Genomic DNA, 144,179 nt, shown 5'->3' with positions numbered 1-144,179 from the left:
CGCGTTGGGAGTGAGAACGCGTTGCACTTTCAGCACAGACACAGGGAGCTAATATTTCATTGTTTCTCTTTATTACATTTTAACTGCTCTTCAACTTTCATCAAATTTCCCCGCTGGATTTTAAATGAGCATTTTGAGCATGTTAAACTGAAAAAAGATCATACTTTACTTTTAAGAAAGCTGGAGGTCCAGTTTCCATTTGTTGTCTATAACACAGTTCTCAGACGATCATTTCAAATAAGTTACTAATCATTTAATCCATTGGAAGAAGACAAGACAATTTTCAGTTGACCACATTTTATCATCACTTAAAGTTTAGTTTAGGACAAAACATCATGAATTTAAGATTTCACAAAAAAATATACAAAATCAATTTATTCTGAACGAGCATAAAAACAGTCAAGAAAAAGAAATGTACATTTATTTTGTTAAATGAGTTTTGCTTGAGTAGTTGTATTTGGTAATTACAGTAATCAGATTAATTATTTGTACATGCTGGCTCTTGTGCAATATTAAAATAATAATAATACATGAACAACTCTCCAAAGGTCCAATAATGCTTTAGTTATGATGCACTTACTTTTAGTTGTCCTACAGCGCAGCGTAACAGACGTCACTTTAATGCGACTTCCTTAAGAGACATCAAAAGTGTGGAGTTTTAACCAGTGGCTGAAAAACAAATGTTTCAGCTTTATTTAAACCTCAAATTTAACCCCAATTAGTCAGTTTCAACTCAGGTTCTGTTTTTCATTGAAAATACCAACGGATTCAGACCTTTTGAACACACCAAGCATCAAATCAGCAGAAACAGAAAACACGGAAATGTCTGCTGTAACTGCGTTGTTCTGCTTGACTTTGCTGATTCTCGGTGTCTTCGTGTTTGTCTCTGCAGGTGAGGTTTATAAACCAAACGGTGTTTCCCTCTGAGATAAAGAGGAACAAACATCAGTCTGGTTTACATGGTACTTCCCAAATAGTTGGTTTCATTTTGATTTTGTTTGTTTGTGGGAAGATGACACGTTGTTTGGTGGGTCAGGGGTGCAGTTTTCAGCTTAGACACATAAAAGTGCAGCTCCAGTATCTCCTTCTTATTCTGTCAGGAATAACCGGCTTCATTCCATTCAATGCCACTACATCAACTAAGAGCAGAAGTGGACCAATGTGTAAACAATGTAGCTGTCATTAAGCCCAAACCCCCAAACCCTCCACAAGTAACAACTTAAAAGCTCTATCATTTAAATATTAAATAAATAAATAAATAATCAGCAAAAGACACAAAAGCTCCTGCAACAGGAGACACTCAGCACAGCAACATGGTAGCCAAAAGATAAAAATAAAACCAGTTTTTAGGTGTGCAGGTGTCTTCCATTTTGATCAGTTCTTATAACAGGCGACTTCAACAGCTCCTTAGCAGCAGTTACAAAAAAACAACCTGTGCATATTATGTCATTAAGCACTGTACTGTATTGTACTGAAATAAATTTCAGTGGTAAAAACGCATTCATTATAATTGGCTCCTGTAGAATAGAACAGTTGTACTTTGACCTTTAACCTCTACTTTGTGTTGTTTTATCTTTCAGACCAGAAAATCGTCACAGCTGAGTCTGGACAGAAGAATGTCACTTTGCCATGTCGAGCTCCAAACAACAACATCAAAGCTGTAAGGTGGAACAGAGCTGACCCAAACACAGAATATGTTTTGTTGTACCGTGATGAACAATTTGTTCCAGACAACCAGCGTCCATCTTTTAAGGACCGGGTGGATCTGCAGGACAGACAGATGAAGGATGGAGACGTGTCTTTGATTCTGAAGGATGTGACGAGTAATGACACTGGAACACATGAGTGTCATGTTGCCTGGGGAGTCAAACAACCTATGAGGCTCATCAGCATTATCTACCTGAATGTTGCTGATCCTCCAGGTGAGTGAGTAGAGTTGAGTGTGTGTGTGATCAGAGGTGAAGCTGCTTCCTGGTTGTTGATGTTTGTTTCTAAAGATGTTGTTGATGAGACTTTGTAGAAAGCAGCTGGTCTGAGTGATGTGATCAGAGTGCAGTAGATAATGTCTGACAGCAGTTTGAATGCTTACATTGTAACTTAAAACTTAAAACTTAAAGTTACTTCAAGTAACTTAAGAAGTCCAGACGCTTTTCTTTGCAAGCTCCTTTGACTACGATGACCTGGATGACTGAGAACCTTCACAGACATCAGCTGTGAGGCTTTGCACCCCTGATGATCCACCAGGACAAACTCAACAGTGTGTGAGGAAGAGGAGGAGGAAGAGCCAGCAGCAGCTGACAGATGGAGAGAATAGACAGACTGTTCCCTGTTTGTGAAGGACTGCTAGAAAAGTTTAAATAACTAATTGTCTGTCCTGAATCAGTCTTATTAGGTAATGTTCAAATAATTTTATCATTCCAGTGTTTTCAGTGTGGGAGAAAGTACTCAGGGCCTTCAAGTTACACACTATGAAAGGCAGCAACAAGTTTAACATTCAGAAACCTAAAGTATGTATCAGCAGCAGAATGGAGCTAAAAATAAATGTTTGTTTCAGTTCTATGAAGCTTTGAGTATTTTGGATTAGTAGCACTGCTGTGTTTGTTGCATCATATTGCTGTAATTGTTTATATGCTTTATATATCCTGAGGTAAGTTGATCTATAGTGTTACATCATATTCTATAAGGATGTTATGTGTTTGTATACTTTCTGCCCAGTTTGACCCATTTAGCAGAAGTCAGCCTGTTTAAGGCTCTGATATCTATTCTGTATGACTTAAAGCAGTTATGACATGGTCTGATTTTCTCACCCAATAAAGGAATATTTCATATATCAGTCTACTCTTCATTCTATCAGAAAATGTTTTCACAGCTCGTATATTTCCCTTTTTCCACATCTATGTAAGCATTGAGCCAAATTTAGTAATGCCAACATACTGAAGGAACAACATTTGTCTCTTATATATGATGCACTGTGAAAGATACTTGACTGTCTTTGAATGAAGATTTAAAGTGATAGGACATATAAATAGCTGCAACTTGAATCTTTACTGAAGCTCAGTATTTGACACAGAGTTCACTCACATGAATTTCACATCACATGTCCTGTACCAGTGTACCTGCACATGTGATGTGACAATAGAAGTGATTTGATTTGAGAGCTCAAACTCACTGCTGTAATAACTAATAATGATTAATATAATAACTATAATATTGGCCATATCATATTTACACTGACTTTAGTCTCATGAACAACATTAACTATTTGTTATTTACTAGCTAATCTTATATGACTGTTCAGTACAGAAATGAAGCCCAACAATCATGTTGTACAGTCCTGTGGTCTCGGCCTCAGATACTTATTAAATCACACAAAGCTCATGTAGAAACAAACAAACAAATGAAAAAATATGTCCTCCTTCATTTCTGTCAACCACACGTTTCCAGCTATCATGGTTGCTAGGCAACCTGGGCAGAGCGACGAAGGCTAGACCGTCCCATTTCACAAGCCTCACACTTCCGGCCTTAGCGGTCTTCCCCTTGATTCGGACACAGCCAGGGTGTGAATACAATAGGCAGTCACGAGGAAATGAGACACACAAGGGGAGCACGGCTGGGAGCAATCAAACCTGATGAGACTGAGGGAAGCAAAACATCAACCTAAGACACTGACGCTGACCTTCAAAGTAAAACAGGAAACACACAGAACATGAAAACAAGAATTAATCTAAAACAAAAGATAATAATAATCAAAACCAAAACCACTGAGTCACACAAGCACTCAGGGTGAAAGGTGGGCTTCACACTTTTACACATTACCAGTTTTTCACATGCATTTTGAAAAGGCAGTAAAACTTTCATAAATTCACCAAGCCAAAAAACAAAGAAGTGAACTAAACCAGCAACTATTCAACTTTTTAAATGCAATTTAGTGTAAATGATTAGCTGATAGTTTCAGCTCTGCGTGTTCAATGTTTGAGTTTGTTAATTTACCTTTAAATTACAGTGTAAGCCTTTGTCTTTTGTATCTAAGCAAATAAAAGTCTGAACTGGGACTGTGTGATCCAGAGAGGTGGAGATTGAACTACAAAGCTTGTAATCATGTTCACACTGTGTGTGTTTGTGTTCAGACTTTAAACCAGAGCCAGACATACTCTTCACTGAAGGAGTCCACCAGTCCAACCACTGACGTCCAGCTGCTGGTCTCTAACTGGTCCCCCCAGCACGTCAGACCAGAGGACATCCACATGTTCAAAATATTTTTATATGTTTGACATCTTTTTCTTGTTAATTTAGACACATATGATTTAAAAATCAATTCTTAAATTTCAACTTGAGTTTAAGTGTATAGGTAGAGCTTGTTTTACAGATGATGATGTACATAAACTGTACACACTAGCGGGAAATGAACTCACACTGAGTCCATCTGTACCAATAATACTCACTGAACCAGTTTGACCAGGATACTGATGAACACACAAACACATACATGCAAACACACACATACTCAGTGCTGCTGATGATCGGACAATTGTAATCAGTAAATTATTGATTTATTGATCAGATCATTCTGAGGTGACGACTTCATGAAGAGTTTTCACGTCTTTCTGAGACTCACTTCTCCACAAACTCAAAGCTGACTTTAACGATTCCTCCAGATGTTTTCAGAGTAAACACTATCAGATCCATGTGTTATTGTTTTATTATTTTCAGGAAATGTAGGCAAGAATAGATCTTTGCTGTAACTTGTTTTGAGCAGCCACATATCTCACGTAGTCAGCATTCAGTTTACTGAGAAAGCACAAACCACTACTTGTTTCTGTTCTCACAGACGTTCACAGACTTGGCAGTTTTGTCTGTAGACACTGACAGCTGGAGTGGGCAGTGTAAAACTGATTCATTTTGATTTTAAATCAATTGTAACTTTTTCTGATTTAAATCTGTTCTTCAACCCTGAAGATGTTTCCTGACATGATGGTGGTTATGAGCCGATGACGTTATGCTGAGAAAAACTACCAGATGGAGACAAGAACAGAATAAAGTAAGTGGCTTTGATCACAGTCAGTGTTTAAGATTTTTACTAATAATGTTTTTGTTTGTTTTCTTACATTTATGAACATTTTTTTCTGCATCTATTGCTGTTGTTACCTTCACCAAGGAGGTTATGTGTTTAGTAGCACTAGCATGTCTGTCAAAGTTCAATAAAATGTAAACGTTTGTTTATATTGACGTCTACCAGCTTATAGGGAATAATATCTGGGATTCCATATATATCATGTTACTTTGGACCTCTGGCCTTTTCTTTAAGGTCAAATGAGGACAAATTTTTCCTAAAAATTATTTTATCTTTAAAACTTTGAATAAATTGTTTACATTCATATTTATCAAATTATCCTGGTTCATAGGATTATAAGATAACATTAGTTCGACATATGCTTTAATATAATATTATATATAATATGCTTAAGTTGTTCGTCTCCAGTTATCAATACCTATTATCTATTTCCTCCTCCTAAATACTCTTCGTCTAATCAAAGTAAACATCTGTCATGCTGCTCTTATCTGAGTCTTGTTGCACTACAAATTTCTGTACATTTAACCAGAACAAAGAAAACGAAGGAATATATAAAACTAGAAAGCGAAAATTTCTGAAGAAATTTTAAGTGTGCCTATGCCGCCGCTAATCAGTATAGTTTGCCATTCAAACGGCTACAGAGAGCAAAACTCAGCAGAGCAGCCATTCTCCACCATGAACTATGGTAAAACCAAACACCGCTCGCGCCTCACAGATGACAGCTTACAGTTTTGTGTAAAGATGAGGTGACTTCGTACAGCCCCAATTTGTAGACGCTGTGCGCAGAGGTTCATAAGCAGACCCGACAATGTTTGCATGAACACACTTTGAAGCATTACGTTATGGACCACTTTTCACACATAGTTGCTGTACCCACACAGCCGGCTGTAGCTTTTCATCTCATAGCCCGACACGTACACAAAAAAAAAAAAAAAAAAAAAAAAAAAAGCAGAGAGAGCACAGACTTTACACCTGAGAGGCGTGATTGCAGATGCCGCTGAGGTGGGTCCACCTCCCCTGCAGCGGCACTGCAGACCACGCCCTGCCACACACATCAAACACGTAAAATAAATATTTATGCACTTTTCATTCACTTTTTGTTTTTTGTTATTGTTACACAGTGTTCTGAATGATTAACAATGGTCTACAGCCAATCTTGTGTATTATTATACAAACTTTGGTTGTAAGATTCAGATAACTATTTAATAAAAGCTAAATATTTTATATGAGAGTAAGAAAGAAAAGTATATCTTTGTCTCATACTCTCATCAGACAATACATGAACCTCTCAATAAACAAAATATATGCTCGGCTTAAATGACAAACCGCTATTTTACACAGTGGAACACTTATTTTTAAACAAAACCAATGCAGTTCGCCACTGACAGTGCTTACCTTTGCACATCACAGTAAACACTGAACCAAGATGGCGCCCACGCGAACGAGAAATCTGAACTACGGTGTCCTGCAGAGGACAAATGGTCAAAATTGCTAAAATTTACAACATATATGCAGCTCAACAGCGACACCTTGTGACTTATTCCAGTCACTACCTTACATATACATAACGTCTTACCTGACATTCAGTTCACCGGACACTCGTACTGAATCACCAGCCCATATAAATGAAAAATAAGTCCAGCAGCCAACCAAGAGTCATCACGAAAGACTAGGGGTGACACGACAGCGTGAGCGGGCCTGGTGTCAGCCAGCCCAGCCTGGGTGTCAGCCAGCCCGACCTGGGTGGCAGCCAAGCCGCGCTAGCCAGCTAGCCGGCTAGCTGCCATGTGGCGGTGAAACGAGAGCGTGAGCCGGCCTGGGTATCAGTCAGCCCGGCCTAGGTGTCAGCCAAGCCGCCCTAGCCAGCTAGCTGCCATGCGGCGCTAGCAGTAACATCGTGAGAGATATGGGACTTCTTGATAAAATATGGGACTTCTTGATAAAACGAGCAGATATTTGAAGTTTACACCCCTACATTCTCGCCTGAAAATAGGGGAGGCTGTCATAAAGTTCAACATCAGTAACTTAGCGCGCACAGCTGTATAGAAACTCCGTCGTGCTAGCTAGCACGCAGTACAGTTATTGTAACTGTCAGCACAACGAAAATAAACTACACCTAAACTCGGTTTATATCTGACCCAAATAGAGTGCAGTTAATAACGTCTTACCTGAAATTCAGTTCACCAGCCGCCTGCTTCTCCTGCATTGGGTTTCCCTTATCCACGATTGAGCTCCGCGTTAGCCACCACCGGTCGATCGGTGTTTCTTTCCCCCGCATACGAGGGGAAGAGACATATACCGGTGGCTAACGCGGAGCTAGCTAGCCACCAGTATATGAACAACTCAGTTATTTTTTCCACATCGACCAGCATCATCGGCCCATATAAACGAAAAATAAGTCCAGCTAAGACAAAGACTGTTTGCGGAGCGATCAGGGGTGAAAGGAGTTAGAGACGCCTCACTGAAAGCCAAGCCTGGGTGCTTTTGAGCGAAGCGGCGCTAGCTAGCCGAGCTAGCTAGCCGGCTAGCCGGCCGGCCGAACTAGCTAGCCGGCTAGCAGCAACATCGTGAGAAATCTGTTGCTAATATGGGATGTTTTGACAAAACGAGCAGATATTTGACGTTTACACACCTACATTCTCACCTGAAAACCGGTCGATCGGCGGCCGCCTCACATGTTTCTTTCCCCACATATGAGGGGAAAGAGACACATACCGGTGGCTAGCTAGCTCCGCGTTAGCCACCACCAAACAACTCAGTTAGTTTTTCCTCATCGACCAGCATCATCGGCCCATATAAACGAAAAATAAGTCCAGCTAAGACAAAGACTGTTTGCGGAGCTATCGGGGATGAAAGGAGTTAGAGACGCCTCACTGAAAGCCAAGCCTGGGTGCTTTTGAGTGAAGCTGCGCTAGCCGGCTAGCTAGCCAACATCGTGAAAAATCTGTTGCCAATATGGGATGTTTTGACAAAACGAGCAGATATTTGACGTTTACACACCTACATTCTCACCTGAAAATATCTTAAAAGTTTACTTTGTGACCTAGAAACACAAATAAGAGGAATATATTAAACCAAGTGGCAGCCGCCATTGTTTGACTGGTAGAGGCGTGCTTTGAATTGTGGGATATGCAGTTTTCCACCAAGCATACACCCTTGCCGTTACCGTAACTATTCAATGCTTCGTGCAATCTTAAGAATTCCAATGGTTCCTGAAAGCACCGACGCTGTGCGCGCCGTTCATATTGTTGTCATTATGGTAATCCAAATACGGGGACATACCACTAGAGTGAGCCAACACACCACAAATTAAGTGAGTGAGCAAACACACCACAAAGTAAGTAAAGTTTCACTTTCGTTCGTTCCCATTCATTTGAATGGGCAAAAACTTGCATTAAAATATTCATATTTAAAAAACTATAGAAGTAATAAACACCAAAAGTCATAGCACACCATTCCTGATCCAGCCGCACAAAATGATATAACATATATGAAGCTTGTGTCAAAACTGTGGGATGAGTTACGCGCGGAAATTTCAGGCTGAAAAAGGAAAATAATAATAATAATAATAATAATAATAATAAGAATAATAAATCCGAGCAATAGTAATAAGTGTGCCTTTTGGCATAGGCACACTTAAATATATAATTTTGCTCACATAAAAGTAAATACAGAGACCTTAATTCTCATATGAGGTTTTTGAGTTGTGTGTGTACAATTAAATATAAATAGTGTATATTTTATGTGAGCCTAAGCATGTTAACATGGGGTTTTATTGTTATTCATTAGAACAAGTTGATGTAAATTCACAGAGTGCAGTAGGAAGTTGTCTCCACATCTACCTGTGTCAGTGAAATAAGTCCACTTCCTGTTATGGTCACACCTTAGTTTGCATTTTTGAAATTTGTTAATCAAATCTCTGAGCGTACAGTGGTTTCTCTGTGGCAAGATCTCAGATCTGGGTGTGTCTGTTTAAAACAGCAGTTTACTGCTCAGTTCAGTCAGTTTGGTACAGAGGAAACTTGTTACAGATCATCTTTACAGTTTTAGTTGGAAACATTTACTTTTGTAAACCAGATCTGTCGCTTAGAGATGGGGTGAGGAGTTGAGTCATCCAGGAGAGGCTCAGAATAGAGATGCTGCTCCTCCACATCGAAAGGAGCCAGATGAGGTGGTTTGGGCATCTGACTAGGATTCGTCTTGGACGCCTCCTGGGTGAGATGTTCTTTGGATATCTCACTGGAATGAGACAGCAGACCCAGGAACCGCTGGAGAGATTATATCTTTTGTCAGTAGGAAGAGGGAGGACAGGCTTCTGTGCTTAGGCTGCTGCCCCCATATAAACAGAAGAAAATGGATGGATTGATTCATGTAAATCCTATTTTTTCCATCCTGATGATCAGAAGAGTGTTGGAGGGCTTCAGAGATCCTTCAGAACAATAGTAAGTGTTTAAAATGACGTCTTTCAGTTTTTTAGATAATCTGACAGGTTGACTGAAGTCTGTGAGTTTCAGTAGATTAATAGATTGTTAATGTCAACCCATCTGGACCAGGATTAAAGCTTCACTTTACTGGTTACAGATGAATGTCATGCGGAGTTAGTGTGAAGCATTACTGTTACTGAAAAAACCCATCATATTAAATGGATTCAATATGCTTCAATATATCTGAAGAACCAAAAACTGTCAGACTGACACAGTATAAAGAGGAAGGTCATGTCAATCTGATTACAGTCATGTGATTTAGGAGAAGTGCTGGCAGGAGTCACATAATCCGTCTGCCTCTCTTTCTTCCTGGACTATTTTCTGCTTCTCATGTTTTACATGTGGTTGGTTGTCCTGCTTGTGTTTCCTCACTAAATGTCCTCTATGTGGTAATATATATATATTTTACTCCATAGTGTATAGTACACAAACATATTTTCAGTTTGAGAATATTTTTAATAGTTCAGCTAGAATAATTCAACGTAGTGTCTCAGTCCAGCCTCATGGTAGCAGTGTTACCTCAATATAATACATTTCAAGAAGTTTAACTGTTGAAAATAATAAGTATAGATTTCTTATGCTTATCTTATAAAGTATAAGCTACACATACTTGTAGTATTTGGGCTCAAAGTAAAATTTATGAAACAGCAGCCACTGACACTATAACAGTTTCATTTTTAGTGTTAACTCACTGCCAGCAAAAAGACAGGAAGTTAACATTTAATGATTCCTCTTGGTCACACTTTACTCCACTTCTCTTCTGTTCAGTTTCATCACATTTGTCCTTTCATTCTGTCACTGCACATGAGGAGAAAACATAAACAGCAAAAATAAATGAAATAATAAATGAAACTAGAATTAAACAATCTTTGTTTTTTCTCTTCAGATGTTTCTAAATTTAAAAAATAAGTAAAGATTGAAAATTAAATAACTTTCTTATAAACTCACATAAAAACAAACCCTCAAAAGAAAAAAAAAAAACACCCAAAGTACATTAAATTTAAAATTTTACTGTTTGGATCTATTAGTCGGTCAGTCTAAGATAACCAGAGCTACGTTAGCTCTAATAACAAACATTGAACAGACAGATGAACCAACATTGAAGAAAAAAAAGAAGAAGCTCCATGTTGTAGTAGCCCTTAATTTTAGAGTTTATCAAACTTTACAAAAAGCAGGAAATCTCATTCACACAGTTTTCTTACTGCTGAACCAGTTTAATAGGGATAATGCAAAAATACAACAATACCACAATGCAAACACACACACACACACACACACACACACACACACACTCACACACACACACACACACACTCACACACACACACACACACACACCCTTTTCCACTCAGACAAAGCTGCTGAGGATTCAGTTATTAATTAGATCATTAAGTTACTAGTTTCAATTTTTATATTATTTTGAAGTGAGGACCAATAAACACATTTTGTCACTTAATTAAGTGTAGTTCTTTAAAACAAAGGGAGCTGAGGAATCCCAAAACAATTAATTTTGACGTGAGAAACTACTTCAGGTTGCACTACCCCATTAACACACTAGGGGGAGCTCTTTGGTCAACATTTACAGACACACTAACAAAGTGCTTCAAAGAAGGTCAACGAATCTGCACATTACTTCAGTGGTGTAACAGCTCCACCACAAAAACAACTTTAAGTCAAAACAACAAAGCAAAATTGGCAAGATCAACCTAAAAGAGCAACATAACCATAACATGTACAATAAACACACTTTCCTTAGAATCAAAACAAAGTTTTCTTCCCACCTAAGTGGTTAACTGTGCCAAACAACCCACTTGTCCACAACAAAGTCATTTCAGCCTCAGACATCTTGAAAGTTGTGCTCAGAGTCTGGAGTTGGAGCCAGGGCCCTGACTCCTGCTCAGATGGCATCGAGGGCTGGTAGGGTGCAAGATGATCAGAGCTCATCCACCCTATTCCAATTGACCATCTGCACTCTGTAAACCATGCCTGACAGTCTGCACAGTGCATTGTTCAACCCACTGACTCATCAGTTTGGGAGAAAGGCCATTCTTGTTCTCTGGGCAGTAGGCTCACACCTGCTGTCTCGATGCATGGCCTTTTCTCCTGCAGTGTGTATCATAACTCAATTCAGCCAGGAGCCTGGATCAAAGACAGTCTGTCTGTCATCTCGTGTAACTCCCATAACTGTCCTCGGAGATTATGGAGGTAGTCCAATCTGGGTTCACTGGACAACTCTGTCTCAGGGAGAAGCCCGAGTACCAGGTCTTATTGGGCTACAGAGGTCATATCCAAACTTTCCAAACAGTGCACTCAAGCACTTATTCCATTAGTACCGACTCAGATTGGCTCGACACGACCCGATGTGGTATGACTTACCGCCACCATCTTATAGCAACATGGCCAAAATTCTACCACATCACTTGAATGCAACACAAATGGAACAAGAAAGGTGGACATTGATGGACATTGTTAAACCTATTACCTGGTCTGTGACTCGGGGAACACAGTGTCGCTTCTGTGCAGCTATTTCCCACCTTGCTCTTCATGGTGACAAGGTCATAGCTTTTCCATTGGTCAGTGGTAAGGGGAATAAGCCAAGTATGCCCACCCAAGTCATTCTACCTGATCCTGTTCCAAGGAGGCATAGGAGCATTGTGACGGTCCCTTCCGGACAGTGCAAGCAGAGAACACAGTCCTCCAAGTCTTGGCAAAATTTTAGCCACTAGAACTTGAACTGAAGTCTTTGTAAAGTATTGATGACTCTGAAGTGACATGTCCTTACCGAACCATAAACTAGCTGTTCGATCTCTTTCTTTCTCTCTCTCGTCACTGACACTCCCAAAACTTTCACCTCTCCCTAATCGAACAAATGCCACATGTCCGAAGAACGATCTCTTCTTTCAGTGTGCAGAGACAGATGTGATATGTATCCCCAGTGTCACTGTTACTTGCCTGAGGTAATGGCACTTCAGGCATTCTTGTGGCATAATGTAGCACTTTCATGACACCTTGTCTGGAAGATTCTGACAGTGGGTTTAGGGAAAAGTTTTACTGTCCCTCATAGTTGCCATAGGTGGGGATGTGCTGCTCTCTGAAACTGCTGTCACCAGGGGTGAGCTGGTTGCCTGTGACCACGGAGAGTGGTGGATTCTCAGCCAATTCTGTCTATCTCCAACCAATAGGTGGGGGTGTGTCAGGTCCCCTGGATGACCTGTTCTTGGCGGTAGGTCTGTACTCTTGTTTATTCAAGTGCCATTAATGGCTTGTTAATGGGTGTTAAGTTCCTCCATTACTCTCAGATCTTCTTTTAAAATGGATACCAACTCCATATCCCTGTGAAGAAACACAGCAACATTGGTAGAAAAAACTAAAATAGCTGCGTAACCATAAAACATACAGTAAACACGAGTTCCTCAAAATCAAGATAAACAGAATTTAAATTTTAAATTAAACTGAAAATTAAATTGAAATGTGAATAATCCAGAATAATCCAAAAACAACATCAAGAAGTCCAGAAAACTCTGAACTGAGGAAGGGTGAACAGAATCCAAAATACTAAAAACCCTGCGAGCCTGAGTATCTCAGGGGGGGCATCCAGGAGGCCAGTGATGGAGATTAAGCTACTGAGGTGGATAGCCAGGAGGGCAACAGTATAGATTGAGAAACTATGAGTGCTGACCATCTGATTAGCAGCAGAAACAGCTTGTCTACAGACCGGCATTGATGGTGATGATAGGGTAGTTCAGGAGGCTTAGTCAGACGCCAGCAAGGAGGCCAATACAATAAGAACTCTGACAGAATGCTTTTGTTGGCCTGGCTGCGGGACCAAAGTGGTCCTTACAACCCTTCAGTGACTTATACTGGCTCTTTGCTTACTCAGGGCAGCGCTGGCGACTTGCCCGCTGGCTTTTAGCAGAGTGGGAAAATGCGTTAAATCTCCCTTTTGAATATGTGTCTTGAACAGCTTCAGTTTGTTGACAAACACACTTTGCACCAGGTCAGGCAGCATTTTTAACTTACCCTGCAGGGTCAGGTTCAGTCTGTCCAAGTGACACAGCATGTTGACCAAAAAGGCCAGGTCCATAATCCACTTGAGGTCCGAGAGCTCGGGATAGTCCTTGTCCTTCTTTTCCATAAACAGTTTCACTGCATCCAAAAGCTCAAAGAAGCGAGAGAGTACCTGGCCTTTTGACAGCCACCTCACAGTGCAGTGCAGCGGCAGGTCACCTGGAAGCCCTTGGTCCAGCTCAGCGATGAGATTCTTGAATTGCCTGTGGTTAAGCGCATTTGTGCGGATATAGTTGACAATTTCCATCACAGGCTTCATGACGTTATCTAAATTCAATGATTTAGACACGAGTTGCTCCATGTGGATGATGCAGTGGAAATTCCAAAAGTCAGGAATAGTTTGGTCAGCTTTGCACAGCCCACAAGCCCGTTCACAGATCCCATCATGGCTGGTGCTCCATCCGTGGCTATTGCAGTTAATTTCGTTATGGGTAGATTTGCTTTTTCAAATGCAGCCATCATGGTTTCATTCACATCTATGCCACGGGTTCTGTCTTTTATGGCACAATATCCAGGAGTTCTTCTTTGATCACACAATCGTTTGACACAGACCGTGCAAATATTGCCAACTGAGGCTTGTCTTGTATATCACAACTCTCATCCAATGCGACACTAAAATACTCACATGCTTGAAGGTCAGAGTGCAACTGTGATTCAATAGCCGTGTTAATGTCCGATATTCTGTGTTCAACAGTGTGGCGGCACAGCTGGACGTCTGATACCATGCGTTTTAATTTGTCGTTTTCAGGAGACAACATTTTAACAACGTCACTGAGGCATTTTTTAACGAACTACCCTTCATTGTATGGCTTTTTAGCCCGTGCAATGTTCCAAGCCAGCTGATAGGATGCGAGCGTTATGGTCTCTGACCGCTTCGTTAATTTTTGGAAAAACTGTATCTGCTTTTCTGCCTGACTTTTCAAAGTGGCCAACTCGTGTTTGCGAAGTTCAGTCCCTGCGAAGTTCAGTCCCTTTCAGTCCCTGTGTACGTGACAAATAAAAATTTGAATTTGAATTTGAATTTGAATTTTGGAAATTCCTGGTTGATGTTAGCATGGAGTGAGCTGAAGTGGCACTGAAGATTTGAAGCTTTGAAATACGCTAATGATGTCTGACATATAAGGCAGAATGGCTTACCATTGCGTTCAACAAAAAAATATAAACTCTCCCACTCTGTTAAAAACGTCCTGTGTTCATCTTCATATTTTCTTTTTGCTGTGCATTTTTTTCCTGCCATTTTAAGGGCGAACTTGCTCCTACTGGGAAACTTTGCAGTATTTTCATCTCACACACATGCGCATTTGACGAAAATACCGTATTGAACTCAAGTGAACGCGCACATTTTAAAACAACAACATAAAAACAACCCAAAACACAAATATAAACTTTGATATGAACGTAAGAGCGGTGGGAATGAGAATCAGCACCTCCAAATCTGAGGCCATGGTCCAGCATGGGGACTCCACTCCGGGTCAGGGAGGAGAGACTGCTCCAAGTGGAGAAGTTTAAGTATCTTGGGGTCTTGTTCATGAGTGATTGGAGAAAGAGCGATAGACCGACAGATGGATTGGTGCAGTGGCTGCAGTGATGCGGACGCTGTACCGGTCTGTTGTGGTGAAGAGAGCTGAGCGTAAAAGCGAAGCTCTCAATTTAAACGGCCTGTATTTACCGGTCAATCTACACCCCTACCCTCACCTATGGTCACGAACTGTGGGTAGTGATCGAAAGAACGAGATCGCGAATATAAGCGGCGGAAATTAGCTTCCTCCAAAGGGTGGCTGACCTCTCCCTTAGAGATAGGTTGAGAAATTCGGCCATTCACGAGGGACTCAGAGTAGAGTGGCTGGGGAGAGGGAGGTCTGGGCTTCTCTGCTTGGGCTGCTGCCCCCACGACCCGGCCCCGGATAAGCGGAAGAAAATGGATGGATGGATGGATGGATGGACATTATAAATAACATTTAGAATATTGGGAAGGGATTCATAATGGTGTTCTTTATAATTTCACAATATAGTGAAGTAAGATAGAAACAAGGTTAAGATAAAAATAAAAATAATTACTAACATTTTGACATTTTACAAAGAACTAATTGCATCGTAAATAAACAGTGCAGATTTTATTTAAGAAATTGAGTTATTTTCAGTTTCATGGTTGATGGAGTCTTTAAAAGTTTTGTTCACATTTAGTGCAATCTAATGCTTTAGAAAATAAAGACTTCCGTTTTGTAAAGCAATTCACATTTGTGTACATTTCTTGATAGTGTTATAGAAGAAACGCTAAGCTAAACCTATCAAGTGCAGAATGTTTTTTTGTTTTGTTTTTTTGGATGGAATCAAAAGTTTTGTAGAAATCAAATGAGAAGTAAATAATCAATAAGGTCTAATACCATTCTTATATGATCAGAGATATACCAATTCCTCTGTTTGTGTCTCATCAGTTACGAAAGCTAAAGCTACCTTAATTGTATGAGCAAATATTTGGGTAGAAACTTTCTAGTCCTTATTAAGAAGTTAGACAGGACGCCAATCAGGAAAGTGTTTGAGGGCTTCATTTTTATATATTTACATTGTTGTACAGTGGAATGATTTTAAAGTCCTTTGGTCGCATGGAGCTGATTGTTTATGGATCAGAGCGGTTACGGAGATCATTCAAGAAACACTCAGAGCTGTTTTAGTTTTCACCTCTTTTCTTATGACTCACTTATTGTTCGTATAGCTCAGCGAACCTGACGTCACTTAAATGCGACTACCTTAAGAGAACTGAACGCAAGTTTGAAGTTGAAACGATCGGCTGAAGCTCAAATAATCTTTGTCTTGCTTAAACTTTAAATTGAATCTACCCTAGTTACTTTTTAAAAGTCATAGTCTGTTATTCGCAGAAAACATCATCAGACTAGCACATTTAGAACAAACTTGTCCGATCATCAGAAAGAAGAACACGGAAATGTCTGAAACTGCGTCACTCTGCTCCACTTTGCTGTTTTTTGGCATCATCGTGTTTGTCTCCGCAGGTGAGGTTAATAAACCAAAATTTTCCCCTCTGAGATAAAAAGGGGGAAAATGGTATCTTTGTCGTTTATGTGGTGCCAATACTTCACAAATAATTTGTTTCATGTCGATTCCATTTGTTTGTGTCCGTGAATGCATCATGAGGCTGGGTGGGGTCTGTACTTGTTTTATTGTAGAGTTAGCATGTTTGCTATCTGTACCACTGTGGGGACTGTCCTTCTGACTAAAGTGAGATCTGTGGTTGAAATGGTGGCAGTGCACAGATTCTGTGCTTTAATCGGTCTGTGGCGTCTGTTGCTCGTGTTGTTTGTGGTCTGTCAGCCAGCCGGGGAGCAGAGCTAAGGCTAACATACCAAAAGCTCCCGAGTGTTAAAAACAAAGACAAGTATCGCTACAGTCACTGTCTGTGCTTTTCGTGCTTTAGTTTTTGATCTTTGAAGTTTTTTAGGTTCTCTTGTTCTTTGTAAACTCTGCTATCATTTCCTGCTCCTTTTTTCACCTGCCAACCAATGAACATTCAGAAATGGCCTACGTCATCTGGCTTCCAGTGCCGTACAGTCAGGATCTTGTAGAAGTGCACCTGAGTACATCTGGGGCGGGTGACCCTCCTCAACCAAAAAGTGGACGGCCAGGTTTGTGGGACAATAAAACCAACTTAGTGTGTGAAGACTTGTTGGAACACTGCAGATAGAACCGACCTAAATCCTCTGACCGCAGGAATTTGGCTCACATATGATGAAGCATTTGTCATCTCCGTCATACTTGTTAGATGAGAGAAGGTAAGGAGTTGCAGAAAAGGGTGCTGGGAAGGAGTGCTGTAGATGTGATGGTGCAGGATAATGAACAGGTGGATGTGACAGTGGAGTAGACTGTCAACATCTGAAGAGTTGACTATAAGTCTTGGCCTCTTGGCTTTTGACTTAGTCTCCTTATCAGCGATTATGAAGCGATATTGTTTGAGTGGCAAAACTTATCCACATACGTTCTATAGATTGGCATCTTGCGGCATCATAACAGTAGCTGGAGGCAGCGGTGAAGCAGGAGGAAGAGGCTGCACTAGTAAAAGATGAGTAAAGACCACAGGAATTGTAGATGCAGAGGGCTGTAAAGGCACAGCTTTAGATGCAGTTAATATAGTTGATACAGAAGAGGCCGCCTGTTCTTGTTGCGCTGCATGCTAAGCCTGATGTATGTGTAGGTGAATCCCTTGTAGCTGTTGTTGGACTGGGAACCACAACAAGGTAACTGCACGCAAGTTGAGGGAGACAACTGTAATGTGGCTAAAATGCAGCTTTGTGGCATGAAGGGTAGGACAGGTGAGCACTCTGTGGATATGAAATCAATTTGACCATTTAGTCCATTTCCACTTAAATTAGATCAGCCTTCAAGCTCTTTCATCTTCTGGTTTCTTGTCTACCAACATGCATCCAGCCACTCCCATCTATCATCTGGACTACAGGATATCTAGCAGTTTTCCCCAGGCTATAGCTGTCACTGCATTAATTGGTCTCAGTGGAGATGTTTGCCTTATTGTGCTGATTACAAGACAATGACAAGGGAGGTTAGGTGAGTTTAAGGCTACGTCCACACGTACACGGATATTTTTGAAAACGCAGATTTTTCCATGCATTTGCACCTTTTGTCCACATGTAAACGATGTTTTCAGTCACTGAAAACAGAGATTTTTAGAAACTCCTGCCAGGGTGGAGATTTTCAAAAACTCAGTTTTTGCGTTTATGTGTGGACGTGGAAAACGGAGAAAGCGCAGCGTCAAAGGTGTGCGTCTTTTTTGATGTTAGAAGGGAAATACAGAAAATTACAGAAAATACTGTTGGTGTTAATTGTAGAGATGGCACGATAACACTTTTTTATGTCCGATACCGATACCGATATCATAAATTTGGATATCTGCCGATACCGATATGAATCCGATATAGTGTGTTTTTTAATCAACAAAACTGTTTTTTAAATATCTTGCTGAAATTTGTATAAGTTCATACTCAAGTTTAAAACAACAGCTACACTAAAGCTATTCTGTTATACCTGTATGCAAAAAAAAAAATTTTCTTAGTTCAGCAATACTGATCAATCTGATAAACTTAAACCTACACCATCCTCCCTATTCTGGTATTTTAAAGAGTACTTAGCATAAATATTAAGCAACCTAACTAATAGGGTTCCAACTCCCAGCAACAATAAAAATAAATAAATAAAAAATAGGGAACCACCCCTCACGCTCCACCTCATGATGCTTAATCGACGTAATCAACCGTAATTTGATGCAGTGTGAAAAAAAATGCACAGAAATCAACTATTTCTCAAGAAATATTAAATAGATTCAACATCTTTCTTCAACAAAATTGCAGACTGCACAGATGGTACCTTCCCAAAGGAAAAGTACTATAGCTTACTAGGGTATATTAGACTTAATAGTTACTATATACAGTAATTGACTTCTATTCATTTTACATCAGATTAAAACTTTGGGTGTAAGATTCAGATAAATATTAAATAATTAAAAGCGAGACATTTTAAATGAGAATAAGAAAGAAAAGTATGTCTTTGTGCCCCCTTTTCCCTGTTAATGCCCTATCGGCCCCCCTGGCTAAACTTTGCTAGATGCGCCCCTGCACAGTTACCAGCGTCAGCTGTGTAGAAAAAGATCCTGGAGTAGAAAGTAATATTAAATAAATTCTAACAACAGCTGATCAAGCTTAAACGTGCTGCTGTTGTTCAGCCGCTGGTTTCCTCTTTCTGGTGCAAAGTGGGCCAAAAACAAACAAGAGAGACGGAGTCGCGACAGAAAAGCCGATCAGCTGATCGTTAAGCAGTTTCATGATTGAAGTAGCAGCAAGAGCGAGAGGCAGTCGCTCGTTAAGCTTAACGCAGGAATGCTTTACAAACATTCAGAGATGGACTTACACACTTGCTTTACTTCTCTCGGGGATAACTTTGTCAGAGATGAAATGCCGGGTTGCTAGCGAAGCTCCACATGCTATCCAGACCACCGACAGGTCCCGCATGCCACAGCCGCTCTATCACGTGATGCATACTGCTCCGACGTGCTAACGTTCTGAGGTGAGTTACGGCATGTTGCAAGTTTTGTGAGGTGCTTTCGTGATATTTAATGGATCGGATTACATTTTTTATTTTTCTCCGATATCCGATCCAGTATTTTATGTCAGTATCGGACTGATACCGATACGTAATATCGGATCGGTCCATCTCTAGTTAATTGTACTCTCTGCAGTGTTTAAATGTTTACATATACACATGAAGTTACTGTTCCTCCACACATAGGACTCAGTTCTGCTTCTATGCACAATGTTTGTTTACTCTTTCCCACCGAGGCTTCTAGACTTCTGATTGGCCAACATTACTACACGGTTAGGAATATATCACCAACTGTTGCTTTGGCACGTTCCTGGCAGCGTTTTCCTTCATTTTTGGCACGGGATCTTAAAAAAAAAAACGGAAAATCTCCGTTTTCAAAAATGCCTGTGCCACACTAGCCTGGATAGATTTGGAAAAGGCGTCCGCGTCCACACTAGAGTTTTCAGTCGTTTTCACAGAGTGTGCGTCCATATTGAAATGGCCAAAAATGCTTACGTTCCAGTACTGCACATGCGTGCCGTTTATTTACTTTCCGGCTCTTTGAAACGTCGCAGTAGGATGTTGAAGAAAAGCACAGTTTTTTTTAAATGGACTAACAATGAGGTGGAGTTGTTGCTGAGAGTAACGCAAAATTACAAAATTGCAAAAGCGAGTGAGAATTAAAGAATTTGAAGAAAAGCTATCTGGAGCATTTACAAACTGATATTAATCTTTAATAGGGCTGTCAAAATTAAAACCAGTAAGGGACGATAACCTCCGCCATCTTGGTTGAATTGGTCACATGACTGCATCATATGACTAAAATGTGTCATCGTTTTAGAAAGTCTCAGTTTTTACTGTCCACACTGTGAAGTGAAAGCACAGCTTTCAAATGTATGCGTTTTCGAGAGCGTTTTGAAAATGCTGTGTTTTACATCAGCAAAAACGCCGTCTCAGTGTGGACAAGAGGCCAAAACAGAAAGTAAACAATGCGTTTTTACGATGCTTTAAGGACCATTTCTGAAAACTGCATTGAAACGCTGGTGTTTACAGGTTTTCTGTAAGGAAGACTGCAGCTACCTAAGAATTTGGGTAATCAATCAACCAATCAATCAATCTTTATTTATAAAGCACTTTTCATACAGAAAAAATGTAGCACAAAGTGCTTTACATAGTTAAAAGCAGCCCACCCCACCCTCCGACTCACTCCCCACACTCTCAATACACATATATCCCCCCACCCCCACCCGCACACATATACACACACGCGCACACTTAAAGAGTAAAAATTGGGCTGGGCTCGCATGAGCCAAGTGAGGAAACATTATAACAGAGAGCCGTCTGCACCGGGAGCCGGTCACAGACCGCAGCCTCCGGGCTGGGCACACAGCAGGAGGGAGGCCAAGGAGCCCTCCAACCAGGCTGAGGGGCCCCAGAGACCAGCAGCCACGGTCAATAACAGCCCCGGTGCAGAGAGCGCCCTCCGAGGAAACACTGGAGATATGACGCAATACGATGTAATTGTCTTCAAAAAGTCCCAGAGACACGTTAAACACTGTTTTAATCCAGTCTTAATCCACCCATGACTGAAAACATTGTGTTATAGTGTGTGAGTGTGGGTTCCTGGAAAAAATAAATATTGAATGAAATATTATTGGATGGACAATAATATGACCTTCTGCTGGGGTAGTATATGCTGCACAAGCGATATTTCATATTCTGTCCACAAGAGGGCGCTACAGACCATAAATTTGTCCCCATTTTGTGTGGTTTGCAAGTTTTCTAATAGTAGCGCACAACTATGGCAAAACTTCCAACAGCTATAGAGTCGAACGGCCATTTAACTGATTGTTTTTACAGCTTGATGCTATTAAAATAAACCACAAAAGCAATCTTAGTGATGTAATATCAGGAGTTCTATAAATAATCAATTAAAGATACATTTAATCTTAACATTTGCAACCAGTTATAACCAGCATCATGATATTTAACCTGACAAACATATAACATTTACAGATTTATTAACATGCAACTCAATCATAAAAACCTTTATTACAACTGTGACACTGTGACCGCTCCATTAAGATACCAGATGCAGAGTGCTGCTGACCACCTGCATAAAGTTCCTTTGGGCGTGCTTGATTATTGTGTTTAGACATCCCAAGGCTAAGTCAGAGCAGGGAGATTTACACAGTGTGTGTCAGTGTGATGTGTTGTAGTGTCAGGAGTCAGTATGCAGCTACAAAGCTTTTAGTTCAGTGTATACAAACAGCTGTAGCTACATAAAGGCAGCATGCAGAGACTCACAGTGTCTTATAATGAGAGGCTGCTTTCTCTCACACATTATGGTCACTTATTATCAGCACGTGTGTTTCTATCGATCTGTGGTCAGTGAAACATCTGTGATTTTGATCTGGTTCGTTAAGTAACAGGGTTTGTCAATCAGCTTTAGCTGCATTGTGTTAATTTGCAGCTCTGACACTGTGCTCCTGTCAGTGCACATGAGACAGATGTAAAAAGGTCTGCAGAATCTGTAGAGAATGTTATTTATTGTTCAGCATGGCTGGTTTGGTGGTGAGTGAGTGATGGTCATGGAGATCATATCCACTGACGGATGCACAGACCTCTGCAGGTTAGTCAGCAGCACCCTGACTGTCGTTAGGTATCAAGAGGAATTCTTGGACTCACTGTCAGACCCTACACTGGTGCAGTGGGTCCTTGGTTTGTCCTGGTGCACAACAATGCGGTGGTGGGAGTATGCAGGCAGCTGCTGGAGGAGGAAGAAAGAATTTATACTGGCCCCACGCCTTCCTGCTTAATCCAACAGAACAGCTCTGGGACATTATGTTTCACTCTCTGACTTTGCAGGAGCTCAGTGTTGGATATGGTAAATCGATTGTTTTTTGTTTAGTGCCTTTCTACTCTGAGGAGTATTTATACACAGCAAAATCTCCAGTGTTAAATTAACACTGGAGAGCGTCTATATGGGTCCACACCTCTGAGTGTTAAATACAACACTGTTGAGTGTTAAATTAACACTTTTGACAGTGTTATATGTTTAAAAGTAACCTAGTCAGTTTTGAAGATTAACAATGGCTAACACTGAGCAGTGCTGATTTTCTAACACTGGAATATTTCTAACATTTTGAGTTATTTTCCAGTGTTAGAAAATCAGCAAATCTAACCCTGTGCTATGGAAATATAAGATTCTGGCTTTTTGAAAAATGCTCCCAACTGTAAAAAGGAGAGAAAAAACACAAAAACAGAAAAGACACTTTAGTGTCAGCAGGAATATAATTAAAGTTAGATCTGCTGAGGGTGGGTGTGCAGTGGCACTAAATGTGCTAGCAGCATTTTTCACTTTAATGATAGCTGGAACAAACATTTTTTTAACACAGCACTCTCAGTCTAAACAATGTGTAATATTTAACTATTCATTAGCCAAAAACTCTAAAAGAAAAACATAAAAAACAAAATCTTTAAAGTAATAATAAAGCCATTAGTAATTAAGAATGAGCAAGTGATTAAGTAAAATCTAAACATAGAAACAAAAAGAGCTCCTGCAACAGGCTGCCACTAAGCAAAGAAAAAAGTTAAAAAAATAAATAAATACATTTCTCTTTGCTGGTTTCTCTTTTCTTTCTGTAAGTCTTCTCTGTGATTGGCTGTTTGGTTAATTACTTTGACCTTTAACCTCTCTGCTCTGTGTCGTTTCTTCTTTCAGACCAAAAAATCATCACAGCTGAGTCTGGACAGAACGTCAGTCTGACATGTCGAGCTCCAAACAACAACATCATAGGTGTGGAGTGGAACAGAGCTGACCTGAGAGATGAATATATACTTTCGTACAGAGACAAGCAGTTTGATCCTGATGGTCAGCATCCATCTTTTATGAACCGGGTGGATCTGCAGGACAGACAGATGAAGGATGGAGACGTGTCTTTGATTTTGAAGAATGTGACGATTAATGACACTGGAACATACAAGTGTCGTGTCTTCAGTGGCGAGACAAGGTCATGGGAGACCATCAACACCGTCAACCTGACTGTTTCAGGTGAGTGAGTAGAGTGTGTGTGTGTGTGATCAGAGGTGAAGCTGCTTCCTGGTTGTTGATGTTTGTTTCTAAATATGTTGTTGATGAGACTTTGTAGAAAGCAGCTGGTCTGAGTGATGTGATCAGAGTGCAGTAGATAATGTCTGACAGCAGTTTGAAGAGGAAATGGATTCTGTTCTGTTCTTCACTCATCACCTACCTGACAGCTGACACCTCACACCTGTTTCTCACCTGCAGGTCAGACAGGAGGAGCCACAGAGGATGGAGGGAAGGAGGATGGAGGGAAGGAGGATGGATATGTTGGGCTGATAGTCGGTCTGTCCGTTGCTGTGCTTCTTGTTGCTGTCGTTGGATTTTGGATATACAGAAAATGTAAAAATTGTAAAAAACCAAAACAGAGTCAGCATTCATACCAGCCTACAGAAGAACTGCAGCATGGTGGAAATGGCTCAGTGATTCACACAGAATCAGATAAGGCTGCATTCCTAAAACAAACAGAAGGATAATGTGTGACTGTAGAGACTAAAACGATAACATCCAAGTAAAAAAACAGAAGAGTCCAAAGAGTTTTTCCAGGATGGACGATAGTTTGATAAATACTTGGGCTGCAATAACAGAGCGGTGAACATCATGCCCACAATATTTTCACTTTGCCTGAAGTAAGACTGAAAAAAGTGATTATAAAACCAAGAAGAACACAAGTTGAGGTCACCAAAACTGTCCAAGTCAGCTGATCATCTCAGTGTTACGTTCATGTTACGTTCTTTTTATTTAGCTCTTGTTTGTATGTGTTTGTTCATGTTTTCACGAAAAGAAAAGTTACATATATATTTTCAGATTTTCTATTTTTATTTTAAAGAAGGTTTTCAGTTTGACTCAAAGCTCAACTTCCACTGATGTTTAGAAAAAAATAACTGTTTGCTCCCTCAGTATTAATTAATTCAGTGTCTTGTATGTTATGGAATCAGAATCACTGAATGAGTTATTCAGGTTTAGCAGCTGTTTGTAAGATCAAACGGATTCTCATGTATTGATCAGGTGTTACAGTAACGTTACGTACTATATGATGGGGCTGGGTTTGTTGTTGTTGATGCCCTGGAGCAGATAAACAAATGAAACAGAGGCTGTTCCCTTTAACAGGAAGCAATAAATTGGTGAGTGGAAAGTTGTTTTGATGTGCTCAAACAAATTTAAGCAAATTTAATGATGTTACTCCTGAACTAAAATGGGATTTTAATGGAGAACAGAGTACAGATTTTTCAGGGATTTTTAAATAATGGCAGTGAGATTGAAGTTGTAATTCTATTTCCAGAAACAAGTTAAAATTCAATTTTGAGAAAAAAGGATTTGATATTTCTGCCACAGCTGCTATACTCTCTACAAAACTTAGTGAAACAAATTGATCAGTCATCTTGTGATACAACATACATCCTCTTTATAGCACAGGGGTGTAACCATCGATAGCCCTTCATCTATCTACTGCCAGCCATTTCATTTTATACAAATCTCCATCTCAATCTGCATCTTTCAACACAATCTTTTCAGTTCTTATACCGATAACTACACTATGTTTGTGCACTAAAAAAAAAAGAGACCAGTTCCCTGTGACTAAATCTGATTCTGAAATCACTAACTCAGAGGTTCTAGCAATCGTGGCAGTTTGTCTGAAAACACAACTATAATCTTCACATATTGAATGTATTCTCAAAATGATTAATATTTTTTTTAATGTGGTCCATAATACTTCATCATAGGTTGGACCAACAAAGTACTCCAACTGCACACCATGGTTTTCCCTTTTATGTTTGTTGTACATATTCAGAGTAGTTCCTGTTGGATGGAAACCTAAACAAAGAGTAGATTTTTCAGTCTCTGTGACCTCATAATCAAATCCCTGATTTTCACTGATGACGTGTTCCAGGAGGCTTCAATGGCCTCCAACACTCAGTGACGGGAATCAGCACCTCAGTTTGAGGCCATTCAGAGACAGAAGTGGCTAAATTTAAAAGAGAGGGTGAAATGCTAATTCATCAGCTTGTTTCGCTAGCTCAGATTTTAGGAGCTGAAACAAATTTCAAGATGGAGCTCTCCTTTTCAGGTCATAGGCAGATGGTAGCAGAGGTGGAAAGTAGCGAAGTACAAATAAATCTTTATAGTACTTCTGTAGAATTTTAAGGTATCTGTACTTTATGTTGGCATTTGTTTTTCTGGAAATGTTTTACTTTTATTCAACACATTTTGGCACATAGAATGGCCCAGTCAAAGTCCAGATCCAAATCCAATCGAGAATCTGTAGCAAGATCTGAAAACTGCTGTTCACAAACGCTGTCCATCTAATCTGACTGAGCTGGAGCTGTTTTGCAAAGAAGAATGTGCAAGGATTTCAGTCTGTAGATGTGCAAAGCTGGTAGAGACAGACCCTAAAAGACTGGAAGCTGTAATTGCAGCAAAAGGTGGTTCTACAAAGTATCGACTCAGGGGGCTGAATAATTACTCACAGCCCACTTTACAGCTATTTATTTGTAAAAAATGTTTAGAATCATGTATGAGTTTCGTTTCACTTCTCACGTGTACACCACTTTGTGTTGGTCTTTCACGTGGAATTCCAATAAAATTGGTTCATGTTTGTGGCTGTAATGTGACAAAATGTGGGAAAGTTCAAGGGGGCCGAATACTTTTGCAAGCTACTGTAAATGAATTCTTTAGGTACTCTCAAATGCACAAAGTCTCAACATCAGTCACTAACAGCAACCCGAACAAATATTTAAGTCAAGGTAAGTTTATCGCTCAATGTGTTCTTTCTTTTTGTTCATTTCTTATAAGTGTTAAGAAATCAGTTTCAGCCCGGTTCTTTTTATTCCTCTGGCCTCCAGAGATGCACCGGACTCATTAGTACTCACAAAAAACTTTATTCATCTTCATTTAAGCATGCATCTTCTAGAAGGGGAGATGTGCCAGGCCGGTGTCCCTCTGCAGATCTTCACTCTTCTGTCTGTGAAACAGTTTTGTAGAAGCGACCCCATCATAAAACAACCATGGTGTGCTGCAAACTCTGTGTGTCTGAGTGTATGCAGGAGCACTTGAGTGCCTGTGTATGCGCGTACCCATATGTCTATGTGTAGCATTCCAGCCGGACTTTATTCAGACGATGCACTCAATGATCATTACGGACGGACCATGGTGGGGTATTCCAACCCATTTATTCACAAGTTACCATAGACACATCGTAAGAGCTGTAATCATAACATAAAACAAAATAAACATTCACTTGATATAACCACGTTTCCGTTATGCTAATTAATTCACAGAAAAGGCACAAGAGGTGCTAGCATCAGCCTGCTAGATCACTCATAAACAAATTGTCCAAAATGTAAACAAGTACAACACACAAATATACCTGTTCGCATTCCGGCTAGATGCTAATTTAAAGATGGATGGAAAACGATAACCTTCTCATTAACCTTTTCTGCTGCAAGCAGTAGCAGTATGATCTTCCTTCCCGGAAGCTGCCCGTTCCGAATTTCAAAATAAGAGTCTAATCTATATTATAAGGTATAATTCGTTCAGGGATTTAACTGTTTGAAAAATATAAATAAGATAAATAATCTGGGTCATTTACACTCCCACCAAATCATTAGTGTAACAAACATCATAACTCCATAACCATAGGAAGAGAGAACACAAATGATTTCATAATACAAATAATGACCAAACAACAGAAGCATAGTATGCAAGGAATGAACTAGTCATTTTCCAACAATAAGACTAGTTTTTGAACTGCCCGTTCGAGCACTGACCGCTTAGTAAGACGTTCACCATTTTTGCCAAGTCTCCTGACACCTAGACAGAGCTTCACTCTCCTAACCAGTCCAGCTCTGTCCATTATAGTCTCTACGACTCTTCCCAACCTCCATTCATTTCTGGGCAAGTCTTAATCCTTCATTATGACTATATCCCCGATCTGCAGGTTTCTCTTTGGGGTGTGCCAGCGTTGTCTAAAGGCAATGTTGGCCAAGTACTCTTTCCGCCAATGGCTCCAGAACTTTCTCGCATACATATCTTCCCTTATGAACTTGCCGGGGGGAGGAAGGGCCATTGTAGACTTCAGGGTAAGTAAGTGGTTTGGTGTCAGTGGCTCAAGACTGTTGGGATCATGTACGTTTTCAATAGTGAGAGGACGACTATTAACTATCGTCATTGCTTCATAGAAGAATGCTCGGAGGGAAGCATCAGATAGGTTTCCAGGTGAGAGTCCAAGGGTCACGTTGAGAACACGCCTGACTGTTCTAATTTGATGCTCCCACACTCCACCAACATGACTTGAGCCAGGAGCATTTAGGATGAAGTCACACTGCTTCTTAGAAAGGAAGTTCGTCAGTTTATCACCATCTAATTCCGCAAGGGCTTCCTGCAGTTCATTGTTGGCTCCTAGGAAGTTACTGCCTTGGTCAGATTTGATCTGGCGCACTGCTCCACATATAGCAATGAAGAAGCGCAGTACAATTATGAATGAGTCTGTAGGTAGATCCTCCAGCATTTCAATATGGATGGCTCTGGAGGAGAAGCAGGTGAAAAGGAGACCATATCGTTTTCGCACACTACATCCTTGCTTGCTATAGAAGGGTCCAAAGCAATCCAGTCCACAGTAGGTAAAGGGTGGAGATGGATTTACTCGCTCTGGAGGGAGATCGGCCATTTTCTGTTATTCTGTCCGTCTCCGAAGCTTCAAACTACACATCGGCGAAGATAGGATGCAACCATCCTACCAATTCCTGGTATCCAGTAACCTCTTGTCCTAATTGCACTGAGAGTCATCCCCTCACCTTGATGCTTGACTTCTTCATGACAGTATGCTATGATCATCCTTGTAACATGATATTCCTTTGGAATGATGGTAGGGTGTTTGACTGAGAGAGGAAGGTTTGAATCACGGAGTCGACCTCTCACCTTAATCACACCATTGTTGTCCAAGAAGGGGTTGAGCTGATTTAGTTTGTTATGAGGTGGCAGCTGACAACCTTTCTTCAATAGCCGCACTTCCTCCGAGTATGTTTGTCTCTACAGATCTTTGATGATGAGGCGCTTGGCTTCTTCTCTTTCCTGCATTGTAGAGAGGCCGATTGACTTATCCTTGTTGATCCTTCGGAGAATGCGAGCCACTGCACAGATGGCGCGAGTCCAGGACGAGAACTTTGCCAGCCGATAAGTAAGAGAAACTTGTTCTATAGTTTCCATGTTTAGAGTTCGTGTTTCCTTAACTTCTGGATCTCCGACTGATAGTTCCGGAGCAACCTCTTCTGAGAGGTCAACTCCCTTTTCCCATAGAAATGCAGGGCCGGTAAACCAGTTCGATGATATTAGCTCATTGACGAAACAACCTCTAGAAGCACGATCCGCAGGATTCTGGTCGGTAGGGACGTATCTCCATTGCCTTTGATTCGTGTAGTCAACAAATGTCGTGTCACTTTGTGTGTCCAGCAGGGCGTAAACCAGTTCCTCAGTTCCTGCATCCTTTTTTGACACCCACACAGGCACAATCATTGATGTGTTAGTTGGCTGTCCAGTAATCACTGACATTGAAGTTGCAGCAGCCTCCGTTTGGCCGGGGTTGCTCAGAATAGCGGTTTCCTGTGGCAGGACCCTTTCCTTCTTTACATAGTTGTCATCGTGTAAACAAGTGGGATGTTTACCCTTGCACGTGTTGCATGAGTGTCGATGTCGACAGTCTTTTGCACTATGTCCAGGTTTGGTGCAGCCATAGCAGAGCTTATGTTCTCTGACAAAATCTCGACGCTCCTCCAGAGTTTTAGCAATAAACTTGGGACATCCATGTAGTCTGTGCTGATTATTTTGACAGAAGGCACAAGGAGGTCTTTCCTTTCCTTTAACTGGCTTGAGCCTCTCGGTGTCAGCCTCAGTTTGTGTGTTTAGAACGCTTGCCTTGTTCCTCTTAGGGTCTCTGCTGCCTTGTTTTGCAGTGCTCGACTCAGAGCTGCGGAGGGCATAAGCTGAGGTGATCGGATTGCAAGCGATCTCTGCCTCTGTCGCCATAAATGCGGCGAAGTCCTTAAAACTGGGGAATTCCTTATTGCCCTTTACGGCTTCAGTAACCTTCCTGTTCCAGTGAGATGCTATCCACTCTGGTAGTTTGAGGATTAGCTTCTTATTCTCTTCACAGTCATTCAGTATTTCAAGGTTCTTCACATGTGTCATTGAATCTTGGCAAATGTTTAAGAAATCTGAGAAGTCTCTTAATCCTTCTGCATCTCTTGGTTGGATCTTTGGCCAATCTGTGAGCTTAACTCTGAAGGCTTTCTGTATAATAAAGGTTTGGCCATATCTGTTATCCAGTTTGTTCCACGCATCCTTATAAGTGTCGCTGTCATTTCTATAGAAAGTTCCTTCCAATGTTTTACGAGCTGGGCTGCCTACATACTTCCTTAAGTATTAAAGTTTGTCTGCTGGGGAGATGGCCTTTTTGTCAATAAGTGACATGAATGAAGTTTTCCACTCAATGAACTGAATGGGGTCCCCACTAAATACAGACGGCTCTGGAACTGGAAGTCTATTTAGAGCCACACTGTCTTGTAGGGCTTGGGCAAGGGATGACACGTTTAGGTCGGGTGGGGATGCTGTGACAGTGGGAGTTGGAGGGCTGATAGCAGGGGGAACATGATGATTTCCCACTGAACTATTAGAGGAATGGAGACTGCCTTCCTGCGAGGCTACCTGGCTGTAGACCTGCAGTTTGGCTCGAGCAGTCCTCAAATTCTTTTCTGCTTGAAGGCGTTCAAGTCTGCGCTTTTCTACTTCCATTTTTCTCTGCTGTTCCTCTATCTTCTCCATTTGTCTCTCTTCTTCCAGCAACCCTTCAAATTCGACTTCCTTAGCAGCTAGCTCTGCTGCTGCATCCGCCTGTTTGAGTGTTAGAGTAGTGCTTTTGTGACTACGGATTGACTTTGTCACTCTAGATGCAGTGGATCCATAGATGGAGCGTGCGTAGCTGTTCTTAAGCAGCTCTCTGAGACGGCGATGTACTTGTTCTGCATCATAATCACCATCGAGGTCTGACATTCTCTCATAGGTAACTTTCATAATTTCGTCTGTAACTGCCTCACAACTGTCAACGTGACGTATTAATTCTGGAGAAGGTGTAATGTGACTTCGTATTTCAAAGTAAGTGTTTAACACAGTTTCTGTCTATTTCTCCAAAGTATCCATCAAAGATGCCAGCTCGCCTTTACTAATGTCTGACTTGAGCTGCTCTCTTGACTCTCGGGCTCGAATCTTCCATCTTTTGTATGTTGAGATGAACTTTCTTTCCCTTTTTCTTGCTTCCTCCTGTTGCATTTCGAGCGCCTTTGGAGTTGGGAGTTTTGTTCGAGTGGAGCGTCGGAGGCCTTCTTTAAGCTCGCCTTGTAAGTTGTTCAACGTTTCTTCTCTGCGTTGAATTTCCTTCTCCAAAGGTTCTATTTCCGTAGTTTCTGATGTGTCTTCAAGAGATGCCTTAAGCCTTTGGATTTTATTCTGCAGGTCGACTATCTGATGCTCTAGTTCTGTTTGTGAGGAGGGAGTCTCCATTTCCTTCATGTTTATGTTATTTACTTATCTAATTTGCAGGCTTTAGTTAATGAGCTGCTTGTGGTTACTACACTCAACAAAAATATAAACGCAACACCTTTGTTACTGCTCCCATTCCCCATGGGATGGACGTAGAGACCTAAAATTCATTCCAGATACACAATATAACCATCCCTCCCAAACAGTGGTCACAAATCAGTCCAAATGTGTGGTAGTGGACACATCTGCCATATTGAGATAATCCATCCCACCTCACAGGTGTGCCACATCAGGATGCTGATCTGACATCATGAGTAGTGCACAGGTGTACCTCAGACTGCCCACAACAAAAGGCCACCCTGGAATGTGCAGTTTTTTGCACTATTGGGGGTCTGGGGACCCAGAACCGGTCAGTATCTGGTGTGACCACCATTTGCCTCATGCAGTGCAACACATGGTCGCATGGAGTCTATCAGATTGTCAATTGTGGCCTGTGGAATGTTGGTCCACTCCACTTCAATGGCTGTGCGAGGTTGTTGGATATTCGTGGGAACTGGTACACGCTGTCGTATACGCCGGTCAAGCACATCCCGAACATGCTCAATGGGTGACATGTCCGGTGAGTATGCTGGCCATGCAAGAACTGGGACATTCTCAGCTGCCATCTGCCCTGAACAATGTGAACCATGATTCATCCGTGAAGCGCACACCTCTCCAACGTGCCAGACGCCATCGAATGTGAGCATTTGCCCACACAAGTCCGGTACGCAGACGAGCTGGAGTCAGGTCAAGACCCCGATGAGGACGACGGGCATGCAGTTGAGCGTCCCTGAGACGGTTTCTGACAGTTTGTGCAGAAAATGTTTGGTTGTGCAAACCAATTGTTCCAGCAGCTGTCTGGGTGGCTGGTCTCAGACGATCTTGGAGGTGAACCTGCTGGATGTGGAGGTCCTGGGCTGGTGTGGTTACACGAGGTCTGCGGTTGTGAGGCCGGTTGGATGTGCTGCCATATTCTCTGAAACGCCTGTGGAGACGGCTTATGGTTGAGAAATGAACATTCAATGCACGGGCGACAGATCTGGTTGACATTCCTGCTGTCAGCATGCCAATTGCACGCTCCCTCATTGCTTGTGGCATCTGTGGCATTTTGCTGTGAGACAAAACTGCACATTCCAGGGTGGCCTTTTGTTGTGGGCAGTCTGAGGTACACCTGTGCACTACTCATGATGTCAGATCAGCATCCTGATGTGGCACACCTGTGAGGTGGGATGGATTATCTCAATATGGCAGATGTGCCCACTACCACACATTTGGACTGATTTGTGACCACTGTTTGGGAGGGATGGTTATATTGTGTATCTGAAATGAATTTTAGGTCTCTACGTCCATCCCATGGGGAATGGGAGCAGTAACAAAGGTGTTGGGTTTATATTTTTGTTGAGTGTATAACTTACAGGCTGCATTGACAGAAGGGAGGAAAATCTTTGCACTTTAAACCAAGTTGAAATAGAGGCAGATAACCAACACAACATTGAGAAGAAACGTATAAAATAATGAATGCAACCTGCTAGCTGTTGCAAACTGATGTGGTAAAGTAAACCTCTTATGCTAAACACAAATCAATACCCCATTAAGACTGTACAGTTACAAATTAAACTAAATGCCCCCTCTTTCATCCACTTTTGGGTCAGTAGAAAGAATGATAAATAAACAGTAGTGGTGGTAAATACCAATAAACAAAATTACTTCACTTGTTATTACTTCATGTCCGTTGTGTCTTAATGCAGCAGATGTCCAGAGTAGTTGACGACCTTCTCTCTCCCTATAACCACCACTGATGAGAATGAATGTCCTTTCCTTGTCAATTAGAATGAAATGTTCCATACCTTTTCTCATCAAACTCACATCAAACCATTAAGCCAGCTGCATGATGATTATAAAGTCTCTGTCTAGAAGACCCATAGAATGGCGCTGAGTTGCTCCGTGAAATGTCTTGTCAATCCCAGACGAATAGCAACACAGCCCTGTGACTCGTCCTCGTGGTTCCGTGGTGCAGAGTGGCAGCAGGATGATGCGGGGGATCAGCTCTTACTGTAGCATTCCAGCCAGACTTTATTCAGACGATGCACTCAATGATCATTACGGATGGACCATGGTGGGGTATTCCAACCCATTTATTCACAAGTTACCATAGACACATCGTAAGAGCTGTAATCATAAAATAAAACAAAATAAACATTCACTTGATATAACCACGTTTCCGTTATGCTAATTAATTCACAGAAAAGGCACAAGAGGTGCTAGCATAAGCCTGCTAGATCGCTCATAAACTTGTTAACAATAAAGTAATACATTTACAAATTGTCCGAAATGTAAACAACAAGTACAACACACAAACATACCTGTTCGCGTTCTGGCTAGATGCTAATTTAAAGATGGATGGAAAACGATAACCTTCCCATTAACCTTTTCTGCGGCAAGCAGTAGCAGTACGATCTTCCTTCCCGGAAGTTGCCCGTTCTGAATTTCAAAATAAGGGTCTTCTATATTATAAGGTATAATTCGTTCAGGGATTTAACTGTTTGAAAAATATAAATAAGATAAATAATCTGGGTTATTTACACTATGTGAGTGCATGTGAGTGAGTGTGCATGTATGTGTGGGTGTGTTGTAATAGTTAAAGCACTGTGTGTGTCTCTGTATACGTGACTTCCTGGGGGTCATGAAAGTAATCTCCTAACCCAAGCTACACCAGATTCCTCTACACAGCATAGAAAACAGAGTTAACATATTACTGAGACTCCCACTCTGCATCCACTGGGCCATTGGCCTCTTATTGTCTTACATTTACGTTTAAGGTGGAGAGTCTCCTGCTTCTAAGTTTATAACAATTATGAGTTTTTATTAAAGGTACAAGCATCATCATCAGCAACCCCCCCAACTGTAGCTTCCTGTCTCCTTTTATGACACCAGACAATAAATTCCTCTCTCTCTACACAATTACACACACTCTCAGGCCTACAGCTAAGCCAAACTGAAACACAGAGACAAATCCTTTCCTATTCATCTGATCTAAACAAATTTAACACATTACATTCTAATAATTATTTTCTTGTACTCACATAAGCTATCGTCATTGAACACCATGTTAGTGTTTAAAGTCCAACATCTCCCTCTAGTGGCCATATGTAAACATGTGTGAGGATGGTGTTAATGTAAAATGTGAATCATAGTGTTCCAGTCAGTCATCAGTGTGTCTCTGCACAGCTGTAATTAAAATGTGTTCAGAGGGCCTCAGTGTCTGAATGGTTCCAGTTCAGCTCCATAACAGCAGCGTCCCTGGTTTGATTCCTGTGTTTCAGCTCATATCTGCCTCTCTCACTGAGGGGGACATAACTACATTGACATGGATTTGTTCATCAACCAAACTACAGATCACTGAGATCAGAGGACATTTAAATTATTGATTGTGTTTCAGAGAAATCTACTGTAGTGTGTAAAACTCTAGTCCTGACCTCTGTGTTTGAACCAATAGAAAGCTGGTGCTCAGAGGAAGAGGGCGGGCTTTACTTGGTGTCAGTGACAGAAATGAAAAAAGCTCAAATGAGTGAGAAGGACGATGAAGGAAACATCTGTGCTGTGTCTGCTCTGTAAGTAGAATCTCTGTGTTTGTTTGAATTCTTGTACTTTGACTGTCTGCTCTCCTGATAACTGATGATGGAGGAGAAGACATGAAAAACAAATCAGGCTGAATTCAAGTTCAAACACCACGAGGACCAACTGCAGGTCTGAACTGACTCTTTATCTTTGCTCAGGAGTCGAGGAAACACAGCAGGCAGTGAAAAGATCAAATCATTCACTCGTTATATCAACATAGCTTGAAAGTCAACACAAGACTTTACTGTGTTATTTAATCTTTAGTCACTGGACATAATGATTAATTTAAATGTTGTTTTTTGGATAAAAACTGGAATAGAGGATCATGAAAAGTCCAAAATGTGCGAATACATTGATGGTATCATGAAATTTGAACAAGCGGTTATGAAAATGGGTAGATTTTAAGTGTTTTCTTGTCCAAACTTTATTGAAACATGTTGCTGTCCCGTTTGTAGCAACCGAAAATAAAATAAATTCATAACTATAATAAAGGTCATTCAAATGGACCAATATGGCCATCCACTTGGTAAAATAAATCTGCTTGGCATCCTTCTTGGCCTTAAGACAACAATTCTGATGGCTATAGATCCAAACGGGACAAAAAAAAAAAAAAAAAGAAACATGTTGCTAGCATTAAATAGAAAATGAGCAGATATATCAGAGATGTGTTTGTGTGTTTGTCAGCTGTTTGTGTGGAGTTGTTCTTTATGTTCACCTCAAATCAACCTGAGTGTCATTTCTCTTTAGTTCTGATCTCACTGCTGAGCTGCACAACAAACCAAGGTCAGTAACCTTCTTCTGTCACAGTTTAAACCTGAGAAATGCTCACTGATATGACCTGATTGGGTTCATGTTTCACAATGTAAAGTATAACAGATCATCAGTTTTTCATTTTAACCCTCACAGCTCGTCTGACTGTGAGTCCCAGCAGCTCTCAGTTCTTTGAAGGAGACTTTGTGTCTCTGAGCTGTGAGGAGGACGACAGCTCTGCTGGATGGACTCTGAGGAGAAACACAAGCAAACGACAGAGGTCTCAGTGTGGAGATGGGTGGGGAAAACCAGCTGGCTCTTCCTGTAACATCAGTATAACGAAACAGCATGACAATGGAGTTTACTGGTGTGAGTCCAGAGAGGGTCCCATCAGTAACATGGTTAACCTGACAGTCACTGGTAAGCTGAGTGTGTGGAGTTAGTGTTGATGAAGCTGTGTGTAAATGGATGAAATGCTGTAGTTTGTCTCTGTGTTGAGGTGGATCAGTGATCCTGCAGAGTCCTGTCCTCCCTGTGATGGAGGGAGATGATGTCACTCTGCTCTGTAAAACAAAGACCACTCCCTCCAACCTCCCAGCTGCTTTCTATAAAGATGGCTCCCTCATCAGGAAGCAGCCTACAGGTCACATGACCATCCAGCATGTTTCCAGGTCTGATGAAGGCCTCTACAAGTGTGACATCAGCGGTCATGGAGAGTCTCCATCCAGCTGGATCACTGTCACAGGTGACACACTCACCTGTCTGTGTTTCTGCAGCTTTCAACATTCACAATGTGACGACAACTTAATGACTGTGTTTGCTTTATTTTAGGGGAAGATGCCACCACACCTCCACCTACATCCACACCTCCAGCTACATCCACACCTCCTCCATCACTCTCTCCTCCTGTTCTCGCTGTGTTTTCATTTGTTGGATCAGTCTGTGTTGTGGTTCTACTGGTGTTACTGGTTCTTCTGGTGAGACGATGTGTTCACAGGAAACCTGAAGGTGAGACTCAGGCATCCTGATCTTTCATCTCCGAGTTTTTTTTAGTAGAATAAAGTTCAAATTAACTATGATCACAGTAACTTTCTTGAATGTGATCTTTTTTTTAGCTATTTAACTTATATTATTGTTTATTTTGGATCATTTCAACAGATCAAGAAGAAACTGAAGAAGATAAAATCATCACTCATGTCATGTACTCTTTTGTCAAAACATCAAATTATCAACAGCCAATCTCACAAAACAGAGGTAGAACTTTGAAACATATACAACATAACTGAGATGTTAAATTTGCTTCTAGAAGGACTTTTGTGCAGCTTTACATTGTGAAAATATATAAGGAAAATAGAATAGTTGTGTATTATGTTATGGTTTCATGAAGACTGTTGCTGACTTTGATGGATTATGAGGACATGTAGAATCAGAGGGATGATCAGAAGTTTAAAAATGTTTGCCTGATCAAAAGCTAAAATCACAATATTTAAGTTTAACTCTGTACTTACTGAGTGTTGTTCACTGTGAGCTGGACTGTGTGTTTGTGGTCTGTGGTTAACTGAAGCTAACAGCTCTGCAGTCGTCCAGCATCCTGTTTCTGATAGAAAGAAACACTTCAGCTGCAGCTGCAGTTTCAACACAGAGCTGTTCATTTTGAAATAGGAAGCATCGTGGAGACATATTTTGAAAAAGTATTTCAATAAAACCTAGTTTTGGAGTTTCTGTAGCATTCTGACATGTTTAACATTCATCTTGAAGATGATTTTAGTTAACTGTAGTTGTAGCCTGAAGCTGATGAGACTTCTCACTGCAGTGTGTACCGATCTGGCCAATGAGAGTGTTCATGTTGTGAGAACATGTTTGCTCTGTGGTTAAAGGTGTCAGACTGCACTGAAAGAAAGCATACATTCATATCACATAAGCAGTTCTTCGTGGTCACTTTGTGTATCACAGGTATTTATAAGTCTGTAAAAAGGTGTTGTTGTGTATAACAATCATCCCAAAGTCCCTTTATAATGGAACATTACAAACAACAATTGGTTTTTGTTTTGTTTTTTCAAACCAGTACTGTTGCAGTTTTATCTTCAGTAACCTTAATCTGTTTTATTCTGCAGACGCTGATCTAGCTGCAATTTCTCCAGCTGTGAGAACTGAAGAAGTCATGAAACAAACAACCATCAGACCAAGGAGACCCAGGTACTGCTACTCTGCATCTTTAACTGTAGACAGATGCAAGCTAGCTGATGATCAGTGGAACAACTTTCCTAAAAGCTGCTACTCTGCAGCTGTAACTTTCATACAATTTGAAAGCCTCGTGCTAAAAACAGATTCAAGTCCCAACAGCTCTGCTGCGGCTTCGTTCACATACTAATGTTACCCTTGTTTATGCTTCAGCATTAATTATGCAGCCTGACATAATTTAGGGGTTGAGATATTCACTGTAGAAAAACCACCAGGAACATTTGAGATTTCCCAGAATCCTTTTCAACTAATGTCCCTCAAAAAGCAACCGCCCCCTAGTTTCCAAATTTGTGTAACAATCAACAAAAAATAATCTTAAAATTGTGTGTTTGTGTTCAGACTTTAAACCTGAGACAGACGTTGTGTACTCTTCACTGAAGTAGTCCACCAGTCCAACCACTGACGTCCAGCTGCTGGTCTCTAACTGGTCCCCCCAGCACCTCAGACCAGAGGACGTCCATATGCTGTTATTTTTCTTTGTCTTTTTCTCATTTAGAATATTACAATTCAAAAATCACAAATATGTATTTTTAACTGGAGTTTTAAAAGTGTTTTTCCTGCAAAATCAACAATGAAAATATAAATGTGTTAATGTTTCTTATGGCCACAGTAAGTTCCCTGTTATTTATATTCAAAATATGTCTCAGACCATCGTTTGTATTTCCCCAGCAACAATTTAGTTTCTCTGCTTTAATAAAATTTTATTCTTTCTTATTTTCCACGTGTGGTTTTGTGGGTCTCACCAAGATGTCAGATGGAAAATTTGACTTCTTCTGGTTTGGTTGTGGCTAAAAAGAAAAAAAGAAGCATTAAACCACAGCAGCAGACACGATTTAGTGTTTGTTAATGATAACGCAAAGAGCTTTGTTTTAAATCACACAGAAACCAGCCAGCAGCTGCTTTCATGGCAGAACATTTTATTTTCGTTAATTAACTTATCAATGTTAAAATACAAATAACAGCCTAAACATTCTTCTTAAGTGAGTCTTTACCTTTATCTTTATTATTGATTAAAAAACCCACATTTGAAACTTTTGTCTGCTAAACAAAAAATAAAGTAATCTAATTTTGTTAACTTGGACTAGAAAGTCACTGAGTGTCCATTTATCATTCCTCCATCTGGGAACATTCACAGTGTAACACTCAGAGCTTTAACATGAAGCCAGAGAGCTGAAGAGTTCAGAGAAGAACTACAAACTGATGAACATGTGACTCAGACCGGACACGACAGGCTTATCTCCTGAACCAGCTCAGAGACCCTTGTGTTACACCTCAGTGAAGCTTTATAAAACAATAAGTACCACTTAAAATCTGCTGCAATTTACTGGAGTAATGACTCTTACAGGAGAGCTCAAGCTCAATAGTATTGACACTGCCCCTAATATTGGTATTGAATTGAAACTACTTGGAAAGGATTGATGTTTGGATTCTATTCCTAAGTTCAGTATATATCCCACTGAGATCTGTTGAATTACATTCTTGGGAGATGAAAAACTAGACATCAAAGATTAACCTACTCGCCCTACATAGCTGCCTTATTAAACATTCATGCAGCAATTCATTATTTGATCATGAATGGAAAATATACAAGAAAAAGAGGAATTATTAAGAAATATTTCTAAATGCCCCTCATTGAATCACAACTCTATCATAGGGGAGGGATCAGTATGTCCCACGGGCTATGTTGTCAGGGGGCGTTTTCCCTCTTGTTAGGTTCTCTTACGTAAAATTGACTGCCCCTTGGAGAGGGACCAGACAAAGAGTGATTGAAACCCCTATGAGTGAAAGATCTAGGGAACGTTTAACCCTGTCCAGGATAGGGTTACCTTGCCCTGTGGAGGGTACCAGTGGGTGAGTGCCTCATGGCCGGGCATTCATCCATGGCAAAGGGTGGAAACGCTGGTGGTCTGATCCCTGAGTACTGAGACTAGCGAATGTTATGTCATGGAATGCAATACATTTATACTTTAATTTCTGAGAAAAATGGTATCCTGCCAAAACCCTGTTTTCCACCAGCTTTCGGCCAGTATTCCTTATTAAAGTTGACATTCAAATAATCTGCAAGCTTTCACTAAAAGATTAGAGAAGACAACCCCCACATAAAACATCCTGGCAAAATTGGTTTCATGAAAGGAAATTTTTATTTGCAACTTTACACAAATTTGATTTTGGAAACTCTTTCAAAAGCTGATTAAAAATATTATATGATTCCCAACAGCTTGTGTCAGGGTAAATGACCAAACATCCTCCAGCTTCTGCCTCCTGAGAGGAAGTCTGAATATAGAGAAGACAAGGTTGTTAGGACAGAACACTAAGAAATCACAAACAATTGCTGGAGAAGCTGGGGCAACACTGATAGTAGTTAGAACAACGATCCAGCAAAGAAGCAGACCCTCCTGCAGTCTTAAGTAGTGAGGAGAAAATCAGTCGCGATGAGAAGCCATCGGGTGATTAACCTGAATGAGCAAAAGGTGAACATTGTGAGGTCAGAGGCGGGGAGTTTCGTCCTGCTTTGCCATGGCAAGACTTGTAAAGGCAGCAAAACACAACACATCCTACAGATCCGGGGGACCATGACAATTCGTCTACTTCTCAATTCCTTTGGAGAGATAAATCCCCACTTATCAGCTTAGAAATGCTACAAAGGACCCAGGATAAAGGAGGACTAGATTTGCTTGAGCTTCAACACCACATTTTAGCCAGCTGGATGCAATTCATCTCAGGATAGTTAAAACATACCATTGTAGATGAGCCCTGGCTAGATGTACAGGGTGGGCCATTTATATGGCTACAGCGTAAAAAATGGGAATGGTTGGTGATATTAAAGTCCTGTTTGTGGCACATTAGTATATGTGAGGGGGCAAACTCCTCAAGATGGGTGGCGACCATGGTGGCCATTTAGAAGTCGGCCATCTTGGATACAACTGTTGTTTTTTCAATAGGAAGAGGGCCATGTGACACATCAAACTTATTGGTAATGTCACAAGAAAAACAATCGTTTGCTTGGTTTCAACATAACTTTATTCTTTCATGAGTTCTTTCATGAGTTATTTAGAAGTTTCTGACCACTTATAAAATGTGTTCAGGGTTGCATTGACAATCCAACACAATGGGCAGCACCATTGTGTTGAATTGCCAATGCAACCCTCTTCTCCCACTCTTCACACACTGATAGCAACACCGCAGGAGAAATGCCAGCACAGGCATCCAGTATCCATAGTTTCATGTGCTGCACATCTCGTATCTTCACACCATAGACAATTGCCTTCAGATGACCCCAAAGATAAAAGTCTAAGGGGGTCAGATCGGGAGACCTTTGGGGCCATTCAACTGGCCCACGACGACCAATCCACTTTTCAGGAAACTGTTCATCTAGGAATGCTCGGACCTGGCACCCATAATGTGGTGGTGCACCATCTTGCTGGAAAAACTCAGGGAACGTGCCAGCTTCAGTGCATAAAGAGGGAAACACATCATAATGTAGCAATTTCAAATATCCAGTGGCCTTGAGGTTTCCATTGATGAAGAATGACCCACTATCGTTGTACCCCATATACCACACCAAACCATCACTTTTGTTGTTCCAACAGTCTTGGAGGGATCCATCCAATGTGGGTTAGTGTCAGACCAATAGTGGTGGTTTTGTTTGTTAACTTCACCATTCACATAAAAGTTTGCCTCATCACTGAACAAAATCTTCTGCGTGAACTGAGGGTCCTGTTCCAATTTTTGTTTTGCCCATTCTGAAAATTCTGGGCACTGATCTGGGTCATCCTCGTTGAGATGCTGCAGTAGCTGGAGTTTGTAAGGGTGCCATTTGTGAGTAGCTAATATCCGCCGAAGGGATGTTCAACTAATGCAACTCTCCAGTGACATGCGGCGAGTGCTATGCTGTGGGCTCTTGCTGAATGAAGTTAGGACACCCACTGATGTTTCTTCATTAGTGACAGTTTTCTTGCGTCCACATTTTGGCAAATCCAACACTGAACCATTTCATGAAACTTAGCAAGCAGTTTGCTAACTGTAGCATGGGAGATGAGTGGTCTCGTAGGGTGTCAACAGAACAATAAAATGATCAACTTCCCGTATTAGAGCTAAAAGGGATTGAATACTTGGAATATATATTCAAAGGAACAGACTTTATTCTGTTTGACAATTAGTTATACAATATGGGATAAACAAGAATAGAGTTTTAGAATATCAACAAATTAAATCTTTATTTAAAACGTAGTTTAAGCCTAATCAAGTTAAATTGTGTGTTGTACAATTCCTAATCTCAAAATCCCCAAATTACTGTCTAAAATATACAGGACACCTTCCAAAATAGATGACTCAATATCCCTTCCTACTGCAAAATGGGAGCTGCATCTATCGGTCAACTTGGGAAAAAGAATACTGGTCTCAGATATGTTTAAAAATCTATCCCAGTCTACAATTAATATAACACCGAATACTACATAGTGCGCAGTGTGCAGGTCATTGGATGTTCAGGATGGGTTTTACGTGCTCTGACAACTGCTCACTGTCAAGGGAATAAACCTGACAATTACATACACACTTTTTGCTTCTGTCCACCAGTTCAGAGGTTTTGGGTCTGTAGCTGCGCTGCTCCTGGTTGGGTCCATGGCTGGCTTGGGATCTTAGGGTTCTGGGAGTTCTCCGCCTGTGGGCTGGGGTTCTGGCTGGGGTTCTGGCTGGGCCTGGACGGCTTGGGTCCTGGTTGGTGTGTCGCCGGGCTGCTGGACGGGTCCATGCATGGGGGCCTGGCCCTGGTGCAGTAGAAATCTGGTGCAGGGGTGGAACTGGGGGGGGGGGGGGGGGGGGCTGTTTAGCTGGCAGGCAGGTTGCTCCTGGATTTTGCAGGTGGTCTCTGCTCTTGAGGAGTCCACTGTGTGGCAGGGGTCTGAATGTTTAGGTGGGTGTAGTTTTCCCCTCTGTGGTGGAGTGAGGTAGGCTGACCTGTGCCCTTTGGGCTTGGTAGTGCTGCTGCTGTGGGCCCTGGTCTGGATGGGCAGAGCTTCAACAACATTTTGAGGGGGGGTGTGAGCAGCGAGTCTGATTAAACCAATTTCTGCACCTGTATTGCAAGGCGACTGTCACAGTATGCCGAAGCAGACTATGGATAGTGAAGAGTAGACCCAAAATGCAGACATGAATCAACGTGGAAAAAAACTTCAATGTCAATTGAAAGTGAGCCATTTGTTAAGGCCATTAAGACCTTACAAAACAAAATGCAGAGGTGAAGCTGAACAATAACCTAAACTGGGGAAACTAAAGATAAACATCAAAAAATGAAACCTGACATGGGTACAAAGGAAGATGGAAAAGTGACACAAAGGACAACAGACAACCTGACACTGAACAAAGGAGGACAGAGGACTTAAGTACACACAGAGATAATTGGGGGATGGGGAACAGGTGGGAACAGCTGGGACAAATCAGACTTAACAAGACAAGGGGAAGCAAAACTAGACACACTGCACATAGGACAAGGACAATAAAACAGAAAACAGCATGGAACGCAGACATGACAACACAAACTTGACAACATGGAGAAGAAGACAAGAAACATGACAGACTAACACAGAAGACCTAAGTGAACATAACTAAACTAAACTTAAGGCAACAAAATGATAATCCTGGTCAGAGACCCAGGATGGTGACAGCATCTATAAGGCACTATGGCTCGAAGGTCATTGGTGCCTGTTGTGGCAGTAATTCCAGGACCAGAGGCTGGACAAGTGGGGGCAGCTGTCAGGCTGAAGAAGGAATCTTATCAGTGTGGAACTCTTGAGGCAGTTTACAGGTGATGGCTAGCCCGGCAGAGTGCAGCTTTGGCAGTGGCTGAAAAGAAAACTGGGTGTGAGAGACATTTGGTGAAATTATGGACTTTCATATGATCTCAAAGAAATTCTGGCAAATTTTTAGACAACTAAGGTAGGTGAAGTAATGCTCTGCTCACACTGTATACAGTGGTAGTGTGATCCTGCTGACCTAAACTGAGGGTACAGTCAGGTGGTGGAAAGAACACTTTGGGAATCTTCTGAATCCTACTGTCATGCCTTCTGTAATGGAAGCAGTGTCCAGTGATTGTGCTTATCAGTGAGTTAAGGTCACTGTTCTAGTTATGCAACTGCTTGGTGGAAGAGCTTGTGAGGAGGACAAGGTGTGCTCTGAATTCCTTAAAACTCTGGATCTTCTGTTGCAGTCTTGATTGATCTTTCTGCAACATTCTGTGGAGATCTTGGGTGATGCCTGTGGCTTGGCAGATGGGCACCAGAGGGTGCTGTCCAACACATAGTTTTCCACCTCCCTAACTTAGTCTACGTCGGGGTACTGCAGAGGAGTGTCTGTTAGTTGAATCTCAGAGTGGAGATGAACAATGCAGTCTTCATCCTGGTTGTGGAACACTGGAGCTTTTCATCCTTAAAAAAAATACCCAAGGGTGTATGTGAATTTGCTCATATTACTCTCTTCCGGTCCATGTTGGACTCTGTAAGGGCTGCCTTTTTTCACAAATTCTGTTCATAATTTTAATGGTACGGAAATCAAGGCATAGCCAGGAAGTGGAGCGTCTCCACTTTAGTTGCCTTAGGATATCAGCTTTGCTTTTGTCAACTCTAATTAATGTGGTGTTAAGCAGCAAGAATGAAAATTAGCACCTAGAATCTAAGGGCTTAATTCTCAGCAGTAAAAGCATGAAGTGGGCAATCCAGGACAAGTTCCTTACCTGAGTGAAGTTTGAGTGTGAAAGGGGACCTAAGCGTGACATTGACATATGTATTGATGTGGAGGCTGTACCGGTCCATTGTGGTGAAGAGAGAGCTCAATGTAAACTTGAAGCTGTCAGTTTTCCAGTCCATCTATGTTATTACCAAAAGGCTGATGTTGCCAATTCAAGTGACTTAGTTTCCCACTAAGGGAAAAGACTAATAGTTGAGATGACCTGTTGTTTCAATCTCTATGTTAACATACTTGAATAAAAAAATGTTTGCTTACTTAAAATGTTTTATATATATATATTCATGTTTAAGTTTCTTTTTTTAAAATGGCAGTTTAAAAATTTAAGTTTTACTTGCAGTTTTTTTTTTTTATTTGTATTTTTTTTAATTGGGCACTACGATGTCCTTATACTTCTTTTTTAAATTATTTTTAACATTCGCATCTTTAAACAAAGTAATAAATAAAATTGAGTGTCCCACCACTTTCTTTGAACCAATAGAAAGCAGGTGCTCAGAAGAAGAGGGCGGGCTTTACTTGGTGTCAGTGACAGAAATGAAAAAAAAGCTCAAATGAGTGAGAAGGACGATGAAGGAAACATCTGTGCTGTGTCTGCTCTGTAAGTAGAATCTCTGTGTTTGTTTGAATTCTTGTACTTTGACTGTCTGCTCTCCTGATAACTGATGATGGAGGAGAAGACATGAAAAACAAATCAGGCTGAATTCAAGTTCAAACACCACGAGGACCAACTGCAGGTCTGAACTGACTCTTTATCTTTGCTCAGGAGTCAAGGAAACACAGCAGGCAGTGAAAAGATCAAATCATTCACTCATTATATCAACACAGCTGCACAGTGGACTCATGATCTTGCTGTGTTATTTAAATGTAGCGGTTGTGTCTATACTCAAAGTTTAGTCACTTTGCATGATAATTAGTGAGTGTTGATTTTACATAAAAACTGGGGTAGATGAGAATCAAAAAGACAAAACTGTCTCAATACTTTCATGTCAGCAACAAAGTTTCTCCAGAAAATTTTAGATGTTGTGCGATTTGGTAATAAACAGAGTATACATTATATCTAATAGTAATAATAATAATAATAATAATAATAATAATAATACATTTTATTTATAGGCGCCTTTCAGACCCTCAAGGTCACCTTACAGTAACATGTAAACATAACATAAAAAAACATAAGAAAAATGTATACAGTGGGGCAAAAAAGTATTTAGTCAGCCACCGATTGTGCAAGTTCCCCCACTTAAAATGATGACAGAGGTCAGTAATTTGCACCAGAGGTACACTTCAACTGTGAGAGACAGAATGTGAAAAAAAAAAATCCATGAATCCACATGGTAGGATTTGTAAAGAATTTATTCATAAATCAGGGTGGAAAATAAGTATTTGGTCAATAACAAAAATACAACTCAATACTTTGTAACATAACCCTTGTTGGCAATAACAGAGGTCAAACGTTTACTATATGTCTTTACCAGGTTTGCACACACAGTAGCTGGTATTTTGGCCCATTCCTCCATGCAGATCTTCTCGAGAGCAGTGATGTTTTGGGGCTGTCGCCGAGCAACACGGACTTTCAACTCCCGCCACAGATTTTCTATGGGGTTGAGGTCTGGAGACTGGCTAGGCCACTCCAGGACTTTCAAATGCTTCTTACGGAGCCACTCCTTTGTTGCCCGGGCGGTGTGTTTTGGATCATTGTCATGTTGGAAGACCCAGCCTCGTTTCATCTTCAAAGTTCTCACTGATGGAAGGAGGTTTTGGCTCAAAATCTCACGATACATGGCCCCATTCATTCTGTCCTTAACACGGATCAGTCGTCCTGTCCCCTTGGCAGAAAAACAGCCCCATAGCATGATGTTTCCACCCCCATGCTTCACAGTAGGTATGGTGTTCTTGGGATGCAACTCAGTATTCTTCGTCCTCCAAACACGACGAGTTGAGTTTATACCAAAAAGTTCTACTTTGGTTTCATCTGACCACATGACATTCTCCAAATCCTCTGCTGTATCATCCATGTGCTCTCTGGCAAACTTCAGACGGGCCTGGACATGCACTGGCTTCAGCAGCGGAACACGTCTGGCACTGCGGGATTTGATTCCCTGCCGTTGTAGTGTGTTACTTATGGTGACCTTTGTTACTTTGGTCCCAGCTCTCTGCAGGTCATTCACCAGGTCCCCCCGTGTGGTTCTGGGATCTTTGCTCACCGTTCTCATGAGCATTTTGACCCCACGGGATGAGATCTTGCGTGGAGCCCCAGATCGTGGGAGATAATCAGTGGTCTTGTATGTCTTCCATTTTCTGATGATTGCTCCCACAGTTGATTTTTTCACACCAAGCTGCTTGCCTATTGTAGATTCACTCTTCCCAGTCTGGTGCACGTCTACAATACTTTTCCTGGTGTCCTTCGAAAGCTCTTTGGTCTTGGCCATGGTGGAGTTTGGAGTCTGACTGTTTGAGGCTGTGGACAGGTGTCTTTTATACAGATGATGAGTTCAAACAGGTGCCATTCATACAGGTAACGAGTGGGGGACAGAAAAGCTTCTTACAGAAGACGTTACAGGTCTGTGAGAGCCAGAGATTTTCCTTGTTTGAGGTGACCAAATACTTATTTTCCACCCTGATGTACGAATAAATTCTTTACAAATCCTACCATGTGAATTCATGGATTTTTTTTTCCACATTCTGTCTCTCACAGTTGAAGTGTACCTCTGGTGCAAATTACTGACCTCTGTCATCATTTTAAGTGGGGGAACTTGCACAATCGGTGGCTGACTAAATACTTTTTTGCCCCACTGTATATAGCAAACATGGTAGATAAAATTTAGATATAAACAGTCATAAAAGTATAAAAACAAATATAAAAATTGAGCAAGGTAAAAATGGCCTAAGACAGATCAGGTGTATGCAATTCTAAACAGATGGGTTTTGAGTAGTGATTTAAAAGTGGTGAGACAGTGTGTGGTCCGGAGAACAAGTGGAAGTGCATTCTGTTGTATAGAGCGCTTTGAGTACTCCGGGAGAGTAGAAAAGCGCTATATAAGAATCAGTCCATTCTAAAGTCTCGGGACAGAACAACTAAAGGCTCTGAGTCCCATGGTAGTCAGGCGAGCAGGTGGTGGAACTGACATAAGGGAAGCTGAAGAAGAGCGGAGTGTACGAAAGGGCGAGTATATATGGAGAAGATCGGATAGATATGGAGGAGCAAAGTGATAAAGCGCTTTGAAAGTGAGAAGCAGGATCTTGAAATTGACACGGAGGTGAATTGGGAGCCAATGGAGCTGTTTAAGAACAGGTGTTATATGTTCAGTGGATCTAGTTCTGGAAATAATATGAGCAGCTGTATTTTGAACCAACTGCGGTTTATGGAGGGATTTATGAGGTAAACCATAGAGAAGAGAATTACAGTAATCCAGACGAGATGTGACAAGAGCATTGACAAGTATGGCGGTACTGTGTGGTGTGAGTTGAAAGTAGGAAGACCGAGTGATATTATTTATATGTGCTGTGAAGGACAGAGTGCTATCGAGGATGACACCAAGACTCTTAACCTGAGGGGAGGGTGTGACAACAGAGTTATCAATGGATAACGAAAGACTGGTTGGAACTGTAGTCAGTTTTGATCTGGTGCCTATTAAAATGAATTCTGTTTTATTGCCATTAAGTTTAAGAAAGTTGTGAGAAAACCAGACCTTGATTTCACTTAAACATTCAGAAATGGATCTGGGTGGGAGAGTAGCTGTGGGTTTGGAGGATAGGTAGAGCTGGGTGTCATCTGCGTAGCAGTGAAACTGGATGTTATGCTTCCTAAAAATACACTCAACAAAAATATAAACGCAACACCTTTGTTACTGCTCCCATTCCCCATGGGATGGACGTAGAGACCTAAAATTCATTCCAGATACACAATATAACCATCCCTCCCAAACAGTGGTCACAAATCAGTCCAAATGTGTGGTAGTGGGCACATCTGCTATATTGAGATAATCCATCCCACCTCACAGGTGTGCCACATCAGGATGCTGATCTGACATCATGAGTAGTGCACAGGTGTACCTCAGACTGCCCACAACAAAAGGCCACCCTGGAATGTGCAGTTTTGTCTCACAGCAAAATGCCACAGATGCCACAGGCAATGAGGGAGCGTGCAATTGGCATGCTGACAGCAGGAATGTCAACCAGATCTGTCGCCCGTGCATTGAATGTTCATTTCTCAACCATAAGCCGTCTCCACAGGCGTTTCAGAGAATATGGCAGCACATCCAACCGGCCTCACAACCGCAGACCTCGTGTAACCACACCAGCCCAGGACCTCGACATCCAGCAGGTTCACCTCCAAGATCGTCTGAGACCAGCCACCCAGACAGCTGCTGGAACAATTGGTTTGCACAACCAAACAATTTCTGCACAAACTCAGAAACCGTCTCAGGGACGCTCAACTGCATGCCTGTCATCCTCATCGGGGTCTTGACCTGACTCCAGCTCGTCGCCGTAACAGACTTGTGTGGGCAAATGCTCACATTCGATGGCGTCTGGCACGTTGGAGAGGTGTGCGCTTCACGGATGAATCATGGTTCACATTGTTCAGGGCAGATGGCAGCTGAGAATGTCCCAGTTCTTGCATGGCCAGCATACTCACCGGACATGTCACCCATTGAGCATGTTTGGGATGTGCTTGACCGGCGTATACGACAGCGTGTACCAGTTCCCACGAATATCCAACAACCTCGCACAGCCATTGAAGTGGAGTGGACCAACATTCCACAGGCCACAATTGACAATCTGATAGACTCCATGCGACGATGTGTTGCACTGCATGAGGCAAATGGTGGTCACACCAGATACTGACCGGTTCTGGGTCCCCAGACCCCCAATAGCGCAAAACAACTGCACATTCCAGGGTGGCCTTTTGTTGTGGGCAGTCTGAGGTACACCTGTGCACTACTCATGATGTCAGATCAGCATCCTGATGTGGCACACCTGTGAGGTGGGATGGATTATCTCAATATAGCAGATGTGCCCACTACCACACATTTGGACTGATTTGTGACCACTGTTTGGGAGGGATGGTTATATTGTGTATCTGGAATGAATTTTAGGTCTCTACGTCCATCCCATGGGGAATGGGAGCAGTAACAAAGGTGTTGCGTTTATATTTTTGTTGAGTGTATTACCTAGGGGTAGGAGATAGATGATAAAAAGTAAAGGACCCAGGACAGAGACTTGGGGTACACCGGAATTAACTGGAGAAGATACTGATCTGTGAGGGAGTAATTGAACAAACTGAGCGGCCAGAGAAATAAGTAAACCAGGCGAGTACTGTACCATTGATGCCAATAGATGCTAATCTGTGTAGGGGGATGCGGTGGGAGATAGTATCGAAAGCTGCTGTAAGGTCAAGGAGAATGAGGATAGATATAAGTCCAGAATCAGCTGCAAGCAAAAGATCATTTGGGATTTTTACTAGGGCTGTTTCTGTACTGTGACGTGAACGGAAGCCGGACTGAAACTGTTCGTACAAGTTATTTCCAATGAGATGATGATGATGAACCTGTGCAGCCACTATCTTTTCAAGAATTTTTGCTAGGAAAGGGAGATTTGAAATTGGCCTGAAATTATTTAGATTGGAGGGATCTGAACCATTCCTTTTCAGTATTGGAGTTATTACTGCAGTTTTAAGAGAAGGAACAGGACCAGATATAAGAGAGGAGTGTACGATATTAGCAATCAGTGGGGCAAGAGACGGGAATGAGAGTTTGACAAGATTTGTCGGCAGTGGATCAAGTTTACATGATGATGACTTTAAGTTAGTAATTATGGAAGATAGCTGTGAGAAGTTGAAAATTGGACAGACAGGATGACAGCTGAGAAGGACAAAAAATGCAGATAGGACAATTGACCATTTCACAGGATAAGGGCAATTGTTGATGAAGATTCTCAATCTTGGTGTAAAAAAAGTCCATAAATTTGTTGCAAACTGCGGCAGAGTGTGTATCAAAGGTATCTGGGGGTTTAACAATATTATGCAATGTAGAAAACAAAGTGCGACTGTTTCCTTCAGCTGATTCAATAACAGAGGTGTAGTAAGCAGATTTAGCATGATGAATACTTTCTTTATAATGTTGTATATGACTGAGATACATGTCCTTGTGAATAGTAAGTCCTGTTTTCCTGGAGAGACGTTCTAGACGGTGTCCAGTAGCTTTAAGTTGGCGAAGTTCAGATGAGTACCATGGTGCAGAGCGAGAGAAAGAAACAGTTCAAATTTTTTGGGGAGCCAAGGTATCTAAGAGGTTGATAAGTTCATTGTTATAGTGAGATACCAGGTCGTCTATGGAAGCTGAGGCATCAATGGTAGGTACAAGTGTCACAGAGCTGCAGTGTCTTTGTATGTATGTATGTGTATATGTATCTCCCCCACAGTCCAAAGACATGTTTGGTTAACTGGTGATTCTGAACTGGCTGTAGGTGTGAATGTTAGTCCGTCTGTTTTACTCTGTAATTACCTGTAGTCATGTTAAAACAGCTGAGATAGATTCGCTAATTTTAAAAATTGGTAAAGAAAATGGATGGATTCATTCTACCAGATGTCTTTTAGCTTCAGGCACTTTTTATTTATTCCTTTATCGGGGAGAGAGGAATGTGTGAGTTTGTCAGCTGTTTGTGTGGAGTTGTTCTTTATGTTCACCTCAAATCAACCTGAGTGTCATTTCTCTTTAGTTCTGATCTCACTGCTGAGCTGCACAACAAACCAAGGTCAGTAACCTTCTTCTGTCACAGTTTAAACCTGATAAACTCTGACAGGTTTTACACATTTGGATTAAAACTTTCAGTAAAGATCTCAAAGACGTGAAGATCAGTTTTTCATTGTAACCCTCACAGCTCGTCTGACTATGAGTCCCAGCAGCTCTCAGTTCTTTGAAGGAGACTTTGTGTCTCTGAGCTGTGAGGAGGACGACAGCTCTGCTGGATGGACTCTGAGGAGAAACACAAGCAAACGACAGAGGACTCAGTGTGGAGATGGGTGGGGGAGAAGGTGCCGGTTCTTCCTGTAACATCAGTATAACGAAACAGCATGACAGTGGAGTTTACTGGTGTGAGTCCAGAGAGGGTCCCATCAGTAACATGGTTAACCTGACAGTCACTGGTAAGCTGAGTGTGTGGAGTTAGTGTTGATGAAGCTGTGTGTAAATGGATGAAATGCTGTAGTTTGTCTCTGTGTTGAGGTGGATCAGTGATCCTGCAGAGTCCTGTCCTCCCTGTGATGGAGGGAGATGACGTCACTCTGCTCTGTAAAACAAAGACCACTCCCTCCAACCTCCCAGCTGCTTTCTATAAAGATGGTGTCTTCATTGGCTGTGAGTCTACAGGTCACATGACCATCCAGCATGTTTCCAGGTCTGATGAAGGCCTCTACAAGTGTGACATCATCGGTCATGGAGAGTCTCCATCCAGCTGGATCACTGTCACAGGTGACACACTCACCTGTCTGTGTTTCTGCAGCTTTCAACATTCACAATGTGACGACAACTTAATGACTGTGTTTGCTTTATTTTAGGGGAACACACCACCACACCTCCACCTACATCCACACTCCCATCTACATCCACCTCTCCTCCTGTACTCTCTCTGTTGCCATGTGTTGGATCAGTGTGTTTTGTGGTTCTACTGGTGTTACTGGTTCTGCTGGTGAGACGATGTGTTCACAGGAAACCTGAAGGTGAGACTTGGACTCTTCAATTATATGTGGTTACACATATTACACACATTAAAAATGTAAAACCGTTATTTATTTTTTGTTTTTATTTGGACTCTTCACTGTAAAATGTTGTGATTGTAAATATTTTCTTAATTTTAATAATTTCACTAGATCAATATGAAGCTGTGGAAAATGGCATCACTGATGACATCTTGTACAGTGATGTCAAAATATCAACTCATCAACATCCAAAAAAACAAAACAACGGTAATTTGAGGTCCTTTGTTGGTTATTTATTTGTGTTTATTCAGCTCCAATTTTATAAAATACTTTTAAGTTCTGATTATATTCATAGAGATTTTATGTCTCATGAAAAGATTTCCATGAGGATATTATGAAGCAGGTGAAGAAAGTACAACTGTGAATTGTAATAGAAAAATAAACATTCTATTAAATTGATACTAAAGTTTAACTCTGTAGTAATTTCGCCAGAGTTCGCCTCTGTCAGTGCGCCCCAGGGCAGCTGTGGCTACAACGTAGCTTGCCATCGCCAGTGTGTGAATGTGTCTGTGAATGGGTGAATGACTGAATGTAGTGTGAAGCGCTTTGGGGTCCTTAGGGACTAGAAAAGCGCTATACAAATACAGGCAGGCCATTCATCTTTGTATGTCACGGCTTTACAGGGAGTGCAGAATTATTAGGCAAATGAGTATTTTGTCCACATCATCCTCTTCATGCATGTTGTCTTACTCCAAGCTGTATAGGCTCGAAAGCCTACTACCAATTAAGCATATTAGGTGATGTGCATCTCTGTAATGAGAAGGGGTGTGGTCTAATGACATCAACACCCTATATCAGGTGTGCATAATTATTAGGCAACGTCCTTTCCTTTGGCAAAATGGGTCAAAAGAAGGACTTGACAGGCTCAGAAAAGTCAAAAATAGTGAGATATCTTGCAGAGGGATGCAGCAGTCTCAAAATTGCAAAGCTTCTGAAGCGTGATCATCGAACAATCAAGCGTTTCATTCAAAATAGTCAACAGGGTCGCAAGAAGCGTGTGGAAAAACCAAGGCGCAAAATAACTGCCCATGAACTGAGAAAAGTCAAGCGTGCAGCTGCCAAGATGCCACTTGCCACCAGTTTGGCCATATTTCAGAGCTGCAACATCACTGGAGTGCCAAAAAGCACAAGGTGTGCAATAATCAGAGACATGGCCAAGGTAAGAAGGGCTGAAAGACGACCACCACTGAACAAGACACACAAGCTGAAACGTCAAGACTGGGCCAAGAAATATCTCAAGACTGGTTTTTCTAAGGTTTTATGGACTGATGAAATGAGAGCGAGTCTTGATGGGCCAGATGGATGGGCCCGTGGCTGGATTGGTAAAGGTCAGAGAGCTCCAGTCCGACTCAGACGCCAGCAAGGTGGAGGTGGAGTACTGGTTTGGGCTGGTATCATCAAAGATGAGCTTGTGGGGCCTTTTCGGGTTGAGGATGGAGTCAAGCTCAACTCCCAGTCCTACTGCCAGTTTCTGGAAGACACCTTCTTCAAGCAGTGGTACAGGAAGAAGTCTGCATCCTTCAAGAAAAACATGATTTTCATGCAGGACAATGCTCCATCACACGCGTCCAAGTACTCCACAGCGTGGCTGGCAAGAAAGGGTATAAAAGAAGAAAAACTAATGACATGGCCTCCTTGTTCACCTGATCTGAACCCCATTGAGAACCTGTGGTCCATCATCAAATGTGAGATTTACAAGGAGGGAAAACAGTACACCTCTCTGAACAGTGTCTGGGAGGCTGTGGTTGCTGCTGCACGCAATGTTGATGGTGAACAGATCAAAACACTGACAGAATCCATGGATGGCAGGCTTTTGAGTGTCCTTGCAAAGAAAGGTGGCTATATTGGTCGCTGATTTGTTTTTGTTTTGTTTTTGAATGTCAGAAATGTATATTTGTGAATGTGGAGATGTTATATTGGTTTCACTGGTAAAAATAAATAATTGAAATGGGTATATATTTGTTTTTTGTTAAGTTGCCTAATAATTATGCACAGTAATAGTCACCTGCACACACAGATATCCCCCTAAAATAGCTAAAACTAAAAACAAACTAAAAACTACTTTCAAAAACATTCAGCTTTGATATTAATGAGTTTTTTGGGTTCATTGAGAACATGGTTGTTGTTCAATAATAAAATTATTCCTCAAAAATACAACTTGCCTAATAATTCTGCACTCCCTATAATGTCACTTTTTTTTCATTTGATTTGTTTCCTTTATTCAAATTTATTAAACTCAGTCATTTTGATTATGCTTTTTTAAAGTGTAAAATTTCACTCTGTGCTTACTGAGTGATGTTCTTTGCATGCTGGCCTCTGTGTTTGTTGTCTGTGGTTAACACAAGCTAACACCTCTGCAGTCGTACAGTTTCCTGTTTATGATTGTTTTTAAAGTTACCTGCAGGTGTTTCTCTATCAGGCGTTAGAAATAAATAATTCATATTCACATTAAGTAAACTTACTATAATTTTATTCATAATTTCCTTTTATAATTAGCTTAACTCAGTTTAACATATGTAGCTTTACTCAAAGTTTAAACGTTACTGCTTCATATTTATGTGATTCCAACAATTTGTGTGTTTTATTGTGCAGACAGTGATGCAGCAGTAATCTACTCATCAGTGAGAACAGAAGACATCAGTTATGGTAGAATCATCATCAAAGACACGAAAACCAGATCACAGATGAGAGGTACAGCTGCTCTTATTGGTCTCCTGTCTGTCTGACAATAAAAAAAATTTAAGCTGTGGCTAAATTACAAATAATACCACCACCTTTTAATCAGGATTTGATGGTCAGTTGTGTAAAATGCACAGCTGAGATTATATCACAGATGAGAGGTACAGCTGCTCTTCTCCTGTCTGTGGTGATATGTCTGTCTGACATTAGACAATAGAAATTTAAAAATTGAAAGAAATTTAAAGCTGTAGCTAAATTATAAATAATACCACCATCTTTTAATCCGGATTTGATGGTCAGTTGTGTAAAATGCAGACCTGAGGTTATATACATTAGACTCAATCTATAACATACAGGCAGATTTCTTTCTTTGGAATATAAAATAAAGATATTCAATAAATTCTCATCACTGACTTTTCCTGAACAACTAAGTGAGCATAAACAACTCGCATATTCCAAACTGTGAAACCTGCCAAAATCTAGTCACTGGTTAATTGTTTGTGTTTTGTTAATTTTTTTTTCACCTTTCCCCCTTTGATTGTTTCTATTGTCCATTTCTTTAGTATAATTCCTGTCCTCAGATATTTGTTAAATACTATCATAGTAGGTTAAGGACTTGCCTTCATGCACCCATGGGTCAGGACTCTGACCTAGCTTCAATTGTTTTGACTCCACCTTTCTCACAAACAACTCAGAGTGAGCTGCTGAAAACACAGACAAAGACATCCACCACATATTCTTTTCTTGATGTTTCTTTAGTCTGAGATAGTGAGACTACATCTGACACTTTCCACTTTGACGTGAAGGTTTTTACTTCCTCTTGGAGAGAGGACAAATAGGACACATCTGCAGTCTCCCTTGTGCCACACTTGGCCTTTACTAATAACATCGACTCATCCACAGTTCTGTTTTATAGAGATGTCAGGTGTGTTATAACTTTTCACAGTGCTACAACTGAACAGATTAGGCTCACATGTGTCTGCTTTATCTCTACAGCGTGTGCTTAACAATGTCTTCCTCCCCTCACTCCAACCAGTCACAGGTGATGGCTGCTTTCCCTGTGCCTGGCTCTGCTGAAGTTTTCTTCTTGTCAAAAGGGAGTTTGTCCTTTTTAACTACCTAAAAATGTTCTGCATGTAAAACCACAGCAGCTCCTTCCTGTAATCTGAAGCTGATGACACTTCTCTGTTCTGGTTTGGCCAAGCACAGAGTTCATATCGTGAGAACTTGCCCTGTGGTGAAGCATCAGTTTGCACTGAAAAAGGTGTCAGATCTGTGGTTGTGCACCTTCAACTAGTTAGGGTAGCTGTTGTTTCTCAGCAGAAGTGTTGAGAAATGCAAAGACCATGAAAAGCTTCAGCCATTTACAAAAGTTACATACATGTGTTAATCTTCACACAGTCTTTTTAGCTGCGCTCTAACTGCTCTGTACTGCTTGGTACACCAGTTTTGATCGAACTAGGTTGAGTGGTGGGTTAGATGAAAAGCAGAAAACCAAAAAAGATCTGTTGTCGTGCACCTTCAACTAGTTACAGCAGTTGTTGTTTCTCAGTAGCAGTGTTAGGAAAGAAGACTGAAAAGCAAAAGCTACTTACAAAGGTTACATACATATGTTAATCTTTGCATCTTTGTATTTTTATCTGTGGTCTAACTGCTCTATACTGTCTCCAAATTCTGGTACTCCAGTTTTGACCAAACTAGCTTTAGTGTTGGATTCAATGTAAAGCAGATACCACAAATGTTCTGTTGTTTGCAATGATCTTGTAACAATTTTAATATTAACCACACTGGCTGAACCTTTACTGGAAATTTAACTCAGATTATAAATGTACAAAAATCAACCTGTTAAATAATATACCCAAACAAATAACTTGTCTTTATAAAATAGTCAATACCATTTAAAATAATATTACATACAGATTTTAACTTGCTGATTAACTCAGATAATCAGGACAGAGTTAAATTTTACATGTCCATTGCCTGAGAAATTTAACTACACCTGAAGTCGATGCACCCCACAACGACTTGAACTGCTGTGTTTGTGTCCACGCTTTCTAGCTGCCTTTGCAACCCAGTATCATGACTAAATGTGAAATAGGCATGCCAGTCCACTGTATCCATTTCACGCTTTGCCTTTTCGAAACATGAAATGGACATGCATGCAGAAGTTACCAGCAGTGGAAGATGGTTTATTTAAAGCGATGAAGTCACGTAGGGACCTTGATAACTGGAAACAATTAAGTTAGGAGGATACTATGTATGTACATGTAAATGTGTTATAATCTCTGTTTTCATGATTATTTTTGTACTGGCTTGAAATGAAATGCCTAGCTCTGCTGTTACAGCAACTTACTGGAACTTCTGCATGGGTGTACATTTCACATTTTGAAGAGGCAAAGTGTGAAATTTACATGGTAGCAGGTACCAGCCTGCCTATTACATGGTTTGCCATGATATTGGATGACCCCAAGTTCTTGTCTCTTTAACAGCAATCAGTATACCAAAAACACACACGCTCTCAAATAGGTGTGTTCAGAGTGAGGCAGCTTGGCCAATTGCGTGATCTTTAAAACTTTAAAACTATTAATGTCATATCTCTCTTAGCTTCTTATAATCTATTTAATAATCCAAGGAATAAAATGGGAAAATAGTGCAAAATGGTGGTATTTATTTACTACAAACAAACAACACACCACAAAAGAAAACAACAATAATATGTAGGTGATTTACTCTAAGGGAAAAGAAAATATAACCGCTAGTAAGCCAGCAATGCTAAGTAGCTTAACAAAATAGTTTACCTAAGCTAGGAGATGATGCATCCCAAAACACACAACAAAAACCCTTCCCAATCAGCCAGGTGGTAATAAATCAGTGAAGCAGGAGGGATTACTTAAACATTAAACACATTTACATTTGTCAGCTCATGTGAACACAAAGAAAATAATTAAACTAACCTGTTGCAGGCCTCAGCAGAAGATGCTTGAGTATGTTGACAGCACACCATCCTTGCTAGCTTGCAGCAGTCAACACTTCTTTAGTGCTGCTAGCAGTTCTGCAAACCACGTTGTTAAATCTTGGTGGCAAAGAAGGGAAGAGCTCCGCACTGGTGGTGCAAAACCTAGTCCAACTCAAATTTAGCATAAAAAATTCCACAGTCCAACTCTGCCTCTGGAAAAACACGGCAGAAGGCTTTTTCTTCACTGAGGCTACTGTGGGGATACACCACAGCAGGGGTGTCGCTGAAGCTTTGTCAGCTAGTTGTTACCTGTAGACGTCCAACAGTTTACTCCAGCCCAGGAGAGCACGGGCCACCGTGGCCTGACCACACCCACCTCCTTTCTCCAATCAGGATTTAGGAAACCGAATCTCACGCAAACATACAAAACACTTTACAAACACCTTGATTATGCATATTTGTTTTTTACATATTTGCACCAATTATGAAAATGTGAAAATCTTAAAGTGGCATAACTTTGCATTAATCTGCAGTTAAACTATTAAACTGCAGTTTCCCCTCTTTTTATTTACTTTAACTCTGAAGTTTTAGACAAAGGTGATGTTTAGTTAATCTGCATACAGTATAACCATCATGGCTATGTTATTTCACTGTACTGTTGTTGTTGTGAAGTAATTTCTGTGTTTTTCTTTTCTGCAGATATTTATTCAGCTGCAGGCTACTCAGTACTGACAACAGGAAACATCAGTTATGAACAATTATGCTGCCACACCAAAGAGAAAAAGAGGTACAGTTGCTCTCCATTCAAATGCAGACAAGCATTCATTTACTGGTTTGAAAAGGCCATGCTCACATCAAACCTTTTAAATTATCGTAAGTGTGTGAACAATAATTCCTGTGAGCTAAAAGCTGAGGTTGCAGCCTGCTCACGGGTTGTTTTTCCCAATAACCTGTATGGATAGTATGATAGAGAGGTGATATATCCCTAATATGCTTATCTCAGGCAAAAAACAAAAACCCAAAACACAAAAGCCAATTAAAACAATGTTTTCTTGAACAAGGGTATATTAAATCACCTTGTTTCAGGCAGAGAATAAAACCAGAGGCTGTACAAAGGTTCAGTATAAGATAAAGAATGATTATTTTAAACCCTGTATCATGTAACGCTCCTTTGAAAATGAAGAGTTTCACTGTAAATATGGATAGATTATTATAGATATTCTAGATTATCTGTCATCTCCTTCCAGACTGGAAACAGACAGTTTCTCATTCAAGCATAGTACAAATCATATACAAGCTTCAATGAACAAATACAAGTCAATAACACCATGTCTCTTTCTATATGTTTTATTAAACTTTGCTGTAGGGCACAGTGAAGTGTAGTGTGCTGCATTTTCACATCCACACAGAAACCTAAAAATTCTGGGTCCTTGTGACCAGCCTTGTACTTTTATATTATGGTTTATGTTCTGAGTCCTTGGCTGTACTGTTTTGATTATTGTTATTTCCCTAGGTTTCAGTTATGGTTGTCAAGGATTTAGTTCTTAGGTTTTGTGTGATGGCTTCCCGTGTTGTTTCTACTGTGCGCCTTTCTGTCCCATGTTTCGGGTCCCTATGTTGTGTCTCCCCAGTCTGTTAAGTTTACATGTCTAGAGTTCAGTCAGTGTGTTTCCTGTTTTACTTTGAAGGTCTGTGTCTCATGTCATTGTTTTTTTTTTTTGCTTCCCTTGTCTCGTCCAGCCTAAGACAGAAGGAGAACTGTGCTCTCCTACTGTGTCACAATCCCCTCGTTTTCCCTCAATGTATTTAAGCCCTGTGTTTTTAATTGTTACTGTTGCATCAGCCCTTATAGCTGTGTGTTTCTCCCCCTGTCTCCTTGTGCATTAGTTTTCCCCAGTTTAGTTTTGTATTGTTATTTGTGTCGCCTCCTCGCCAGCAATAAAGCTGTGTTCTTTTTGAGTTGTCAAATTAAGGGTCACATGGGAACTGGAGCTTATCATAGCTGTCTGGGTGGAGGGTGGACTACACACTTTTACATGTCAACAGTTTTTCAAATGTATTTTGAAAATCTTTCATGAAGTCACCAAGAACCAATGAAGTGAACTAAAACAGCATATTTTGGACTTTTTAATGCAAATGCTTATCTGATTGTTTCAGCTCTGTGGGTTTAAGGTTTGGGTTTTGTTAATTTAACTTTAAATTAAAATGAAAGCAGGGTGTAACCTTTGTCATATGTGTCTGAGCTGGTTCCCAGTAACGTCTCAACTGGGACTGTGTGTGATGCAGAGAGGTGGAGACTGGAGGTCTTGATGGAACTACAAAGCTTGTAATCATGTTTCCTGTTGTTTGAACTGTGTTTGTGTTCAGACTTTAAACCAGAGCCAGACGTCGTCTACTCTTCACTGAAGTAGTCCACCAGTCCAGCCACTGACATCCAGCTGCTGGTCTCTAACTGGTCCCCCAGCACCTCAGAGCAGAGGACATCCACATGTTGTTCTTTATTTTAATTTTTTTAATTTTTTTTACTATGATAAAGATATGAGTATGTATTTTTACCTGGAGTTTTAAAATTCTATCTTCTTGTAAAATCATCAATAACAATAAACATATGTTTGTGTTTTATGACCACAGTTAAGTTTCCTTGTTGTTTTTTATTTCAAATGTGTCTTAAACACCGTCTTCTTTTTCCCCAGCTGTTAACTTTATCTGCATTAAAAGATTTCACTCTGTGTTATTCATGTGGTTCTATGGGTTTCAAGCAAGATGTCAGCTGTGTGGTGTTCAGTGTCCAGGTGAGGTCCTCAGAGTTGTAGACGCCCAGGTACCTAAAGCTGCTCACCCTCTCCACTTCAAGGCCCTGGATAGACAGCGGTGGGTGAGGCCTCCTCTTCTTCCTCGTGTCCACAATCATCTCCTTTGTCTTGTCAGTGTTGAGGGTGAGGTTGTTGTCCTCACACCATGACACCAGGCCAGACCTCTCTCTTATAATCCGCTTTGTGCCAGCTTGTGAATGAGTTTGTGAGGGATGACAGTGAAGCTTCAAAAGGGAATGATTCACATATGAGGTCTGCTGCCACCTACTGGTAAAACTGGGTGTTACATCAGAGACACACTATGGAAAATTTATTTTGTTTGTTTATATTCTTTTAAACAACAACAGCTAAACCAAAGCGCGTTAGAGTCAGAGACGTTTATACTCCAGGTCTCTAAATTATTTAGTGGTCAATGCATGTTTTTTGAACTAACAAATAGATGATGATTCATCTCATAAATCACAACAGACTCATCTCACCAACCTAAGTTGCCAACACCTTTATAGGTCAACAGCATCAATACTGGTATCAGGAATATTGACCCTGGATTTACTTGGTATTCGACTTATACCAGAATTTGTAGTACTGCACAGCACTAAGCAGAGCACCTGTTTTATACATGGCAATACTTTAATGCTAGAACCCTGACCATGTGGTCTTTATGAGAGGATCTGGGGAGCTGTTTTGGGATGGCGTTGACCTGGCAGCTGCTGGTTGGTTCCCCATTAACAACTGGCTGTTTTAAAAACCCTTAAACCAGCAGTTGTTCTCATGACAGCAGCAGACCTGTTCTTGGCCTCCAAACCCTCAGTAATCAATTTTGTGTGTCTTTTGAGAATAATTAGGTTTTGTGTGTAGTGCTGAAAATACTGTTTAGTTTGGTTTTGTTTCACACAGAGCTAGGTTGCACTTCTTTGGAATAACTTGTTCAGTGGTCTTTGTTCACCCCAGAGTTAATGCTTTCAGTTTTGGTGTTATTAGTAGCAATAAACCTCACCTTATGTTACATTGGCATTTGGGTCTGGCTTTGGGGACTGGAGCAGAGACACCTTTTTTAACCCTTGTGTTGGTCCTCCTAGACAGAGACTTAAGATTTAACGTTCAGAAATCTCTCAGATGACCACTGAAGTCATTTGGGTTTAAGTGCCTTTCATCAAAACAATGGTTCCTGGTATGGTAGCTGGGCTGGTGCAGCAAAGCAGTGAATGTGGTAAGGGGCCGTCCTTCAAATTCTGTTCTGTCTGCTTTTGCACTTTTTTTTTGCTAATCTTGCAATTTTGGCGTCTACGCCACCAGCGCTCATGTCTAATCCACACTTCCCCAAAGAAGCCAGCTGTGGTGAGTGACAGAGGACAGAGACTTTGTTCGTGCTCTTTCGGAGACAGGAAAACATATGGACAGACACTGCTAACCCCAGTTCGAAAGGTCCATGCCACCGCCTGCCACAGACTCCATGCCATCGCCCGCTTTGGGAATTAAACCAATGGGTCCCTTTCCAGCTGAGGCTGGAGGACGCCCATCTCCAGAGCCTGCTGCAGTCTCAGTCAGAGGCCTCAGCGATGTTTGGTTATATCACGTCTCAGCCAGAGGTCTGCGCTCCGCTATCTGGTTCTGCACCTGCCAAACCTGATCCGCAACATTCGGCACTGCCTGGACCTGCCATGGCACGACCAGGACCTCCTGCACCTGCCACTCCAGGTACCGTCTCCACCTACCAAGCCACCCAAAGGTCTTCACCCACACCTCGACTAGCCTCCAGCCCTGCCACACCTCTGGCAGCCGTCCTCCTGAACTGCTTCTTCTCTGCCGTTAGCCACGTGGCCACACAGCCTGGGTTTTGATTAGTCAATATATATATTTTTGAATTTCTCCGTCTCAGTGTCTAGTCTTCTGCCTTCCATTTGTACAGTTACTGACCTGGATGTCTCTGTGTCACCAGCCTGTATAATTTTATCTACTTACCACTTATTCTCCTTGTGAGGATCTGACCTGATATGTTTAATATGCTGCTGAGAATATAGCCTAGAAGAAGCGTATAGTATAGCTTTTATTTTGGAAAGAGCCATTTCTCTGTAAAAAACTCTCTTTTCCAAAGATGAGTGATTTCTCCATCAGATAGATTTATTTTTATAATTTATTTTGTTGTTTCAGCAACATTAAATTTAAAAACTGTACTTTTGAGAGTGACAGATATGGCGCGATATGGCAGCGAGCCATATCAATTTCTGTGATATTCTTATTAAGATAAATATTTTATTAATGTGGCAAGATCACTATGTATATTTCACTGAATTAGATATTGTAAGGGTGAGAAAGTCTTTTAGGCAGTGTGGGTCTGGATGCCCCAGTGGGTCATGAAGGTACTACAGGTGGGCCACAGTAAAAACAGAAATTCAGGTTGAAATTAGTCACAGCCAAGTGTGTTAAATTACACATTCATCTGAATGTATTCATTTATATAAAAAGTGAATTAAAAATAAAAGGAGGTGATATCACTGACTACTCTGACCTATATTCACTGCTCTGTAAGAACAGATCTTTATTGTCACTGTTACAAAAACAATGACACACATTGAAGTTTGTGTGTCAGTGGCAGGTGGGTCACACATTGACTTTAACACTTTGCGTTTGATTGATTAGATTAAAGATTTAGCTTTGGGTGGAGTGTGTGGGATTTTCTGTTTGTTGAGTGGGAGGAACACCACTCTTGTTTTTTGGGAATTGGTGACTTAAAATATTTTCAGTTTTAGTATTTGGACTTTAAGTCAAATAAAGAATAATGCAGCAAATGTTTACACAGTTACTTACAGATTATTATGTAGGTGCAGCTTTCTGCTCAGCTTTGCACTTTTTGATGGACTCAAAGAGATCTGAAGTTTTCTTCTGCCCTTTACAACAAATCTCACACGTAGGAAATCAAAGCTCTTTGTTGGTTTTAAGTAATTAGAATGGAAACACTGTTCCTGTTTTATTTCCAGTCACTAATTCCAAAGTGTTTACTGTTTATCTTTTTTCTGTTCTCCCACGTCAGCACAGAGAAATGAAGTGAATATTCACAGGTACACACAATAACAAGAATCTTTGAAATCACTTCACAAACAGAGAGATGATGACAAAACAACAGAAACATTTTAAAAATAGCTCCATGTTTAGGGTAGAGCTTGTTTTACAGATGATGAATGTACATAAACTGTACACACTAGCAGGAAATGAATGAATCCATCTGTACCAATAATACTCACTGAACCAGTTTGACCAGGATACTGATGAACACACACACACATACATGCAAACACACACATGCTCAGTGCTGCTGATGATCGGACAATTGTAATCAGTAAATTATTGATTTATTGATCAGATCATTCTGAGGTGACGACTTCATGAAGAGTTTTCACGTCTTTCTGAGACTCACTTCTCCACAAACTCAAAGCTGACTTTAAAGATTCCTCCACATGTTTTCAGAGTAAACACTATCAGATCCATGTGTTATTGTTTTAATTTTTTCAGGAAATGTAGGCAAGAATAGATCTTTGCTGTAACTTGTTTTGAGCAGCCACATATCTCACGTAGTCATATGAGCCTTCAGTTTACTGAGAAAGCACAAACCACTACTTGTTTCTGTTCTCACAGACGTTCACAGACTTGGCAAAGTTTTGTCTGTAGACACTGACAGCTGGAGTGGGCAGTGTAAAACTGATTCATTTTTATTTTAAATTAATTGTAACTTTTTTCTGATTTAAATCTGTTTTTCAACCCTGAAGATGTTTCCTGACATGATTGTGGTTATGAGCTGATGACGTTATGCTGAGAAAAACTACCAGATGGAGACAAGAACAGAATAAAGTAAGTGGCTTTGATCACAGTCAGTGTGTTTAAAATGTTTACTGATAATGTTTTTGTTTGTTTTCTTACATTTGTGAAAAAAAAAAAATCATCTATTGCTGTTGTTACTTTTGCCAAGGAGGTTATGTGTTTAGTAGCACTAGCATGTCTGTCAAAGTTCAATAAAACGTAAACGTTTGTTTATATTGACGTCTACCAGCTTATAGGGAATAATATCTGGGATTCCATATATATCATGTTACTTTGGACCTCTGGCCTTTTCTTTAAGGTCAAATGAGGACAAATTTTTCCTAAAAATTATTTTATCTTTAAAACTTTGAATAAATTGTTTACATTCATATTTATCAAATTATCCTGGCTCATAGTGTTATAAGATAACATTAGTTCGACATATGCTTTAATATAATATTATATATAATATGCTTAAGATGTTCGTCTCCAGTTATATACACATCAATACCTATTATCTATTTCCTAAATACTGTTCGTCTAATCAAAGTAAACATCTGTCATGCTGCTCTTATCTGAGTCTTGTTGCACTACAAATTTCTATACATTTAACCAGAACAAAGAAAACTAAGGGATATATGAAAATATATAATTTTGCTCCCATAAAAGTAAATACTGCCCAGACAGAAAACTTAATTCTCATATGAGGTTTTTGAGTTGTGTGTGTACAATTAAACATAAATAGTGTATATTTTATGTGAGCCTAAGCATGTTAACATGGGGTTTTATTGTTATTCATTAGAACAAGTTGATGTAAAGTCCAGTGGGAAGTTGTCTCCACATCTACCTGTGTCAGTGAAATAAGTCCACTTCCTGTTATGGTCACACCTTAGTTTGCATTTTTGAAATTTGTTAATCAAATCTCTGAGCGTACAGTGGTTTCTCTGTGGCAAGATCTCAGATCTGGGTGTGTCTGTTTAAAACAGCAGTTCACTGGTCAGTTCAGTCAGTTTGCTACAGAGGAAACTTGTTACAGATCATCTTTACAGTTTTAGTTGGAAACATTTACTTTTGTAAACCAGATCTGTCGCTTAGAGATGGGGTGAGGAGTTGAGTCATCCAGGAGAGGCTCAGAATAGAGATGCTGCTCCTCCACATCGAAAGGAGCCAGATGAGGTGGTTTGGGCATCTGACTAGGATTCGTCTTGGACACGTCCTGGGTGAGATGTTCTTTGGATATCTCACTGGAATGAGGCCACGCAGCAGACCCAGGACACGCTGGAGAGATTATATCTTTTGTCAGTAGGAAGAGGGAGGACAGGCTTCTGTGCTTAGGCTGCTGCCCCCATATAAACAGAAGAAAATGGATGGATTCGTTCATGTAAATCCTATTTTTTCCGTCCTGATGATCAGAAGAGTGTTGGAGGGCTTCAGAGATCCTTCAGAACAATAGTAAGTGTTTAAAATGACGTCTTTCAGTTTTTTAGATAATCTGACAGGTTGACTGAAGTCTGTGAGCTTCAGTAGATTAACAGATTGTTAATGTCAACCCATCTGGACCAGGATTAAAGCTTCACTTTACTGGTTACAGATGAATGTCATGCAGAGTTAGTGTGAAGCATGTTATTTACTGTTACTGAAAAAACCCATCATATTAAATGGATTCAATATGCTTTATCATCTGAAGAACCAAAAACTGTCAGACTGACACAGTATAAAGAGGAAGATCATGTCAATCTGATTACAGTCATGTGATTTAGGAGAAGTGCTGGCAGGAGTCACATAATCTGTCTGCCTCTCTTTCTTCCTGGACTATTCGCTGCTTCTCATGTTTTACATGCGGTTGGTTGTCCTGCTTGTGTTTCCTCACTAAATGTCCTCTATGTGGTAATATATATATTTTACTCCATAGTGTATAGTACACAAACATATTTTCAATTTGAGAATATTTTTAATAGCTCAGCTAGAATAATTCAACGTAGTGTTTCAGTCCAACCTCATGGTAGCAGTGTTACCTCAATATAATACATTTCAAGAAGTTTAACTTTTGAAAACAATAAGTATAGATTTCTTATCCTTATCTTATAAAGTATAAGCTACACATACTTGTATTTAAGCACTGACTCAAAGTAAAATTTATGAAACAGCAGCCACTGACACTATAACAGTTTCATTTTTAGTGTTAACTCACTGCCAGCAAAAATACAGGAAGTTAACATTTAATGATTCCTCCTGGTCACACTTGATTCCACTTCTCTTCTGTTCAGTTTCATCATATTTGTCCTTTCTTTCTTTCTGTCACTGCACATGAGGAGAAAACATGAACAGCAAAAATAAATGAAATAATAAATGAAACTAGAATTAAACAATCTGTGTTTTTTTCTCTTCAGATGTTTCTAAATTTAAAAAATAAGTAAAGATTGAAAATTAAATAACTTTCTTATAAACTCACATAAAAACAAACCCTCAAGAGAAAAAAACACCCAAAGTACATTAAATTTCAAATTTTACTGTTTGGATCTATTAGTCGGTCAGTCTAGTCAGTCTAAGCTAACCAGAGCTATGTTAGCTCTAATAACAAACATTGAACAGACAGATGAACCAACACTGAAGAAAAAAAAGAAGAAGCTCCATGTTTTAGTAGCCCTTAATTTTAGAGTTTATCAAACTTTACACAAAGCAGGAAATCTCATTCACACAGTTTTCTTACTGCTGAACCAGTTTAATAGGGATAATGCAAAAATACAACAATACCACAATGCAAACACACACACACACACACACACACACACACACACCCTTTTCCACTCAGACAAAGCTGCTGAGGATTCAGTGATTAATTAGATCATTAAGTTACTAGTTTCAATTTTTATATTATTTTGAAGTGAGGACCAATAAACACATTTTGTCACTTAATTAAGTGTAGTTATTTAAAACAAAGGGAGCTGAGGAATCCCAAAGCAATTAATTTACAATGAGAAACTACTTCAGGTTGCACTACCCCAATAACACACTAGAGGGAGCTCTTTGATCAACATTTACAGACACACTAACAAAGTGCTTCAAAGAAGGTCAACGAACCTGCACATTACTTCAGTGGTGTAACAGCTCCACCACAAAAACAACTTTAAGTCAAAACAACAAAGCAAAATTAGAAAGATCAACCTAAAAGAGCAACATAACCATAACATGTACAATAAACACACTTTCCTTAGAATCAAAACAAAGTTTTCTTCCCACCTAGGTGGTTAGCTGCGCCAAGCAACCCACTTGTCCACAACAAAGTCATTTCAGCCTCAGACATCTTGAAAGTTGTGCTCAGAGTCTGGAGTTGGAGCCAGAGCCCTGACTCCCCCTCAGATGGCATCGAGGGCTGGTAGGGTGCAAGATGATCAGAGCTCATCCACCCTATTCCAATTGACCATCTGCACTCTGTAAACCATGCCTGACAGTCTGCACTTTGCATTGTTCAACCCACTGACTCATCAGTTTGGGAGAAAGGCCATTCTTGTTCTCTGGGCAGTAGACTCACACCTGCTGTCTCGATGCATGGCCTTTTCTCCTGCAGTGTGTATCATAACTCAATTCAGCCAGAAGCCTTGATCAAAGACGGCCTGTCTGTCATCTCGTGTAACTCCCATAACTGTTCTCAGAGATTATGGAGGTAGTCCAATCTGGGTTCACTGGACAACTCTGTCTCAGGGAGAAGCCTGAGTACCAGGTCTTATTGGGATACAGAGGTCATATCCAAACTTTCCAAACAGTGCACTCAAGCACTTTTTCCATTAGTACCTACTTAGATTTGCTCGACACGACCCGATGTGGTATGACTTGATTTTTCCAGCAAAATCGAGTGCCACCATCTTATAGCAACATGGCCAAAATTCTACCACATCACTTGAATGCAACACAAATGGAACAAGAAAGGTGGACATTGATGGACATTGTTAAACCTATTACCTTGTCTGTGACTCGGGGAACACAGTGTCGCTTCTGTGCAGCTATTTCCCACCTTGCTCTTCATGGTGACAAGGTCATAGCTTTTCCATTGGTCAGTGGTAAGGGGAATAGGCCAAGTATGCCCACCCAAGTCATTCTACCTGATCTTGTTCCAAGGAGGCATAGGAGCATTGTGACGGTCCCTTCCGGACAGTGCAAGCAGAGAACACAGTCCTCTAAGTCTTGGCAAAACTTTAGCCACTAGAACTTGAACCGAAGTCTTTGTAAAGTCTTGATGACTCTGAAGTGACATGTCCTTACCGAACCATAAACTAGCTGTTCGATCTCTTTCTTTCTCTCTCTCGTCACTGACACTCCCAAAACTTTCACCTCTGCCTAATCGAACAAATGCCACATGTCCGAAGAAGGATTTCTTCTTTCAGAGTGCAGAGACAGATGTGGTATGTGGTACCCCCAGTGTCACTGTTACTTGCCAGAGGTAATGGCACTTCAGGCATTCTTGTGGCATAATGTGGCACTTTCATGACACCTTGTCAGGAAGATTCTGACAGTGGGTTTAGGGAAAAGTTTTACTGTCCCTCATAGTTGCCATAGGTGGGGATGTGCTGCTCTCTGAAACTGCTGTCACCAGGGGTGAGCTGGTTGCCTGTGACCACGGAGAGCGGTGGATTCTCAGCCAATTCTGTCTATCTCCAACCAATAGCTGGGGGTGTGTCAGGTCCCCTGGATGACCTGTTCTTGGCGGTAGGTCTGTACTCTTGTTTATTCAAGTGCCATTAATGGCTTGTTGATGGGTGTTAAGTTCCTCCATTACTCTCAGATCTTCTTTTAAAATGGATACCAACTCCATATCCCTGTGAAGAAACACAGCAACATTGGTAGAAAAAACTAAAAGAGCTGCATAATCATAAAACATACAGTAAACACGAGTTCCTCAAAATCAAGATAAACAGAATTTAAATTTTAAATTAAACTGAAAATTAAATTGAAATGTGAATAATCCAGAATAATCCAAAAACAACATCAAGAAGTCCAGAAAACTCTGAACTGAGGAAGGGTGAACAGAATCCAAAATACTAAAAACCCTGCGAGCCTGAGTATCTCGGAGGGGGGGGCATCCAGGAGGCCAGTGATGGAGATTAAGCTACTGAGGTGGATAGCCAGGAGGGCAACAGTATAGATTGAGAAACTATGAGTGCTGACCATCTGGTTAGCAGCAGAAACAGCTTGTCTACAGACCGGCAGTGATGGTGATGATAGGGTAGTTCAGGAGGCTTAGTCAGACGCCAGCAAGGAGGCCAATACAATAAGAACTCTAACAGAATGCTCTTGTTGGCCTGGCTGCGGGCCCAAAGTGGTCCTTACAACCCTTCAATGACTTATATTGATGAAGGAGGCAGACCACTCCAGAGACTCAACAGGTGACCACCAGTGAAGGCAGAGAGCCATGGACACAGGCGGCATGGAAATATGGTCACTAAGATGTAGCTGTGGACAATGATGTCACAGATCGAGCATTTCTGTATAAAACAGCTGTCAAGAAAATATATGCAATTCTTTCACATGAGTGTCAGTCAGAACAGATCGATGCTTTGATTTCACATGTTTTAGGGTAGAAAATACAGACTCGCAGACGTATGTTGACCCAAACACTGACAGTATCTTGAGTGCAGCCCGTTTGACATTGGGGTATTTTTCCATTGGCACACTTTTCCAGAACTCAATGGTCCCTTCCCTTAAAGCAGGTTTCAATTGGTCCTCTTCACAAAGATCTATCATCTCCAACTCAGCCGCAGCTTCATCTGTGACTAGCGGGACTTTCAAACAACCGGTCTCTGCATTAAATTGGTCGACGAGGAACGTAATCTGTGGCCTTTTCAATTGTAGATCATAGAATCGGGTCACGAAGCTTTCGTGCAAGTTTTCAATCAGCGTTGCATATCTGGCTCTTTGCTTACTCAGGGCAGCGCTGGCGACTTGCCCGCTGGCTTTTAGCAGAGTGGGAAAATGCGTTAAATCTCCCTTTTGAATATGTGTCTTGAACAGCTTCAGTTTGTTGACAAACACACTTTGCACCAGGTCAGGCAGCATTTTTAACTTACCCTGCAGGGTCAGGTTCAGTCTTTCCAAGTGACACAGCATGTTGACCAAAAAGGCCAGATCCATAATCCACTTGAGGTCCGAGAGCTCGGGATAGTCCTTGTCCTTCTTTTCCATAAACAGTTTCACTGCATCCAAAAAGCTCAAAGAAGCGAGAGAGTACCTGGCCTTTTGACAGCCACCTCACAGTGCAGTGCAGCGGCAGGTCACCTGGAAGCCCTTGGTCCAGCTCAGTGATGAGATTCTTGAATTGCCTGTGGTTAAGCGCATTTGTGCGGATATAGTTGACAATTTCCATCACAGGCTTCATGACGTTATCTAAATTCAATGATTTAGACACGAGTTGCTCCATGTGGATGATTCAGTGGAAATTCCAAAAGTCAGGAATAGTTTGGTCAGCTTTGCACAGCCCCACAAGCCCGTTCACAGATCCCATCATTGCTGGTGCTCCATCCGTGGCTATTGCAGTTAATTTCGTTATGGGTAGATTTGCTTTTTCAAATGCAGCCATCATGGTTTCTTTCACATCTATGCCACAGGTTCTGTCTTTTATGGCACAATATCCAGGAGTTCTTCTTTGATCACACAATCGTTTGACACAGACCGTGCAAATATTGCCAACTGAGGCTTGTCTTGTATGTCACAACGCTCTTCCAATGCGACACTAAAATACTCACATGCTTGAAGGTCAGAGTGCAACTGTGATTCAATAGCCGTGTTAATGTCCGATATTCTGTGTTCAACAGTGTGGCGGCACAGTTGGACATCTGATACCATGCGTTTTAATTTGTCGTTTTCGGGAGACAAGATTTCAACAACGTCACTGAGGCATTTTTTAACGAACTCCCCTTCATCATATGGCTTTTTAGCCCGTGCAATGTTCCAAGCCAGCCGATAGGATGCGAGCGTTATGATCTCTGACCGCTTCGTAAATTTTTGGAAAAACTGTATCTGCTTTTCTGCCTGACTTTTCAAAGTGGCCAACTCGTGTTTGCGAAGTTCAGTCCCTTTTGGAAATTCCTGGTTGATGTTAGCATGGAGTGAGCTGAAACAGCGCTGAAGATTTGAAGCTTTGAAATGCGCTAATGATGTCTGACATATTAGGCAGAATGGCTTATTGCGTTCAACAAAAAAATATAAACTCTCCCACTCTGTTAAAAACGTCCTGTGTTCATCTTCATATTTTCTTTTTGCTGTGCATTTTTTTCCTGCCATTTTAAGGGCGAACTTGCTCCTACTGGGAAACTTTGCAGTATTTTCATCTCACACACATGCGCATTTCACGAAAATACCGTATTGAACTCAAGCGAACGCGCACATTTTAAAACAACAACATAAAAACAACCCAAAACACAAATACAAACTTTGATATGAACGTAAGAGCGGTGGGAATGAGAATCAGCACCTCCAAATCTGAGGCCATGGCCCAGCATGGGGACTCCACTCCGGGTCAGGGACGAGAGCCTGCTCCAAGCGGAGGAGTTTAAGTATCTTGGGGTCTTGTTCATGAGTGATTGGAGAAAGAGCGGGAGACCGACAGACGGATTGGTGCAGTGGCTGCAGTGATACGGACGCTGTACCGGTCTGTTGTGGTGAAGAGAGCTGAGCGTAAAAGCGAAGCTCTCAATTTAAATGGCCTGTATTTACCGGTCAATCTACACCCCTACCCTCACCTATGGTCACGAACTGTGGGTAGTGACCGAAAGAACGAGATCGCGAATATAAGCGGCGGAAATTAGCTTCCTCCAAAGGGTGGCTGACCTCTCCCTTAGAGATAGGTTGAGAAATTCGGCCATTCACAAGGGACTCAGAGTAGAGTGGCTGGGGAGAGGGAGGTCTGGGCTTCTCTGCTTGGGCTGCCCCCACGACCCGGCCCCGGATAAGCGGAAGAAAATGGATGGATGGATGGATGGATGGATGGACATTATAAATAACATTTAGAATATTTGGAAGGGATTCATAATGGTGTTCTTTATAATTTCACAATATAGTGAAGTAAGATAGAAACAAGGTTAAGATAAAAATAAAAATAATTACTAACATTTTGACATTTTACAAAGAACTAATTGCATCGTAAATAAACAGTGCAGATTTTATTTAAGAAACTGAGTTATTTTCACAGTTTCATGGTTGATGGAGTCTTTAAAAGTTTTGTTCACATTTAGTGGAATCTAATGCTTTAGAAAATAAAGACTTCATTTTTTTAAAGCAATTTACATTTGTGTACATTTCTTGATAGTGTTATAGAAGAAGCCCCAAAGCTAAACCTATCAAGTGCAGAATGTTTTTGGTTTTTTTTGAATGGAATCAAAAGTTTTGTAGAAATCAAATGAGAAGTAAATAATCAATAAGGTCTAATACTATTCTTATATGATCAGAGATATACCAATTCCTCTGTTTGTGTCTCATCAGTTACGAAAGCTAAAGCTACCTTAATTGTATGAGCAAATATTTGGGTAGAAACTAAATAGTCCTTATTAAGAAGTTAGACAGGACGCCAATCAGGAAAGTGTTTGAGGGCTTCATTTTTATATATTTACATTGTTGTACAGTGGAACGATTTTAGTCCTTTGGTCGCATGGAGCTGATTGTTTATGGATGAGAGCGGTTACGGAGATCATTCAAGAAACACTCAGAGCTGTTTTAGTTTTCACCTCTTTTCTTATGACTCACTTTTTGATCGTATAGCTCAGCGAACCTGACGTCACTCAAATGCGACTACCTTAAGAGAACTGAACGCAAGTTTGAAGTTGAAACGATCGGCTGAAGCTCAAATAATCTTTGTCTTGCTTAAACTTTAAATTGAATCTCCTGTAGTTACTTCTTAAAACTCATAGTCTGTTATCCGCTGAAAATATCATCAGACTAGCACATTTAGAACAAACTTGTCCGATCATCAGAAAGAAGAACACGGAAATGTTTGTAACTGCGTCACTCTGCTCCACTTTGCTGTTTTTTGGCATCATCGTGTTTGTCTCCGCAGGTGAGGTTAATAAACCAAAATTTTCCCCTCTGAGATAAAAAAGGAAAAAATGGTATCTTTGTCGTTTACGTGGTGCCAGTACTTCCCAAATAATTAGTTTCATTTCGATTCCATTTGTTTGTGTCCATGAACGCATCACGAGGCTGGGTGGAGTCTACTTGTTTTATCGTAGAGTTAGCATGTTTGCTATCTGTCCCACTGTGGGGACTGTCCTTCTGACTAAAGTGAGATATGTGGTTGAAATAGTGGCAGTGCACAGATTCTGTGCTTTAATCGGTCTGTGGCGTCTGTCGCTCGTGTTGTTTGTGGTCTGTCAGCCAGCCGGGGAGCAGAGCTAAGGCTAACATACCAAAGGCTCCCGAGTGTTAAAAACAAAGACAAGTATCGCTACAGTCACTGTCTGTGCTTTTCGTGCTTTCGTTTTTGATCTTTGAAGTTTTTTAGGTTCTCTTGTTCTTTGTAAACTCTGCTATCACTTCCTGCTCTTTTTTTCACCTGCCAACCAATGAACATTCAGAAATGGCCTACGTCATCTGGCTTCCAATGCCGTACAGTCAGGATCTTGTAGAAGTGCCCCTGAGTACATCTGGGGCGGGTGACCCTCCTCAACCAAAAAGTGGATGGACAGATTTGTGGGACAATAAAACCGGCTTAGTGTGTGAAGACTTGTTGGAACACTGCAGGATAGAACCGACCTAAATCCTCTGACCGCAGGAATTTGGCTCACATATGATGAAGCAATTATCATCTCCATCATACTGGTTAGATGAGAGAAGGCAAGGAGTTGCAGAAAAGGGTGCTGGGTAGGAGTGCTGTACATATGATGGTGCAGGATAATGAACAGGTGGATGTGACAGTGGTGACAGTGGAGTAGACTGTCAACATCTGAAGAGTTCACTATAAGTCTTGGCTTCTTAGCTTTTGACTTTGTCTCCTTATCAGCGATTATGAAGCGATATTGTTTGAGTGGCGACACTTATCCACATACGTTCTATAGATTGGCATCTTGCGGCATCATAACAGTAGCTGGAGGCTGCACTAATAAAAGAGGAGTAAAGATCACAGGAATTGTAGATGCAGAGGGCTGTAAAGGCACAGCTTCAGATGTTAATATAGTTGATACAGAAGAGTCCACCTGTTCTTGTTGTGCTGCATGCAAAGCCTGATGTATGTGTAGGTGAATCCCTTGTAGCTGTTGGACTGTGAACCACAACAAGGTAACTGCACGCTAGTTGAGGAAGACAACTGTAATGTGGCTAAAATGGAGCTTTGTGGCATGAAGGGTAGGACAGGTGAGCACTCTGTGGATATGAAATCAATTTGACCATTTAGTCCATTTCCACTTAAATTAGATCAGCCTTCAAACTCTTTCATCTTCTGGTTTCTTGTCTATCAACATGCATCCCGCCACTCCCATCTATCATCTGGACTACAGGATATCTAGCGGTTTTCCCCAGGCTATAGGTGTCACTGCATTAATTGGTCTCAGTGGAGATGTTTGCCTTATTGTGCTGATTACAGGACAATGACGAGGGAGGTTAGGTGAGTTTAAGGCTACGTCCACACCTACACGGAGATTTTTGAAAACGCAGATTTTTCCATGTGTTTGCACCTTTCGTCCACACGTAAACGATGTTTTTGGTCACTGAAAACAGAGATTTTTAGAAACTCCTGCCAGGGTGGAGATTTTCAAAAACTCAGTTTTTGCATTTACGTGTTGTCGAGAAAAACGGAGAAAGCGCAGTCAAAACTGAGAGCAAACAAAACAACAAACAACTGCTGTATAATGCCCTCCGCTATCTTGGTTTAATTGGTCACATGACTGCATCATATAACTAAAATGCGTCATCGTTTTAGAAAGTCTCAGTTTTTACTGTCCACACTGCGAAGTGAAAGCACAGCTTTCAAATGTATGCATTTTCGAGAGCGTTTTGAAAATGCTGTGTTTTACATCAGCAAAAACGCCGTCTCAGTGTGGACAGGAGGCCAAAACAGAAAGTAAACAATGCGTTTTTACGATGCTTTAAGGACCATTTCTGAAAACTGCATTGAAACGCTGGTGTTTACAAGTCTTCTGTAAGAAAGACTGCAGCTACCTAAGAATTTGGGTAATTGTCTTCAAAAAGTCCCAGAGACACCTTAAACACTGTTTTAATCCAGTCTTAATCTAGCCATGACTGAAAACATTATGTTATAGCGTGTGAGTGTGGGCTCCTGGAAAAAATAAATATTGAATATTGAATGAAATGTTATTGGATGGACAATAATACGACCCTCTGCTGGGGAGGTATATGCTGCACAAGCAATATTTCACAATCTGTCCACAAGAGGGCGCTGTAGACCGTAAATTTGCCTCCATTTTGTGAGGTTTGCAAGTTTTCCAGTAGTAGCGCACAACTATGGCAAAACTTCCAACAGCTATAGAGTCGAACAGCCATTTAACTTATTGTTTTTACAGCTTGATGCTATTAAAATAAACCACAAAAGCAATCTTAGTGACATAATATCAGGAGTTCTATAAATAATCAATTAAAGAGATATTTAATCTTAACATTTGCAACCAGTTATAACCAGCATCATGATATTTAACCTGACAAACATATAACATTTACAGATTTATTAACATGCAACTCAATCACAAAAACCTTTATTACAACTGTGACACTGTGACCGCTCCATTAAGATACCAGATGCAGAGTGCTGCTCACCACCGGCATAAAGTTCCTTTGGGCGTGCTTGGCATTGTGTTTAGACGTCACAAGGCTTAATCAGAGCAGGGAGATTTACACAGTGTGTGTCAGTGTGATGTGTTGTAGTTTCAGGAGTCAGTATACAGCTACAAAGCTTTTTGTTCAGTGTATACAAACAGCTGTAGCTCCATAAAGGCAGCATGCAGAGACTCACAGTGTCTTATAATGAGAGGCTGCTTTCTCTCACACATTATGTTCACTTATTATCAGCACGTGTGTTTCTATCGATCTGTGGTCAGTGAAACATCTGTGATTTTGATCTGGTTAGTTAGGTAACAAGGTTTGTCAATCAGTTTTAGCTGCATTGTGTTAATTTGCAGCTCTGACACTGTGCCCCTGTCAGTGCACATGAGACAGGTGTAAAAAGGTCTGCAGAATTTGTAGAGAATGTTCTTTATTGTTCAGCATGGCTGGTTTGGTGGTGTGTGAGTGATGGTCATGGAGATCATATCCACTGACGGATGCACAGACCTCTGCAGGTTAGTCAGCAGCACCCTGACTGTCGTTAGGTATCAAGAGGAATTATTGGACTCACTGTCAGACCCTACACTGGTGCAGTGGGTCCTTGGTTTGTCCTGGTGCACAACAATGCGGTGGTGAGAGTATGCAGGCAGCTGCTGGAGGAGGAAGAAAGAATTTATACTGGCCCCACGCCTTCCTGCTTAATCCAACAGAACAGCTCTGGGACATCATGTTTCACTCTCTGACTTTGCAGGAGCTCAGTGTTGGATATGGTAAATCGAGTGTTTTTTGTTTAGTGCCTTTCTACTCTGAGGAGTATTTATACAACATGCCTCATTCACCCATTCACATTTGCATGCACACTAGAACAGCCAGGGATCGAACGCACAACCTTCCAATTAGATGACAAGCTTCATCCCCTGAGCTATAACAAAGAAAGAATTTCACCAGGAAACTATAATTAGATGTTGTGAGAGATCGATACAAACATGTGGAGGTCATACAAACTACTGAGTACCATTTTGAGTTCATACAATTAATTTTGGGGGTCTTTTTTTAACTTCAGCCCCCTGTAAGTTAATAACTTCCCATCATTTTGTTCTTAACACTTTACCCAAAAGAATATCAGTGTAGATGTCAGCTTTGTTTATTTCCTCACTGAGATCTGATGTGTTTTAAAATATTTCTTTTAATATCTTTTAATATCTTTGAGCAGTATATTTGAAAAACAGCTGCTGTTATATACAATGAGCTCTTTGGTTGTTACAAACAGCACTGCTTTAACCCTCTGAGGTTTCTACTGAAGGTGATAAGTAAATCTAACCCTGTGCTATGGAAATAGGAGATTCTGGATTTTTGAAAAATGATCCAAACTATAAAAAGCAGAGAAAAAACACAAAAACAGAAAATACACTTTGGTGTCAGCAGGAATAGAATTAAAGTTAGATCTGCTGAGGGTGGGTGTGCAGTGGCACTAAATGTGCTTGCAGCATTTTTCACTTTAATGATAGCTGGAACAAACAGTTTTTTCCTCCTCTTAGATTTCACCTTCTGTAGCTCTGCAGCACCTTTATCTTCTCTTCATCCTGTCAATGATAACAGCTCTCATTTTGTTCAGCATCACTGAACACAGCAACTCTCAGTGTGAACAATGTGTAATATAACCTCTGCTCTGTGTTGTTTCCTCTTTCAGACCAGAAAAACATGACAGCTGAGTCTGGACAGGACGTCACTCTGACATGTCGAGCTCCGAAAAATAACATCATCTTAGGTGTGGAGTGGAGCAGAGCTGACCTGAGAGATGAATATGTGCTTTTTTATCGGAATGAGCAGTTGGATCCAGACAACCAGCATCCATCTTTTAAGAACCGGGTGGATCTGCAGGACAGTCAGATGAAGGATGGAGACGTGTCTTTGATTCTGAAGAATGTGACGATTAATGATAATGGAACATACGAGTGTCGTGTCAAGACAGGAACAAACCGCAGAAAGAGAGCTATTTTGGATGTTGACCCCATCAGCATCATCACACTGAGTGTTGTTGATCCTCCAGGTGAGTGAGTAGAGTTGAGTGTGTGTGATCAGAGGTGAAGCTGCTTCCTGGTTGTTGATGTTTGTTTCTAAAGATGTTGTTGATGAGACTTTGTAGAAAGCAGCTGGTCTGAGTGATGTGATCAGAGTGCAGTAGATAATGTCTGACAGCAGTTTGAAGAGGAAATGGATTCTGTTCTGTTCTTCACTCATCACCTACCTGACAGCTGACACCTCACACCTGTTTCTCACCTGCAGGTCAGACAGGAGGACACACAGAGAATGGAGGGAAGGAGGCAGGAGGGAAGGAGGATGGAGGGAAGAAGAATGGAGACACAGAGGATGGATCTGTTGGACTGAAAGTTGGTTTATCAGTTTCTACTGTGCTTCTTGTTGCTGCTGTTGTTGGTTTTGTGATCTACAAAAAATGTCAACCCAAACACAGACAGAATTCATGCCAGCAAACCGATGATCTACAGCATGGAAATGGCTCAGTGACTCATACAGAGTCAGAGAAGCCTGCATTGCTAAATCAAACAGAAGGATAATGTCTGACTAAAAAAACAAAAACAATAATGTCCAAGTAGAAAACCAGAAGAGTCACACGTTTCTGAAGAGATTTCCGAGGATGGATGATGGTTTGATAAATAAGCTGTGCTTGGGCTTAAATAACTGATGCGTGAACATCATTCCCTCAATATTTTCACTTTGCCTGAAGTAAGACAAAAAAAGTGATTATAAAATCAAGAAGAACAGAAGTTGGGGACAAGGAGCAACAAATCTTTCCAAATTAGCTGATCATGTCAGAGTAACATGTTGTGTTCTTTTCATTTACATCTTGTTGTTTTGTGGAACGGTTTGTTCATGTTTTCAAGAAAAGAAAAGAGAGAAATTCTTAAAAAATTCTTAAAATAAGTGAAATATATATCATTTTTTTTCCACAGAAGGTGTTCAGTTTGACTCAACTGTCCAAAAAGCTCAACATCCACTGATATAAAAATAACTGTTTGTTATCCCCAGTATTCATGAATGCAGTGTCTTGTATGTTACAGAACCAGAGTCATTGAAAGTGTTTAATCTTCAGGTTCAGCTGTTTGTAAGATCAAACTTGTTCTGTGAAGTTTGAAGCACACAGTGATTCTCATGTATTGATCAGTTGTTACAGTATAATTATACTTACTTTCTGATGGGGCTGGGTACATATTTTGTTTTATGTATTTTTTATATTTTTTATACTTCATGTGAGTTCATTACTAATGCACCTGCAGCAGATAGACAAATGTAATTATTTATTGTTTTGTGTTAGCTTAAAATAAAACGTTGAGTGGAAAGCTGTATTGATGTGCTCTGAACAAAATTAAATGATGTTACTCCTGAACTAGAATGTGATTTCAATGGAGAACAGAGGGAAAAGGTATGAAGGAGTAAAAAAAGTGACTTTTTTTCTTGAAATTGACAAACTTCCTTAGTCTTCAAAATGACCTGTTCTGGTGACTTAGTGAAACAAATTAATCAGTCATCTTGTGATACAGCATAAATCTGAGAGGAATTATGTTGTATCACATGTGGGTGTAACCTTCCCCACTGCTAGCTATTTCATTTTATAGAATTGTTGGTTTGACCACATCTTTCAACACCATCTTTTCAAAGTCCTACTGATCACCACACTGTGTTTATGCACTAAACAATAGATAATTTCCTTCATTTTGAGTAAAACTGATTCTGAAATATGATTTCACTAACTCGGAGGGTATAGCAATCATAGCAGTTTGCCTTGAAACAACTGTAATATTCATATTTTGACTTTAATGTTGAAATTTTGACTTTATTCTTTAAATGTGGCCCTAATACTCTCTCAGGTGGGACCAAGGAAAGCACTCCAACTACACACAAAAGCTTTGTTAGCAAGCTGCACATGAACTGTTTTGGGTGCATCATACAGATATACTTCCTCTCATTTCAGAGTTTGTACAGACTCAGCTTTTCTTTATATTCTATTTTGTACACTTACGAAGGACCCATCTCCAAACAAATAAAAATACATTATGATTGTACTTTGCTAAAATTGTAAGGTATCTGTACAGCAGTGGCGAGAGTGTGCACCCCTGTGGTGCTCCCATGTTGGTGGTGATGCTGTCAGAGATACACCTACCCACCCTCTCCAGGGAGCATTTGATATGGCTGATGGCCTGGCCTCCCCCATCACATCCTGGGGAGGGCCCAGATGGCTAAACCCCCCCCCCCCCCACACACACACACACACCCTCTCACATAATCTATAATTGACTGAGACAGGACTCTCTTCCAGACACTCTAAACCCACCGGCACAATGTACATTTCAAATTCCTTTAAATATATACATGTTTATATTGTCTATTCTGCAAAATCGAGTCTAGTCGAGGAGCCGATCAGGTTTCACTGTGTGTTATACTTGTATAACTATGCATGTGATAAATAAAGAACCTTGAACCTTGAAATCTACACAGAACTGCAAGTCATCCTTCAATGTCTTTGTCACCATAGTGACAAGAGAGGCCCAGAGGCTGGTGGATGGTTCAATGAGGCCAGCCCATTGCACCTCTGGCAGAGCCTGGTCAGGCAGTGGACAGGCTAGGCCTCAACCGAATGAGCTGTGCATCTTCAGTGTCAATATCATGTTGAATGAGGTCAGTCCAGCACATATCAACCTCTGAGAAGGAGAAGCAGTCCTTAAAGTCCAGTAGAATCTGCCTGAGAAAGCCCTGTTCACTGTCAGAGCTGAAACTCTCCTGTCCTGATCAGTTGGTTTCCCAGAAGGTAAGGAGGCAAGGATACATCTAAAACCTGAAGGACACCGGCCCTCGTGGGCTGGAATTGGGGACCCCTGGTCTAAAGCTTCACCATGGTAGGGAGGATGGTTTCCCCACTTCCCACAACATTGCATCTTAGCAGTGTCAATGAATGCCCACTGAGGCATACCAGCAGTTCCTGACTCAAGTTCTGCCCCCAAAAATAAGCTGCTCCACCCATCCATCCACAGTTACACATGTACCCCCATGGTCCCAAAGCTGAGTTGTCCCACCACACAAGGCAGGCCAGGAGACAGTTACAGGGTCCTGCAAACTAGGGCTGGGTATCGTCACTGATTTCTAGAATCGATTCAATTCTGATTCACAAGGTCCCGAATCGATTCGATCCACGATTCAATTTAATTCGATTTGAATCTGGGAAATTTTGACAGTCAGAAATATTATCATTCAGAGAGAGAGAGCTGTGCATCGTGGTCGAAGCAAAACAGTAAAAGTCAGAGTGAATACATGACGATGTTTTTGTGAAGCATAATTTGGATCTTCTTTTGCTGCTGGTTCAGTCAATATTGTTTGGAGAGACATCAAACTAACAGCTTTAGAATCAGCGCATAAAGGGCGTGAACACAAAGCGCCGACCCGCCGACAGATCAGAATCATTCTCACTGTCGGCTTTCAGCCCCGACTGTGAGAAAGGCGACATCTAACTGATTCTGATCCGCGGGTTGCGCTGTGTGTTTAAGTCTTTGTGCAGAAGCCGTGTTCCTGCTCTCATTTACTGTCTTAGCTGCTTGGTGGTTGTTGAAATTTTGTGAGATTTCACCTGAGATTCTGGCATTTCGGGCAAAATAAATTTATATTAAATAATCGATTCAGGGTTTTAATGAATAGATTTTACGTTATCCAAGCCAGAATCGATTTTAATCTATAAATCGATTATAAAAACCCACCCCTACTGCAAACTCCTGGTTATGTGGACCCCATGACGTTTCCCTGATACAGTGGCTTGCAAAAGTGGTCGGCCCCCTTGATCTTTTCCACATTTTGTCACATTACAGCCTCAAACATGAATCAATTTTATTGGAATTCCACATGAAAGACCAATACAAAGTGGTGTAGACGTGAAAAGTGGAATGAAAATCATACATAATTCCAAACATTTTTTACAAATAAATAACTGAAAAGTGGGGTGCGTGTAATTATTCAGCCCCCTGAGTCAATACTTTGTAGAACCACCTTTTGCTGCAATTACAGCTGCCAGTCTTTTGGGGTTTGTCTCTACCAGCTTTGCACATCTAGAGACTGAAATCCTTGCCCATTCTTCTTAGCAAAACAGGTCCAGCTCAGTCAGATTAGATGAACAGCGTTTGTGAACAGCAGTTTTCAGATGTTGCCACAGATTCTCGATTGGATTTAGATCTGGACTTTGACTGGGCCATTCTAACACATGGATATGTTTTGTTTTAAACCATTCCAGTGTTGCCCTGGCTTTATGTTTAGGGTCGTTGTCCTGCTGGAAGGTAAACCTCCGCCCCAGTCTCAAGGCTTTTGCAGACTCCAAGAGGTTTTCTTCCAAGATTGCCCTGTATTTGGCTCCATCCATCTTCCCATCCACTCTGACCAGCTTCCCTGTCCCTGCTGAAGAGAAGCACCCCCAGAGCATGATACTGCCACCACCATATTTGACAGTGGGGATGATGTGTTCAGAGTGATGTGCAGTGTTAATTTTCCGCCACACATAGCGTTTTGCATTTTGGTCTCATCTGACCAGAGCACCTTCTTCCACATGTTTGCTGTGTCCCCCACATGGCTTGTGGCAAACTGCAAACGGGACTTCTTCGGGTTTTCTGTTAACAATGGCTTTCTTCTTGCCACTCTTCCATAAAGGCCAACTTTGTGCAGTGCACGACTAATAGTTGTCCTATGGACAGATTCCCCCACCTGAGCTGTAGATCTCTGCAGCTCGCCCAGAGTCACCATGGGCCTCTTGGCTGCATTTCTGATCAGCGCTCTCCTTGTTCGGCCTGTGAGTTTAGGTGGACGGCCTTGTCTTGGTAGGTTCACAGTTGTGCCGTACTCCTTCCACTTCTGAATGATCGCTTGAACAGTGCTCCATGGGATGTTCAAAGCTTGGGAAATCTTTTTGTAGCCTAAGCGGCTTAGGCTAACCCTGTTTTAAATTTCTCAATAACTTTATCCCTGACCTGTCTGGTGTGTTCTTTGGACTTCATGGTGTTGTTGCTCCCAATATTCTCTTAGACAACCTCTGAGGTCGTCACAGAGCAGCTGTATTTGTACTGACATTAGATTACACACAGGTGCACACAGGTGCACTCTATTTAGTCATTAGCACTCATCACCTTTCAGTTATTTATTTGTAAGGCAAGGTGTGAGGGTGCTGGGGAGCATCACCCTCACTATATGATGTACGCACTCACAGTGTCTAATAGGAAGTTTTGATTTTGTTATGCTTTTGTTTTGAAGCCCATTAACCCATCTCTCTCTCGCTCTGCCTTGAAGTCAACTTCCTGAAGGCCTTAGTCATGGAGTGCACACATGATTATGGCCTAATGATGTTCACCTGAGAGGAGTTTACCAATCACCCACTGATAGTGGGTTGACCCATCTGATGAGAGTTGAGGGGGGAGTGGGTTGAATTTTCAGTTTGATTTGATTTAGTTAGTTGGGATATTGTTTAGCTGGGGTTGTTTTGTAATTAGATATTTGTGAGGTGTGTCAAAATAACTGAAATGTTTCACTGTATAGGTTTTTGTAGTTGGGCTGTGTCGGGGTGGGAAGACCTTTTTACATTTTATTGGTGATGTTATGACCAGCATCTATTTAAGGAGGGGTTTGTTGAGAGGCTCGGGGGATTTTTTCTAAATGTGTTGCTGATAAGCATGACAAAACCTCTGTACCACAAAAAAAGAGGAAATATATTCAAAGCTTTGAAAACAATTGAAGGCTCGTGTGGTTGTTTTTCCATTTGGTCCCCTTCACATTGCTGTGCCACCGCTACATTTGGTGTCAGGAGTGGGATGTGGCGCTTCGTTAGTGGAGGTGGACCATATTAATAGCTGCAATATGGGTCCGAAAGCACAAGCCAGAGCTCAGAAGATGGAGGTGGCAGAGGGATGCCTCAAGGAGGGCGCTGTAGGGGGAGTGCCCCTGATCTCGAAGCCTCAGGAGGAGCAGCTGCAGCCTGAGACTACAGACTTGAATTCTATTGCAGGCCTGCTGCAACAGTGTGTACGCTTCCAGCGGGACAGGAGTGACAGGTGGGAGAAAGAATCAATAAAGCAAGATCAAAGATGGCGCCAGATGCAGATCCAAATGAATAACCTTCGAGATGAGTTGGAGCAGCAACAAAGTGCAGCGGACCAGCCCCAAGAGCCGTCCCCGCCCCAGCAGCAATTAAGAGAGGAAATGGTGATCCTGCCGAGTGTTCCGAGAGACCAAGGTCGGAGCTGGGGGAAAGCAGTGATACCAAAACTGGAGGTGGGCGATGACATTGAGCAGGACTTGATAACCTTTGAGAGGCTGGCGGTGGCGTATCAGTGGCCTGAAGTGGAGTGATCGGTGAGGCTGGTTCCTTACCTGTCAGGAAGAGCTCGAGCAGCTTATGTGGCCATGGCAGCAGACGACACTGGGGATTACCAAAAGGTTAAGGAAGCAATTTTTTCAAAGTATGACATTAATGAAGAGGTGTACCGACAGCGGTTCCGAGACCCTGACATCGGCGCGGCCCGGCAAAAGTCCGAAAGAGTTTTGCAATCGTCTGAAAGACCTGTATGGCAAATGGATCCAAACAGAAAAGAAAACCAAGGAGCAGGTTGGAGACGCCATTATTCTTGAACAGTTTTATCGCTCATTGACTCCAGAACTCCAGGTGTGGGTGAAAGAAAGGGGTCCAAAGTCAGCGCAGGAAGCTGCTCAGCTGGTGGAAACATTTCAAGCAGCAGGGCGAGGAGCTAGAAGCTTTCGATTTGGGGCTTCGGCCAAATCTTTCACTTCACATGGTAAGTCATCTGGGGTTGGGGGTGGTCCTAAGGAGTTAGAGCCTTTAAAGTCGGGAGATGGGTTTGTAAAAACAAAGTTAACCACTAAACCTGTTTGTTTCTATTGTGGGGGGAGGGTCACATTAAGCCAGAGTGTCCTGTCAGAAAGGCTAGGGCAGCATATGTGTGTACCCTTCCAAGGCCCTGTGAGAATAAAGTTTGGGAAGGGAAGCAGCAAACCACCACTGTGAAAATAAATGGTAGGAAAGCCCAAGCCCTTCTGGACACTGGTAGTGTGCAAACATTGATACACCCAACACTAGTCCAGCAAGAGTTGCCTCTGGATAAGCCTGTCCTTAATATTTTATGTGTACATGGTGATTGTAAGGCCTACCCCGTAACAGTAGTTTATCTAGAAGATTCTGGGCAGAAGTACCTTATCTCAGTTGGGGTGGTGGAAAGCTTGTCATTTCCTGTAATTTTAGGTCAGGATGTGCCTATTCTGCAGGAGCTGGTACAAACTTGTAAACCTGTAAATATTGTCACAAGGTCACAGGGACAAAAGCAGAAGGAGGAGGAACAATGCAATGAGCAGGTGCCAAAGGCTGAGAGTCATGTCAGTGCAGTCCCGAAGCTAATTAGTGAGCACATGTATGAGACTCAAAACGGGGCGGAGGACCAGAGCGAGCAATCTGACATTTTCTCGGAATTGCCATTTTTTGCGGAGGTGTTGCCAGAACTTGCCATTAAAGCTAGGAAAAGCAACAGACAAAGAAGAATAGAGAAAATGGCAGGGACGGTTAAGAATACTGTTGAGCTGCCAGTGCCAGGTAGCAGAGAAACTGTCCAAGAAGACTTCAGAGCTGCAGAAACAGGATGAGACATTGGAAGGCCCTTTTAAACAGGCAGTAGAAGTGCAGCCCGGTCAGTTGATAGAAGAGGGTTATTACCTCAAAGGACAAGTGTTGTACTACAAAGGCAGCAGGGATTTCAAAGGGAAGTTAGTAGTCCCCCAGCAGCGGCGGGAGCAAGTTTTGAGACTGGGGCATAGTATTCCCTGGGCGGGGCATCTGGGAACGCATAAAACAAGGGACCGAATAGCCAGCAGGTTCTTTTGGCCAGGTATGAACAGAGAGGTTGAGGAGTTTTGCCAGTCTTGCTCAATCTGTCAGCTGGCCGGGGATAAAAAAGTCCCAAAGTTTCCTTTACAGCCTTTACCTGTTATTGAGGTTCCATTTAGTCGTATTGCAATGGATGTAGTAGGGCCGCTAGAGCGAACCCAGGCAGGTAATCGCTATATATTGGTGGTTTGTGATTACAGTACCAGATACCCAGAAGCTTTTCCCCTTAGGAATATTACAGCTAAACCGATAGCTTATGCCCTTTTGCAGCTTTTTTCCCGAGTGGGTATTCCGTCTGAGATTTTGACAGATCAGGGAACAAACTTCCTTTCACATACCTTGAGGCAGGTTTATAAGCTTTTAGGTATTAGAAGTATCCGGACCACCCCTTACCATCCCCAAACAGATGGCTTGGTGGAGAGATACAATCGAACTCTGAAAGCAATGTTGAAGAAGTTCATCTCAGCTAATGCCAAAGACTGGGACAAGTGGCTTCCCTATTTGCTGTTTGCTTATAGGGAGGTGCCTCAAGCCTCAACTGGCTTTTCACCTTTTGAGCTCCTTTATGGCAGGCAGGTGAGAGGACCATTGGATGTTCTGCAGGAATCCTGGATGAAGCCGAGGAGAGAGGTGACGAGTGTTTTGGACTTCGAGGCAAGCAAGGGAGAGATCATTCAGCCAAGGACAGCAGGTACTCTTATTACTTCCTACTGCTGAAAACAAATTGTTGGCTAAGTGGCAAGGTCCATATACTGTGCTAAGAAAGCTGAGTTCAACAACTTATGAGATCCAGATGCCTGAGAGAAGGAATCCACGACAAACATTTCACATCAATCTGCTAAAGAAATGGAAAACCCGGGATAATCCAATCCCACAGCAGATGTTGGTGCAAACAGTGGCAGAGGAGGATGAAATGGTTGAGGGGTTTATTCCTGTTTATTCCATCTCTCTGTATCTCAGCAGGAAGAATTGCGTGCCATTATTCCACCGGGTCTTTTTCAGGAGAAACCGGGGGCAACAAATCTTGTGGAGCATGACATCCGTCTGAAAGAAAGAACACCAATAAGGCAGAGAATGTACAGAATTCCGCAAAAATTGCTGCCTGTTTTGGAGAAGGAGGTAGCTTTGATGTTGGAGTTGGGGGTCATTGAGCCCTCCACCAGTGAATGGAGCAATCCCATTGTGATGGTGGTAAAAAAGGACGACAGCCTCAGATTCTGCAATGACTTCAGAAAGGTAAATGCACAGTCTGAATTTGATGCTTTTCCTCTACCCAGGCTGGAAGATCTGATCGAACGTGTGGGGCAAGCAAAGTTCCTCACTACATTAGATCTATTTAAAGGATATTGACAGGTGCCGTTGTCGAATGCTGCAAAGCCATTGACTGCCTTCAGAACACCGCAGGGGTTGTGGCAATACACTAGGATGCCGTTTGGCCTGCATGGAGCGCCATGAATAAAGTGTTGGCAGGTATGGAAAAATTTGCTGCGGCCTACCTGGATGACATTGTCATTCACAGTTCTTCGTGGCAGGAACATCTGACTCACTTGGAGGCAGTGTTTGGAAGAATCAAGGAAGCCGGCATGACAGTACACCCCAAAAAGTATACCCTGGCAAAGCAGGAGCTTGAGTATCTGGGTTACAACATTGGAAACGGTGAAATCAAGCCAGTCAAGGATAAAGTGGAGGCCATCCAGATGAGGGAGAGACCTCACACCCACAAACAGGTAAAGTCTTTCCTTGGACTATTGAGCTGGTACCGATGCTTCATTCCAAACTTTTCAGAGAGGGCGGCACCCTTGTCAGATCTCACCAATACAGTAAAATCTAAACTGGTGTGGGGAGAGGAGCAAGAGAAGGCCTTAAAGGATTTGAAGGAGGCCCTGTGTTGTGAACCTGTCCTTCAGAGTCCCAACTTTGACTTGCCTTTTACGGTACAAACTGATGCTTCTAATCGAGGAATTGGAGCTGTCCTGTTGCAGGGCGTTGGAGAGAACCAGAGACCAGTGGGCTTTATTAGCAGAAAGCTGTAAGGGAGACCCGGTATTCAGCAGTAGAGTTGGAGTGTCTGGCCGTGAAGTGGGCTATTGACACGTTGAAGTATTACCTGCTTGGGAGGGAGTTCGTCTTGGAGACAGATCATATGGCGTTGCAGTGGTTGGAGCAGATGAAGGACACAAACAGCCGGATTACACGCTGGTTCCTGTCTCTATCGCCCTCACTATATGATGTATGCACTCACAGTGTCTAATAGGAAGTTTTGATTTTGTTATGCTTTTGTATATACATATATATATATATATATATATATATATATATGTGTGTGTGTGTGTCAAGAGGAAATTGTATTTAGTAGTCAGTATAATCTTTTAGTGATATAAGTTTGCATATGGTAGAATACTGCATGTAGTTATTTGTATTAGGAAATATTCAACCATGTATACTTAGAGGCATATAATTAATTGTGTGTGATCTCTAACAGGCTGCAGGCCCCACACCCTGGGAGCATGAGAGTTCGTACCTTATCTTATTGTTTTACGGCAGGATTAACGTAGCTATGTCTGTTTTAGTTTAAGTGCTTCTTTACATATAGATGAACTGTTGGATTTTCCAGACCAGCAGGTTAAGGGAAGTTGTTTATGGGGTCACACTCTGACCCTTTTGTCACACACACACACACACACACACACACACACACACACACACACGCACCACTGAAGTATAAATAAAGACCAGGGCAAAGCTCAGCGCGAGTCACTGAGACTGCCCTTGCTAGCAAGAAGTTCTGTGTGTTTCTCTTCTCTGAGTCTGAAGAAGTGTTTTATAACATTTTCCCTAACAATATATATATATACATATATATACATATATACATATATATATATATATATATATATAAATAAATAAAAAACACCCAGCACGCCCCTGCGGACGGTTTATCCTTCAAGCTCGGGTCCTCTACCAGAGGCCTGGGAGCTTGAGGGTCCTGCGCAGTATCTTAGCTGTTCCCAGGACTGCGCTCTTCTGGACAGAGATCTCCGATGTTGTTCCCGGGATTTGCTGGAGCCACTCGCCTAGCTTGGGAGTCACCGCACCTAGTGCTCCGATTACCACGGGGACCACCGTTACCTTCACCCTCCACATCCTCTCGAGCTCTTCTCTGAGCCCTTGGTATTTCTCCAGCTTCTCGTGTTCCTTCTTCCTGATATTGCTGTCATTCGGAACCGCTACATCGATCACTATGGCCGTCTTCTTCTGTTTGTCTACCACCACTATGTCCGGTTGGTTAGCCACCACCATTTTGTCCGTCTGTATCTGGAAGTCCCACAGGATCTTAGCTCGGTCATTCTCCACCACCCTTGGGGGCATCTCCCATTTTGACCTCGGGACTTCCAGGTTATACTCGGCACAGATGTTCCTGTACACTATGCCGGCCACTTGGTTATGGCGTTCCATGTATGCCTTGCCTGCTAGCATCTTGCACCCTGCTGTTATGTGCTGGATTGTCTCTGGGGCATCTTTACACAGCCTGCACCTGGGGTCTTGCCTGGTGTGATAGACCCCAGCCTCTATGGATCTTGTGCTCAGAGCTTGTTCTTGTGCTGCCATGATTAGTGCCTCTGTGCTGTCTTTCAGTCCAGCTTTGTCCAGCCACTGGTAGGATTTCTGGATATCAGCCACCTTCTCTATCTGCCGGTGATACATACCGTGCAGGGGCCTGTCCTTCCATGATGGTTCCTCGTCTCCCTCCTCTTTCTTGGGTTTCTGCTGCCTGAGGTATTCACTGAGCACTCGGTCAGTTGGGGCCATCTTCCCAATGTATTCTTGGATGTTCGTTGTCTCATCCTGGACTGTGGTGCTGACACTCACCAGTCCCCGGCCCCCTTCCTTCCGCTTAGCGTACAGTCTCAGGGTGCTGGACTTGGGGTGAAACCCTCCATGCATGGTAAGGAGCTTTCTTGTCTTTATGTCAGTGGCTTCTATCTCCTCCTTTGGCCAGCCTATTACCCCAGCAGGGTACCTGATCACGGGCAGGGCGTAGGTGTTGATGGCCCGGATCTTGTTCTTACCATTCAGCTGACTCCTCAGGACTTGCCTGACCCTCTGCAGGTACTTGGTGGTTGCAGCTTTTCTAGCGGCCTCTTCATGGTTCCCATTCGCCTGCGGGATCCCCAGGTACTTGTAACTGTCCTCTATGTCTGCAATGTTGCCTTCTGGTAGTTCAATCCCCTCAGTTCTGACTACCTTCCCTCTCTTTGTTACCATCCGACTACACTTCTCCAGTCCGAACGACATTCCAATGTCATTGCTGTATAGCCTGGTAGTGTGGATCAGTAAATCGATGTCTCGTTCACTCTTGGCATACAGCTTGATGTCATCCATGTACAGGAGGTGGCTGACAACTGCTCCGTTCCGTAGTCGGTATCCGTAGCCAGTCTTGTTAATGATCTCACTGAGGGGGTTCAGGCCTATGCAGAACAGCAGTGGGGACAGAGCATCTCCTTGGTAGATCCCGCACTTGATGGTGACTTGTGCTATGGGCTTGGAGTTGGCCTCTAGTGTTGTGCGCCACATCCCCATTGAGTTCCTGATGAAGGCTCTTAGGGTCCCATTGATCTTGTACAATTCTAGGCATTCCAGTATCCAGCTGTGGGGCATTGAGTCATAGGCCTTCTTGTAATCAATCCAGGCAGTGCACAGGTTGGTCAGTCTGGTCTTGCAGTCTCGGCTGACTGTTCTGTCTACCAGTAGCTGGTGTTTTGCGCCTCTGGTATTCTTGCCAATTCCTTTCTGTGTCCCGCTCATGTATTGAACCATGTGCCTGTTCATCTTAGCCGATATGATGCCTGACAGGAGCTTCCATGTAGTACTGAGGCAGGTTATTGGTCGGTAGTTGGAGGGGACCGGTCCCTTCTTGGGGTCCTTGGGGATCAGGACCGTCCGACCTTCGGTTAGCCATTCCGGGTGTCTCTCGTTAACTAGCAGCTGGTTCATTTGTGCTGCTAGACGCTCGTGGAGTGCAGTCCGCTTCTTTAGCCAGTAGGCGTGAACCATGTCGGGCCCTGGTGCTGTCCAACTCTTCATACTGGAGACCCTTTCTTGGATATCTGCCACTGTGATGTTTACTGGATCCTGTTCGGTGAGGTTGCTGTGGTCTGCCCTCAGATCCACTAGCCACTGAGCATTGCCGTTATGGGTTGCGTCCTTCTCCCATATGCTCTTCCAGTATTGCTCGTTCTCCAGCCTGGGTGGTGCTGTTCTCTTATTATTATTGTTCCCTTGCCACTGAGAGTACACCTTTGCTGGTTCTGTGGAGAACAGCTGGTTTATTCTCCTGCCTTCTATCTCTCTGGTGTACCTCCTCAAGCGGCTGGCCAAGGCTGTGAGTCTTTGCTTGGCAGTTTCCAAGGCCTCAGGTATGGACAGCTACTCCGTGCTATGCTTTTGTATACATGTATATACAAAAGCATAACAAAATCAAAACTTCCTATTAGACTCTGTGAGTGCGTACATCATATAGTGAGGGCGATGCTCCCCAGCACCCTCACATTTCTTCCCCCCTACACCAGGCTCGCCAACACAGTTGCGAGACAAAAAGTCAGCCACTTTATTCTGCCTTCCCGGTCGATAATGGATGATAAACCGGTATGGTTGTAGAGACAGGAACCAGCGTGTAATCCGGCTGTTTGTGTCCTTCATCCGCTCCAACCACTGCAACGCCATATGATCTGTCTCCAAGACGAACTCCCTCCCAAGCAGGTAATACTTCAACGTGTCAATAGCCCACTTCACGGCCAGACACTCCAACTCTACTGCTGAATACCGGGTCTCCCTTACAGCTTTCTGCTAATAAAGCCCACTGGTCTCTGGTTCTCTCCCACGCCCTGCAACAGGACAGCTCCAATTCCTCGATTAGAAGCATCAGTTTGTACTGTACCGTACCGTATATACATATGTGTGTGTGTATATATATATATATATATATATATATATATATATATATATATATATATATATATGTGTGTGTATATATATGTGTGTGTATATATATGTGTGTGTATATATGTATATATATATATGTATGTATATATGTATATATATATATATATATATATGTATGTATATATGTATATATATATATATGTATGTATATATGTATATGTATGTATATATGTTGATTGAAGATGTCCATTTTAGGATCCTTCCATCATGTTTACTTTTATTACAAGTACGGTCCGAAGTATTTTATACACATTGCATATCTGTGCTTATTTTGAGTTGATGTTCGGTTCATTAAGGGTCTTAAGCTTCACTGGCGTGACTGTCCAGGTGATACATGCTGAGGGAAACTAGAACATAGAAGGATAACTGCAATGCATGCTTACAACACATATAATCTAGGAATGTGTGAGGCCTGAGGCCTTAACTCATTTGGAGTCACACTATATTTTACTCTACTTGGCAACAGATGACCAGAGTCAATAATTAGCCCCAGAGACCCTGAGGGCTTAAGATTATTACCTTCTATAGAAGGTGTTATAGAAAAGAGAAGTTCTATAACTGCTTATAGCTATTAAAGATGTACAAGATGTACGATTAACAGTGACTAATGTCTGGAACCTATTTTAATCTGTCATTGACGCCATGGGGTGTACCCCACTGCTTTATAAGTATCCACAACATGTATTTTGGTCAGAAGACATATGTTGATGTTTTCTCCGGGCTGTTAATAAACTCACCGTTTGATTGCACTTTTCTGGGGCCTCCGTGGTTTGTGACACTGCTCTACATTGATCGATTTCGCGACAATATATATAATGTATTTACAGTTTTATTTATTACTTCACTTGCATTGTCGAAGATGCTACACATCACTGTCTTTGAACCAATAGAAAGCTGGTGCTCAGAGGAAGAGGGCGGGCTTTACTTGGTGTCAGTGACAGAAATAAAAAAAAAGCTCAAATGAGTGAGAAGGACGATGAAGGAAACATCTGTGCTGTGTCTGCTCTGTAAGTAGAATCTCTGTGTTTGTTTGAATTCTTGTACTTTGACTGCCTGCTCTCCTGATAACTGATGATGGAGGAGAAGACATGAAAAACAAATCAGGCTGAATTCAAGTTCAAACACCACGAGGACCAACTGCAGGTCTGAACTGACTCTTTATCTTTGCTCAGGAGTCGAGGAAACACAGCAGGCAGTGAAAAGATCAAATCATTCACTCATTATATCAACACAACTGCACAGTGGACACATGACTTTACTGTGTTATTTAAAAGTAGTGGTTACTGTTAATGTGTGTATACTCAAAGCTTAGTCCCTGTGCATAATAATCACTGTGTGTTGGTTTTAGATTTTAAAAAAACCAAAACATCCAACTGTGTGAATACTTTTATGTCAGTAACAAAGTTCCTCAGGAAAATTTTACATGTTTTGAGATTTAGTAATAAACACAGTAACCTGAGTGTCATTTCTCTTTAGTTCTGATCTCACTGCTGAGCTGCACAACAAACCAAGGTCAGTAACCTTCTTCTGTCACAGTTTAAACCTGAGAAATGCTCACTGATATGACCTGATTGGGTTTATGTTTGCCATTTGTGATAGTTTATCGATAGTTCGATAAAAGGAAAACAGATCATCAGTTTTTCATTGTAACCCTCACAGCTCGTCTGACTGTGAGTCCCAGCAGCTCTCAGTTCTTTAACGGAGTCTTTGTGTCTGTGAGCTGTGAGGAGGACGACAGCTCTGCTGGATGGACTCTGAGGAGAAACACAAGCAAACAACAGAGGACTCAGTGCAGAGATGGGTGGGGAAAACCAGATGGTTCTTCCTGTAACATCACTATAATGGCAACTCATGACAGTGGAGTTTACTGGTGTGAGTCCAGAGAGGGTCCCATCAGTAACATGGTTAACCTGACAGTCACTGGTAAGCTGAGTGTGTGGAGTTAGTGTTGATGAAGCTGTGTGTAAATGGATGAAATGCTGTAGTTTGTCTCTGTGTTGAGGTGGATCAGTGATCCTGCAGAGTCCTGTCCTCCCTGTGATGGAGGGAGATGACGTCACTCTGCTCTGTAAAACAAAGACCACTCCCTCCAACCTCCCAGCTGCTTTCTATAAAGATGGCTCCCTCATCAGGAAGCAGCCTACAGGTCACATGACCATCCAGCATGTTTCCAGGTCTGATGAAGGCCTCTACAAGTGTGACATCAGCGGTCATGGAGAGTCTCCATCCAGCTGGATCACTGTCACAGGTGACACACTCACCTGTCTGTGTTTCTGCAGCTTTCAACATTCACAATGTGACGACAACTTCATGACTGTGTTTGCTTTATTTTAGAGAGAAACACCACCACACCTCCTCCTGTTCTCTCTGTGTTGGCATGTCTTGGATCAATATCTGTTGTGGTTCTACTGGTTTTACTGGTTCTGCTGGTGAGACGATGTGTTCTCAGCAAACCCGAAGGTGAGACTTTTGAATTTTATATGTGGTTATGTAAATCTGTATGCTATACTATTTATGTGTATTATCATTTGATGATTTTTTTTTAATTGTAATTTCACATTACAAATGTAAAACCGTTTAGTTTTTTCTTTTTTATTTGGACTTTTCACTGTGAATAATTGTGATTTTAAATATTTTTTAAATTTTAATAATTTCACAAGATCGAGATGAAGCTGTGGAAGATGACATCTTGTACAGTGATGTCAAAATATCAAATCATCAACAGCCAAAAAAACAAAACAAAGGTAATCTGGGGGTTTTTGGGGTTGCAAGATTTATTTGTGATTGTTTGATTCTACTTTTAAGAAATATGAAGTTCTGATTATATTGATAGACATTATATGTCCCATGAAATTTTTTTTTATGAGGTTATTATGAAGCATGTGAGGGACAATCAGAAGCGTACAACTGGGCATTGTAATAGAAAAATAAAAATTCTTTTAAATTGATACTAAAGTTTAACCCTGTAGTAATTTTTCCAGAGTCCATCTTTGTATGTCACGGCTTTAATGTCACATTTTTTTTCAGTTGATTTGTTTCCTTTATTCAAATTTATTAAACTCAGTCATTTTGATTATGCTTTTTGTAAGTCTGTAAAATTTCACTCTGTGCTCATTGAGCATTGCTCTTTGCACACTGCCCTCTGTGTTTGTTGTCTGTGGTTAACACAAGCTAACACCTCTGCAGTCGTACAGTTTCCTGTTTATGATTGTTTTTAAAGTTACCTGCAGGTGTTTCTCTATCAGGCGTTAGAAATAAATAATTCATATTCACATTAAGTAAACTTACTATAGTTTTATTCATAATTTCCTTTTATAATTAGCTCAACTCAATTTAACATATGTAGCTTTACTCAAAGTTTAAATGACTTTACTGCTTCATATTTATGTTAGACCAACATTTTGTGTGTTTTGTTGTGCAGACAGTGATGCAGCAGTAATCTACTCGGCAGTGAGAACAGAAGACATCAGTTATGGTCGAATCATCATCAAAGACCAGAAAACCAGATCACAGATGAGAGGTACAGCTGCTCTCTTTGTCTCCTGTCTGCAATGATATGAGTTTGTCTGTCTGACAGCATTTTAAATAACCTGCAGGTGATTCAGGACAGATTTACTGAGTGGACAAATCCAAGAATTACAGATGTTGATACATGAACGAGCATCTGATGCTCCTGTTTAAAAACTTCAGACTTCAGTTTTCTGATATTTCTCAGTTTGACATAACAATGCAAACAAAAATCAAACAGGATTTAGAGAGATGTGTAACATGGTATTAAAGGAGAATGAGTGACTGAAGATTGTAAGCTTCTGGGCACATTAGATACAAAGCCCCAAGTAGATACTGTAAAAAGCTGTCGCTAAAATTACCACTAAGCACCTTTTAGTCAGGATTTGGTGGTGAGCTGTGTAAGATGCAGACCTGAGGTTTAGTAATGCTAACATTGATATACGTTAGACTGAATCTATAATATACAATCAGAGATTTTTGTCTTTGCAACATAAACTAATAATATTCAATAAATACGGATCATCATAGCTGAGGTTTCCTGAACAACAAAGCGTACAGTAACAACCTGCATATTCAAAACTGAAACCTGCCCAAAGCTCCTAAACTGTTCACTGGTTAATTGTTTGTGCAGGTCTCAACACCTTGACCTTTATATTTTTCTCCTATTGTCTTTTTTTTTTTTTACCCAGAATCCCTGTCCTCATATTTACATTAAATAATATAGTAGTAGGTTAAGGAGTTTCCTTCATGCACAGGTTACTTTAATAAGATATTTTAATGCAAGAGGTGATCGTGGCTCAAGAGTTGGGAGTTCCCCTTGTAATCGGAAGGTTGCCGGTTCACGCCGTTGGACAGTCTCGGCCGTTGTATTCTTGGGCAAGACACTTCACCCGTTGCCTACTGGTGGTGGTCAGAGGTGGCGCCAGTGCCCGGCAGCCTCGCCTCTGTCAGTGCGCCCCAGGGTGGCTGTGGCTACAATGTAGATTGACTGAATGTGTAACGCGCTTTACAAATACAGGCCATTTACCATTTACAATAAAACAAATTCCACTAAAAATGTTCTGCATGTAAAACCACAGCAGCTCCTTCCTGTAGTCTGAAGCTGATGACACTTCTCTGTTCTGGTTTGCCCAAGCACAGAGTTCATATCGTGAGAACTTGCCCTGTGGTGAAGCACCAGTTTGCACTGAAAAAGGTGTCAGATCTGTGGTTGTGCACCTTCAACTAGTTAGGGTAGCTGTTGTATCTCAGCAGAAGTGTTGAGAAATGCAAAGACCATGAAAAGCTTCAGCTTTTTACAAAAGTTACATACATGTGTTAATCTTCACACAGTCTTTTTAGCTGCGCTCTAACTGCTCTGTACTGTGTCTAAAGCTTTGTACCCCAGTTTTGATTGGTGGTCATGGTGAGAGGTCGGCTACACCAGTTTATCACAGGACATTTAGAAATGTGACTAAATCTTTCAACAAAGTCACCAAGAACTAGAAAGCTTGTAATCATTTTTCCTGTTGTTGTTTGTGTTCAGACTTTAAACCAGAGCCAGACGCCATCTACTCTTTACTGAAGTAGTCCACCCGTCCAACCACTGCTGTCCTCCTGCTGGTCTCTAACTGGTCCCCCCAGCACCTCAGACCAGAGCACATCCATATATTGATTTTCCATGGATTAAGATTAAAATGATTCAAAAATTCAAAACCCATATGAGGATTTTATCTAAGTAAGTTTTAAATGTATTTTGCTGCAGTGAAAAACAGTATAAATATGTTAATGTGTTTCATGGACACAGTAGGTTCACTTTTTATATTTTAAGTATGATTCAAGCACCTTGTTCTTGTTCCCTCAGCAACTATTTAATTTCTCTGCGTGAATAATAAACCTTTGCTCTCACTTATTTTGCTCGTGTGGTTCTGTGGGTTTCACCGAGATGTCTGATGGAAAATCTGACTTGGTCGTGGCTAACCGACCCACATATCTTTTCATTGCAGAAAAGAAAACAAGCATTAAACCACAGCAGCAGAAACAATTCAACGGCTTTAAATAATGCAGCAAAGCTTCATCTCAGACAGAGAGATTTTACTTTGATGTTTTACAGTAAGTCACACTGAAACCAGGCAGCTGCTGACATGGCTTTTTAAAAATTTATTATTTAAACTGGTCAAATAAAAACAGAACATCTTGAAAAGTCTTTGGTAATAATTAATATAAATTTATTTTATTTTGTTAACCTTACTGAGTGTTCATTTATTGTTACTCCACCTGGGAAACATTCGCAGTGTAGAGTTTTAACATAAAGAGCTGAAGTGTTTAGAGATGAACTACAAACTGATGAACATGTGACTCAGACTGGACAGACTCATCTCCTGAACCAGCTCAGAGCCCCTCCTGCTACACCTCAGTGAGTTACAGCAGAAATGATTGATGCCAACGCTGCTATTGATATTAGATTGATACTAGAGTGATAGCACAGTGCTAATCCATAAGTTCAGTATATAGCACACTTAGAAGTGTTCAGTAAATATGTTTTAATGAAAAAAAAACATAGAGAGTCTGGGCCTGAGTCCATTCAGCTTGTGATAGTCCAGCTGTTGATCAGCACCATGGACAGCACTCACACACACTGATATTCAAGCTTATGCTTTAAACTCACACCATCTTCTTCAACTGGACCAGCACTGGCGTAAAATAGATTGTGAGTTGCCAAAGTAACATAAAGCAAATAACTTTTAAATATGTAATATGATTAGCAAAGAGTATTTTACAACTTAAATGTTTCTGTAAATAGATTGTATTTGAGCCCTGGAACAGACTGGAGACCTGTCCAGGGTGTACCCGCCCTCTCGCCCTAAGACAGTTGGGATAGGCTCCACCCCCCACGACCCTGAAAAATGGATGGATGGATGATTGGATTGTATATGCCATCTTCAACATGGCAAAAATTGGATATGTGGAAAAAAATGGATGGATGGAATTTCTTCCTGGAATCACTTTATGTTATAAAAACACTTCTAGCATCCAGCGCACTGCTGAGCAACATAATAACTCATATGTTATTACAGCAGATACATGAGGCACATGTCTAAACATTACCATCTATTACATGTGACAGAATGTCAAATACATTTTTGTCACTTCCAACAGTTTTAGGTGAACTGTGTGTTTCATCAATCATGATGCAATTATTCTCTGTTATAAATTTCATTACTCAACCACGGAAGTTTTTACACTCACAGTCTCCACAACTTATTTAATTACCATCCAAAACACATATTTAAATGAAGAGAATCTTTATCAACAGTGACCTCAAATACAACTTTTTCATTCAATACAGTGTGTTTATACTTAATAAAAAAGTTATTATGTTAATGTCTTTTAATCAAACTATGACAGCATCACTGATGATCTTCTTGTATCCATGTTAGTATGTAAAGTCCAACATCTCCCTCTAGTGGCCACATATATAAACCATGTGTGAGGATGGTGTTAATGTAAAATGTGAACGTGTCACCAAGTTCCTCAAACTCAAATGTGTTGAAGACTTCAGTGGCTTGAGGACCAGGTACCGTGAGCAGCAATGCAATTTTCCTGGCATCTGGTTTGGAGTCCAGTCCCATGGCTGCCATATACAGCTCAAACTGCTGCTTAAAACACCGCCAGTTGCTGTTCACTTTCCCCACCAGTTTCAGTCCTTTCGGTGGCTTCAAACTTTCCATCTGAAACAGAACTTTGAACTGCTATTGCTTCCACTCTGTCACTTTTACTCCTGGTACCATGTGTTGTCTTCATAGCGTTCGTTCAAAATAACACAGCATCCACTTCTGCTTTGCGAGCTACTGCCCCAAACATTTTATTAACACCATTCTTATGTCACACCACAGACCAGTCTTCTTTCATGTGCTCCCCTGGAGGCATTCATGAGCTTTCTTAAATACAGTGCCCCCTGCTGGTAAACCTTATCATTACATTAACATCTACATATCAACACAGTGACCATCTAACATGACTGGTTAGTTTGCGTTTAAAGTCCAACATCTCCCTCTAGTGGCCAAATATAAAGCATGTGTGAGGATGGTGTTCATGTAAAATGTGAATCATAGTGTTCCAGTCAGTCATCAGTGTGTCTCTGCACAGCTATAATTAAAATGTGTTCAGAGGGCCTCAGTGTCTGAATGGTTCCAGTTCAGCTCCATAACAGCAGCGTCCCTGGTTTGATTCCTGTGTTTCAGCTCATATCTGCCTCTCTCACTGAGGGACACACACACACACACACACACACACACACACACACACACACACACACACACACACACACACACACATACACAAACCACTCACTCTATTTGAACCAATAGAAAGCTGGTGCTCAGAGGAAGAGGGCGGGCTTTACTTGGTGTCAGTGACAGAAATGAAAAAAAGCTCAAATGAGTGAGAAGGACGATGAAGGAAACATCTGTGCTGTGTCTGCTCTGTAAGTAGAATCTCTGTGTTTGTTTGAATTCTTGTACTTTGACTGTCTGCTCTCCTGATAACTGATGATGGAGGAGAAGACATGAAAAACAAATCAGGCTGAATTCAAGTTCAAACACCACGAGGACCAACTGCAGGTCTGAACTGACTCTTTATCTTTGCTCAGGAGTCGAGGAAACACAGAAGGCAGTGAAAAGATCAAATCATTCACTCATTATATCAACACAGCTGCACAGTGGACACATGACTTTATGGAATTTACTTTTTTCAATCTTTTGTTGTCCAAACCTTATTGAAACATGTTACTGACATTAAATAAAAAACGAGCTCATAAATATATAATACACAGACGAGTTTGTGGTTCTGTCAGCTGTTTGTGTGGAGTTGTTCTTTATTGTAGCCAAAAAACAAACAAACAAAAGAAAATGGGAAACTGCTGCAAATATTCAGTTCATAACACATTAATCCTACAAAATGAAAGAGAGTTAATAACATGCTTTGTTGTGTGATGACATTTTAAGTTCATGGTTAAAATATCAAGCATATAAGAGTGTATTTATTTAATTTTATTATTTATTTTGTTAAAAAAAACTAAAGGTGCTAAAAATAAACATGTTACTTGCAGTTTTGTCCCAGTAGAAGTGAACTAGACACAAGTTTAGACGTTTTTGTGTCAGAGCAGTCAAAGGGAGACAATCAGAGGAGCTTACGCAAAAGAGAGTGGACTCCTGTAGCTGAACTATTAGACACTGCAAAGCAGCGAATGTCGACCTGAACGCTGCTGCACCGAAGTTTGCTACTTGTTGATAAAGTGAGTGGCTGTTTGGCAGAGCGAGCGGACTTTGAACAGCTAGTACAGCTAGTAAACTAGCTTCAAGATAGTTGCTCTCTCAGGACATTTCTTGGCCCGGGCCAGGTTACTGGAGTCCCCTCTACTGGACACCAGACTTTCCAAAGTACCACCCTGTTTTATTTTGTTTTCTCCAGATGGAGCGAAGCAACCATACGGTCATAATGATCTCCAGCTCTCCAGCTCCTTTTCTGTTATATTGTTTTCTCAGCTTAAAATAAGTGGGAACATTTCAGTTGATCAACAAGAGAGAAGTGGACTTTAATTTTGTATATTACCTGTAACGTGAGGGTTTGCTATGCGGTTTGGAATCACTCTGAATGATTAGAAACAGCAAGATGGAGACAGATAACGTTTTTAGAAGCCTCATTGCTCTCAGCACACAGCAACAACAACCCAACACTTCCTGTTTACCACCCTCATGAATACTTGACTGGCCTCTCAGAAGCTATACTCAGATCAATGCAGGGAAAACAACTAGGTAGATATAACACATACTTATTACTGCTTTGAACATGCATATGTAAACATAACATGTAAATATCAAAACACGTAACTACCAAAGGGGCACATAACCAACTCTATAAATGTTATAAAGTTATAAAGTTACATTTAAAGTTGCATTTAAATTTGCTGCTACACTGTACAATACTTATAATAATATTTATATTGTAATATCAGTTAACAGACACATTCAAGTTTAAATACTGTGTATTCATTGTGTTCATGGTGTGTAGTATTTCTATAAAGTCAAGTAACCAGAACTCAGAACAGAAGATGTCAGGAACAGCTGCAGAACATATGGGTTGTGCCCGGGGCACTCAGCCCAGGAGCTATAAGTAGTTCATATGTCGGTCTCATTATTGACCCTAGGGAATTTTGATTTTCTGGGGGTAATTTAAGTTACACCATCTTGAGTTTAAATACATACTGTATTAAGAGAAAAGAACCCAGGGCCCCGGTCTACATCAGTATAAGTATATGATAGATTGGCTACATTATGTTCACCTCAAATCAACCTGAGTGTCATTTCTCTTTAGTTCTGATCTCACTGCTGAGCTGCACAACAAACCAAGGTCAGTAACCTTCTTCTGTCACACATGAAACTCTAGGCTCTTGGCTCTTGATGGATTCAGTCGCATCTTTTCTCCCTGCCGCTCATCTTATCTTCCCTGTTTGCGCTACTCATGTCCTTGTCTAGTCTTGTCTACTCTAACCCTCAGAGAGACTCTCTCTTGTTCTCTAAACCCTAAAAAACATGGATTATATCAACTGGTCTCTGAACGCGATTGACACCTTTTTATGGACGACAAGCCTGAGTTTGGGAGAGCCCAATTGTCCTGGTGGGATGTTTTCTGCCGGATACACGATGGATGGGTGGCAGCACTGGCGTGTGCGTGGTGGGACTGTCAATTTAGGACATAGAAGATGTATACCTATTCTGAACCGTGATAACAGGGTTCTTGCTGATCGGAGCTGGCTCGGCCCTGGCTTACTGATATTAAAGAAAGCTCTTATGGCTGTTCAAAACTCCACAAGGCTAGCCGCTATGATTGAAGCGATGGGGAGGGCCATGAGCACGTAGACGGTGCTTATTGAACATAAAATGGAAAGATCTTGGAGAAGCTCACGACTGTCATGTCTGTATGCAGGCAGGAAAAGGACCCAATATGCAGACTCGTAGAGGCAGAACTTAAACTCGAGGTCCACTGCATTATTGCAGGCATAAGTCAAAAACAGAACAAAACTAGGAGGGCTAGAAACTGAACTAGAACTAAAACACACAGCAGGTCTGAGGCTATGGAAGTTAATGGCGTGACAATGAACAGAAGCAAGCACAGACAATAAATACAGAAGGTCAACAGGGCAAAGAGGGAACAGCTGGGAGACACGGCTGAGGATAATTACACATGAGGAGAAAGGGAGGATGCAAAACTGAGTACACTGACTATTAATACTATCACAGTAAAACAGGAAGTGCACAGAGGAGCTGGGTGGGGGAACACAGATAAACATAACAGCACAAAACACGAGGGGAAACACGGCACAAGAACTCAAACAACAATATACACACGTGGCAAACACGAGAACTCGGACTCAGTAAAAGCTCGGAATACTACAGAAACCAAAACCAAGAGAGCTGCTGACACATGAAACCAAGGAATAACACGACTCTTCGACTGGAAATTTACAGACCTGGTGACCAGTGACGGACATGAGATCAGCTGTAAAAATGTGATGCAGTTTGTTTGCACTAAACCCAAACAACCATAATTTCTCCCATGTCGCTGCCAGAAGGCTCTAACAACAAATTCTTCTCCTTAATAACGGGACTGTGTTTAGACTCTCTGTGCCACATGTTTCAAGGCCACCTGCGCCCGCTGCAAGACTGTTTACTTTTGCTTTTGAAAGGGACACTTTCTCAGCTGAACACAGGACACACACACACACACGCACACAAACACACACATATACACTCATCCGCCCTCCCCCCTCCAAATGCCTCCGACACCCTCTCTCGATGGTGGATTGACTGGACAAGTGCAGGGATGCTGCTGTCTACACCGGCTCACTCTCATCCCATTTACCCACCCCTACTGTTTGTCATGTGATTCTATGGTGTTAAAATATGAAGATTCATTTGCCTTTCTGTGCCGAGATCTTTTTCTGTTCTCAATTTGTTTTCCTCTAGGAGCTCAGTATGGGTGGAGTTCTTTTTTCTCATCGTCTTCCCTCAGGGTGTACTTTCACTGTCTTCTTTTTGGCGCGTCCACGTCTGCAGCCTGATCTCAAATATAAAACTGATTCAATTAAGCATTAATCACAGAATTATAAACGTTTTAACAAAAATATTTGATATAACAAATCAAATATTTTTCATTTTAACCCTCACAGCTCGTCTGACTGTGAGTCCCAGCAGCTCTCAGTTCTTTGATGGAGACTTTGTGTCTCTGAGCTGTGAGGAGGACGACAGCTCTGCTGGATGGACTCTGAGGAGAAACACAAGCACAGGAAACATCACTCAGTGTGGAGATGGATGGGGAACATCTGCTAATTTATCCTGTGACATCAGTTACATCGTTGAACGAGACAGTGGAGTTTACTGGTGTGAGTCCAGAGAGGGTCCCATCAGTAACATGGTTAACCTGACAGTCACTGGTAAGCTGAGTGTGTGGAGTTAGTGTTGATGAAGCTGTGTGTAAATGGATGAAATGCTGTAGTTTGTCTCTGTGTTGAGGTGGATCAGTGATCCTGCAGAGTTCTGTCCTCCCTGTGATGGAGGGAGATGACGTCACTCTGCTCTGTAAAACAAAGACCACTCCCTCCAACCTCCCAGCTGCTTTCTATAAAGATGGCTCCCTCATCAGGAAGCAGTCTACAGGTCACATGACCATCCAGCATGTTTCCAGGTCTGATGAAGGCCTCTACAAGTGTGACATCAGCGGTCATGGAGAGTCTCCATCCAGCTGGATCACTGTCACAGGTGACACACTCACCTGTCTGTGTTTCTGCAGCTTTCAACATTCACAATGTGACAACAACTTCATGACTGTGTTTGCTTTATTTAGGGGAACACACCACCACACCTCCACCTACATCCACACCTCCACCTACATCCACCTCTGCTCCAGCTTTCACCTCCATCACTCTTCCTCGACCACTCTCTCTTCCTCTTCTCTCTCTGTTGTCATGTGTTGGATCCTCCTGTGTTGTGGTTCTACTGGTGTTACTGGTTCTGCTGGTGAGACGATGTGTTCACAGGAAACCTGAAGGTGAGACTGACTCAGACTTTTTGATTTTAGATTTGAAGTTCATGTTAATCTACATGTTATAGTCTTTACATCAATAATGATTTGATGGTTTTGCATTGATGTTTGATCCCCATGGAAGTAACTCAACATTGTACAAATCTACGAATATTTCTTTGTATATCTTCTTTTTTTTTTTTATTAAAATCCTAACTTTAGAGTTTTTAAGTAAAACATGTTGCTGTTGAATTTGGATCATTTCACCAGATCAAGATGAACCTGTAGAAGATGACATCACGTATGGTGACATCCAAATATCAACCAATCAAACTCGAGGTAATTCTGGGTGTTTTTGTTACAAGATTCTTTAATGGTTGTACAGATGTTGTTGTTGTTTTTTAATGAAATGCTTTATCTCATACTTCAGAAAAGTTTGAGCTTTTGATTCTGTGCACAGACATTTTATGGCTTATTAAAAATAAAGTTATTTGAGGACACTGTGGAGCATGTAAAAATGTAGATGGATGGAACGCTCCCATTTTCTTTCAAGAGTTCTGGAGAAAGTGATCTATATACAGTTGCAGGCCCACCTTGATTTTGATCTAAAAGGCTGAGCCCCCTCTTCCCTATTCGAGCTCCTATTTATTTATGCTCCAGAGAGAACCGTGCGGTCCAGTTCCAAACTTATGTTATCTATTCCATGGTCTAAACAGAGCCTTCTGTGTGGCAGGTCCCACACTCTGTAATAGTCTGCCTCTAAATATTAGATCTGCACATTTGTTGGATTTCAGCACGAGGTAACCCACACATTGTTGTTTTAGTTCTTTCTATTGTCTTATTGTTTTATTGTCTTCTTTTTTATATTTAATTGCAACATTGTTGTACATTTTACTTTTTTAGTTGCATTTTAGTTTGCAAAGCACTTTGTGCAGCTTGAGCTTTTGGAAATGTGCTATATAAATAAGCTTGACCTTGACCTTGATTTAAGGTCATATGCTAATGGCTACGTTAGATACAAAGCCCCAAGTAGAGAGAGTAAAAATTCTAAAGCTGTAGCTAAAATGACCACCAATCACATAGCCTCTGATCAGGATTTGATGGTCAGCTGTGTAAAATGCAGACCTGAAGTTTAGTCATACAAACTTTGATATACCTTAGACTCAATCTATAACATATACAGGCAGGGATTCACGTCTTTTGACCGTTGATCCTCATCACTCTGTTTCCCTGAACAACAAAGTGTGCATAAACACTTTGCATATTCAAAACTGTGAAACCATTTTCCTTGATAAAACCCCTGTCCTCAAATATGGATTCAATAATATGATTATAGGTTAAAGACTTGCCTTCATAAACTCATTGATTTAATATGACCATTTAATATAAAACAAATTCCACAAATATTTTGACCAAACAACTTCAGAGATCTCATTGATAAGACTGACCACACTTTAAGACTGGGATGGTAGAGGAGGACGCCCACTAATCAGAAGGTTGGGTGGAAGGACTGGATCCCCAGTCTGGATGCCAAATAACTTTGGGCAAGATAATAACCCTAAGTTGCTCTCCTGATGCATCCACTGGAGTATGAATGTGCGTGAATGTTAGATAGAAGCACACAAATAGAAACATCATAGGGAAAAAGTGTTTGTGTGAATGGGTGAATGAGGCAAGTTGTGTAAAGTGCTTTGAGTGCTCGGTGTAGAAAAGCTCTATATAAGAATCATTTACCATTTATCATCACCACAATAACCGTTGCCCCTCCCCTTTTACTCCAAGCAAGCATCATCAGACTCCACTGTCCACGTTAATGAGATCCCAGTGTTTGCACTTCCTCTTGGAGGGAGTACAAATATGAAACATCTGCAATTTTCTTTGGGCCACGCTCATCCAGAGGTCTGCATCAGTGTATTCATGTTTTTGTGAGCGGCCGCTATATAAACAAATCTGATTTCAATTAAATTCAGTTATACTGCTCTCTGGCTTCAGTGCACACAGTTTGTTATCAGGGTGAAAGTGTTGTTAATATGAAGGGCATAAAAAGAGTTCTAACACCACAGCAGCTACTTCCTGTAGTTTAGTTTGAAGCTGATGACACGTCTCTGTTCTGGTGTGGGCAATGACACTGTTTATATTTTGAGAACTTGCACTGTGGTCAAGTCTCAGCCTGCACTGAAAAAGGTGCCAGCTCTCTGGTTGGTCATCATCAGCTAGTCATTTGTTTCTCAGCAGAAGCATCGAGAAATGGAAAAAGAAAGACCATGAAAAGCTACAGCTATTTACAAACGTTACATACATAGGTCAATCTGCACACAGTCTTTTTAGCTGTGGTCTAACTGGTCTATGCTGTGTCTAAAGCTTGGTACCCCAGTTTTGGTTCTATGAAAAGTACATACCAAAAAAAACGTTCTAATGTTTGCAGAGGCCAAACACCAACATTAATATTAGGCACACTTGCTTGGCAGTTAAATTAAAACAGGTCTAAAGAGCTGACCCAGACAACTCTTTAACACAACGACTGAACATTTTCTGAAATTTAAATCATATCAAAATGTATAGAAAATCAGCCTGTTAAATAATATATACAGACAAATAAAAAGCCCTTTAAAATCATTAAATGTATTAATTAATAACACATAAATCAAAGTTATATTTTCACCAGTTGTTCATTAACTTAGACAGCCATGTCCTAAAGAGACCGATTTTACACCAGTGTACAGGCTACAATGTTAATCAAATCAAATATCAATGTGACTTAAGACTTAAATCTAGTATTTTAAATATATCACGTAAACGTCACACTAAATAAACCCACATGTGAGCCCACTTTCACTCTCATACTTGTTCACAATGTTGTGGGCCTGTTAGTTGCTCACTCTGACACGGCTGTGAAGCACCTCGCTTCACACAGGTGCTGCACCACTGCTCACTGTTACTGCTTCACTGTTTCACATGGAAGCTGGAGCTGTTCATGGTGAGAGGTCGGCTACACCAGTTTATCACAGGACATTTAGAAATGTGACTAAATCTTTCAACAAAGTCAACAAGAACTATGAAGTTTATAATGGTGTTTCCTGTTGTTTGAAATGTGTGTGTTTGTGTTCAGACTTTAAACCAGAGCCAGACGCCATCTACTCTTCAGTGAAGTCCAACCACAGACGTCCAGCTGCTGGTCTCTAACTGGCCCCCAGCACCTGAGACCAGAAGACATCCACACATTAATTTTTCGCTGATATAAACTAAAATGATTCAAAACTTCAAAAACCACATGAGGATATATTTTTAATTGAAAATTTAAATGTGTATTTTGCTGCAGTGACAAAGAATATAGATATGTTAATGTGTTTCATGGCCAGAGCTTCACTGTTTATATTTAAGTATGACTCAAGCACCTTGTTCTTGTTCCCTCAGCTACTACTTAATTTCTGCGTGTGAATAATAAATCTTTGCTCTCACTTATTTTCCTCGTGTGGTTAAAAGGAAATGAGTCACATATAAAGTCTGCTGCCATCTACTGGTAACACTGAGCAATTCAATAGAGTTCGAGCCAAATATCACAATTATCTATGCTATTGATAGAGAGACACATTTACATTCCAGCTCGAAGCAAAGCAGCTGCTTTTCACATGACAATACTTTGACAGTGTGATATCTTTCAATTGACTCCTGAAGTCATTTGTGTTTAACTGCTTTTTACCAAAATAATGGTTCCCAGAGTGGCAGCAGGGGCGTCTAACAAAGTCATGAAGGCAGTAAGGGGCTTCCACCAAATTATACTGCATGTCTATAACTATATGTAGATTATCAGAGCTCCATCGTAGTTTTAGGTCATGATTCTGTCTTGTGATACAAAGACTAATTGTTTCTTATATGGTGTACTTTTTCTGAATACATTGAATTTTAGCTCTGCAAATAATAAATCACTCTCCAAATTACTTAATGGCAACGTGGAGCAGGAAATGGGGTTTATCACTACTGTGTTGGGCTATTGTTGCACCACAAACTTGTAAATAAACCCACTGTATTACTAAAGAGAGTCTGGGCCTGAGTCCATTCAGCTTGTGATAGTCCAGCTGTTGATCAGCACCATGGACAGCACTCACACACACTGATATTCAAGCTTATGTTTTAAACTCACACCATCTTCTTCAACTGGACCAGCGCTGGCGTAAAATAGATTGTGATTTGCTAAAGTAATATAAAGAGAGCTGCAAGTAACTTTTAAAGATGTGATATGATTGACCGAGAGTATTTTAGAAGTTGAATAATTCCATAAATGTATTGTATTTGCCATCTACAATAATAAGTGGAAGAAAAAGGATGGATGGAATTTCTTCCTGGAATCACTTTATGTTTAAAAACACCTCTAGCATCCAGTGCACTGCTGAGCACTTTGTTCATATGTTATTAGAGCAGATGCATGAAGCACATGTCTAAATATAACCATTTCAATCACAAGTGACTTAAAGTCAGAGATCTTTCTGTTGGCTGTGTGTTTCGTCAAACATGGTGTAATTATTCTCTGGTGAAAAGTGCACTACTTTTTGAAATCACATCAACAAACCACAAACAACACCTGCCTAAACATTTGCCAACACATAGTTTCCATGTTATGACCTTAGAAATGGGAGCAGGGAGGAGCACAAAACAGGATTTCCTGAATGTCAGAATAACACATAAATTTGAAAATCCAAAAAGTTCTGTAACACTCACACTCTCCACAACTTATTTAAGTACCATCTCAAAAATATGTGTAAATGAAGAGAATCTTTATCCACAGTGACACTGAGGTGCGATCGTGGCTCAAGAGTTGGCAGTTCATCTTGTAATCGGAAGGTTGCCGGTTCGAGCCCCAGCTCGGACAGACCTGGTCGTTGTGTCCTTGGGCAAGATACTTCACCGACTGGTGGTGGTCAGAGGGCCCGGTGGCGCCAGTGTCCGGCAGCCTCGCCTCTGTCAGTGCACCCCAGGGCGGCTGGCCATCACCAGTGTGTGAATGGGTGGATGACTGAACATGTAAAGTGCTATACAAATACAGACCATTTACCTTAAAAAATGTATTTTCAATAGATACAGACATATTTATTATGTTAATGTCTTTTAATCAAACTATGACAACATCGTTGTTGATCTGCTTGTATCCATGTTAGTGTTTAAAGTCCAACATCTCCCTCTAGTGGCCATATATAAACCATGTGTGAGGATGGTGTTCATGTAAAATGTGAATCATAGTGTTCCAGTCAGTCATCAGTGTGTCTCTGCACAGCTGTAATTAAAATGTGTTCAGAGGGCCTCAGTGTCTGAATGGTTCCAGTTCAGCTCCATAACAGCAGCGTCCCTGGTTTGATTCCTGTGTTTCAGCTCATATCTGCCTCTCTCACTGAGGGGGACGTCCACACACACACACAGAGGAAGAGGGCGGGCTTTACTTGGTGTCAGTGAGAGAAATGAAAAAAAGCTCAAATGAGTGAGAAGGACGATGAAGGAAACATCTGTGCTGTGTCTGCTCTGTAAGTAGAATCTCTGTGTTTGTTTGAATTCTTGTACTTTGACTGTCTGCTCTCCTGATAACTGATGATGGAGGAGAAGACATGAAAAACAAATCAGGCTGAATTCAAGTTCAAACACCACGAGGACCAACTGCAGGTCTGAACTGACTCTTTATCTTTGCTCAGGAGTCGAGGAAACACTGGTTGAGAAAATTAATGCATGGATGGATGGATGGATGACATATGCTAGCAGCTGTCTGTCAGCTTTAGGTATGTTTTATTCAGTTTTATTCACCTTTGTTATCCAAACTTTATTAAAAAAATATTGCTGGTGTCAAGCTGACACGAGCTTGGAAATTAGAATTGGCTGGGCTGCACTATGAATTCCGGGATAGGTTGGGCCACAAAGGATACACCCCACCCATCAGTCAAATCTAGGGAAAAGGAGGACGCATTTGTCCCCACATTTGGAGCAGTCTTCGAATTTGGATAGCCTTTGTCGCATCGCTGTGATGTAATTGCCTACAAATGCGGCCGTCAAAGCATGCTGACCCTGAATTTGGACACAGCAAACCTGCATGCTCTGCTGACAGTGTTGGGAAGGTTACTTTAACATGTATTCCACTACAGATTACAGAATACATGCCCCAAAATGTATTTTGTAACATATTCTGTTATGTTACTCAATGTTATGCAAGTCAATCAGAGTAACGTATCCTGAATACTTTGGATTACTTAATATATTATCATGCTTTTTACAACTACATGAATGTACTATTGCTGTGTGATTTATTACTATTGCTGAAGGCTACTTTCCATACTTATACCAAATAGATTTGTAAACATTAATATAAAATGAGTAACAGTAGGACTGACATTAGGTACGGCTGCACTTTTTGCAGTATATAAAACAGGTCCGCAGCTCTAAACCGTAGTAAAGGGACCTCTGGCTAATACGTCGGGTTCTGTGTCGGACTCGTAGCCAGGTTCGTATTCTGTTACTCCTCAACACTGTCTGCTGAGCAGCCCTGTCTTATTGCTCCTGAGCATAGTATCCTAAGCTGCCTGAATCTGAACCTCTGGGGCTTGAGCTGTCGACAAATCCTCAGGCAGTGGACCCTTCAGGTCGGCCCCTTAGTGTCTCCTTCTCCACCAATGTGGGGTTCCTACCATGCCATCAGATGAGTCAGATCACTATTGCTAACACCTGCCTCCATCCGAGGGGTCGTTTTGATGCATGAGTTCAGTTCTTTGATCATTAAACCTACATATATGGATCAGTACTTAAGGTTTGACTCTCATCATCCACTGGAGCACAAACTGGGTGTCATCAGGACGCTACAACACAGAGCGAACACCATCCCCACTGACACAGCGGCCAGGGAGGCAGAAGAACATCACTTCAAGAAGGCCCTGAGTAAATGTGGTTATCCCAGCTGGACTTTTGTCAAAGCTGGGAAGGCACCTAAAGAAAGTTCCAGCCGATCCAGGAGAGAAGGACAACCGCTGCCCAAGCAAAAACCTGTAGTGATCCCGTACGTGTCAGGAGTATCGGAGCAGCTGAGATGCATTTTTTCTAAACACCGGGTCTCTGTGGCTTTTAAACCCCAGAACACACTGCGCCAAAAATTGGTCCACCCCAAGGATCGGGTCCCCGACACAAACAGAGTAACATAGTGTACGCTGTTAAGTGCAGGAGGATTGCCAGGATTATACATCGGGGAAACTAAACAACCTCTGGCGAAGCGGACGGCACAACACAGAAGAGCTACCTCGTCAGGCCAGGACTCTGCAGTCTATTTACACCTACAGGCCAGTGGACACTCTTTCAATGATGAGGATGTACACATCCTGGACAGGGAGGAACGCTGGTGTGAGCGCGGAGTAAAGGAGGCCATTTACGTGAAAAGGGAAAGACCATCTCTGAATCGAGGAGGGGGCCTAAGGGTACATCTTTCGCCATCTTACAATGCTGTGATTGCAGCCATTCCCCAACTCTCTGTGAATGGTACTCATGGCCATTGATCAGTGGTTGTTGATCAATGGTCATGAGAATTTGCATAATTATGATGAAGGAACTGACCTCCCAGCCCATTGTTCCTTCAGTGGGCTGGTTTCAGTCATTATGCAAATGTACTGTTTATAAGATTGGGGAAACCTGCAGTCAGCTGAGACTGAAGAAGGCACTTGGATGAGTTACAAAACGTTTCTCCCACAATCAACTATTTGGAGATTGCTGTTTGCTCAATTCACCAGCCTTCCGAGTCTTTTCTTTGATGATGACCTCCTGAAGGGCCCTAATATTTGCGTAACTATTTTTAAATCCCTGTAGAACTGGAACCACGTAAGCTAGTGCAATAAAAAAAAAATTTGCATATGAAACCGGAGCAGTTGTACTTACATCTTATGCCATCAGCTTGCCCTTCCACATATAGATTTGCAAAAATTGCATAAAAAACCCTTGCAGCAACAAAAACACAATATTCCAGAAACACGCTTTGCCGATTCGATCATAGCACTTCCTACGTTGGAATAGATGTCAGGGCGAACTATCGCATGTCCGCCATTATCTGATGTCATTTTGCAAAAAAGGTAGTTTTTTACCTTCAGGGCCTTATAAGCCTATACTGCTGTTTTTAAATGTCATGTTTTATGCTTTTGTGTATCATTTCTGGGATGCTTAGAACTCAAATTGCACTGCTGGGAATAGTTTATTTTGATGCATATGCTGTTTTTTGCAAATTTGCATTATAATATTTATTTTCATTTTTCCTGCAGTAAATAAAAATTGGCGTGTCTCAAAAATAAAACTAAGACGACATTTTTTTGCAATTTATGTAGTTACTATGCACTCATATCATTAAAATTTGGGATATAACGGTTGAATTGATGGATAGCAACTTGAAATGATCCCAAAAATGGCACTACAGCATGTAAAAATATAAAGATTAAGCTCTGGCGGACTTGGTTCTATGGTAGGTCTTGAATGGTTAATGGAAACTTTCTAGGCTTAGGCATGAATATAAATGGTTACAATAATCTAGCCACATGGAAAGTAAACAATAAATAACTGTCTTTAAATTTCCTTGAAATGAAACTGAACTTGGACATGTTGTGGTATGTGATGGTTGACGTAGTTTGTATCTATTTTTAAGTTTCTAAGTTTCTTTTTTTTCAGTTAAAAGGGTTTAGTTATTGGAAAGAGGACGCTTCCTCAGTTTGTCAGCTGTTTGTGTGGAGTTGTTCTTTATGTTCACCTCAAATCAACCTGAGTGTCATTTCTCTTTAGTTCTGATCTCACTGCTGAGCTGCACAACAAACCAAGGTCAGTAACCTTCTTCTGTCACAGTTTAAACCTGAGAAATGCTCACTGATATGACCTGATTGGGTTCATGTTTCACAATGTAAAGTACAACAGATCATTGCTTTTTTTCCTTTTAACCCCCACAGCTCGTCTGACTGTGAGTCCCAGCAGCTCTCAGTTCTTTGAAGGAGACTTTGTGTCTCTGAGCTGTGAGGAGGACGACAGCTCTGCTGGATGGACTCTGAGGAGAAACACAAGCAAACAACAGAGGACTCAGTGTGGAGATGGGTGGGGAAAACCAGCTGGTTCAACTAATTCTTCCTGTAACATCAGTATGATGGTGCCTCATGACAGTGGAGTTTACTGGTGTGAGTCCAGAGAGGGTCCCATCAGTAACATGGTTAACCTGACAGTCGCTGGTAAGCTGAGTGTGTGGAGTTAGTGTTGATGAAGCTGTGTGTAAATGGATGAAATGCTGTAGTTTGTCTCTGTGTTGAGGTGGATCAGTGATCCTGCAGAGTCCTGTCCTCCCTGTGATGGAGGGAGATGACGTCACTCTGCTCTGTAAAACAAAGACCACTCCCTCCAACCCAGCTGCTTTTTTCAAAGATGGTGTCTTTATTGGGGATGAGACTACAGGTCACATGACCATCCAGCATGTTTCCAGGTCTGATGAAGGCCTCTACAAGTGTGACATCAGCGGTCATGGAGAGTCTCCATCCAGCTGGATCACTGTCACAGGTGACACACTCACCTGTCTGTGTTTCTGCAGGTTCAACATTCACAATGTGACGACAACTTAATGACTGTGTTTGCTTTATTTTAGAGAGAAACACCACCACACCTCCACCTACATCCAGCTTTCTTCCTGTTCTCTCTGTGTTGTCATGTGCTGGATCAGTCTGTGTTGTGGTTCTACTGGTGTTACTGGTTCTGCTGGTGAGACGATGTGTTAACAGGAAACCTGAAGGTGAGACTCAGACTTAACATTTTTTACATGTGTTGGTTTATTTACACATGTATTATGATTTACTTTGTTTTGTGCTTACATTGCATGCAAAAGTTACTATCTTCAAGTTGTTACATCTTACATATATAAAATTAACAGTTCTGCGTCTGAATTGTAATTTTCAAAACATCACCATGGATTGTAATTGCAAAAACTGCCAGGCAGAAAAAAAGAAAAGAAAGCTTCAATAGTGCAAACAACAGATAACAGTGGCAAAAACCTCCAGACGAAACAAACTTGGATGCTTCTCACCCAGCTTTGACAGCTGAGATAAACATTTGACTGACAGGGAAAAACTCTGGATCTGGAATCACTCTGCTATCATCTGTCACATCCTCTTCTGTCACACCAACACTCCTGCAAGGCAGCACCATCTTTAAAATCCTTTGTCCAGCATATTTACTACCCCCCCTCTGCATATGTCCGAGCATTTCACATTTTACTTAAATGAATTCACACTTTTACAAACATGTTGTTTTATTTGATTTGTTTCTTTGTCAACAATTTAAGGCTAGAAAAGAATAATCTTGATAAAATATGAGTTTTTGTCTTAAAACTTTATTATTATGTGTTACTTTTTGTTCATTGTGTTTGTGGTCTGTGGTTAACTGAAGCTAACAGCTCTGCAATCGTCCAGCATCCTGTTTCTGATAGAAAGAAACACTTCAGCTGCAGCTGTTTCAACACAGGGATGTTTATTTAAAATAGGAATTAATTCCTCATATTAGACAAACTTATTTAATATTGTTTACAGATTGTTTTTTAACAGACTTCACTGTTTTTTGTGATGGGCGGCAACATTTTAAAACCCATTTAAATTCTGAATACACCTCTTATTACCACCATTATTTTGTAGTTTGTTTGATATTTTCACTGTCATCTTGATAATGGGAAGTAATGTTGTCAGTTATCTCAGGTGATCTATAACTGAAATGTTATTTATTCTCTGAACGTTTTCTATAGTAGCAAAAACCTCTGTGGGAGCAGCTCTCCTATTAGCTGATGGTCCTGTGTGTCTTTTATTGTGCAGTGAGAGATTCAGCTGCAGTGTACTCATCAGTGACATCTGAAGACACCAGCTATGCAGAAATCATCATCAAAGAGAAGCAAAACAATTCAAAGATGAGAGGTACAGCTGCGTCTTGTCTCCATCATAGTTCACTTCTACAACCAACAACTGATCCTTTGCTTTAAGCTAAATGCTAACATTAGAACAGACAGCAGACAAGTTAGCATTGTTTCTTTAGCAAAGAAATTAAAATGTCAAGGATGCTAATAAAATGTTGTCTTCCTCCTCACCTCACATCTCATGTACTGAACAGAAGTCAGAAGCATGCATAAAAATTCTTAATTGGTCCTGATATTCTTTCCATTAATTATTGTCATCAGATTAGTCGTTTTACCTTCCTGTCTCTGGAGAGAGTCAAGAGGCGACTAAACAAAAATAACAGCTGGTTAAAAGCTTAAAATCACACTTTCCCCCCGATAAACTGTGTGATAACACTCTAATATCATATTGCAGTTTATTCATTAAGCATCAGAGTCCATCAATCTTAGATCTACTTCAAAGTCGTCAAAATGTAGATATTGAAGGAGTTAAAACTGAAAATACAGAAGATAAGATAAGCCTGTAAGCTGACAATGTAGTGCACAAGTATTCAAACTCAGCCACGTTCACTACTTCTCACCCTTTCCTTTTCCTTTGTCTTTGGCTAACAATAGCACATTTTTCCCCCTGCATTCTGTAGCCAACAGTACCAGAGGCAGTCATGTTTAATCCTGACCGATCTGGTGTGCTCATTCTTAAAGATCAAAATGGTGGATTGCACTGGGTCCGCTTCCCCATGCAGTTCTCTCCATTTATGTAGACTTGACATCAGCACTGTGACCGCCAAAACTGATGGAAGTATGAACACAGAAAAGTAAGTGGATTTTGATCCACCATACAATACCATCTGGAAAGCATCCAATTGGCAACAGCTTCATTTTGTTAGGTGAGGCTGTGTGCAGGCAGGAATAGGACCCAAGGTGCAGACTCCGGAAACAGATGTGAACTCAAAACAACTTTAATGTTAAACTCAAATATAACATAACATAACTGGAAAAATCAAAATAAACTTACACCGGCGGAATGACAGAACACACAGCAAAATAAACGGTAGATCGCGACACGGACACAGAGAAACACAGGGCTTAAATACACAGAGGGAGCAATCAGGGAATGAGTAACAGGAGGGAAACACAGCTGGGGCAAATCAGGCCTAACGAGACAAGGGGAAGCAAAACCAGACACATTAACATCAGACATGGACTTTCAAAGTAAAACAGGAAACACATAACACAGACTGAACAAAGACACAGACTCACATGCAGGCACTACAAAGGGAACAGAGACGTGGGACCAGGGCAGACACAAACACTGACTGAACACGGGGATATAGGAACTAAGGATACATATATACGCGAACTAGACAAGGGGATACAGCTGACAGGGGAGACAGAGCAGCTAGAGAAGACAGAGACATAAGCCATAAGACAGAACTCAAAGAAACCAAAAACTAGAAAGTACAAATAATATAATAAACTCAAAAACCCTGGGTCGACGACCCAGGCATCCTAACAGTACCCCCCCCTTAAGGGCTGGCTTCCAGACAGCCCAAACCAAAACATCAAAAACAAAAAAAACAAACACAACCCAACCAGGGTGGGCGGCGGAGGAAACAGGATGGAGGGCTCGAAACAAACCAAACAAGGAGCCAGAAACAAAACAAAAAAAAAAAAAAAAAAAAAAAAAAAAAAAACGAACAAACAACGGGGCCTGGAAAGCAACAGAACAAAACACAGGAACAAAGTCCAAAACAACAGCACCAAGGCCCAGGCATAGTCCAAAAGCAAACAAACAAAAGAGCTCACGAAAGGCGCAGAGGCCCAGGCAATAGTCTCAAAAAAGTTCAGGGGGCCGGCCCGGAGGCTGATGGTCCAAGAGCCCAGAAAACAGCTCAGGAGGCCGGCCGGCCGGGCGGGCGGCACCGACTGCGACCGAGCAGGTCAGGAGGCCGGCCGGGCGGGAGGCAGCGGCGTAGTTCAGGGGGCCGTCCATGACGGCAGCGTAGTTCAGAGGGCTGTCCATGACGGCAACGACGTCCAGTCATTGGCCGGACAGGACGTGCATCACGAGCAGGCCGGACAGGACGAGCAGGAACAGACAGCATGGAGACCTCAGGAGCAGACGAAGCTGAACACTCGGAGACTGGACCAGGCGGAGCTGCAGAGGCGGAGGCCGGACCAGGCGAAGCAGGAACAGAGGCGGAGGCCGGACCAGGCGGTGGAGCCGGTGGTGGCTGAACGGCCTCGCCAGAACCATCAGCAGACACTGGGACGTGCTGGCTGGGTCCTCCCGGACCCCCAGCTGACGAGGCAAGAGGCTGAACGGGCCCCTCGGACCCTCCAGCGGAGACAGGTGGCTGAACGGGCCCCTCGGACCCTCCAGCGGAAACAGGTGGCTGAAGCGGTTCCTCGGACCCTCCAGCGGAGACAGACGGCTGAACGGGCCCCTCGGACCCTCCAGCGGAGACAGACGGCTGAACGGGCCCCTCGGACCCTCCAGCGGAGACAGGTGGCTGAACGGGCCCCTCGGACCCTCCAGCGGAGACAGGTGGCTGAACGGGCCCGTCGGACCCTCCAGCGGAGACAGGTGGCTGAACGGGCCCCTCGGACCCTCCAGCGGAGACAGGAGGCTGAACGGGCCCCTCGGACCCTCCAGCGGAGACAGGTGGCTGAACGGGCCCCTCGGACCCTCCAGCGGAGACAGGAGGCTGAGCAAACAACTGAGGCGGTAACTGAGCAGGTGACTGAGCCGATAGGTGAGCTAATGTCTGAGCTATGGGGAGAAGTTTAAGTTGTATTGACTGTTGTAACGATGGCAGTAATGGCGGGTGAGGTGGTGGATTAGCAGATGGTTGGACTAGGTTGTCTGAGCCTACAGATCCTACAGAAAACTGCTGGACGGGCTCACCTGAGCCTCCAGCGAGGTCAGAAACAGGTGCAAGTACCTGCCGGACACCAGCCACTCCCACCCGAGGAGAAGGTACGGGTGCAGGAGCTAACTGGTTCCCGGTCATCCTCACCCTGGGAGCCGGGACAGGCACAGTCAACGGCTGGGCAGCTGCAGTCCCCACCCGAGGAGCTGGTACGGGTGCAGCGACAGGCAGAGGCTCAGCCAGCCTAGACACCTGAGCAGGGACCAGCTGGACCTCAGCCTCCCTCACCTGAAGCACTGAAACAGGTGCAGGGGAATGCTGGGCCTGAGCTGCCCTGGGAGCAGGAACACAATGGTGCGAAGGAGCAGGCTCAGCAAACACAGACTCTTCTAAAACGTTTTTTAACTCCCTACCACCACCACGTCTAACAGTCTTAATAGTCTCAGTCTTAGCAGTGTTCATATGATTGTTTTTTTCCAGCTCCGAGGAACGACAGCAATCACAACTCACCACCGGGAGTTGCTCCGCAGAAAAAGAGTGGTGACGGTGTGAGCGTCGCCTCCTCCGGGAAGTGGGAGGTGGCGAACTGGGCTGCGAATCCTCCAAAGGACCGGGCTGCGATGAGGAAGCAGAGAGTTTGTGACGCTCAGAACGTGGCAGACCCAAAAACAGAGCGAAGGACTGCAGCGGAGTGAGTCTAACGTCCGGTGTCACATAATCTCTCTTCCTCCGCCGCTTAACTCTCTTGTCGGACTGGTAATCCAGGGGTGAAGGCGGAGGTGTAGCGACTGGAGAGAAGGAGCACGTGCTCAACCTGATCGCCCGAGGCATAGACGCTGGCTCGGCCGTAGCCATGGCAGTTTGGAGGCTGCGGGGCCCTCCCAAAGCCAAACGTGACCCATAAAAGGGTGACTGGAGCTCCTGGGCATGCTCAGCTTCCTCCCTCACGATCTCCTTGAGGAAGGCAGAAACTGCGGGTCGCTGATACCACACGGAGTCTGCTGGGTCCATGTTCTGGTCGCGATCTTCTGTTAGGTGAGGCTGTGTGCAGGCAGGAATAGGACCCAAGGTGCAGACTCCGGAAACAGATGTGAACTCAAAACAACTTTAATGTTAAACTCAAATATAACATAACTGGAAAAATCAAAATAAACTTACACCGGCGGAATGACAGAACACACAGCAAAATAAACGGTAGATCGCGACACGGACACAGAGAAACACAGGGCTTAAATACACAGGGAGCAATCAGGGAATGAGTAACAGGAGGGAAACACAGCTGGGACAAATCAGAACTGACGAGACCAAAGAAGCGTAAACTGAAACACACTGAGATAAGACAGAGACCTTCAAAGTAAAACAGGAAACACATAACACAGACTGAACAAAGACACAGACTCACATGCAGGCACTACAAAGGGAACAGAGACGTGGGACCAGGGCAGACACAAACACTGACTGAACACGGGGATATAGGAACTTAAGATACACATAGACGCGAACTAGACAAGGGGATACAGCTGACAGGGGAGACAGAGCAGCTAGAGAAGACAGAGACATAAACCATAAGACAGAACTCAAAGAAACCAAAAACTAGAAAGTACAAATAATATAATAAACTCAAAAACCCTGGGTCGACGACCCAGGCATCCTAACACATTTCACACTGCGGATGCAGTAAAAGCATACCTGAATAGAACAACACAACGAAATGGAGAATGGAGAATGACTTTGGTCATACCGATTATTGATTTTTTTAGTTCCTTTGATCAGTTAAAGGTAAAGAAACAGCTAATAAAACATTTATTAAAACACACAACCCATCTCAATCCAAAATTGAGACCAGGGGACAGAGTTGACTCTTGCAGGCATATTTGACGGTGTGGTAGCTCCAACTCCACCTAAGTAAATAAATGAAAATGAGGAGTTTTGGTATTGGTGGTTTTGTTTGGGCCAAATTTGATCTGGTGTGTTTGGGCATTTGGCAATGCAATAACTGGGTAATAAATCCATTAGCAGCCAAAATGTGTCTGGTTTTGATATGCAAAAGCTGTTAGCAGTATGAAAGTTCACACTAAATACAACAATTATCCTTTAATGCAATGAAACAAGTCCTGCATGTTTAACCGCAGCAGCTACTTCCTGTTGTTGATTCTAAACTGTAGCTGAAGAAACCACCACAGAGAAATCTGGTTTAGCCAATGGCAGTGTTCATTTTGTGAGAGCGTGTTTTCTTGGTGCTCTGTGGTGAAATGTGTCAGACTGCACTGAAAGGCCATGACTGTGGTTGTGCAATTTCATCATACGAACACCTACAAGTTTTATGCAATCAGTTCCTGTTCTCAGCAGAAAAGAAAAAAAGTGGAGAAAACTTATGAAAACCTGCTGCTAAGTGCAAATGCTATACGTTAATGTCTGCATAATCAAAAATAAAAATAAATAAAAAATTGCCACAGATGTATTTCAGTAGTATATCCGTGCTGTTAGTGTAGTGTAGTAATTTGTGTGTTTATTTCTGCAGAGGCTGAGACAGGTGTTGTGTACTCAGAAGTGAGAACTGAAGGTGTCAGTTATGGACACCGGTCACACCAAACAGGAGGAGGTACAGTTACTCTTTAGCTTTAACGTTGGACAGAAATGCATTTATGGTCGTCATGCTAAGCTAAATTAACCACTCAAACTCTAAATAACATTGAATCAGATTTTAATTCAAAAGTGCAAAAAAATCTCTTCAATTTTTTTGTAGCTCAGGCTTCTGACTGCTGTAGAATCACAGTCCATCACTTTTCTTTTTCTTCTTCTCCATTAAGGGGTTACCACAGCAGATCACCTGTCTCTATCTCACCCCAGTATTCACTTGTTAGATCGATATGCTGTCATAGAGATAAATAAAGATATCCTTAATATGCTCATCTCAGGCAGAAAAGCCACGCCCACGTAAAGGACAGCCAATCAGCTGAATGTTTCATTAAAGGTCAAATAAAATAGAGAATGAAGACAGAGGCTGAAGAGAGTTCAGTATAAGATAAATAAAGATTTTTTTATAAGTGTGAATCAAGCGCAGCTACTCAGGAAATAACCAGATAAGTTTTATGTTAAATGTGAAGCGTATCTATTATCCTGTCCTACAGAGAGGAAGCGTAACACAAATTATAACCAAACTCAAATAAATTCAATTACAATGTGTTTCAGCCCAGTAACTTCCTGTCTTCCTATGCTGCTTATTTTTTTCCTCCACACATGGGTCAAACTGGGTCAAATGTTACACACCCACGCTCGCTTCACAGCTACAACACAACTGTGCATCACTGTTCACCTTTACTGTCTGAAGCCTCACTGCTTGCAGCTACATCTTGCAGCAGTGACGTGAAATAAAAGATGCTGTGACAGAGGAGGTTGTCAGACAATAATAATAATAATAATAATAATAATAACTTTATTTATAAAGCGTTTTCAAACAAAGTGCTGTACAACTATTTAAAACTAAAAAGATAAAAAATTATAATAATAAAAGCGATACATAGCAACACAGGTAAAAGACACAATACAAGTTAAAAACAGTAAAAATTTAAAAACTAAAAGCCATAGAATTAAGACTTGTAAGATAGGGTGAACAAATGTGTCTTCAGCTTAGTTTTAAAAACCTCCACAGAGCCTGCCTAACATCTTGAGGGACGAGGCACGAAAAGAAAAAGCACGCTCTCCAATAGTCTTTTTTCTGGCTCTAGGAACCTTTAGAAGGCCAGAGTCCTGAGATCGGAGAGCACGGGAGGGAATGTAAAGATGTAAAAGGTCGGAGAGGTATGAAGGTGCCAGTCCGTTTAAAGCCTTGTAGGTGAGCAGCAGGACCTTAAAATCTGCTCGAACCTGACAAGGTAGCCAATGCAGAGATCTCAGAACAGGGCTAATGTGCTCAAATTTCCCAGTTCTTGTTAAAATGCGAGCAGCTGCATTTTGCACCATCTGTAGACAAGACAAATAGCTAAATATTGACCAAGAGAAGAAATATCTAGTGGAAAATGTGGGAATGCTCCTACTTACGAGAATCATGTCTAGTGGTGTGGATTGATAATTCAAGGTTTGTGTTTTTAAGTGTTGCAGTCTGTCTGAGAAATCTTCTGTGAGAACTTGGAAACAGGAAATATTCGAATTTTAATTTCCCTGAATGCAGCTGATGCAAGTTTTTCAGTTTTGTGGGTTCCTCGTTTGAGTTTTATGAAGTTCAACAAGCACAAACAAGTGTGGGCGGCACAGAAGCACTGAGGTGTTCTCAGTAACATCTGAACCGTGTGATGCAGAGAGGTGGAGATTGATTGAACTACAAGTCTTGTAATCATGTTTCCTGTTGTTTGAACTGTGTGTGTTTGTGTTCAGACTTTAAACCAGAGCCAGACGTCGTCTACTCTTCACTGAAGTAGTCCACCAGTCCAACCACTGATACCCAGCTGCTGGTTTCTAACTGGTCCATTCAGAACTTCAAATCAGAGAACATCCAGATGTTGTACATATATTTATGTTTTATGTATTTTTTCACTTATTTAAACAAATATGAGTCATAACTCAGATCCTACTTCTGGAGTGTTAAATGTCGTTTTTTATTTTGTATATGAACAATATGAGTTAAGCACCTTGTTTATGTTTGCATAGAAATACTTTAGTTTCTCTGCAGGGTTAATAAACTTTTGTTCTCTTGTGTTTCTCACATGTTTCTGTGATGTCAGATGGAAAATTTGACTTCTTCCGGTTGTGGCTAACTGACGCATGCTTTAATTCACAGCAGAAAACCATAAACATAACACTAAAAACAACAAAAGAACGATTATATATATAAAACAAACAAAATATTAAAACAAGCACACACAAAAATCAAGCATGAAACCACAGCAGCAGAAATTTTCCAGTTGCTGTAAACTTCACAGATAAACTTTTTTACAGATGGAGAACTTCACCTTGATGTTGAAGCAGCTGACATATTAAATAATAATAATAATAATAATCATCATCATCATCATCATCATCATCCTCACCACCACCACCATCATCATCCTCATCATATAGCACTACAGCTGGAAGAGAAACAAAGCAATTTCACTATGTTAACTTGGATTACAAAGTTAGTGGTTATGTTGTCTGGTGCCATCTAGTGGTAAAACATTAACAGTGTTACAGGAGCAGATTTTTTTCTTGTTTAATGAATGACAACCTGCAGGGTTTGATTCCATTTCACGTGACATGATGTGTGTGTACTTTGTAAGATGTGAGAGTTCCCTTATGTCATTGTCATGGTCATGGGTTAGCTCATGCTTTTCCCCTGTAAACCTAAACTTAACCTTTTCTATTGTTTATATAAATATATATTTTCCTAATGAAATTTAAACAGAAAATATTTTTCAGTTTACACTAAACTAATTAAAATTAGCTTTCTGCTTAGTTTTTTTTTTTTTTAACAGTGGGGGGCATCCTGAGAAATATATTACCTGTACTTCCTGACCTTGCTCTCACTCATTTGTAGCTAATGTTTGCAAATCTATTGAAGTCAACAACTTGTGTTTTGGGGTAGTTCGTTTAGAGCAGTGTGTCAGCGCAGCAGCAGTTTAAATGATGTTTAAAAAGCAAAGCAAGAAAAAAGTGATGCTTACAGGAAGGAGAGCAGAGGCCTGAAAGATGAAGCTCTGATGGACGAGTAGCTTGTGTTTTTATATGATGAAAACACTTGCTAATGCTGTATGTGTAAGTGTGATATACAGAAGCTCGTTCATTGGAAACAATTATTGAATGATGAATTCTTTAAATGATTGCTTTGAGTTACAAAGCAACCCCAAATTCAGGATTTGACTGAGCCATATGGAAAAGAAATGGGAAAAACTTATAAAAGACTTGCATCAGCTTTAGCTTGCTTCATATAGTGAATTCCTGGGCATCAACATCCACGAGGATCTGACCTGGTCACACCATGTTGGTGTGATCACAAAAGCAGCAAGACAGCAGCTCTTTTTCCTGCGGTGCCTGAGAAGATTCGACATGAACCCCAGAATACTTACAAACTTCTATCGATGCACCATTGAAAGTATTCTGACTGGCTGCATCGCCACTTGGTACGGCAGCTGTAATGCTCTGGACCGCAAAGCTCTGCAGAGGGTGGTGAGATCAGCACAGCGCATCACCAGGACTGAACTGCCAGCCATGCAGGATCTCTACAGACAGCGCTGCATGAGGACAACTCAGAGGATCCTCTCTGCCCATATGGAAAAGAAATAGTAAAAACTTATAAAAGACTTGCATCAGATGTGGCCTACTTCATATAGTTAATCATATAAGGCTTATATGATTTACTCATGAAAGTGGCCACTTTCATACTTATGTTGTTTTAGTAAGTATCCAAAACATACAAGTTCCATTTATATAATTTTTCAAGGGATCTTATATATATATATTTATATCTGTTTTCACTCTTGTATGCTTTTCATACAAGTTTCACACAAGACGGATACAAACTTTATAAGGTTTATATATATCTTTTCCATATGGGCATATTTAAGTGAAGCTGGTTTTTATTAATAGTTAATTAAAGCACTGATATTTTTTTTTTTTTAAAAACCTGCTCATGTTCAACTGAATGTTATTAAATAATGGATGATCTGATGAAGCCATGCAGAGTGTGTGTAGTGCTCAAACATCGTCCTCTAGTGGCCATGTAAACAAATATCTGGGTTGATTGTGTTCATATCAGTTTTATAGTTTGCCCTGATGACAGCAGGGCCTGAGACGACAGAGCAATGTAATAAATCATGTTGGAGTTTTTAATGTGTTTAAATTAGTCATGAACTACTTTGTTCCTTCTCTTCTGATGAAATTCCATCCAGAGGCTCTTTGTAGTTTCTGGTTTCAGTAACATCATTTCTGTAAACTGACACCCTGAGCACTGAAACCACAACACACAAAACCCGTTTTTTCAACACTTTACATTTTTTAGTCCTGATTCACAACAATCTGTTTTATTTATGGTCACTAACTATGTCAGATGTGTGAGTCAGTAAACGTAGCACTGTCAGGACGTGTTTCACTCTCAACTCTGACATAAAAATAAGGTCTGCATGTGTGATGCTGCTAAATGTACGAAGATTAACTGTGTTTTCATGCAGTGCATGATTATGATCCTTCAGGACACTGACTCAACTAATAAAGTAATGAGATAAATTAGAAAATGGCAACCAGACTCACTCTTCAGAAAAAAAATGCCCAAAGACAAAGTCACTAAAAGAAGAATCATCAAATAACAATCAAACACAAAGTTCTTGGCGATCATAGAACAGCAGCTCTGACTGGCTGATAGGAAACCACAGCCCTCATACTGCTAAAGAGTCAGTGGAGATACTCGGGCAGCTGGAGTCATGAAGAAATCCAAAATTCACTTTTTTAAAGGTTTTTGTTTTTTGTGATCAGGGACCAAACCAAAGATAAGACATCTTAGTTAAACACTGAAAAGAGGCAGGGTGTGGTTTGTCTCGCAATACATCTGAGCAACATGTCGACATGTATCTGGAGGTTTTTGAACCCAGGCATCCTAAATAATGGATGAAACTCCAACTACTAAATGGGCTAAACATCTAACATATTGATGTTTCACCCAAACGAAAACAGTCCTAAAACAAGCTAATGGTAAGCAAACTGCTCTGAATCACATCATGTGTTTAGTTTAATTTAGCAATCACGATCGGAGCAGATGAAAAGAGAGCTTGGAAACTGTGAATTTAAGCTTAGCAGAGGTCATTAATCCCATAAATGTCACGTCCTCGTCCTCACCATCAGGTGAGCTTTAGTTCTGAGAATAGAGCCAAATAAAATTCAGCCAATGACAGTGAACTTTTATCAGCCTCCTGGTTTGTCTTATTCATTTCCTCATAGCCCTACCAATGTTTTGCATGTGGCATGGCAGATGTTTTTTTATGTTTTATATTTGTATATTCAAATGTATTATACCGTATTATTTTGATGGTGAGTTAATGCACCGCTGTGCACCTGGTGTATGTTCTGAAAGACAGTTACATTTTTGTTCTGTCAACCAGTCATTGAGTTCTGGCTGAACTAGATCTGATCTTGGGTCTGTTCCAGAGAGCAGATAAAACTGGTTTTGCTAACCGTCAGGTGAGGGTTTGTTAAAGGAAAACAGATAATAAAAATTCCGCGAATTGCAGTGAATTTTTGTCTGACTCCTGGTTTGCTTTTTTTTAATTTCCTACATACGAATGTTTGGCGCGTTCACCTGATCTCGTCTGATATCAGACGCTAACGACTATAATCTGTGATTTGGTGCTACAGAAATAAACTGAATGAAATTGATTTGGATGCTATATTATATGTTTACACCTAAGAGTCAGACCAGCTCTTGCTCACTGAATTCACTAAATAAACCAGCTCTCTCAAGTTTTCCGTTTAGTTTCATTTACCAATCGTGATCTGAGCAGGTGAAATAGAGCCAAAGTTTGTGACAATGAAAACTGTGAATTCAACATCAACACAGGTCATAAATGTCACATCCTCGCACTCATCTCTGGTGCAGAGTAATGTAAACATTATCCAAAGGTATCGTGCACTGGGGACACATTAGCACTTGAGTTACTTTAACTATATTTTCATGGTGTTGTTTTCTGCTTAACTTTAACTATTTATATGTACAATATCTAAAGATTTTGAAAGCTTTAAGACAATAAAAAAAACCAACATACATCACACACACACACACACACACACACACACACACACACACACACACACACACACACGGCTCTCTAGCTTAAAATCTAATTTAACACAGCATTTTAAATCATGCTGCTGGACTCTTGATACAATAGCACAAAGACAGCATCATTTAAACAAATAAAGAACATTTTTCATCATACAGCAGCCTCATACCCTGAAGCAGATGTACTCAGTTTATGTTCAAAACTGTGAGTTTTCTCCAAATTCTAATTTAGTCAGTCTTAAAAAGAGACTTGTTGTTGAAATGTCATGGCACTAATTTTAATCATTCGCCAAAAGACTCAAGATCGTATATCTCAACTGCAAATGATCCAATATGTTCCAAACTTAAAACTTGTGCTTGATGGGAATTTGAGTCTGGAGACGTCCATGTACCATTATTAGGTGACACAAATGTCACCTGGTGGCAGCAGAAAATCAGCAATAGGTCATTGTCATGGCATTTAGATGACATTTTAACGGGTGGGTCCAAGCACGATACATGATCGCCTGCCATAAAGTTAGTGCGTAATCTTCACCGCCATCTAGTGGACACAGGAGGTGTTCAGTAAATGGCCTGTATTTATATAGCGCTTTACTAGTCCCTAGGGACCCCAAAGCGCTTTACATATCCAGTCATCCCCCCACTGGTGATGGTAAGCTACATTGTAGCCACAGCTGCCCTGGGGCGCACTGACAGAGGCGAGGCTGCCGGACACTGGCGCCACCGGGCCCTCTGACCACCACCAGTAGGCAACGGGTGAAGTGTCTTGCCCAAGGACACAACGACCGAGACTGTCCAAGCCGAAGCTCAAACCGGCAACCTTCCGATTACAAGGCGAACTCCCAACTCTTGAGCCACGATCGCCCCAGTAGGTAAATGACAGCATCCAATCAGCATCCTCTGCTAAAGACAATCATATGATCGTGTGACTCAACAACATGCTCGTGCTGTATGTATTGTAAACCGCACACGCTCAGATGTGCACCAGGGTGCGAGGACCCGCTCATCACTGCAGCTTTAATATAAAATGTGTTTCTTACGTTTTGTGTTGTTTCTTTCAGTTTATTCTAACATTATCTTATGTAACAGGATTTAAATCATTTATAAAATGTATAAACCCCCCAAAAATTATCTTAAATGCTTTTTTCAATTCTTACTTTAAATTTGAAAAATTTTATTTAATACAAACTAAGAACTGTTTAAAGAAATGAGTTACTGAGCTTCACTGCTGTTGTTGCAGTGTGGGGTAAAAAAGCAACCCCCCCCCCCCACCCGCTGGTTCTTCTGTTGGAAGTCCTGGGGAGGTACATGAACTTCAAATCACATGCAATCACATTTTAATGTCAGTTTGTTGGTTACATACTGTAGTTAAAGAATGTAAGCATTGTGGTTGACCATCAGATTTTCATGTACATAAGATTTATGATATATTTTGTATCAGATGTAAAAGAAACATGTCAGAAATGTGTGCTGGATATTTGTAATTATATCTAAAGATCCGCGACTACAACTGATCAGCTCAGTCACATGTTCATAAATGTGAAGTTTATTAGACACAAAAAGCTCGTGTTGACGTACTGAGTGAGAGTCGTCCTGGTTTTTGTTCGTTCCTGTTTGTTGTCAGGCCCTCAGGCAACACTGCATTAAAAGCTGGTTGTGTGGTGCTAATAAGGATATAATCGATATAAATCAAATATAATTTGCGATGGAAATGAAATGATGAGTGTCTTGATAAACAAGTCTCCGGAAAGGAGTTTGACGTTCAGAGCAAACACACAGTTCAAGCCTTGGGGCTCAACCCTGAAACACTTCAGTTACTCTGACTCCACCTCTGTCAGAAACAAGTCAGAGCAACCCTCAACCAACCCCACCACCTCACATGCACACCTTGTAACACACTCAGTTACTTTCACTTTATTCAATAACATGTTGTCAGCTTTTAATCTCTGGCATTCTCAAACAATCGAACCATCGTTGGACATCTGTGTGAAATGTCCGCTGTAACTTCTGCGTCTCTCTGCTGGACTTTACTGTCTGTCTGCCTCCTGCTCGTCTCTGCAGGTGAGAATAAACTCTTTTTGAATCAAACAGGATTTCCTGAAGAGTTCTGTAAACATTCAGGATGTAAATGATCTCTGAAACTGTTTAAAGTCACTCCGTATGAGTGCAAAATGTCTGGAATAGAGATGTCCACTGGGCTTTATTGCTGTATTTCTGTGTCTATGTGGGAACATATTTATTTCGTAGATGCTTAGATTCATTATATTGTATTAGTCTGATGGCAAATCAATGCAGCTAAATTGAGTTCTAATGCTCAATAACTGGTGTATATTCGGAGTTACAATAAAATAGTTGTTCTGTCCTATTCTATGACCTGTACCTATTCTACTGAAGCTGAATTAGAAGTGATCTGTTCCAAGGAGAAGATTCAGATTTGTCGTAACCATCAGATGACTTTGTTCCAGAAAGAGAGCCAATGAAAACTCTCTCTGCTGCACTGAGTTTTCATCTGACTCCTGTTGCAAGTTTTTCAACTTTGTCATAAGAACAAAACGTCAAAGCTCGCATTGGATCTTTGCGCCTTTACATAAGTTGGTGTAAATCTGGAACAAATAATTCTCGTATTAGAGCTGGACTCAATGTAAGAGCCGAGGCAGCTCTTCTTCTTTTATTAACTGTGGGTAATAAGGAACTGTCAGGCTCTTAGTCTGTTACCTTACACTTATGTTATACACAGCAGGCAGGCTTCAATAAAAAAAAAAACAGCCTGTGTGACACTTCAACAAAAACAAAACCAACCAGGAAATATTTGTTAACCGAACAAATGCTGTCATACAAGCTTCTGAATACAGGCTACAGATGTAAGAGTTATTGAACTGAATTGAACTGTGTTCACACAACGAAGTGCAGTGATTCAATTAAATTAAATTGAAGTGAATTGAATTAAATTTATTGGTTGTGCTAATGATTTAATGTTTGATATTGTCAAGTAAAAGACACTAAAATTAAATGCATCTGAGGAACTTTTCAGTACCCTGAACAGATATCTGTAAATGTAAATTTTGAGCCCAGGCATCTGAAACCTTGATCATAACAGAGTTTGGTGCAGGAGTTTAGCTTAATCCAGCATCTGGTAAAGTTTAAGCTGGTTATAGAAAAGTGCTGAATGTTAGTGAAAACACAAATGTCATCCATATCCAGATGGACGTGCTGCTCTTCTTCAGTGAGATTCGCTCACTGAACTCAATGTGGATCATATTTTGTCAGACACCCAGCTGATGGTAAACCTCCTCGTACTCTGGTCCCGTTCAGCAGAGCTCAGCGGTCTCTGTCTGACTGGCTGCTGCTGCAGTTACTTTAACCTCTCTGCTCTGTGTCAGACCAGAAAATCATCACAGCCGAGCCGGGGACAGACCGTCATTCTGCCATGTCGAGCTCCAAACAACGACATCATCGGTGTAGAGTGGAGCAGACCGGACCTGCAACCAGAGCAGGTCTTTCTTCACCACGATAAGACGTTTGATCCAGTAAACGAGCATCCGTATTTTGACAACCGGATGGACCTGCAGGACAGACAGATGGAGGACGGAGACGCGTCTTTGGTCCTGCAGAAAGTGACGGCTGCTGACACTGGAGTGTACGAGTGTCACGTCTTCATGAGAGGAACAGACTCCAGGAAGAGAGCTAATCCAGACGGTGACCCCATCTGCATCATCCAGCTGAGGGTCGATGATGCAGAAAACGAAATAAAAGTTTAAATAATTATTACGTAGCTTTAATTGTTTCCTCTTTTTAGCCCTTTTTATTTAAAGTTCTTAATCAGCAGCTGTATTTTGATCATATAACAGCTTTACCATCTGCTTCAAATAACTGAAAACACTAATTTAATCTCTTCAGTCAGTTCCTGGGCAGTGAGACGTTCCCCAAACCCTTAAAGTTAAACTGTGATCTGTTTTTAAATTTAGAAGAAGGTTTGCTGGATAGTTTTGTGACAGAAGCAATGATAGGAAAATATTTCATCATAAAACTGTTGGTGAGGTGAAGCTGAACTTTGAATCATGCAAGTCTGTTTTAACGTCTTTGTTAAAGAAGGTAAACATACGGGTTGGGTCTTACTGGAATCTTAGCTGCATCTGTTTTTCTACAGGAAATATGTCGGAAATGATTGACATGTGATAATAATATATGAGTATCAGCCTGAGGCTGCAGCTCGACTGCTGTTTGTCTCTGTGTAGTCTTCACTCTGTGTCGCCTGGAGCTGAAGTCAAGTGCTTTTTAGGTTTCTTTAGAGCTAGATCAGCAGGTTTGCAAGTAGACCTATAGGTTAACATGATCACCTGCTGCAAACGCTGATAAGAACTGAGGCGTTCTCATCACAGAAACATCATTTTAATAGCTAAATGACCAGCTAACATCTATTATTTACTGACTGCCAAAGACTGAAAAAAAAAAGTACAGAGTCGGACATAAACAGGACGATGGAAGTGAAACTAGTCCCAGCGTGTCATTTAATGACATTCAGAATATGCTTGTTGACATCAGGAGTAATGAGAAGTTATGTCAACTCAAAGCTGCTGAACCGCATTCCCTTAACATATTGACACGGTTGCTGTATGTATACAGCCGTGGCAGTTTTATTTATGTTTCATGTTATGTTTTTCAATAATATACACTCCTGTTCCTCCTGTCAGTCAAATCTCTGGGATATTAAACCCAAACTGAGAGCAGATACAAACATATTAATGAATGGTGGTCCTGTTTGTAAGAGCAAGCTCACAGAGTGAACATGACCTCTGACCTCCTGAGGGCCTCAAAACTCCAGCTCATTTGTCTTAAGTTCATTTGTTGAAACTGATTCACTTTTTTTTAAACAAATCTGCTACTTTTTAAGAAAATTCAGTCAAACACATGAATGGTCAGTGGTAAAGGCTTGATTATACTCCACAGACAGTGTCTGAGTGCTCATTCTGCACATGTGCACTAAAAGAGCGTTTTCACTGGTTCACTGCAGTCAAATAGAGGCTCTGTGAAACTCAGTGTATTATTGTAGGGTCCACCTTTCAATAGAAAGCACCTTAAAGCGACTGTTGTTGTGATTTGGCACTATATAAATAAAACTGAATTGAAGATGTGACCCTGTGAACGACTCTCCATCTAAACAAGAGGCTCTTATACTAAAACAGATACAGAGTAGGTGTCCTCCTATAGTATAAATCAGTAAGAGAAGGTATGACCTCTCTCGTGACCTTAAGATGTGTGTGCACGCCAGAGCACGCTGGAAGGCACACAGAGTCTTTGCAGACTGCTAAGGATCAGATCTCTATCAGTATGCAATCGATTATAAAGCTCTAAGCATATATGAGTAATATAAATATAATATAAACAATATAAACCTCACACTGATTTTGCTGCTCTCCTGTAGATGAAGACTGTTTGTTTGTTTGCTTGTAGTTTGGTTTCGCAGAGAAAACATGATTGCAGACTAAAGGCCAGCACGACCCACTTTGTGTTCTTACTCACATTTGAAAGGTCATAAAATGGTTAAAGAAGTCTCAATTATTTGCACAGCCCATTGTTATAATAATCAATAATAAATGAGTTATTGCTAATTTTACAATGAACTGATCATTTTAGACATATTCACCATGTAATGCACCAGTGTCATCAATAGATGGGAGCAGACTTTAAATGCTTCACAGTTTTCAGACTCTGGAGTTTCTGCTGAGCAGCAACGAGATGCAACTCACAATGACTCACACTTTCATTCTGCTGAAGTTTGTCAGACACAAAGAGCTCTCAGCTCTCTGCTTTCATCTTAACTTACTGAGTGAGACCTTACAAACGTCTCCTCAGACAAAGAACATTTAAAATACAGACAACTGTGACAAAACATGTAAAGACAAAGAAAATATTGATTTATTATATCTTTTTATAATATTTTTGTTTTACATTTTTTACATTTTAAATCTATTTGTTAGTTTGTTTTATCAGTAGAACCTTTTAAAAGAAACACAAAGAAAGACCAGAAGCTTGGTTGCAGTTGTTGGTCTGGTGGCTCACTTCTCAGACCTGTGGCGGCAGAAACTGTAAACAAACAAACATCAAGGAGAAAAATAAGCAGCTGTGCACACAACCAAAACTGTCCCTCAGAAACTACAAACATATTTAGAATTATCATTATCAGAGGGTTTGAACGAATTAACAATGGCCTTTATTTCAAAACGCACTTCACTGAACAATGTCAAAGAATATAACTCAGATCTTCCTCCAGAATTTCCACAATAAACGTTTGGCAACCAAACTCTCATGTATATGCTTTTAATGTGAAAGAAACCCAACAGGAAGTCCCAAAAAGTTGATTCTGTTCATCTGGACGTTTTCAATGGGAGAAATGTTTCGTCACTCATCCAAGTGACTTCTTCAGTCTCAGCTGACTGCAGGTTGCCCAGTACATTTGCATGATGACTGAAAATAGCACCACTGAATGAACAATGGGCTGTGAGGTTCTGTGTATTATATAATGTCCCCACTTTTATTTTTAGCTGCCCATCCAAACACAGCAGACTAGGCCCCCTGCTCATGTTGCTGATACTCTTCCTGATCAATTTAAAGGAACAGTTCAACCTTTTAGGAAACAGATTTATCTTCTTTTTACTAAATGAAAGTCAGCTGTACCTCTGGGTCTGTTTTCTCAGATGTCTTATGTTCTCACTGCAGCTGGATCAGGGGTAGATGCAGGGTTAGAGGTGGATGGAGGTGGAGGTGTGGTGGTTTGTTCCCCTAAAATAAAACAAACAGTCATTAAGTTGTCGTCACATTGTGAATGTTGAATCTGCAGAAACACAGACAGGTGAGTGTGTCACCTGTGACAGTGATCCAGCTGGATGGAGACTCTCCATGACCGCTGATGTCACACTTGTAGAGGCCTTCATCAGACCTGGGAACATGCTGGATGGTCATGTGACCTGTAGGCTGCTTCCTGATGAGGGAGCCATCTTTATAGAAAGCAGCTGTGAGGTTGGAGGGAGTGGTCTTTGTTTTACAGAGCAGAGTGACGTCATCTCCCTCCATCACAGGGAGGACAGGACTCTGCAGGATCACTGATCCACCTCAACACAGAGACAAACTACAGCATTTCATCCATTTACACACAGCTTCATCAACACTAACTCCACACACTCAGCTTACCAGTGACTGTCAGGTTAACCATGTTACTGATGGGACCCTCTCTGGACTCACACCAGTAAACTCCACTGTCTCGTTCAACGATGTAACTGATGTCACAGGAAGAGTTAAATGATGTTCCCCATCCATCTCCACACTGAGTCCTCTTTTGTTTGCTTGTGTTTCTCCTCAGAGTCCATCCAGCAGAGCTGTCGTCCTCCTCACAGCTCAGAGACACAAAGTCTCCTTCAAAGATCTGAGAGCTGCTGGGACTCACAGTCAGACGAGCTGTGAGGGTTAAAATGAAAATGATCCACACGGAAAAGTGAACAACTCATTTGTTTGATACTGTTTTCTGTTCTGTTTCTTAGTTCCATTTATTCTAAAATCACCTTGTAAAGAAGCGCCCAGGGAGCAGAGGAGAAAGCAGAAAAGCCACATTTCTGGAACAGGAGCTCTGACAGCTGATCTGCTGCTGCTGGCTCTGTAAAATCAATGTAGACAAAATCTGGATTTGTCTTTACTGTGACAGTCAAAGGTGTGTGGGAGGTGCCACTTCAATAGGAACACCTCTTTAACCCAGTGAACTCAAACACAGGCCTGAGGTCTGCTGCTAAGTCAATAACAGGATCCTGCTTTTTTTCAGTGCAGCAGGAGGTGAAAACAGGTTGACGGGATGTGATGTAATGTGAGTGGTGGTGATGTCAGCAACAGTAAGGTTTTTACATGCATGATTTAACAACCATAGTACAGAAACCCTGAGCACACATCAGAAACCGTCCTCATCAGTCTGAGTAAATGCTGTGAAAGCTCCATCAAAGAAGCACCAACAAGCTCAGCAGCAGCAGCTTCTACATAAAACCACAGATTATAAACATCCACCAACTTTCTGCTGAGGAGGAAGACGCTCGGACCTGAAACCACAGAGCTGCGTCTTCATGCTTCGTGTCTCCAGCTGAAAATTTAACTCATATTTTCTGTCCTTTGTTGGGGTTTGGTGACTCCCCCTGAAACTTTTATCACGCTTGCATCTTCTAAAACCAATAAATTAATTAATTAATTCAGAGCATGTGAGCTAAAGTTTGAGAAAAGCCAAGCCTCTCTATGAAATCTGACATCTGATGTTAAACAGGTTTTATGGGTAACGCTCATGTTTTCTGTGTTAACACAACATGAGGGGACTTTAATTTGATCTATGTGAGGTGAAATGTGGGTCTGTCAGATGAAACCCAGCTCAGTGTGAACTGTGCTGTCATTGCTCTACAAATCTTTGTGTCTCTGAAACGCTGAGCCTGCACACAGAAGTGCATCCAGACTTCACAGACAGCTGAGCATCATGCATTCACACAGCCAGGACTGAAACTGTTTGTCCCTTCCTTCTTATTGAAATATTCCACGTATAACCTTCATGTTCATCTCAGCTGTAAGTGGAAAAGCTTCATGACACTCACAATAAAATATTTTCTGTAAACACAATCATGTGGTGTCAGTCTGAGCTGCCTGGACTCAGTTCTACTTTTATTTAAAAGAAGAGAAGTGTCTCCTCTCTCTTTCAAAAATCCAACATATATATATGTATATGTATATATGTATGTATCTAACTGATTCTGATCTGCGGTCTGCGCTGTGTGTTTAAGTCTTTGTGCAGAAGCCGTGTTCTTGCTCTCATTTACTGTCTTAGCTGTTTGGTGGTTGTTGAAATTTTGTGAGATTTCACCAGAGATTCTGGCATTTCGGGCAAAATACATTTATGTTAAAAAGTCGATTCAGGATTTTAATGAATCGATTTTACGTTATCCAAGCCAGAATCGATTTTAATGGATAAATCGATTATAAAAACCCACCCCTTTCTGGATGAGACGACAGTCGTATGTTCCATTATCATTAATCGTCACATCCTTCAGAATCAGAGACACGTCTCCATCCTTCATCTGTCTGTGCTGCAGATCCACCCGGTTCTTAAAAGATGGATGCTGGTCATCTATTTCAAATCGCTCATCCTTGTACAAAAGCACATATTCATCTCCCAGGTCAGCTCTGCTCCAATCTACTACAATGATGATGTTGTTGTTTCGAGCTCGACATGTCAGAATGACGTCCTGTCCAGACTCAGCCGTGATGTGTTTCTGGTCTGAAAGAGGATACAACACAGAGCAGAGAGGTTAAAGGTCAAAGTACAACTGATGACTTCACAGTCAGGAGCTACAGACAGACCACATACATTTAAATTAACAAATGTAAGAATGCGATCTAATGAAGCTTTTTAAAGAAACCACCGTATCTTCTTAGAAATAATCAACATAAATATTTTTTTAGTGTGTAGTTTAGTTTGATCCTGCTGTAAAGGAAGAGTGTATTAGGAATGAATAAGCATGCATCAATCATGCTATGAACAAATATTAAACTATCTTTTTGCTTTACTCTTGCTGCCTCGTCCGTACAGATGAATGTGTTTAACTATGATTTAAACTATGGTGGCTGTAGCTCAGGCGGCAGAGCAGGTCAGCCACTAATCAGAAGGTCAGTGGTTTGATCCCAGGCTGCCTCCTGGCTGCATGCCAAATATCCTTGGGCAAGATACTAACCCCATGTTTGCCTACTGGTGGTGGTCAGAGGGCCCGGTGGCGCCTGTGTCCGGCAGCCTCGCCTCTGTCAGCGCGCCCCCGGGCAGCTGCGGCTACAATGTAGCTTGCCATTGCCAGTGTGTGAATGGGTGAATGACTGAATGTAGTGTGAAGCGCTTTGGGGTCCTTAGGGACTAGAAAAGCGCTATACAAATGCAGGCCATTTAAATATAAAAGATTTAGTTGAGTTCTAATTCAGCTTGAGCTCTTCATCTGTGCTGAGAACAGGAAGATCACATCACGTACAGACTCACTGTCATCATGGACATGAACACACGTCTGAGTAGTTTCATTTTACTTTGTCGATCAGAGAATCCTGTTTGATTAAAAACAAGCTCAGTCTCACCTGCAGAGACAAACAAGAAGCAGAGAGACAGTGAAGTCCAGCAGAGAGACGCAGAAGTTACAGCAGACATTTCTGCTTCATGCACACTTAGATTTTTAGAAATGTCCAAAGGACGGTGATATTTTCCAAAAAGAGCAGAAGACTTCAGTTTCAAACCTCATGAGATTAAATTGGAACATGACGCTGTGGTAACAGGTGTGTTTGTTTTCAGAGGGAGGGAGGTGGAAGGGTTGAACTCGGATATCAAACATTTATCTATCTCATCCTCTTAATGTTTTTGGTGGTGGATGATAAAGCAAATGTGAACATTTACATTACTGAAACCTGAGCAAAATTGAGTATTTTGGTCTAAATAACCCAAAATTGGATGTCCACATATGTGGACACCAGGTCCTAGGAGGTTAAAAAAAACAGATCACTGACCAGCAGATCTTTGACAAAAAAAACCCTGTACCCAGACGACCTTTCAAAGTGCAGACTGGCGCCACACGATCAGACATTTAACCATGAGGACAGTTTGTGTTTGCAGTGAAAGATCCAATCACAACTGTCAGGAAACTTTTCCACTGACGGCTGAAATGAACATGAAGTTGTTTCAGGAATATTGAATCACATTAACAGTTCAAACCTTCACTATGGATGATGTTCGGCTCTCTGTGAAGTTTGGGATGTTTAATGAGTGCACTGCTCAGTCTGAGCTGACTGTCACCTGGTAGCAGGAAAACTGTCCCAAATTAATAATTTCATTGAAAATGTGCCCAAATTAACTACAATTTTAAATCCATTCTCATAGAGTCAATTCAGAAACAATTAATTCAATTCAATTTAATTCATATAGCGCCAAATCTAGTGAGGAGGTAAAATTATTAACAAGAAAATCGACCTCTGTTGGAGTAGCGTTCAGGCAGCTGCTCTGCTCTATGTTGGTACAGGGCATTGCAGATGATAACAGTGGGTGGATTATATTCTTAAACTTAGTTACAGCACTTTCAGAAAGACATACTGTGATAAAGTCTACTCTCCACCGCTGTGTAATCAATTATTGTAAATGTAAATGTTATCAGGAAATGATCAGACAGGAGAGGGTTTTCAGGAGACACTGTTAAATGTTCAGTTTCTATGCCATATGTTAAAACAAGATCTAGAGTGTGATTAAAGTGGTGGGTGGGTTCTTTTACATTTTGAGAGAAACCAATTGAGTCTAATAACAGATTAAATGCCATGTTGAGGCTGTCATATTTAGCATCTACATGGATGTTAAAATCACCCACAATAATTATTTTATCTGAGCTGAGCACTAAATCAGATAAAAAGTCTGAGAAATCAGACAGAAACTCTGTGTAAGGCCCAGGTGGACGATAGATGATAACAAGTAAGACTGGTTTCTGAGTTTCACAGCTGGGGTGGACGAGGCTAAGCATCAGGCTTTCTTTCTTTTTTTTTTTTTTTTTTTTTATGTCCCGTTTGGATCTTTAGCCATCAGAATTGTTGTCTTAAGGCCAAGAAAGATGCCAAGCGGATTTATTTTACCAAGTGGATCATCATGGCCTTGCCATATTGGTCCATTTGATTGACCTTTATTATAATTATGAATTTATTTTATTTACAGTTGCTACAAACGGGACAGACATGACTGGGGGATAGGACAGGGAGAAAGAATGAAAGAAAGAGAGGGAGAGAAAGAAAACCAAAGGGGAGAAGAGACGGTGAGAAGGGGGGGAAAAAAAACAAACAAACAAACAAACAAAACACCTGGGTCACCTGTATGGAGAAAAAAAACAGAAGAGAAAGCAAACAACAAAGAGCAACATAATAAAAAAAACGGCACCATCACAATAAACTAGCTAGCAGTAGATATCAGTAGATACTAAATAATAAACGATATTGTGCAGCACGCAAGATAGACAGCGCACAATGTGCTTTGAGGCAGCAGCCAAGAAAGCTGTAGTCTGCGTCTGTGAATACCCGTGTATACACCTGTGTGCATACCTGTGTGGATCAGCATGCTTGCATTCCAAAGGTTTCTCCATGTAACGATCTGCTAGGGAGTGTGGGGAGCCACAGCCCCGTCCTCCAGGGCATGAAGCAGGTATGGAGGAGATCAAAACTCCAGACATCCAGAGGCCCCCAGAACACAAGAGACCAAGGAAGACCAACAGAGGGGCAGCCGCGCATCAGGCTTTCAAATGAATTAAAAGTCTGTCTTGGTCTTTCATTAATTAATAGGCTGGTGTGAAAAATTGCTGCCACACCGCCCCCTCGGCCTGTGCTTCGAGATTTCTGGTAGTTAGAATGACTCGGGGGTGGGGCTGTGCGATATGATCAAAATCTCATATCCCGATATAAGACATGTATCGTCCCGATAATGATATAAATCACAAAATTTAACATTTTCTGTAAATTCTGTGAATCTCGGGCAGCTCGACTTGCGGGAAGTGTTTCCAGCTCGGCGTCGCGTACCTGGAGTCCAGTGTTTTAACTGATGCATGAAACTACACATTTTTAGATATAAGTTGTAACGGCCGCCGTTTTCTTTGTGAGTATTTGCGGGGAAAAGCCTGTTCTAACATTTGAGTCTAAGGTTTATTTTTTAGCACCTGGCAGCTTTTTTTTGCTTCTCATCCATAAACAATCTGCATACTCTTTCACATAATTCAGGTTATTTTGAAAAGTCTCAACAGAATCTTGAGCTTTATTATGAAAGGCTTATGTGGAAAATAAACAAGCGGACACGTGATGGTTTTACCGTCATTGTTGCTAACGACAACACATAAAAACAGTCGCCTCTCCGTCCGTAGTGTGGTTATATTAAATATAAGAGAAAGAGAGAACTTTAAGAAATTAATATAGTCACTACAGTGACCATCTGTATTTAAGGACAACATGGGGCTAAACATGTCACTCCTGGTCTGATTGGGGAGGGGACCAGAGAAAACTACAGAGTCCGACATTGTTTTGGCAAAGTTACACCGATTCAATATTGATTTTAGTGACCTCCGATTGGCGTAACCGGGTGTCATTACTAGCCGACGTGAATTATGATATCACTGAATTTAAGTTTACCCTTAGCCAGCAGTTTTAAATTTCCTTCAATGTCGCCTGCTCTGGCCCCTGGAAGACAATTGACTATGGTTACCGGTGTCTCTAGCTTCACATGTCTGAGAACAGAATCACCAATTACCAAGGTTATTATCGTTAACGAAAACTAACGAAATAACGAAAACTAGAAGTGAAAAAACATTTTCGTTAACGGAAATAAAAATAAAAACAAAAAAAGGAAAACTAACTAAAACTGAAACGAGTTTTCACAAAACTAACTAAAATTAACTGAATTTACAGCAAAAATGTGTTTAGTTTTCATTGATGTGTGCGTGTCATACAATAGTCAAGGGTGAAAATGAAGTTTAGTTTCCAGATTTTTTTCTTGCTGTGTCTCATTATGCCAGCAGGTGGCAGTACGTTAGTCCAGTTGTCTGTGTCGCTGCTCCGTCCACGCGCAGAATCATGTCAGGAAAAGTCGGGAGAAAGCGCCAGAGTCCAATTTGGGATTACTTTGAATATGACTGTGTTTTGGATAAAGCAAGTGTCTTGTAGTGGAAAGAGACAAATTATGAGGGACATTTCTAAAGGGAAGAAAATCCCACAAACCTTAAAGTGCACTTGAAAAGCTCACACAAGAAGGCTAACCTAGCTTACCTTGAGAAGGGAGCACACTCAACCCTCATCCCCAGAAACAGACGCTAACCCAGGCAAGGCAGCGTGATGCATCCCGAGAAAACAGGACTGGGATATCTACACAACTGTGTGAGTCAATTGCCTTCAAAAAGTTTATCAATTCACTTGAACCAAAATGACGAACACCCGGTGCTGCAAGAGTTAATAGTCTCATTGGGGCCAAGATATACATTTTATAGTTGCCTGGTGTCAATGGTTGTTCATCTGCCCTAATTTATTTAATAAGAACCCATAGGTGGGAATGTGAGTTGTCTGTCTCTGCATGTTAGCCCTGCGACAGACAGGCGACCTGTCCAGGGTGCAGGGTATGGTAGCTGGAATAGCAACATACCCAAGGATAAGCAGAAGAGCATGACTGATATGATGAAACTGGGATTTTGTTGCACTTAATTATTGCAAACACAACTAAAACTATAACTGAATCTAATCAAAACTAAACTGAAACTAAGGATTTTCAAAAAAATAAAAACTAAACTAAACTAGCAAACAATTGGTAAAAACTAATTAAAACTGATATAAAATTGAAAATCTGAAGTCAAAACTAAATAAAAATAAAAACTAATAAAAATTGCAAAACTATTAAATACATGTCAATTACCAGAGTTTGACCCCCGGCGGGTGTGTCACCGAGTGGGGAAAAACGGTTAGACACATGAACGGGTTGGTGGTGTACCTGGGGCTTCTGTTTAGGACTATGCTTCCTCCTCACCGTCACCCAGCCGCCCTCTTTCCCCAGCTGCTTGGGGTCTGCCGGGGAACAGCTAGCGGGGCCTATGCTATCTTCGGCTGCACCAGCTACAGGGGCCTGGCTAGCTACGGGTGAATGAAGGGTATGAAGCCGAGTCTCCAATTCAGTAATCCTGGCCTCCAGCGCTGCAAATATGCTACATTTGTTACAGGTATCATTACTGCTAAAGGAGGCCGAGGAGTAACTAAACATCTGACAGGAAAGTGCAGGAGGGACAGGTGAAGTAGCCATGGTGCTAGCGAGTCGGCTATGAGCTAAGCTAAGCTAGTGAAACAATACAGAGACAGTGAGTGAATACTTTGGCTATAAATTAGGTAGTGAGTACACAGAAAGTGTGCTTCGGATGAAGCACGTGAAGATTATACTATGAAAAAACAATGTATTTTAAAGTTTTTAATTAAATTGCTAAGCAGATAAGCTACTCAGAAACACCAGAAACACAGCGCCACCAAGAGTCAGGAAGGAATTAGTTTCATCCATATCCATTTTTTTTTCTTTTTTTTCTTTGTTATTTTGTGAAGCACTGAGACCTCAGGGTTGCTGAACTGTGGTTGCTAAATCATGGATCCAAAAACATAACCATTGCTGACAATGATGCACGTCACATTAGATAGTGAAGATCCTTTTATTTATTTAGAGCAGCTGACCTCAGACCTGTGCTTGCTTCCTACTCACATTTGACTGTCAGTTTAAAAACCGACCCTGTATTGGACTGATTGCTACACTGACTGTACAGAGCCAGCAGCTGAACGTGAGCTCTTCTTCCTCCGCAGCAGATCAGCTGCCAGTAGGGCTGGGTATCGTCACTGATTTCTAGAATCGATTCAATTCCGATTCACAAGGTCCCGAATCGATTCGATCCACGATTCGATTTAATTTGATTCGATTCGAATCTGGGAAATTTTGACAGTCAGAAATATTATAATTCAGATCAGTACATTTACATATTTTTGTATCTATTAAAAGGAAGCTGACACACGCAAGACTTTATCAAAGGTGTGAGCATCACAGCAGAGGCCTTTGTGTCAAAGTAGCTGAAGATAAAACACAGAAAAACATGAAGGTGGTTTTCCTGGCCTGGGATTTTATAAAAATAATCTGCAGTACATCAAAAACAAAAGAAAACCATTAATCAACACATGAACATTACCTCTGACGTTACAGCGGTTTTATTAGAGACACGGCTAAGCGTTTTGCATTTTGCTTAATTTTAAAAAGTTTAAATTTGTTCAATATTGAACGGCAGAAATTAGGTTTACTTTTCGGAAGTAAGTAAAAGGGGAAAAAAAACGTCGGCCGACAGCGCTGTAAACAACGGTAGACTTGTGCGTAACAAGCAAGCGAATAATGAAGAAAAGAGAGAGAGAGAGAGAGAGAGAGAGAGAGCTGTGCATGAAGTGTGATTTTTATCCTGAAAAGTCAGCAAAAGTCAGAGGGAATTCATGACGATGTTTATGTGAAGCGTAGTTTGGATCTTCTTTTGCTGCTGGTTCAGTCAATATTGTTTGGAGAGAGATAAAACTAACAGCCATATGATCAGCGCAAAAAGGGCGTAAACACACAGCGCGGAACCGCAGATCAGAATCAGCGAGCTGTCGGCTTTCAGCCCCGACCGTCAGCTGAGAAAGGCGACATCTCACTGATTCTGATCCGCGGTCTGCGATGTGTGTTTACGTCTTTGTGCAGAAGCCGTGTACCTGCTCTCATTTACTGTCTTAGCTGTTTGGTGGTTGTTGAAATTTTGTGATCTTTCACCAGAGATTCTGGCATTTCGGGCAAAATAAATTAATATTAAAAAATCGATTCAGGATTTTAATGAATCGATTTTACGTTATCCAAGCCAGAATCGATTTTAATCGATAAATCGATTATAAAAACCCAGCCCTAGCTGCCAGAGCTCCTCTCCTGGAAATGTGGCTCTTCTCCTGCTTTTTCCTCTCTGGCCTCTTTTTTACAAGGTGATTTAGTATAAAACACAGATAAATATGTGAACTAGAAAAATTGAACAGAAACCGAAATGATTAAACAAAACAGTGGATAATCTTT

General features: G+C 41.3%; 7 protein-coding genes and 9 long non-coding RNA genes across 20 annotated transcripts in view; 14 read left to right on the top strand and 2 right to left on the bottom strand.

The window, feature by feature from the left end:
- Nucleotides 1-2,005, top strand: part of LOC120716467 (junctional adhesion molecule B-like) — a 204,853-nt gene extending 202,848 nt beyond the window's left edge. Inside the window, exon 4 of one of the 3 annotated variants that reach the window (XM_040004005.1) lies at nt 1,959-2,005. Coding sequence is in view for 2 of the 3 variants with exons in the window: in XM_040004004.1 (XP_039859938.1) it covers nt 1,581-1,930 (350 nt within the window). In the remaining variant the exon portion in view is untranslated. Of the gene's footprint in view, nt 1-1,580 lie in introns of all 3 variants that reach the window. The other 2 variants (XM_040004004.1, XM_040004002.1) reach the window with 2 other exon arrangements.
- A 6,722-nt stretch (nt 2,006-8,727) lies between these two features.
- Nucleotides 8,728-25,062, top strand: LOC120716471. Of its 2 annotated transcripts, none has more exons than XR_005691925.1 (3): nt 8,728-9,513; nt 23,447-23,776; nt 24,014-25,062. XR_005691925.1 is itself a non-coding variant. In XM_040004013.1 (3 exons), the coding sequence occupies exons 1-3, from the start codon at nt 16,565-16,567 to the stop codon at nt 24,280-24,282; spliced, it is 666 nt and encodes a 221-aa protein (XP_039859947.1). In that variant the 5' UTR covers nt 15,813-16,564; the 3' UTR covers nt 24,283-25,062. The 2 variants fall into 2 exon arrangements, 1 of the variants encoding a protein (XP_039859947.1); XM_040004013.1 differs by lacking the exon at nt 8,728-9,513 and adding an exon at nt 15,813-16,631.
- Nucleotides 18,315-20,100, top strand: LOC120716503. The gene is made up of 2 exons (XR_005691953.1): nt 18,315-18,472; nt 19,861-20,100. It is a non-coding gene; the product is annotated as an uncharacterized LOC120716503 (long non-coding RNA).
- A 10,878-nt stretch (nt 25,063-35,940) lies between the features above and the next one.
- Nucleotides 35,941-36,469, top strand: LOC120716479 (Fc receptor-like B; the record flags this gene model as incomplete). Its single annotated transcript, XM_040004022.1, has 2 exons — nt 35,941-36,163; nt 36,243-36,469. Coding segments are annotated over 2 exons (450 nt in total), but the record flags the coding sequence as incomplete, so codon positions are not given.
- Nucleotides 36,470-51,980: 15,511 nt separating this feature from the next.
- Nucleotides 51,981-60,609, top strand: LOC120716472 (low affinity immunoglobulin gamma Fc region receptor II-like). The gene is made up of 6 exons (XM_040004014.1): nt 51,981-52,194; nt 52,281-52,442; nt 52,593-52,688; nt 55,074-55,172; nt 58,816-58,903; nt 60,484-60,609. Exons 1-6 carry the CDS (start codon nt 51,987-51,989, stop codon nt 60,488-60,490), a joined length of 660 nt encoding a protein of 219 aa, XP_039859948.1. The 5' UTR covers nt 51,981-51,986; the 3' UTR covers nt 60,491-60,609.
- A 646-nt stretch (nt 60,610-61,255) lies between these two features.
- On the top strand, nt 61,256-67,086 carry LOC120716496. Its single transcript, XR_005691947.1, has 3 exons — nt 61,256-62,627; nt 64,694-64,775; nt 65,807-67,086. It is a non-coding gene; the product is annotated as an uncharacterized LOC120716496 (long non-coding RNA).
- A 5,380-nt stretch (nt 67,087-72,466) lies between these two features.
- Nucleotides 72,467-79,887, top strand: LOC120716470 (CD226 antigen-like). Of its 2 annotated transcripts, XM_040004012.1 has the most exons (4): nt 72,467-73,767; nt 78,172-78,531; nt 78,768-78,778; nt 78,854-79,887. In XM_040004012.1, the coding sequence occupies exons 1-4, from the start codon at nt 73,701-73,703 to the stop codon at nt 79,055-79,057; spliced, it is 642 nt and encodes a 213-aa protein (XP_039859946.1). In that variant the 5' UTR covers nt 72,467-73,700; the 3' UTR covers nt 79,058-79,887. The 2 variants fall into 2 exon arrangements, with proteins under 2 accessions (XP_039859946.1, XP_039859945.1); XM_040004011.1 differs by having other exon boundaries at nt 78,768-79,887.
- LOC120716510 lies at nt 74,485-88,965 on the bottom strand. Its single transcript, XR_005691960.1, has 3 exons — nt 88,955-88,965; nt 79,992-80,003; nt 74,485-74,672 (listed from the first exon to the last, which is right to left on the bottom strand). It is a non-coding gene; the product is annotated as an uncharacterized LOC120716510 (long non-coding RNA).
- Nucleotides 75,535-77,874, top strand: LOC120716499. The gene is made up of 2 exons (XR_005691949.1): nt 75,535-77,475; nt 77,506-77,874. It is a non-coding gene; the product is annotated as an uncharacterized LOC120716499 (long non-coding RNA).
- Nucleotides 88,966-93,060: 4,095 nt separating the features above from the next.
- On the top strand, nt 93,061-94,647 carry LOC120716522 (Fc receptor-like B; the record flags this gene model as incomplete). The annotated part of the gene is made up of 3 exons (XM_040004031.1): nt 93,061-93,067; nt 94,099-94,341; nt 94,421-94,647. Coding segments are annotated over exons 1-3 (477 nt in total), but the record flags the coding sequence as incomplete, so codon positions are not given.
- A 428-nt stretch (nt 94,648-95,075) lies between these two features.
- On the top strand, nt 95,076-97,645 carry LOC120716504. The gene is made up of 3 exons (XR_005691954.1): nt 95,076-95,162; nt 95,840-95,938; nt 97,454-97,645. It is a non-coding gene; the product is annotated as an uncharacterized LOC120716504 (long non-coding RNA).
- Nucleotides 97,646-104,839: 7,194 nt separating this feature from the next.
- LOC120716511 lies at nt 104,840-109,200 on the top strand. The gene is made up of 3 exons (XR_005691961.1): nt 104,840-105,015; nt 105,259-105,327; nt 108,098-109,200. It is a non-coding gene; the product is annotated as an uncharacterized LOC120716511 (long non-coding RNA).
- Nucleotides 109,201-110,465: 1,265 nt separating this feature from the next.
- LOC120716501 lies at nt 110,466-113,958 on the top strand. The gene is made up of 3 exons (XR_005691951.1): nt 110,466-110,501; nt 110,667-110,750; nt 113,770-113,958. It is a non-coding gene; the product is annotated as an uncharacterized LOC120716501 (long non-coding RNA).
- Nucleotides 113,959-129,197: 15,239 nt separating this feature from the next.
- Nucleotides 129,198-131,288, top strand: LOC120716492. Its single transcript, XR_005691942.1, has 2 exons — nt 129,198-129,577; nt 130,897-131,288. It is a non-coding gene; the product is annotated as an uncharacterized LOC120716492 (long non-coding RNA).
- Nucleotides 131,289-133,162: 1,874 nt separating this feature from the next.
- LOC120716521 (low affinity immunoglobulin gamma Fc region receptor II-like) lies at nt 133,163-135,620 on the bottom strand. The gene is made up of 5 exons (XM_040004030.1): nt 135,563-135,620; nt 134,705-134,929; nt 134,380-134,625; nt 134,192-134,296; nt 133,163-133,600 (listed from the first exon to the last, which is right to left on the bottom strand). The coding sequence occupies exons 1-4, from the start codon at nt 135,618-135,620 to the stop codon at nt 134,217-134,219; spliced, it is 609 nt and encodes a 202-aa protein (XP_039859964.1). The 3' UTR covers nt 133,163-133,600; nt 134,192-134,216.
- Nucleotides 135,621-144,019: 8,399 nt separating this feature from the next.
- Nucleotides 144,020-144,179, top strand: part of LOC120716512 — a 460-nt gene continuing 300 nt past the window's right edge. Inside the window, exon 1 of the long non-coding RNA XR_005691962.1 lies at nt 144,020-144,091. This is a non-coding gene — a long non-coding RNA (uncharacterized LOC120716512). The remainder of the gene's footprint in view (nt 144,092-144,179) is intronic.

This window comes from Simochromis diagramma, unplaced genomic scaffold, assembly GCF_900408965.1.
Source record: "Simochromis diagramma unplaced genomic scaffold, fSimDia1.1 OVJJ01000776.1, whole genome shotgun sequence".
NCBI lineage: Eukaryota > Metazoa > Chordata > Actinopteri > Cichliformes > Cichlidae > Simochromis > Simochromis diagramma.
This window is presented reverse-complemented; position numbering and strand designations above follow the sequence as displayed.

Bases quoted from the DNA above. Each gene is read 5' to 3' on its own strand.
- LOC120716471 (XM_040004013.1), top strand. From the start codon at position 16,565: ATGTCTGAAACTGCGTCACTCTGCTCCACTTTGCTGTTTTTTGGCATC. The intron at 16,632-23,446 runs GTGAGGTTAATA...TTCTTCTTTCAG, and splicing joins CATCGTGTTTGTCTCCGCAG to ACCAAAAAATCATCACAGCT. The intron at 23,777-24,013 runs GTGAGTGAGTAG...TCTCACCTGCAG, and splicing joins CGTCAACCTGACTGTTTCAG to GTCAGACAGGAGGAGCCACA.
- LOC120716472 (XM_040004014.1), top strand. From the start codon at position 51,987: ATGGAGGGAGATGACGTCACTCTGCTCTGTAAAACAAAGACCACTCCC. The intron at 52,195-52,280 runs GTGACACACTCA...GCTTTATTTTAG, and splicing joins CAGCTGGATCACTGTCACAG to GGGAACACACCACCACACCT. The intron at 52,443-52,592 runs GTGAGACTTGGA...TAATTTCACTAG, and splicing joins TGTTCACAGGAAACCTGAAG to ATCAATATGAAGCTGTGGAA.
- LOC120716470 (XM_040004011.1), top strand. From the start codon at position 73,701: ATGTTTGTAACTGCGTCACTCTGCTCCACTTTGCTGTTTTTTGGCATC. The intron at 73,768-78,171 runs GTGAGGTTAATA...TTCCTCTTTCAG, and splicing joins CATCGTGTTTGTCTCCGCAG to ACCAGAAAAACATGACAGCT. The intron at 78,532-78,767 runs GTGAGTGAGTAG...TCTCACCTGCAG, and splicing joins GAGTGTTGTTGATCCTCCAG to GTCAGACAGGAGGACACACA.
- LOC120716521 (XM_040004030.1), bottom strand. From the start codon at position 135,620: ATGAAGACGCAGCTCTGTGGTTTCAGGTCCGAGCGTCTTCCTCCTCAG. The intron at 134,626-134,704 runs GTAAGCTGAGTG...CTCTGTGTTGAG, and splicing joins GGTTAACCTGACAGTCACTG to GTGGATCAGTGATCCTGCAG. The intron at 134,297-134,379 runs GTGACACACTCA...GTTTTATTTTAG, and splicing joins CAGCTGGATCACTGTCACAG to GGGAACAAACCACCACACCT.